This window comes from Penicillium angulare, assembly GCF_028827245.1.
Source record: "Penicillium angulare strain IBT 27051 chromosome Unknown utg000003l_segment0_segment0, whole genome shotgun sequence".
In the NCBI taxonomy this organism is placed as follows: domain Eukaryota; kingdom Fungi; phylum Ascomycota; class Eurotiomycetes; order Eurotiales; family Aspergillaceae; genus Penicillium; species Penicillium angulare.
Window position 1 is genome coordinate 4810064 of NW_026623162.1, and position 142606 is coordinate 4952669.

Here is a 142606-nt window from a genome sequence, read left to right on the forward strand (position 1 = left end):
TTTTTATTATTAGATAACCTAAGGTTAAATTAGTTCTAGATTAGTATATAAACCTAGTTAAATCTAGTCTAGACTAGATTAGGGAAATTACTAATAACCTTATAACTAAAAGTATTAATAGATCTAGAAGTATTACTATAAATACCCTAAAAGAGAAGAGACACAAACTAAAATATTTAGAAGAGTTCCTTATAATTTATACTTACCTTAAAAAGCTCTCTACTTAAATCTCTAGAATTAATACTAGGACTTTCCTAGATAATCTATCTATAGCTTATAGAGAAACTAAGATTAAAATATATAAGAAAATAAAGGGTTTTAAGATTAATAAGTTTAAGAAATTATTTAGTCTTTAAGAATAAGTAAATTAACTTTTATAACTTAGATATATTTTTTAAGATAACCCTAGGATCTATAAAAATAAAGAGATAAAGATTCTTATAGGAGTTAAATATCTTAACTCTAACTATAAAAATAACTAGATTATAGAGAAGAGATATCTTAAAAATAATAATAATAATTACTTTAATAGCTAAGAATACTTTAAGAAATAGACTTTTATCTTAATATATAATAAAAATACCTTTACTAAAGAAGTTAGTAATAAGATAAAGTATTATTATTAATAAATTAATAAAGAACTAAAGGCCTTTTACTATTATTTTATAGATCTAGAATATTATCTTTCCTAGGTCTCCTAAGATAAGTAAATATACTATTATATATTAAAACTATAGCTATAGTTAATATTATATATTTACTAATATATAAAGGTTTCTTCTAAGACTTAAATATAATAAATAAAAGAAGTATAGAATACCTAAGAATTTATAAAAATAAAGATATATAAATATAATCTATTTATTAATAATTTAAATTTAAGCTTAAAATATCTATAATCTAATAACTTATTTCTAAACTAGTCTAATAGTATAGAATAAGACCAAAAAGATCCTAGAAATCTATACTTAAAGAATCTTTATAGCCCTAGATCTAATCTAAATTATAATAACTCTAAGTTATATCTAAATCTCCCTTAATTTAAAGATAAACCCTAATTATTTCCCCCTTAGAATAAGAATAATCTAAATAATATACTTATTAAAGAGACTAATCTATCTAACCTATCTAATCTATTTACTAGAATCTCTTTAAATAGTTATTTTAATTATAATAAACCAGATTACTAGATAAATAAATATTATCTACTACTATAAGCCCTAGGAATAAAGATCTAAGAAGTTTATTTAAGACCCTAGTATTATTATAATAATACTTAATTAAAAGACTTAGGAAAAATACTAGGATTAAATTAACTCCTATAAATTCTAACTCCTAGCCTTAAGTAAAAATAGTTATTTATCTCTATATCCTAATTTATATCTAAAATAATATTAAGATATATATAGATATTAATATCTATATAGAGATAGATCTTATTAATTATAAATTTATTTAGAAATACTACTTTAATTAAACTAAGTATAATACCCTTATCCTAGAAGTAATAGGCTAATAAAATACTCCTATCTATAGTATATAGACTATTCTAATTACTATATATAACTCTTAAAGAACTAAGCAAAAGTTTTTATATCCCTATATTATAGTTAATAAAGATTCCTATCTATTAAGATTATTAATACTACTATTAAATATAACTATCTAAGAAATATAAATTATATTAGCCCTATAGTAGAAATAATAGTAGTTTAAATATAATAAAAAAACAAAAAAATAGTTAAAGTTTTACTAGTTTATAAAAGTATATAAGAACTAAGTCTATATCTTTATAATTATTAAAACCCTAGAAGAAATCTAGCTTCCCCTAGAAGAAAAAAAAGATAAATTAATAGTAAGTTAAGACTAAATCCCTCCTGAATTATTAGTATTCTAAGATATATTTAAGATATAGAACTCTAAAATTATACTACTACAAAAAGAGACTAACTACTTAATCGAACTTAAAGAAGATATATTACCTTTATATAATCTAATCTACCCCCTCTTATAAACAAAACTTATAGAGTTATAGAAGTATCTTAATAAAAACTTAATAAATAGTTAAATCAGACTATTAAAGAGCCTAGCTAATATATCTATCCTATTTATACCTAAAAAGGATAAAGAGCTATAGCTCTATATCAATTATTAAGATCTAAATAAGATTTTAATTAAAAATTAGTACTTCCTACCCCTTATTTTAAAGATTCTTAACTATCTTTCTAGGACTTAATTCCTTAGTAAAATCAATATATAAGATATATACTATCGAATTTATATTTAAGAAGAAAAAGAATAGAAAATAGCTTTTTATATAAGATATAGCTATTTTAAATATATAGTTATACTATTTAGTCTTATTAATATACCTATAATATTTTAAAGCTATATCTATACTATACTTTATAGCCTTCTTAATATTATTTATATTATATATTTAGATAATATTCTTATCTTCTCTAAGACCTATAAAGAATATATAGAATACCTTTATCTTATACTTAAAAGATTAAGAGAAGTATAGCTATTTACAAAAACCTCTAAATATTAATTCTATAAAAAATAAGTTAAATTCCTTAGTTTTATTATTAATTAAAATAATATCTCTATAGACCTAGAATAGATTTAAACTATCTAAGAATAGAAGTAGTCTATATCCTATAGAGAGATTTAAGTCTTCCTAGGATTCTATAACTTCTATTAAAGGTTTATTAAAAATTACTCTTTAATTATACTACTACTTATAGAGCTTTTTAAAAGAAGCAAAGATAGGAAAAAACTAGGGAATATTAAGCTAAATAACCGCGAATCGAAAGTATTTTAGAACCTTATTAATATCTTTTTAACTATATCTCTTCTATAATACTTTAATCTAGAAAGACCTATTTAGCTTAAAACTAATACTTTAGGTTTTAGAATAAGTAAGATCCTTTTATAACTAGATAATTAAAGGATATAGTATCTTATTACTTTCTAGTTAAAGAAATTCTTACTTATAGAACAAAACTATATAATACTAGATTAAAAGCTATTTATAATTATTTACTTATTTAAATATTAGTATTAATACTTTAAAAGAAATTAATATTAGGTTAAGATTCTAATAGATTATTATAACCTAAAGTTATTTATAAATTAATCTAAGATCAATAAAAAATAAATATATTAGTATCTTTTTCTTACTCTATTTAACTTTATAATATATTATTACTTAAAAAAGACTAATCCTATAGATAGATTATTCTATATCCTAAAAGAAAAGAAGCCTTTACTTATAAAAGAGATATTAAGGCTAATTTATAAGAGAATTATAGCCAAATTATTTATAAAAGTATAGTAGTTTATTACTAATATAATACTATCTAAAGAGAAAAGTAGAGAGAAATAAGGATTAATAATTATAACTATATTAGCCTATAAAAATCTATTACTATCTCTCTTCCTAACTATAAGTAATTTAGTTAATAACCTAAAGTTAGAGCTAAACTAGGTTTAAAATAATACTACTACCTCTATAGATTAAAAGGATCTAAAGAAGGCTATAGATAAGTTTAGTAAAACTAATTATTTAGATCTAGAGGATAATAAAGAAGTTTTTCTAAGTTAAGACTATAATATAACTAAGTTTTTCCTAAGTTAGGGCTATAATATAATATATTATAAAGTTTTAAATTACTCTTAATTTATATTTTCTTAAATAATAGTTACTATAACTATAAATAAAGATCTATTTATAAATAAATCTCTAAAAGAACTAAAATTATTAATTAAAGAACTCTAAGATAAAGATAAAATAGTCTAAAAGAGAATTAATATAACTTAGAAAGATATTCTATAAGAAAAGTATTAAAGTATTAACTCTAAGAAACTTTTATATTATAAAGAATATCTTTATATTCCTATTACTAGGAACTTAAGGTAAAAACTAATTAAATTCTATTATAATAAGTAATTTATAGGATATTTTAGAAGAATATATATAGAAGAACTTCTAAAAAGGAAATTCTATTAGGAATATCTACTAAAGGATATATAAGAATATATTAAAATATATCTAATATATTAAGAAGTTAAAGTACTTAGATATTATTCCTATAGAAAACTCTAACCCTTTTCTATATCTTATAGATTATTTATAAAACTAAATATAGACTTTATTATAAGACTTCTAATTATAATCTTTAAAAAAAGAAAGTATAATATAATCCTAATAATTATCTACTAACTTATAAAATTCTTTTAATTCCTTCCTATATTAATAATAATATCTATAAGAGATCTTACTAAACTCTTTTTTAATTAAATTAAATTTAAATATAGAAACCTAAAGAAAATTATCTTTAATTAAAAGCTTATTTTTATAAATAAGTTCTAGTTATAACTCTATTACTATTCTAAGATTAAACTATAGTTCTCTATTATATTCTATCCCTAAACTAATAGATAAATAAAAAAACTTAACTAGATTTTAGAAGATTATCTTAAATATTTTATTAATAAGAAATAATTAAACTAGACTTAACTCCTTAAGATAGTATAATTTATATATAATAATACTATTAATATATTAATTAATAAGATCTCTTTTTATATATTACTTAGATATAATCCTAATTTCTAAATCTAAACTCTTAATAAAATATTTAAGAAAAAGGCTCCTAATACTAAAGAATAAGTAAATTATCTCTAGAATATTTATAAAGAGACTATAAATAAGCTTTAAATTATATAAGAAATATAATAAAGATCCTATAATAAAAATTATAAACTAAAGGATTTTAAAGTAGGAATCTTTATATCTCTTTTAATAAAAAATCTCTATTTTAAAACTAAAGAAAAGAAACTATCCCTCTATTAAATTATATCCTTTTATATCCTTATAAAAATTAGTATCTAGGCTTATTATATTATATTATTAGAAAAATACTTAAGATTATATAATATCTTCTCTATCTCTCTTCTTAAACTATAGAATAGCTAAAATAATAATAACTTATAAATACTAATATTAAAACTTAAAAATAAAGAAAAATAAGAAGTTAAAGAGATTTAAGATAAAAGAGTCTTTAATAAAGTACTATATTATTATATAAAATAGATAAGATAGCTTTTAGAATATAACTAATAGGAACTAGTAGAATACTTAGAAAATATAAAAGATATAATAGCTTTATTTAAGAAAAACTAAGCTTATAAAATAATATCTTAATAATACTAAAAACCCTCTAAAACCCCCCTAAATTATCTTTAAATTAATACTAGATAAAGAAAAGCTATACTAGATAAGGCTACTTAATTAAAAAAAAGAAGAATAAATAAGACAAAAATAATAAATTACTATAGAATTCTATACTAAGCTATAAATATCTTAATATTAGTAACTATTATTATTATAACTAAAATTAAAATAATCCTAATTAGAGTTATATTATATTAATATCCTACTATAATCTCTATAAAGAAGAATTAAATACTACTTTACTAAAAAACAAAACTAGTATTACTAATCTATAGATATAAAAGATTATTAGGATAGTAAAGAGACTAAATAGAAGATAAACTAGTCTTAATATTTAACTCCTTCTATTACTTAACAATAAATATAGTATATACCCTTATAACTTAATCTATATTCTATAAATTAAAATAAAGCTTATAACTAGAAAGATAAATAAAGATTATCTTTTAGAAAGATACTAGGAGATAAGTAGACCCCCCTATAGCTATAACTTTACTTTCTTTACTCTAAGTAAATATAATACTACTAATAACTACTATAGTAATACTACTACTTTAAACTTTATATATTTAATTAAGAATTAACTAAAACTAATATAAATTACTATAAATTCTATAAGATATCTAAAACAAATTAGTACTAAATTAAATATAACTTAGAGAAGAACCTTACTTAAAAGCAATTTTTACTATACTCTTTATATAAAGTATAAGTAATTAAGTTTATATAATCTTAGTTATAATAAATCTTAATAATAATATTCTTAGGGGGGCAAAAAGCTGTTTTAGTAATATATTTAATATAGAATATAAAGAAAGAGCAAGCAATTTAATTATAAAGAGAATATAAACTAATAGAAGTACTAGTAATACTCCTATTACCCCTATTAATCCTATTACCTCTATTACTATTACTATTATCTCTATCTCTAACCTAATCTTTATCTCTAGTTATATAATAACTACTATAATAAGAAGGATTACCAAAAACACTAGAAGTAGTAGTCTTAGATATATTAAAACAAAATAAAATAAAAGTAGAGAGTAAGAAAATAAAGAGTTAAGAATTAAAAGCTAAGAAAAGGGAAAAGATAAGAGTTAAAAGAATAAGAAAGAAGCTCTTATCTCAAAGATATTAAAGAACCTATATTATTTTATTTATATCTATATATAAAAATACCTAAGATAATATTAGTCCTAGAATCTTTATTTAATATAATACTATTAGATATAAATTACCTAATCAAATATAAGTTGTATAGATAGTTAAGTTAACTATTATTAAAAGGAAAGGATAAATTATTATAGGATTCCTAAATCCCTTTAGGTATAATTTAGATATAATTTATAGCCGTTCCGTAGACGAATCTACTATAATATATCTACTAATATATAACTACTCTAAGCCCTAGTAAGCTCTAGTAATATTAAAATATACAAACAATAGCTACGATTCTTATCCTATAAGAATCAGTTCTATATATTAACTATTCTATTTAATCTCTACTATCCGATATCCTTACCTAGTCACAGGTCTCTAGCCTGATAACTTAGTAACCATAACAAGAATTTTTTAATACTATATTATACTTAGTAAAAATACTAATCTTAAAACTTAAAACTGATATAAACTTTAAATTCTAGTATAACTAAACCACTAGGGATAATTGTTTCTTTTATATATATATTTCTAGTCTAACTATAGGATATTTATGATCTTAAACCCTATAAAACTATATATTATATATAGGACTAGTCTATTTATTACTATTATTTATGATTTTTAATTTACGATCTAAATCAACTAATTTAATGTTATGATGATTATAGGACTACTTAAGCAGCTAGGTGAAATCTGATAGTATAGGGAAAATAGATACTCCTCTTTATTTATATATAAAAATATTGATAGTGGGGGTTCTATCTTAAGTACTTTATATATATTGGTTTTCTTTATCTGTGGATAATATTCTAAGAAATAAGTAACTACTGGAGTAATTCTTAAAGTTATTAGACTGAAGATGAAGTAATATATCCTAAGAAGAATATTTAGTAATTCTAACCTAGGATGGAGCTTATGATAAAAAACTGACTAGATTATAAATAGTAGAAAGAGATTTATGAATCTATATCCTATTCTATTACTGATTCTATACTAAAATAAATTAATATATAATACTTAAAGAATAAAACTAAATATATATTCGGCTTTTAGCTACTTAGTCTAGCTAGCTTATAGAATATCTATATAGGAAGTAGATACCTCTATAATTATAAATATGAATTTTATTTAAATATAATAGTAAGATATATTAAATAACCCTGTTCTATTTGAAAAAAAAGTCTATTATATACCTAGTTATTTATAAAATCTATAAATAAGTCGGTTAAGAGTATTAAATCGCCTAATAATCTTTATAAATATAGGTCTAAGATATCGATAAAAAAGAATAATAGTATATATCTTATTAACTTAACCATATGGTATAATAACAAAACTTTCAAGTACTAATAGGGTCTTTATATCTTTGTCTCTGTAAATAAATTCTATATATTCGAAAAGTAGCATTAGGTTAAGATATTAATTAACAAGTAGAGATATATAAGTAAATATACTAAGGTCTTCCTTAAGAAACCCTCTATTTAAGATTTATTTGTGTAGCTTAAGGGGTATTTTATAAAATAGTATACTCTCTTAGATCCTCTTAATAAGCTCTAAGACTATTGTTTTTATCTCTCTAAGTATCCTTTTAAGGTCTTCTCTACTATAAATCTTCTCCTAGTTAGTAAAAAAATAGAGAGAAAGTATTATATCTAATGATTTTCTTAGCTATTTCTAGGGCTTATTTTAATTCTTTATAAGATACTTATCTATATTAAGTTAAATATAGATATCTAGAATATAGAAAGTGATTAGTAGTTGATAGATAGTCTTTTATACTTGATTAAAATTAAATCAGAAATCTTATAGAAGCTAATAAGTTCTTCTTTATATAAAGGAATAAATTATAAAGATCTCTATTTAATATACTATAATCTATCTTAGATAAAGTAAAGAAACTTAAACTTAATCTATTTTGTAGCTTATATAAACTATTTTAGGTTTTCCGGTAGATCTTTTTTCTTTTTTTATTCTCTATATATAATATATAATACTTGGATCTACTGCTGAAAACTGGTATATGTGTTTTTTCTTTTTTTTTTTTTTTTGAAATAACTATTTGTAATTTAATGATTCGATTAATAAAAATAATAGGCTTTAATCAGATAGTTGAAAATATTTATACTTTTATCTTCTTTCTTTAAGGATGTTTTCTTAACCTACTCTTCTATTATCTTATAGTCTTAAGTATCTATCCTATAGCTCTCCTAGTCTTCTATAATTTTAATATATAATGTATGTTGTTTTCGCATATAGTTTATTTATTATAGATTAATAAGTCTTAATAAAGTTCATTTCTAACAATTCTAGTTAGTATAAGCCAAAATAGAGATCTCTTAATATAGGGCTTTTAGGATATAATTTAGTAATATCTTCCCTATAGACTCTTTTTAGAATAACCAGGTGGAATACCTTATATAAAATTTAGCAATAGTATTAAATTTTTTCTAAAATAGTCTACTATTACTAATAGAAACTCTAGTAGATGGTTTATAAGGTCTTCTCCTTGCTTTATTAAGAATATACTAAATATCAAATAATACAAATACGCTGGTAGGATAAATCTATTTATAATAAGCTAGATGATTACTTTGACATATTTCTACTATTAGTCTTTAGATTTTTTATAAAGCTTTTTAATTATACTTTAAGGTGTATCCAATAGACTAGTATTAAGTATTAAATATATCTTTTTTTTTAATCCTACTCTATGGACTAAATATAGAGATATATTAATATATTTAGCAATATTATTAAATTTTATCTTAAAGTCTAAGTCTATTTATCTAGTAACTTAGATAATATTAGCTAAATAGCCTTGCTTAATAATAGAATATCTAATATATACTATTTATTGACAATGGTCATTAGATCATTATTAGATACTATTATACGGTAATATTTATGTGTTTAAGAACATATCTCTACTAAAATATAAACTCCTTAATATAAGTCAAAATAAGATTTAGAGAGTAGTGATTAAATATCAAATAGTAAGCTGCTTTTAATATTTAGTCTTTAGTAATTTGAAATATTAAAGATATCTAAGTACTGATATACTTATAGTGTAACTAAATAATATAAAGCTTAATAGTGATATAAGGTGTTAAAGATCAAAGAGCTTTATAATATAGTAAATAGGGGAAAGATTACAAAAATCAGCTTTATATAAATACTCTTTATCTTGCTTTCTAATCCTGTAGATACTTATAATTACTTTAAGTTAGTCCCCTACTTAATAGTTCTTGTACTTTGGAAAATTAGATTTTGAGTATTACCGGATATAACGCTTCTATATATATTTTGAATTTCATAATATAGAAAGGACTTCTGGCCGAATCTTAGATAGGGCTTATAGTTAACTTAATTATTTAACTAAGTCTTCTTAGCTAGAAAAGCCTTATAAAATCTTTTATTACAAAATCAAATCACTTCAAGATTGCTGTAGTATACTATAGAATGAAAATTATAGAAATTAAAAATTAATCAGACCTATATGTTATTCTAACACTTTCTAATCTCAGATTAAATCCTAGGTAGTATTAAGTAAGCCTTAAATATCTCCTTCTAGCATTATAAAGAAATTATTTGGATTATATTCCTTATATAATCTATTAGATAGATATTCTTCTGCTATAGCTCTATTAAAGGAATGAAAATAGATTTATATTCCCTATTAATAGTACTAACAAAGCAAATATATATAGAAGAATCCCTAGGATTTCTATTGTAGAAGAATAGAACTATATCTAAGAATCTCTAGTTACTTATAAGACCAAGGTTCTTAATCTATTTAGATTGTTTTGAAGGTAATCTTTCTAACTATTTGGAAATCTAGCTTAATAATATACTCTTAGTATAATATATATTAGATTTAGATAGAGGTATTTTCTTATTATAAGAAGAAATTCTGGATTGGGGTTATTATTTATAGTAGATAGGATATCTTCTATAGAAAGGACTTTAAAAAGATTATAAATTTTAGACCTAGTAGCTTAATCTTAATAGGACCTTTAGGATCGATTCTTAATATTAATAATATAAATATATAGTTATTACTTGTTTTATATTATATTAAGGTCTTAGAGCTTATTTAAAATCAAACACTTAAGATCTACTTAAAAATACTTAATTTGGTTAGGTACTGAATCTAATATTAAGTTAATTTAAAATAGATAATCAAGAATTATTTTAGTATTTAGAATATATTTGTCTACTAGTAGTAGCTTTACTATTATTTAAAGGATATTAAATAATACTTAATTCTATTAAAGACTAACAATAAGCTAGTTGTAGGTATTAATTTAACGTTTTTAAAATAAAAACATATGTACTATATCCTTGAATTCCCAGTCGAATGGTATACTATTTTTAGATCAGAAGTCTATATCTACTATACCTATAGGTCTTATTTGGATACTGTATCTTCGGCACAATTATAAATAATATATAATAAAATTCAAATATAAGAAAGGCAGGATGATGATATCATAATTTTTTAAGGCCCACGGGTCGTTAGGACTAGATTTCTATTAGGTATAAGTTTATTGTGAAAGTTTAGATCATAATAAGGACTTATATTATCTAGAGTGGTAACATAATGCTTGCGCCCAGATCATTTAGAATGCGTTTTGGTGTAGTGAATATTAAGATTATCATTCCAAGAGTCATGTTTATTGGGTGCCACATCCTGGCACCTAACAAACATAACACTTTTCTCTTATATAAAATAACCAATACCGTTTCAAATATTCCTTATAACTAATGCATATTGTGTAATTAGTCCACATATACTAGAAGAATTTATTTCATAGGGCTTTTATATGCCTATTCTTTGAATCCCGAACCCCAGAGTTTTCTGTTTTTATATTAATAGTTAGATTAGAAAGCCCTAGAAGAGTAGTATACTAGTCGAAAATTGAAATTCTCCCAAGCTTAAGTAGTATAATCTAAGATAGTATAATATATATTGGATCAAGCTTCAGCAAGTTCTACTGATCGGTTTGATCTATCTCTAAAAATAGTGTTGATCTAAATAAGTTATAGTTAGACTTTTAGTATCTCTACTCCTTATATAGTATATCTAGTATTAATTTTATACTGAACTTAGGGTAATCTTAGTATACTATAATTCTTAGTTAGGAGTAATAGAAATAAACCAAATTTTAATTAACTAAATTTAGCTAAAGTTAGAAAAAGACTAAAATATAGTATTATGAATAACTACTTATTATCCTATGTATTATCCTCTACTTAAATTAATATATATTCTACTATTCTAGATATAAAATACTATCTCTATAATATTAAAATAGGTTTTATAACTACTTAAGAGAATATTTCTCTTATTATACTCTATATCTAAAATATCCTCCTTATGTTAACCTTTTATTCTCTAGCTCCTACCTGATATAGGTACTATAAGTTTACTATTATAGGTATAGATAAAGATAAAATATAAGACCAAAGTATCAGGGTATAGCAGGCAGTTATATATTAGGAGCTAGTAGGCTAGCTTATATAGTAAGTAGGGGATTAGAAGTAGTTATATTATAGATAGGCTATAAGATAGAAGATTAACCAAGATATAGCTTAAAGAGCTATATTAAATAGGAATAGGAAGTTCTAATAGTCTTAAGGATTATATAATAATAAGAATAGGGATCCTCTTATATAAGGATCTATACTATAATATTACTTCTCTTCTTAGAACTAAGCTCTATAAGACTAAGATAGTACTTAGATTAGACTAGGCTTTAATAAGTATCTTTAGTAGAAGTTATTTATAATCTCTTTAGTATTCTTTAAGTATTTAGTAGGCTTTTCTATAAGGTTATTATAATCTAACTATTTTATAATATATTTTAAGTAGGATTTTATATAATCTTATTATTTTTATCTAGAGTCTAGGATATTTTTAATAATCTATTCTTTAAGATCTTTAACTTTAATTAGAAGTAAAGAGAACTATCTTTATATTAAAAGAGGATTATTTAAGATAGGATAGAATAAGTTTATATTAAAAATAAAATAGATCTTTATTCTAGGTAGAAATTCTAGATAGTAAATATATAAACCTATAGTCTTAAGAATCTTAAATAGATTAAGATTCTTTTAATTAAGTTTCTTTTATAGATAAAGAGTCTTAATATTTTAAGTATTAAGTTAGATTAGTTATTTAATTTAGTAATTCTAAATAGACTAATAGTATTAGTTTATAGATTCTTTATAATAGACTTAAGTAGATATTATCTTATTTTATATAAACTTAGTAATATCTTTTATTTATATAGTAATCTTCTTAGTATCTAAAATAGTAATAAATAGATAAGAATCTAATTATATAAGTTTAAATCCTAGGATTAAATAGAATTTAAAGTTAATAAAGAATAGAGAAACTTTAATAGTCTTAGATTTATTAGAGTTTAAAATAAATTTAACTAATAGAAGTTATTCTAACTAGTTATCTTATAGATATAAGATATATATTTATAAATACTATTCTAGGATTATATTTATTTATTTAGTTTAATTATTAATCTTAAGATAGTATATAGTTAATAATAGATTTATAATTTATAGATATTAGATTAAGTATCTCTAGAGTTCTAATATAAATTAGGGTCTATAATTAGATATAATTATATAAAATAAACTATATAACTTCTAGATATATTAGATATATAATTAAAAGACTTCCTTAGTATTATAAGTTTTATAATAAAATATAAAATATTTTATTTTTATAAGTTAGTCTACTATTACTAGGATAGTATTAAATCTATTATTTTTTAATAGATATATAATAAAATCTATTAAGATATCTTACTAGGATTATATAAATATAAATAAAGAATAAAAAACTTTTTATTAGATTTCTTAAGATAGAATAATCCTTTAGTAAATATAATAATTTTAGATCTAGTAAATAATATACTAATAGATTCTAGGTTAGTAGTATTTTTAGGAGATTAGTTTATATATAACTAAATATCTAGGGTATTTAATAGTAAAGATTTTATAATAAAGTTATATAAACTTATCTTTTAGGTTTTTATTATTAAGAATATAGAGTTAGTCTCTAAATAAAAGATAATTTCTACTTTATATATATTTAATAAATATAATCTATAGATATTAGGATTAGTTTAGGTCTAGGACTTCTAGAAATAATTAAAGCTTTTATCTTTTTTATATATCTTATTAAAAACTTCTTTTAGAGTAATAGATAGTTTATATAGAATATTATTAATAAATCTTAAAGATTTTTAGGGTCTTTTAGAGATTAGTTTATATTCTAATAGAGTTAGTTTAGATTTAATATTATACTTTAATAAAATTAATTTAGATTATTATATAATTATAGTATTAATATTTAGATTATCTTAAATCTAACTATCTAAATTCTCTCTTTTTAGGATTATATAGCTTTAATATTAAAGTTATTTATTCTCTTCTTTAAAAAGATTTTCTAACCTTCTAATTAGAGTATTAAGTTTAATATCTTATTATCTAGAATAATAGATAATCTTAAAATTAAATTAAGATAGAAACTTAGATTATTAGACTTATTATTAGTTTAAAAGCTTTATTATTATAAAGTATTTTAGGTTTTAGTAATTAGTAATTATAAAGATTAAAAAGTTTATTTCCTTTAACTCTAGATACTATTCTTTAAAGTATTATATAATTATAAGTAATTCTTTATTATAGATTTTATAATTATACTTTATTATAAAGTACTTCTTAAAAAAAATATAATAGAATAAAGAATATTCTAGTTATTATACTATAAGATTATTTTAATAGAGATATAGTTAGAAGTATTAGTTTTAAATATTATATCTTTTATCTAATTAAAAAGGACTAGAATAGGGATAGATATAAAAATAGATTTTAATATTTTAAATATTTTCTAGTAGATAGGATCCTAAATAAAGATAATATTTTTCTTAGTTAGATAAACTAATTATATAATTAGTTTTAAAAAATCTTAGATAAACTATTAGTAGAAGTTTATAAATCCTAAGAAGGTTTATATATTAATAAAGTAGATTAAGATTTTCTATTTAGTAATTATATAAATCTTTTCTAGATCTATATAAAAATTATCTTATTTAATAATAATTCCTAAGAACTTTATTTTATATATATAGAATTTATATTTAAATAGTTTTATAAATAAGCTAGTTTTATAAAGTTATTATAAGACTTTTTATATATATTTAATATATTTAACTCTTATATAACTATAGATTAAGATATTATCTAAGTATATAATATAAAATAGATCTAAATAATTATAGAAAGAGTTATTAATAAATCTTTAGAAGATTATAGAGACTCTAGTAAATCTAAATAGTATTATAAAGGATTTAAAGAGTCTAAGTCTTATATAAAATATTATAAGATATTCTTATCTAGTCTTTATATAAAGATTATTAAATACTAATATAATATTAACTCTTATAAAGAATTTTATTCTTTTTAGATTATTTAGAGTCTTTTTTATTAAGAGTAGTAAATAGTAGTCTTTAACTATAACTATATTTAAAATATAGTAGTCTATATAGAATTATAGACTATTACTAGGTTTATAAATAAATAATATAAATAAGATAGTAAAAGATAAACTTAGATAAATAAACCTTTTCTTTAGGTTCTCTATAATCTAGTTTTTTAGAATAATAAGCTTTATATAAGATATAGTATAGAGAGATTTAAATAGTAGTATTTTATCTTTTATTAGTTATATATTATAATTATATAAATAGTATAGAAATAGTTTATTAGTTTCTTTTAAAAAGAATATATTAGTATAGTCTTAAAATTTAGTAGATAGATAATTAGTAGGATTCTTTTCTTTAGGTTTCTTATTTAAAGTAACTTTAATATTTTTAATTATTATAGTAAAAAGTTAGTAGTTCTTTTAGTTTTTAGTATATACTATATAGATATTTAAGCTTATAGCTTTAATATCTTAGGATCTTAAGTAGATAAATTAATCTAATTAATTATAGAAGTAGGCTTTTAGAGGAATTTTATATATAATATAGATCTTTAGGTTTTATATAGTAGTATTATAGTTCTTCTAGTAATATATACTATTAAACTTAATTATATAAGTAATAAACTAGACTCTTAGATTATAAATCTTAAGTTAAGATAGTCTAAGAATAATTAAATAATATATAAGTTAAATAACTAAGAACTTAGCTTTTTCTTAGTATTTATTAGTAGTTATCTTTATTTATATAAAATAGATTATTTATCTACTTTTAGATTCTTAGCTATTAAAGTCTTCTAGTTAGATTAGATTTTTTAGAGATTCTTATATAAGACTATATTTTTTAGTCTAATTAGTATTAATAAAATACTTTTCTTTAGTACTACTATTAATTATTATATATATTAGAATTTCTTTCTTATTCTAGTTTAGGATAATTAATAATATAATTAGATTAGAGTATTAGATTTCTTTATTAATAGTAATTCTTTAAATAATAATAATAAATAGATAGATTATATAGATTATATTAGTCTAGTTATAATTTAGACTAGACTTACTTTTTTTAGTAGTTTATTATATAAGAAGTAGCTAAATAATAAAGATTAGAAATATTATTTTAATAAGATAGTATATTAGTATTCTAGGGAAGTAAATCTTTCTATATAGATAAAATATATTTATATAGGATATTAATTAGGATATAGATAATCTTATATAAAATAATCTTTAGCTTTATAGTAGAAGTATTTATTATAATCTTAGTAAATTAAATAGTTTAAAGTTAGATCTATAGGATTAGAAGTAAATATAAATATTAAAATAGAAGAACTATTTCTTATTATATAGAAATCTAGGTAATTATTCTAAATAGAAAGTAAATTATAAAATTATATTTATATTAATACTAATTATATAGTAGGAAGTTAGATTACTTTATTATAGTATATATATTAGTTTTTAAGTTTCTAAAAGAAAGCTATAAACTAATAGTATTTATAGATTAAAAGCTTATTATAAAGAAATATTTTATAGAGTTCTTAATTAATAACTTATTTTAATAGTATAAATAGGGTTTCTTTAGATATCTTTTTTTTAAATATAAAATATTAGAATTTAGTAAAGAACTAACTAAATTTCTTATTAATTTATTAGAATTAGAAGAGTTTATCTTAAATATTATTTATATAATTAGAATTACTAAAAATATTTTTAAGAATACTTAAGATTTCTCTATAGTTAGATAGAATATAATTTCTATTTTAAATATATAATAAGATCTAGATATATAGAATTCCTTTAAACTAACTTATTATATATAATATTTAACTTATTAGGGTTAGAAATTAATTAAGATTTATAATTAATTTTTTTTAAATCTAGAATATAAATTAATAGAGATTCTTATAATCTCTATTAAATATATAAAGATCTAGAAGATATTTAGAAAAGATAAAGAAATAAATAATATAGGAATTAGATAATAGAAATACTTCTAATATTAAAGTTAATAATCTTTTAATAAATACTTTAGGAACTAGGTTTATATAAGAAGTATTTATAGTAAAAGTAATAATTATTAAGACTTAATTATACTTTTAGTAAATAGATTCTAGTTTATAGATATATTCTAAAAGATTTTTTTAAACTTATACTAGTTTTTCTTCTTAGTATTTAAAAATACTATTTTTTTTAGATAGTTTATTATAGATTTATATAAGTTCTTCTTTAATCTAGACTATTTCTTAGATTAAATAAATAATCTCTTATTAAGTAATATAGTATTATTAATAGTATAGATAGATTAGTTTTCTAATCTTCTTAGAGTATTTATATATTTATTTATAGTATATAAACTAGGTTTTAGGATTTATATTATAGTATTTAATATAGGTTTTAAGATTATTAAATAAGAATAGTAATAGAGAAGTCTCTATAGGCTTTAGTAGTTAGTCTATAATTAATAGATAGTCTAACTCTTAATATAGGAGTAGAAGCTATATAATATTAGGATATAGTAAGTAATTATATATTAGAAGCTAATAAACTAACTTATATAGTAAGTAGAAGATTAGAAATAGTTATATTACAGATAGGCTATAGGATAGAAGATTAACTAAGATATAGCTTAAAGAGCTATATTAAATAGGAATAGGAAGTTCTAATAGTCTTAGGGATCATATAATAATAGGAATAGGGATCCTCTTATACGAGGATCCACACTGTGACAAAAGGAATTTATTAATATAGTCAAAAAGTCTTTCTACTATCTTTAATCTCTATTCTTTCTTCTCTTCTTTAGACTATCTGAATAGAGAAGAAAATATAGAAGACCATATTACACCAAATATCTCCTACTTAATATATTAAGGACCCTTAAGCAAACAATAGGATTATATATAACCACTAACTTTATTAAGTTTAATAATAGCTATAATAGTTACTGTAGATTATTTTTTTTCTAAATAGGATACCTCTCTAAGTATTACTTCTAGGTTTTAAATAAACTTATTATATAGTATATATAAGTATAGAGTAGCTCTTATAAATTATTTATAGTAACTTAGTTATAAGCTTTTTTATTATAATATTATAATATAAGCTGGATTAGTGGACTTAAAAGACTTAGAGATAGATTCGTATAGTAGTTTAAGAAGTCTTCGTATCTTATTAGGACTATTACTTAAGGAATATTATTATAGAGAGGGAATATTAGGTCTAGTAAAAGGATCTTAAGATAAAGAAGATAGTTTAAAACTATAAGAGTAAATAACGGTCTATATACTACTTAATACTTAAAGAAATATTAATTAAAAATCTTATATAAATAAAACCTACTTTTACCTCTATTTAGAAGTAGGTTTTAATATTATATTTATTAGATCTTAACTATAAATTTTAAGATAACTATAGTTTTTAATATAGCCACAGTTTCTATAGTTATAGCTATATTTTCTAAAATATAATAAGACTTAGTATAAGTACTTCTAATTAGGTACATATTTAGAGTTACTTAATTAAGAATAGTTCTACCAGCCCCTATTAATTTCTAGTCCCTAATAATATAATCTATTTCTTATTCCTACACCAGTAGTAGGAGAGAATATAGTATAGTAACTATAAATTAATATAATAAATATACCTAAATCTATCTAAATAAGTCTAAAGTACTATAGTAAATATAAGATATAAAGTAGATAATCAAGCCCAAGAAAATTAAAGAATATAATATAAGCAAGTAAGCTAGAGCAAATCTACCTTAAACGGCTGGGGTCTACCTTAATAGTAAAGCGCTAGAAGCGTAGTAGTCCGAGCCAATAGGTAAAGTTAATTATAGCAAGGGTAATAGCAAAATAAGACATATAGTTAAGAGAAATATTTAGGTCAAGAATAGGTCTTTCTAGACACAGCTCGATTTCATAGGCCTACAAATATACTAGTCCTAAAGAGGTAATTTCAGCTCCGCCGTTACTGCACGATACGTGATAACCAACTACACCATTCGGCCATTTGATTAGTTGAAACTTTGGATCATGAGTACATGTAGACTCCGGTAATGCAAGCTGTAGATTTGGAGCTCCGATCGCTCTTTCATGCGCCACAAGATGGAATCCATTGAAGCAAGACGCTCCACCATATTTCAAAGCGAATGGGCAATTAAAAAGAGAAAGAAATCCTTCTCAACAGTTCCTGAATCCAAGCGTCGATATTAACTCCTATAATAAGCACCTGGGCAGGCCCGGGTAAAACACCATGTTACAAGCCGGTAAATCAGCCTTCTGTCGATCCCGGTACTAGGTCTTACTACATATTGATGTATTATGTAGGCCTTCGCGTGCACCCTAGAATTCGCTCTATTTGTAGGTGGGGCTCTCTGATAAACATATTCCATCAGGCATATTATTTGTTTAACTGGTGATAGGGCATCACATTGGAATACATTATTGGATTAACCATGTCAGGCTTAATTGGCTCGTACTTTGCTGTCTACAAAAAAGAAACCAATCTAATGATCGTGGCGACCCTCAATCAAATCCTTCGCGACGACCTTTCTACATTCCTCCAACGCCCTCAACTGTCCGGCAGACATTCCAAGCTACCATTGATTACAATACTTGTTCCTTCGACCCCCTCATATGTCTGTACCTAGCATGTCGTGGCGTTGGGCCAGTCCTGTTCGGTCTGCTCAGCATGTGACTTGGAGGCTCAGCGCTGCAGAAGAGTGAGACTGCATTCTCCTTCTCCCTTCGTTTTCCTCAATCTAAACTGTCCATCTCTACTCTATTGTCCAAATCACGCCCGGAACTTCTGCCTATCGCTCGGTGTCCTTACACTCATGTCCCACGCGATTCCGGTGTCGCGCTTTGAAGTATCCCAGGTGATACGACCAAGCAGTTTAATACAGCTGATTATAGTACACGGTACACACACCGCTTGTTCCTCATTTGGAAGTACAGACCGAGCAACGGATTGGTCCGAGAGTGGGAGGTGCCTACAGGCTACATGTACGAAGTTGAGCTTCCCTCTCCCTCTTCCTCTTTTCTTCAACGTTGTTATTAGTTGTTTTTGCACCCATTCTCCATTCCGGTAGAGAAGTAGGCACCCTATCACAGAGTGTGACAGAAAAAGAAGAGAGGAATTGATATGTGGGCGAACAAGACGCGTCAAGATAAGTAATTTCCAGAGCCTCTGTTATGTACAAGGATAACGCCAAGGGAAGCTCTTGGTAAGTATGCCCTTGTGAGATTGCGTTATATCTACTTTGGAGTTATCTCGAACTACCGATACCGACAGATATCTCTTTTCAAGCTGTTAAAAATAAATCCCTTTCATGCCATCCAGATCGTATCTATCGCCCATTGCACATCATTATCCATCATGCGGATTCAAGAAGGCCGGAAAATGTAAATAACAAGAGGGAGTAGCTAGTAGTCGAAGCCATTCCGTAGGGGCTCCGGTGACGCTTGAGCTTTTTGAAACTAATTAAGCAGCTCGATTTGTCGATGGGTAGCGCCCTTATGCTCACGGATATGCTGCTCCAAATTAAAGACCACAGTGTGAAGAGCATATTATTGTTTGTTTTCCTGACGCACGAGCCGAGTAAACTCCTTGTTGTTGGCCTCATCTACCGCGTCAACAAGGTCATCGAAAATGGCATGGTACTCTTCGATAGCAGCAATAATCTCGAGAGCGTCGTTACTGAGGACGATATGTGCCTGGCGGGTGTTAACGTAGACGCTCTGATTAAATCAAGCCCTGAAATCTTGGCAGTGAGAGTTTTGCTTCGCAAACCCCGTCTGCGACGCACGTTACTAAAATCGAATTCCTTATTCGCACTTGCCCAGCGGCCTGGGGGCTTAATGAGTGTGCCATCGGAGAGAGCTCCTAGTTCCCCCGGGAACTTTGATGGTGCTGAATTGAGAATTGCATCAGAGCTAAGTAATAAATCAGTGTGTCTCTTTAAGGGGGGTAACTAACTGATTCGTCAAAGGTACAAACTTGCGAAGAGTGGGCATGCTGGTTTGACGGTGAGAAATGAAAGGAGTAGAAAGCGGTTGCCGGTAGCTAGTAAAGAAGAAGGCGAGAAGAAGAAAGAAGAAAAGATTACTTGCCTGGCGAGATATGAGAATAGCAGTAATTGATTATTCGTAGATGTAGGAGGGGTGAAGGCGTAGAGATTAGAAAAGGTGAGTGAAAATGATGAGTTGGAATGTGAAGGGAGAGGTTGAGCAGACGCGTTGGTTCTTATAGTGAGCCGAAACCGCCATCAAAGCACGTGAAAGCTCCAGGCTCCAGGCTGGAAAGTCATCTCTTCAATCATGGCTATTTTAACAGCACAGAAGATACACTCTACCTAATTCTAGATCTGTACGTTTCTAGCATTCTGGAGTGGACAGAATATCTCTCTCTTTTTATAGAACAATGTATGGAATGTTATCAACTATCGTCGGGAACCAAGTGACATAGCGGCCTTTATACACCTAGTGGTTGCATGAACAAGCTTGATCATCTGGCATTACACTACATGGCCGATGGTCGAGCATGCTATGAAGCCCCATGTAATTACGTCGGAATTCGCGTCGAGCTCATCAACAACATTTCCCGCCACGTCATGAATAGAATCAATTTTGTTGAGAAGAATTTCGTCAAAATTGGGATGTTTCTTTGACCTAGGAGCTTGAAATTACGGGTTGAATTGCACTGACATGCCCCTTGTCCCAACGGAAATTGGCACAAACTTTCAGATCTGGACTCCCAATTAGCCGAGAATGGCGCTAACCAACGTCGACATCCTGGGCATCCTAATTCTCCGCCATAAGGTATCCGATGCATGAAATGAGGGCAGGTCTGATTTTGAGGTATTTTTGCCCAGAGCGCATTGAAACTATCTCGCGTCACGGCAGGGTCATTGCGAACTTGAGAAACACGCTGCAGCTCCATAGTAGCTAGCCCTTTGAATGGTATGTTCCTGATTTTATCACCTCGATGGCAAGATCCAAAATGACGCTCGTTGATGTGGCGAGCACAGAATTCAGAGCCAGTTGGCTCGATCTTCGTTGGTACTGCTGGTAGGAGTAAAGGCGTCCGAGTTGAAGGCCGTCTAGGGCTTGATCTTCACTGGCAATGGTTAAGATAGTACTTTTAAGTCAGAGTTACAGGTCAGAATCTTGGAACTTATCGATAATTATTGGAAAGCTCGATAAATCGGGCGATAATCGTGTATATGTGACGAAGAAGGGTTGTTGAGGAGGAAACAAAGTGAATACGTGACGTGAAAGATAGGAGCGGCGCGACGGGACACAGCTGCCAAAAGGTCAAACTCAACTGGAAGAGTCAATTCTTAGTATATGAAGTATTGATCCTGCTCAAAATTGTAGATACCCATTGAAAAATAAATGAGTATTTATTCTTCTAAACTGTTACAGACGGTAACCCCTGCAACATAGACCGAATTTACTAGCTAAGGAGCTTTGAAGTTGGAATGGCACAAACATCCCAGTCTACATTGACAGACTTAGCAAAGCGGCGCTCCGCATTAGCAAGCATTTGAAAATTGAATAAAAAGTCGGCAGGCCTGTGAAGAATTAGGCATCTTCATCATAAGGTGGCAGGTATTGTTCCTCCGCAAACAGCTCCACCAAATGATATCTGCGATGCGCCGTACAAAGCATAATCCATCCTCGGGTGAAGTTCTCAACTGACTGGAGCAAGAATGAGTTATTACCAAACAGTTGGTACACCGATTTCAGTAACTAGAACCCACATGTTAGCATGCTTGTGGCACTGGGGTTCGGCAGCTGTTCTTACCCTAGGTGTATAGCTGGTCAGATACTTCAAGACGTCCAAGTGCTGTACCTCATGTGTATCGGCAAAGTTGGCAACAAAATTCCCCTTTTCGTCATCAAGACAGAACTCCTTGTAGTAAGACAAGATATCATTTGTGAAATCGATGAAGAGAACTAACTCCTGGATTGCAGGAAAATATTGTATGACGTATTCGTCCTCCGGGAAGATGGCTTTTGGATAGAGAAGATGAATGAGGATTTCTGCACCCCCAACCTTTGTCCGGAGAAACATGGGCATAAGTCGGGACTCTGCAGAGAATTTGAAGCTGGATTGTTCCATCTTGTGCTCAATAATGCGACCGTTGACATAATCAATTAAGGACTTGGTGATTGCGGAGTGGCAGTAGGGTCCGTAATAAAAGGCAAGATTGCGAAGATGAGTATCGAATCCGTTTAGTAGAGTATTATTGTGAGATTTGTTAAGGACAGAACTAGGCATATTAGTATATCAATACTTCATTCGTGGGAAGTCTGAGCCTTACTTTTGGCCGAATGCCTGGAGATCACTCATGAAATCTTCAGCTACATCGTCGACGAGGAACATGTATAGAAATTGGATGGCACATAGAACTCTGATTTCGAAAGGGAGGGCCGTGTATGCCTGATGGGTAAAAGTCACAGAAAGCTTGAGCGTTTTCTGGACTGACTTTTCCATCTTAGGTCCCAAGTCTAGGCTTTTGAAATGTTCCCACACAGCAACTGCCATTTGATGGTCCTTGATGAAGGGGCTACTGCGATCGAAATTGGTTTCTTCAAGGAATTTTCGAATTAGAGATTTGACTTGATCTGTTTGAGCCATTCCCTTGATAATAGCCGTCCCATCGTTGCCAGTAGACTTAGTTGGCAGGCCATGATAGCCAAGTTTACTCTCCGCGAGGGTAGGGTCCATTTCAAATAAACGACAAAGAGATACTGGAAAGTCGATAGGAGAGGTAGGAAACGAATGAGAAGACGTTTCCAAGAATTGGCAAAAAGATCATCATTTATACTCCATCTTACCTTGCCATTTCTTCACATCTCCTTTGCAAAATGGTGGATACAAAGTCGGCAATGGATTCGTGGCCAATTCATCACATGAAATCCTGTAGCTCCACCAGACTCCATCCACTATGTCTTCTTAAAGCCTTCTTAAGCAGATCTACAGAATAGGCCGTTGCAAACTCAAAATTTCGACTTGACAAGGTACACTCATGGTAGGATGCCAAGCTTATTGACCCACTATTTTGGGTCCGTCGGCTCCACTAAATGTCAATCGGCTTGTCTAGATATCCAAGATGGGAACTACTGCGACGAACCCACCCACGTGCAGCAGTTTGCAGATAGAAAAATACAAAAGAGGTATAAGTTACTTCACTAGTGCTTGTTTATCTCATATACAGAATGCTTGACTTACTCAGCTTACACCGGCAGGTCGAGCGCATCACCTGTTGCAGTATCTGTGCCGAGCAATGGATATCTGGGATACCATGCATATACATTATATTGAAGAGATGTCTCACAGAGTGAATATTTATTCTTATTTTGTTCCAGCCATGCAATATTACCGTTATATGCGATGTAAGATGAGGTCATTTGAGCAGCCTCGGCTGCATGGTGGAGAGGTTAGTAGATGCAAGTAATACGCCTATTGCTCTACATCTGGGCAATCTGCAACTTTTATAACCATCAGCACAAAATCCCTCATGAGAAAAGCGATTCCTGGCTATTCTCTACAGAAATAACATAGAAATCAGGTTTTGAGGAATTGGCCCCCAAAAAAAACCTCGCAGTATCCATACCTGAGGCTAACTATGTCTGTGGCTAGTGTAGGGTATTCTCGTAACATGTAATATAAACCCTTTCGTGTAAGTCAATTCTCACATACTGATTTATGATAGATCGCTGTATATTCAGGTATGAATTACAGCCACATATCCTTTTGCGCAGAAGCGGATATTGTGCAACATGATGCAAGCCATGGTGGATACGAAGCTTCGAATAAATTCCCATCTAACAGATGATCGACAAAAAGGTTTGAAGAGATTGAGATTCTGCAAGCCACAAGTTTCAATTCTGTTATCTTTAATCGCTGTGATTCTTGCTGACTGTATCAAAAGATACACATCAACAATCTGCAAAGGAAATTATTTGAGAACTTGAGGTTGATTGAATTGGGACGCACTTTATAAGTATTGGTTTTTGTGGACGGATGGTGGGGCTCACCGCGTAGGTAACCCACACATCCTCTATCATCTCTCTCTCCGTAGACTAGATAATAATATCATCATCTCTCTGTGATCGTTCCAATAGCTTCCTCTATAGAATTTTATTCGGCATGTTTCACAAGGTCTTCCTATCAGTATGGCAATGATGTGCGCATGGAATAAATTATCTATCTCACATTGAAATTGTGAAGAAATGACAATACCAACGTTGCAGCTGGAGTGGACCCGTGGACAGTTTGCTCCTCAACGGACTGATGGGCCGCCCCTGGGGCCGAATAGCCAAACGGCACATCCAGGTCCACCTTCGTACATCAATTCATGCAAACGGTTCCACTGTAAATCCTTTGCGTCGCTCGCTTAAATCCGTTGATATTCTGAGTAAAGTTAGGACCGTTGAGCCTATGATTCGTGGCATTTGTTACAATTCCGACTTCCAATTCGGTAGTTATACCTGAGATAAGTCTTCCAAGTTCGTCGAAGAAATGCTTTGTATTGGCTTATTGTGTTAGAGGATAGTGATGCTACATTTTTGTATGTAGGCCTCAACCGATGGAGCCATAAATGGTGGCAGTTAACGGTGGGTGAGAACTAGGCCTAAATAGAATAGGATCTGCATGGGCACTTGCAATGACTCTGGAGTCTCTTTCTACGGAATCTTTCGGTGTTGAATTTACAATGGTGCAATGTATGTGAGGAATGTGAGGATTTATTCTTAACTATCTTGAACGGCCCCATGACGAGTTCCTTTGATAAACCTGTACTTCTCGAAAGACATACCGGTTCGTTAAACAAGTTCCTCAATTCAATCTCCAGTCAATCTCCTCCGATAAATTCCTTTCAGTGAATTTCTTCCGATCCATTCCTCACTTTTTTCTTTAGTAAATCGTTTCCAGAAAATCATACTGGGCAAATCTCTTCCCCTAAATCTCCCTCCAGGAATCCCCAGTGGACTATCCAGCTTGGACTCCCTAGCCAGGACAACCAGACTGAGAATTAAAAGACTCATATAGATTACAATGTATAGATTACAGGGATAAAACGCAGAGATTTGTACGCATTCACATAATTCAAAGGATATCTCATCCATCTTCTTCAAATTAATATTCCCTAACTTCAACTCAAGACTCTGGACTCTCGTATATCAATTCCAGCCGGGGTTAGAATCACTTGATACGACGCCTTTTAGCGTTTCCTACTCGCTCGGCCTCATTTTCAACCTCGAGAGCCTCTTGCAGCAATGAAGTAAGCTCGCTGCAAGATTGAACCAGAGATTGCAGGTTCTTTGTCACCTCTCGGTCATTCTTCCGGGATTGTTCCATACTGGAGACCATCTTCACCGTCGATTCGGTTGGTCCAGGGCTTGAAACCAGAAGTTCTGTTGCAGCTTCATAAGTCTCTTCCATATCTGTAGATGATGCGTCAAGAGACTCTGTCAACCTGGAAACTGCAGAAGCGACTTCGTTGAATTTTGCGGAAAGAACTAAAACGGGGAAAGGCTCGGGCTTTTGCAGAGCGTTTGTTGGCGGGGCATGGTAGGAGTCACAATCCTTGTCATTCTTGTTCCAGTGACAGCCAGCACAGACTGTCAGGGAAGGAATGCCCTCGATACGGACGCATAGGCCAAAAGGGCCCAGAGTCCTCTTGCAGCGGGAGCATGCACATTCTTTTAGGTCCATTTCCTCTCCAACGACAAAAAGAACTGCGGATTCTACCCTCGCCGAGTTCTCTTTAGTCCCCCACATCACGCTCTCGACCGTCCAGTTGAGTCCTGTCATCATAAGCACCTCCCGAATCAACGGCATCTCCACCAGCTTTTCCAGAGCGGGTGTTCGGGGAGCATTGCCGCGGTGATCGGCAATATAATTGCGTGTGTGGATTTAAGCAGCCCATTCTTCCGGGGGAGTCGCGTCAGTCCCGCATCAGACAACGGTGGGGTAGGCAGACGATCTATATTGCTTGGTTTTGCGGTCCTGGTCGGGTCTAGGTTGTAGTTAGTATTGATGCCTCGAGAACAATAGAATATATTAACGGTACCGATTGACAGGGGTCATTTTGACGAGTGTTTTGATACAGTTGGATGAAGCCTGCGTGTGGTAGGCAGAAGGATAGACAGAGGGATAGGACTAACTTGAAGATGTGAGAGAAACAAGACGGGTATAATTAGCCTCACAGGCAGAGCTCCGCATCATGACCTTCTCTCAATTTTTTGTTCTAACTCCTTCAACAACCTTCTTGCGTCCCAACTCATCCTTTGCATCGCATATCTTGTATTTTATATTCAACATCTTACATCCCAACCTTGCATCAACATCTCAGATTTATACTTCAGCCGCCCACATCCACACATCATACCCAAAATGAGCGACTAACTAAATTCTTTTGCATCAAACAGAACCCAATCTACAAGACCCCTTTTTGGGAAGAATGAAGACCTAGAACCTGGATTCTGGACCCAGAGGGCCCAAGAGAATACATGGTGAACCCATAACCTACGATGGTCAAAACGGGCAGAACTTATTATCTCCTTGGCGCTACATCCGATCATCCGAGAGCCTACCCTAAATCAACAAAAGCGAAACATCCTAACGGCGAGCAGTTCTTGGATCTGATCGACAAACGGAAGGAGAATATAAAGGCTATTCAAATCCAAAACGGCGAAAGGAGACTGCCCGGGTGAGAGGCCTGTGAATTTTGTCAAGCTGGCAATGTAATGTTTTCATCCTGTGCTGTATTCGTCAACCCAGATGGGACATTTACTCAGTGCGCAAACTGCCACTGGGCTCCCGACAAACCCCAGTGCACGATACATCCTTGCCATCTAGAAAAGGTTGAACAACGCGACAAGGAAACCCCCCGTTATAGGGTTCCGTCGTTGATCATCATTTCTATTCACCTGCCTCTCTTGACTACCCTCGCCATCTTTTGTTCCTGTTTCGCCTTTAAGCGCAAAGCAGACTGAATTAAATGCGGCCACGGTTTGAAGTTCAGCAATACCTTTCTAGATACGTCCCAAGACGTCTTTCCAATGGTCTTTCTGCATGCTTTTCCAGAGATTCTGTCCAAAGATTTTTCTATGTGTCTTTCTCAATGTCCTTTCAAAAGTCCATTCGCAAATGTAATTTACTACCCATTCAATCAAGAGAGAGATATCTATACTGATACTATATCGATAAAGTGTAATTTGCTATCTTAGAATTGATACTCTAGTAAAGCAATATCCTTTTAAGAGTGAATGAAACGGCCCTCCTTCGCAAGCCAAGATGCCATAAAGTCATAGGTTGTAGTCATCGTGTTCCCGAATTCTCCGGGATAAGATTCACAGGCCACACATGTGTAGATGAGATGAGTCGCACCCTCAACAAACGCAATAGCTGTATCGTTTCCTGGGGCATTCATGTGAATTTTCTCTGCATTGAGATATTCCCAGTGTCCGGTCATACCCATGTTCAATAACGGTACTTTCACACCCTTGATTGAGCTGGAGGGTGAGAAATGATTGGAATCAAAGTCAATACCCTTAAAGCCATCCGCCAGTATATCGAAATCTTCTGTAGCGTGGATAGCGAATGTCGACAAAAATCTTCTAATTGTTGTTTTGAGAGCTCCGTTGATGTATTGATTGGCGACGCTGGCGAAGTTCGTAGGTACACGCACCGAAGGGACTCTCTGCACTGTGATGTTACCCCCTTTATGGAGCAGTGGCCAGGCATGAGTTGTGTGAGCCAAGTATCTGGTATCTTGAGCAAAGAACTTGTTGCTAGTGACTCCATATGCCATATCGTTCACATAGAACTGCTCATCATCGGTCATACCGGCAGTTCCATTCTCGATAGCAGCCAAGCGACCCTTGGCATATTCTATAACGTCGTTGTTTCTCTTCACAACACCGGCTTGATATAGTTGCTTGAAATCGGAGGTGTAGTTGGAAATAGATCCGTTGACAAATCCATTTGCCGGGTTGAAAAGATTGAGACTCTCGTTGATAGTTGAACCATGCGGGCCAGTTAAGGCTGGGTTGAGACTGAGCAAAGGCATGGAACCAAGGCCATAGTTCGCATCAATCAAGATAATTCCATCAGCAGGGTGCATTCCGTCCAGTGCACTTCCACACTTGTGAATCTTTTCCTCGCCTGAGCAAGCAGAAGCGCCATTCTCAGCAATATTTTGGTACGCAGCCATCATGGCACCACCACCACTGTGTCCAAACAGTACAACTTTATCAATACCAGTTAAGTTGCGCAGATACTGCATGCCCACGTCAACCTGTAGGATCTCGTCTTCGAAATAGATATCGGACATTGGCCCCGTCTTATCGGCTGCATTGTTGGCGCAGAACACGGTGAAGCCTCTTTCCGCAAGTTGAGTACAAGCAGAGAAGGACATGTAGTCACTTTCTGCATGCATCACATATACTGCAACTCTTGATCGAGGACTGTGCTTTGCAGGACGGTGGACACCCCCGACGACGCCATTTGCGTTGTCGAACACTGTGGCTGCCGGGAGGGCAGGGGCAGTGCCAGTTGCTCCAGCATAAGCAGAGGCGCTTAAGGTACATAGAACGGATATGACCGCGCTTGTGGCTTGGTTGAAGCCAACCATTTTGACGTGCTGTGGATGCTAAGGTGAACTTTGCAGGAAAAGGTGCTTTTCAATTTGAGGATCGTCACTGATGAGTTTCCGAACTTGAAGGCCTTAACTAGTACTATTTATATTCGTAGAATAAACAGGTCTCCCCCGTTTCCTCCCTAGTACCCCACGATATCTACGCCCGAAAAGGTGGAGTCAAAATATGAACGTACGCGCAATATAAATTATTAGTGCAATCCTGCTTCTCTACTAAAACCAGATAACTGGAGTATGACGATGTTCACTGATTGATCCCTTGGTAGAATTGAAGATTCTCTTGGCGGGAATACTATTACAGTAGTTAACTCCGAGGGGATCACCAGTGGGACCAACCCTTTATTGATCTGCGCCCGCGTGAAACGTAAGGTGTGTATGATCAGCCCTGTGCGGAATACAAAGTTCATTTTTTGTGAATATTGATTACGCATGCTGGGTCTAGGTTGGCTTTGGCTGATGACAGTCTTATCCCAAAACGGCAATCAATGCCGGCTCTACTGCACTCCGATCATAGGTTACATTCAATGACATATGATCTCAATCACAATGGATAAAGCAATTCTGCATAAATCTCCGGGTTTTGAGCCCCTGGTTATATCAAAAGCGAGTATATACCTGGATAAAATCCGAAGAAATACGGTGTTGATAGAACAATTTTTCGTCATTGTCAAGTTTTCGAAGTTGGTCATCTTAGCATCTCTTGCAGCCCTTATTAAGCCCGAATACGACCTAAGTATTTAACGAAATTAAATCTCCTTGGCACTTTACACTAGTGAGAACATGTACGAAGGGAGCGCTCAGGGCTCTATGCCCCGGTGGGGTATCGCTCTTATTGATAAATGCCCAGACACGGGAACCAGAGCCCTGCTGAATTTGTCTCACCACTATTTTGTTTCTATTTTGTTTTGTGAAAACTCACAGTAAAAAGCTCCTTTGACTGAGGTCCTAAGTTCAACCATCTCCATGCATTTTCGACCACTTGGGGCATTGGCGGCACTTGCCCTCTGTGTTGGAGAGGCCGCAGCCGCATGCCCGTACCAACACCAAATATCGGAATCCCTGCGCCGCAACGTCCACGAGTATCCAAGAACCCCCGAAGCGTCGGAAAAGAAGGGTATCTTCTATATGAACCGCATCTCCCCTGGAAACTCTCGTCTCTATATCGCCAACTCCGATGGCAGCAATGTCAAACCGCTTGAGAGCAACAGCACGGCTGGCTTTGATCTACATCCCTCGTGGTCTGCCAGTGGAGAATGGATTGTGTTCACAAGCGAACGACGCGCCGATGGGCAGGCTGACATCTACCGCATCAAGCCCGATGGTACGAATATTGAGCCTTTAGTCCACACTGATTCATTCGAAGATGCGGGAACGTTATCACCGGATGGCAATTACTTGGCCTATGTGTCTACATTTGGAAACTTCACCGCAAACATTTGGGTCAAGGATTTGAAGACCGGTAGCATGCGCAACTTGACAGACACAGCAGCCACACGGGGTGACCGCACAAGTCCCCAGGGGCATTTTCGGCCAGCCTGGTCGCCCGATTCACAATGGGTTGCCTTCAGCTCCGATCGCAACACTGATTGGACTGGTCATAGCAACGGAACTGGCTGGGAACATACTCAAACACTCTCAATTTATGTAATTCGGCGAGATGGCACTGATTTCCGCCGCGTTGTGAGTAAAGCTGGATACTCGCTAGGCACGCCCCAATGGTCACCGGATGGGAGCCGTATCCTTTTCAATGAAGTTCTTACTGAAGACACGTATAATTCGCACGGCATCTCAAACTCAGTGGCTTCTGTTACTGGCCAGATCTACAGCGTTGATTTTAAAACTGGTCGTGATCTTGTGCAACATACTTCGGGTATTGGCATGAAGGTTGGTCAACACTTTATCGGGAACAGCAGCAATATCGGTTATTTGATTAAGGGTGGAGACAATCAAGGTGTTCATTATACCGCACCTGATTCAATCCACAAGGCATTCAACTTCACCTATTTACGTGATCCTACTTGGTCACCAGATGGTACCAAGCTTGTTTTTGAGGTGTTGACATGGGATATCCGTGCGGCTGGCAAAAAGCTGTTCAACTTCGATGATGACTGGGAGTATCGCTTCATTGACACTTTCCCATTGATGAACAGCGCAACTGGGCGGATAGCAGTGACTGAGAAGCAACTGGGGAATTCATCAGTCGTTACGTCTAATGGCAAACTATCCGATAAAATTGATTCATTCGACGTGTACGATGTTTGGTCAAGCCGCAATGAGACCGACGAGGAATGGGTAACAACAGGTACTGGCGGTGCATTCCAACCAACATGGAACCAAGATGGATCCCAAATCGCAGTGGGCCTTGGTGTTTGGTTTTCTGGTCGTAACGAGGATCCGGGCACGATCTACTTGGCTAATGCGACCGGTGATGGATTTAAAGATATCACCAAAACACCAGCTAATCTCAATGCCGGCTTTCCATCATTCTCACCTAATGGCACTAAGCTTGTTTACCGGTTATGGGACGTGGTTAACAATTCCCCATTGGGTCTTCGGATTTTGGACCTCGCGACAAAGCAAACTACGAATTTGACTATGGGTTGGGATAATACGCCAGGTTGGTCACCGGACGGAGAGCGTATTGTTTTCACTCGTCAAGTCAATTGGACTGCGGAGTATGGCAGCCGTTGGTATTCCGACCGCTTCGATATTATGACTATTAAACCTGATGGAAGTGATTTGACTCGTGTCACTGATAGTTTGGCTAATGATGCGCATGCGGTATGGTCTTATGATGGTCGCATTCTTTGGAGTAGTGGCATGTACGGATTTCGTGACGAATGTGTTCTCTATGATGATACGTTCCAGCCATATGGGCAGATCATGGTGATGAATGCTGATGGGTCGAATAAGACTCTACTAACTGACAGCATGTGGGAAGACTCCATGCCCATGTACTATCCAAAACAAAATTAATCCTAGGTATTTTTACCTTGAAGGAGATTGCGATTCATGAATTTACATATGATTTAAATCGCGCAGATCATCGTCGGGTAGCTCAAGCACCTTTCCCTTGACATTAGTCATGTACAGGTCAGTATGTATAGAACAATTGCAATACCGGGGCAATTACAGCCAAAATATTACACGGCTCAGTCTTCTGTGCATTCAAGAGCCCGATTTTTACCATTCGCCTCTCACGTGCTCAATATGACGGCCTCTTTTTTCCATGCTTCCAAGCCTGGCAGGTGTCTATGGTGGCAATTTGCATCACTCGCATTCGCGTACTGACTCATTCTTCCCTGATTGTTTGGCTTACATATTATTTGGTCGCATTATGGCCAGTAGGTATATCCTTGGACTTTGCGGAGTGGAGTTGGTGACGCAGAGTCTAGTTAGTTCTCCTCAAGTATTGTAAAGCATCCCTGACGTCATCGACTCCCGATGATTCGAGAAGAGCACGGGCCACATGGTCCAGACACTGTAAATCCAACATGGCAATGTAGCGTTATTGATCAACACAGGAACAACTTTATCATATTCCAAGGTAGTTTTACCCCACAAGAACCGGTTGCTTGACCAGTGCGCCGGTTTGGGGTTAGACGCTAAACTTGGAACAATGGATGACGGCCTGTGATATCACAACACAGTCAATTACTATGCATCCATTAGTATATAAAGCCCTTGGTTTCAGCAACTTCAATGGTTACTTTTGAATTTGAAAATTATCCATTTACACACTTCAAATTTTATCACAACTTTCCACTCAACTCTTCCAAATCAAAATTTTCACCATGGAGACTGCCAAGGTAGACAACCACACTGTGTGACGTTCGACATCGACAATGACTAACAAAAGTATACAGAACGCCGCCAAGTACGTCTCCGAGACTGTCCAGGGCACCGGTGCCGAAGCCTCCAAGGAGACCAACAAGAATGTCGCAAAGGACAGCGATGCAAATGTCTCCACCCGTGCCAGCGCGGCAAAGGACGCACTTTTCGACAAGAAGGATGAGGCCTCTCATGACACCAAGGCCGATGTTCGCAAGGGTAAGTGAACCCCGACTTGAACTGTTCTACCATTCTAGGCGTATTGGGTAGTTATTAACAATTCTATAGAGCAGGTGAAGCACTAGATCGAAGGCGATCTATGACGTCATGATATTTGTTTCTTGGGTCAATATCTGTTACCATCATGGTATGGGCTTATACCACACTCATGTGTCTAGTTTAATGAAATACAATCCCATTACGATGCAAATGTATTCATTTGAAGGACCTTCTCCTGTTCCCGCCGTTTAGACCCCTCGATTGGCCAATGCTATTCTCAGAATCATTTTAGTCCCCACTTCCAGCATATGTGTATCAGATTTGGATTAATTGCTGCTGCTTGTGATTGGTCGGCCACAATTTCCGGTAAGCCCCCCGAGTCAAACAAAATTAGTTCGTTCCATGTGCAGTATGACCCCACCTTGGATCCTATGCGCCGTTGATGAACAGGCCCAGCGCCACCAATTCTTATTCTTCGGTCGCAGTCGTTCGCACTGGTTCGACCTTGGAACCACTCTCAACATCGCGATCTGATATCTGGCAGAGATGAGAAATTTGATTCAACTCATGAGAACCAATGGTCGTGGTGAAAGATGCAATGGAGCACTGGCTTCACAACGCGGGCCTATGGAAGGCGAGCATGTAGGCTGATCAATACCACTTGGAGTGTTTTGGGCTCCACTAGTTGGGATCCGCCCCTGTCGCAATTTCGAAAACCATATCCATCTGCTGTATCTGGCCCAATTGCGGCATACCCGCCCGACCTATGCCATTGCTTCATACCGCCAATACCGGCGTAACCGTCGGAACCGTGCGTGCCCCTCATTGACACTCTCGACTAAAAGTCCCTACGCTTGAATTTTTCGCACCATACCCACAACCATCTTCAGTGCACTATACATGGTCTCCAGCGTTTGTGAAATCGCATCATGTTCAAGAATAGGTACATAAATACACTGGTAATGAGTGACCAAGTATTCTAACTGTGCTGCCTGTGCCCAGAAACAATGACCGGAAACCGGATAAGGGGTTAATCAATAGATTCCAGGCGAATTTCTCTGGTATCATGAAAACTACCTCCGAATCAGTGCTCGATCGGTGTGTACATTCTTTGTTCCGTCCATGCCCTCGGCTTTGACCACTTCATATAAGTTGTGGATGTAGAGCTTTGGTTAAGGTTATATGCTAATATACTGGCGTGGTGGTCCAGATCTGTTAACCCCAAAGACTTGCAGCGCAATAATGCCACCCAGCTAACGCCAGAACTTCGCTTCACTCCTTTCCTCGACGACCAGTCTCTTCCAAATTCCACTGCGGACAGACGCTGGAACAAAAGTTTCGGAACCTTCAATACAGGACTTCATGGGTTCGCTGGCGATTTACATACCCCCACCTTGCAGTCCAACCTGTTGACGCCTGAAACGCTCCTGAATCACTATACAGATGCAGTCACTCCTTTGCATAGAAATAAGGTCGCAAAGGCTTCTGATCCATTCGATCTACAAAGTCTCGCGCCAGAAGTACATAATTACTTTTGTGAGGATGCAACATCCGCAAAACAACCCAACACTTTCGCTCAGCCTGATGCGGAGCAGGGATTATACAACGGAACCAATGGGGAGATACCTGTTGGAAACCTGGCTCTCAATGGACAGATCATGTCTGGACTTGTGGATGGGGAAAATATTCCAGATGTTGAGAAACTGACATTCAGCCACAACACCAAGTACGCTCTTATGTTTTAACATTTCAAGCTGAAAAGCCCCCACTCACCAGTTTCCAGTTTTCGGTACAAAGTCTCACTCACCACACCGACCGCGATGATCCAAGGTTCAAACGACATCCCCATAACTTACTTAAACAAGGGTCAAACATATCCTTTGACTATTATCGATTCTAAGCCCCCTTCAACGCAAAACGGATTAACACATTACCGAACCTCAATTCGCATAACCTTCGACACGACAGAACATACATCAAACCCCAACTCCTGCTGGAGCCTCTGGAAGGCAAGTTCGGCACAAGATATGTCGCGCAAAAGTCGAGTGATGAATGCAGTGGAACTAGCCAATCTAGGTCAGAATCAAGGTCAAACAAACAATTTCCATGTGGAAAAAACGTCGCTAGATGGGTTTTCTATTAAATGGTTTACGGATGCATCAGGAATACCAGCTTGCACGCTCGGAATTCGATTCAACTTTCTTTCGACAGATTTCAGCTATTCCAAGGGAGTCAAGGGGTCTCCTCTCAGACTTTTGGCCAAGACAGAAACTATCACTCCAGACATTCCTGAGCTCAGCTACTGCAAAGTTAAAGTATTTCGCGACCACGGTGCGGAACGCAAAATGTTCACGGACGTTTCTCAACTTAAACGAGCCATTGAGAAACGCAAGGAAGAGTATATCAAAGCTCTTAGTGGAGCAGGTGAAAATCTTGGCAAGCGAAAACGCGGCAGCCGAATCGTCGAAAATAATCAAGATGGAGCTGAACGAGCGGCAAACCTACAAAACGACCTAGATGCGGAGTTGGCAGACATGCATAGGGCATTTTCATCCAATTTACCAATCAGCGAATTCTGTCTGCCCGGCGACGTGCAGGATGATCCCGATCTGTTCCCAATTCAACTATCAGATGAGGAAACGCAAATCCCTCGCTCCATGCCACAGCCGGTTCTCAATAATTTGACACCACCTTCCACATTAGACAGCGAGTCAAGAACCAGCAATCTATCGCAGAGTCCAACGAATCAACGTACACCTAAATCCACCGGGAAGGCTGCCGCGCGTAGCAGCTCTTCAATTAAGGATACAAGTCCCACGGGTGACAATATCTCCTTTCAGAACGCATATATGAGTACAAGCGCCTCTACAGAACGCTTAGTTCCTAAAAAGAATGAAGCCGAAGGCGGCGAGTCGGGATCCGGAGATAAACGTGAGTTCCCCCGCCCTAAATAATTAAGCTATTTCTCACCATGTAACCAGCGACGTGTTTGTATATTCGCTTTCAAAATGGGGACAAATCCGATGATTTCCATACCGCTTTATTCTTACAGGAACGTACTGCGCAATGCTTGAAGATGATCATTTCGCAAAAGCGAAATTTCAGCGCCGATCTTGAAGTGGAATTGTACCAAGTCAAGGAAAATGGGCTGAAGGTACGAATTGATGACGATGTTGTCCAGCAAATTTCCAATGATCAGGCCATGTCGGCGGAGATTTCTGAGCCTCTTCCTTCGGATAATAGCACCCAAGGTGAAGGCATGCGCGCGCCCGGAACAATCGAAGTCAGACTATACTTTTAGATTACGCCAATCCTTGCCGGGCGATGGCCACTTTTGCATCAGCAAAAGGTCCCATAGGGCCGAGGGAATTGGAGTCTGCCAGCTCATACCAGATATTTCGAGTCATCAGCAACCAAGATTGATTTTCAGATTGGTTTGCGCCTCGTGGCCTGAGGGAAAGAACACATCTCAAAGATCTGTGCCAGTTTTCCTCCAACGGACCAAGCATTATTCATTATCACCCATGCAAGATATCGGGGCCGCATACCTCTGCCCAAGCGCATGACCTTCCTAAGCTCGCGGCTCGTCCTCTTTCAAACAAATCTGAAATTGACTGCCGTTGCTTGAAATATGTCGCTGTAGTTTCTGGCTAGGAACAATCCCAATGATGTTCTTCTGGGCCATAATGTGGCTAGGCAGAGCGAGTCTCGTACTGGAGTTTTCTTAGATGAAGAAGGCCCTTATAGCATCCGCAGTTTGATATGGCTTGAAGATGAAAGTCAATAATCTCACTAGGATAACTTACGAGGCTTTCTTAGTCATACAACCCAGCACATTCTAAAGTTAGTGACTATTGTTAAATAGAGTTAGAATCTGCGATTGACGTCATACTGTTTACAATCACATCCATAACTATCTGAACAAAATAAGGCCGAGACTTTCTGCCTGAACCCGCAATTGCATCATTTCTGTATCCTGGTTGCTGTTTCAACAATGATGTGAGCAACAATTGGCAGCTTATACATATAGCCCAAGAAAACTTGATTAAGTTGTTTGAATCAATTCCCAATCAAATCTGCGGCCTAGATATATGATGTAAATTGAAGCATTCTTCGTACCTTCACGGAAATTACTGTAAGAGGGAATGCAACAATAGTAGTGATCGACCACTAACAACCCCCGGTTGCGCTCGAGCCTACACAGGCAGCCCCGGTGCATTCAAAGCCGATTGGATTGACAACATTTCCACAAAGATACTGCTCGGCTTGGGTTCCATTGTCGAGTTGCAGGTTTGCTTCAAGAACAGTAATGTTAGTGCACGGTGCAACTGCACTGCACTGTAGACTGGTCACTTGTGTCGATTCACTGGTGCCAAAAAGCCGGTCGATCTCCACATTCTTAATCTGGAATTCAGAGTTCGTGCAGTTACCCACACCTGGTGCACCGGAGAAACGCGTGCATTGTGATATCGAAAAGGCGGCCCCTCGAAGTCCAGTTGCATTCAGATTCCGGACCTTCACATCGGATAGATCTACAAAAATGTTAGCAGCCTCTCAATTAAGGAAATAATACAACATACATCCCAGTCCTCCACCTCCTCCGTTAGGTGGGTATCCATTTTGATCGGCTGTCCATGTTTTCACGTAGAACTAGATGTATTATGTCAATCATTTCCCTATCTAATTTGTCTGTACGAGCCACTTACAGCATGTAGTGTGTTGTCGTAGTTGATGTTATCGACCGTTACTCTCTCGACCGTTTCGAATTGATCCTTATACTGCCCGATGCTGCCAATGGCAATGCCTAGTCCATTAAAGAACTTGCTATTTGTGATTTTTATATCAGTACTATTTGCTTTGAGCGCGATACTGTCGTCGCCGTTGTAGACAGTCCAATTATTGAAAGTGATATGAGATGATCGAATAGTGTCGGCACCATCGGTGTTCGCTAAGCAGAACTTTAATCAGTACTATCTTCTCAATAGAAAACATTTTCAGCACACTGACAGCTTTGAGCAATGTTCCCTGTGTTATTGACAAAAATGCTGTCGAGTAGCACATCTTGAGAGTAGATTATTGACATGGTCCTTCACGATAATTTTAGTTCCGAGAACTAGACATCACATATACATGAACCTGAGGTTGAACATACCACATCTGGCTTCTCAAAAATCTCAGCCCTCGAATAACAGAGTTTGTCAGATGGCTGAATGTCACAGCATGTGGACGGCCTGGATAATTGGAGGTATTTGGCTGCTCTCTGATCCATTGGTACCAGTAATCGCCGTTGCCGTCAAAGGTTCCCACGTCAAAGGCGTTGATACGAACGTCATCACCTCCAATGATGAAAGCTGTAGACTGGTTCTGATATCCAACGTCCATCGAGTTGTTCAACCAGTACACAATGTCTGTGCTCCACTGCGAGGGATCAAGTTTCAGCAATGCAAGCCGAGGTCCGCGGGATGCCAGTATAGGGTCACAGAAAATAATACCGTCACGCAAGCACATACCACGAGTCTCCCATGAATATCAATATCAACATCTTTAAGCCAGGAAACGTTCATAACCGAGTTGACGTAGTAGTCCTTAGGTTCAAAAATGACGGTGCCATGCTGTCCACACGTTTTGAAGGCATGCAATATTTGTGGGGCATCATCTGTCGCATTAGTTCCTCCACCTTGAACGACACAAGTCTTTCTCTGGCCATTGCCAGTGGCGTTAGTTAAATCCAGCAAACACGCTCCTATAGCAACAAGAGTTGAAGCGGGTGAACGCATGATGGGTAGCCTTTCGTGTATAAAACGTTAGATAGAACAACAGACTCAACTAATTATTCATGTGGTTGATGAGAGAAATCATGACATTTAATACGACTCATATTAATATTCACTGTACTGGCTATAAGAATAAGCGATCAAATTACGGTTAAGATCTACTGTCATTGCCCCCGCGGTCCAAGGCAAATGATGCGGGGAAGATAGATTTCGCACGAATTGGAATATATTCTCCGCGAAAATGAAATTTTTCGATAGAATGAGCTTCATTACCCCGGTTTACATCAAAATTTTCGGTATCATTTAACCCGAGGCTATCGGGGCCTTGAGCTCCAGGGGTTAAAGGGGGTGGGCGGAGTACCCTCCTGAGTCCTTACACCTACCTGGCTTCTCAAAAATTCCACCCCGCGAATAACAGATTTTGTCAGATCGCTAAATGTCACAGAAAGAGCGATTTAGCAGGTTAAATGAAACAATGCCAAACTCGATGATTTATTTGCTCTCATTTAATTTTCAGAAACAAAAAACTTGGACAGTAAGTCGTGTCAAATGTGTCTTTTTCGCGACTTTGGCAAACAGTTGGGTAGCCACGCGAGCTCCGAATGCAGCAAGACTCAGTTTACCTTCAATTTGCTTCTCGTGTTTTTGACTCTACGTACTACAAACGGCTGCAACTTGATGGTGGCCTTTGGATCATCGGGGGCTAAAAGACTCCGGGCAATGAATTTGGATGCACCATCCCACTGACACGCTATGGTCCCCGGCATGTATGGAGTTTTCAAAGTGAATCTACTATGAAGATAATGTTGATTATACTTGGCAATCATTCAAATTGTTTCCAGGGATTTTATCACCGGTGTGCTAAAGCCTTGTAAAAGATCTCAACATTAAGATTAAGCAAACATTGGAAGTCTATGACCAAAATACTGTTTTAGCTCATGTCAACCGCGCACTGGGCACTGGAGAACCTCCGGTGCGCATGATCTTTTATATATCCATGAGAAAGCATTTCACCAAACCTAAAACGGAGATTCATCATGGAAACGAACAATTGAACATTGAACGCCTCGCTACCTTTGCTCAATGAGAAGTGATCTTCTTCCAGGATTCTCTCGCCTTCAAGCCTTCCCACCACTTCTTGGTCGCTGGGTATTTGGCAAACAATTCTGCGGCACCCAAGCCTTCGACCATGACTCCATAGGGCAGGTGGTAGAGATCAGCGAGCGTCACTTTTTCTCCAGCGAGATAAGGCTGCTTTGAAAGGATACGTTCGTAACCCTCCAGCGTGATATCAAGTTGTGCCAGGAGAGCTTGTACGCGAGCCTCATCGGTGGCGCCAAGGCCTTTTCGCACCTTGAAGACCTTCTCAAAGGCAATTTGCGAAACGATTGGGTCGAAGTAAGACTGCTCAACAGAAAGAGCCTATTCCATTTTCGGTCCTGAATCAGAATACTACAGTCGGCAACCATATGGGCAATACTAGCTCTTCATACCTGTTGATATTTGGCATACGCCTTCAAGTCCGCAACAGAGGGTGACAAGTCGGTTCCCTGGGCAGCGAATTTGATAGCAATGTATTGAGCAATGGCTCTGCTTTCTGAATTCAGGGATATGGTTAACAACATCCGAACTAGATTAATCCGTAATTAGGTAGTGGTGCAACTTACCAAAGATCTGCAAATCGGCATCTGTGTCCTGGAAAACGGGAACTTTTCCAAACGGATGCAGTTCGTTGATGTATGCTTCAGATTTCTGCTCTCCCTTCGCCAGATCAACTGGGATGAACTCAACTTCTACCCCCTTCTCCTCGAGTACGATGCGCACCCGATTACTGCAGGTGGAGAGAGGGAATCCGTGTAATTTCAGAACCATTTTGCGTAATTTTTTGCGAAGCTTCTGAATTTAGATGATCAATAAATGGAGGGGCTAGGAGGAAGTAAGAACTTTAAATATAGAGTAAAGTGAGGGGCGGACAACTTGCATAGATGATGTGATTTATAAGTGGACGACACCGGAGCCACCGAAAGCCCGGAAGTATTCCGCGAGAGTGCCCCACAGCCCGACTGACCAGTTGGCTTCTACACAAATGGGTGAGGGACTTTGGAAGCACCACGTGCTTACGCGTTTCAAGTTACGCATGAAGGCCTACATTATCGGTCGAAATGAGGTATTTAAGGTTTTGGTGGCGAACAGTTCAAAGGTTCTCACTTGGTACCAACCCAAAGGTTATTTCTTAGCTACATATGGAATATTGACGATGAATTACTAAATCACCACTTATGACACTCTGAGTGATATTTAGGTGTCTACAACACCAATTTACGGCAAAATGTTGCCTTGACCCGCACCTCGCCTCGGGTCCATCACAAGGTCTATTCAGAAGCATTTAGCATCACATAAATACACCACATTTTCAGCAAACTCGTACAGTCAAGAATGAGAAAGGGAGTGTGTATGGATAGCTTGACAGATAATCTGGTCTTGACTCATGACGTGTCAAAGAAATGGCAGAAACATGTTAGTATACATGACTCACCATCTACGATCGCTTAAGCGATAGTTTTGACCCAGAATGATATTGATTCCAATTGGAAAGCAGAACCAAAACATACCCTGCATATTTCACCAGTCATTATCAGCGACTCACAGAAATAGGGCTATGGCCCCATGAGACTGTATGAGTGCGGGGACGGGCCACGTCTTAGCGCTTACATCCGTCACCCGGACCCTCCTAGTGTCTCTCATTTAATGACCATCCTTCTCTCTCCTTCGAAATTCCAAGATATGGAAGCTCACACAACCATTTCTGTATCAGACTCTGACAGCGATATTGTTCTGCTTGAGGCACGGGACATTCAAGATTTTAATCATGACAATACACTCCCACTATCGGCGATTGAGGTTGCCAAAATCATTAAATGGCTTCAGCCAACTCCATATGACTTCGAAAGAGGCGAATACTGCAGGCATAGCGCCTCGCATTTACTTGGGACCGGCAATTGGCTCACATCAACCCAAGTGTATCAGCAGTGGCACTCTGGTAAAAGTGGATTGCTATTAATCAAAGGCATACCAGGCTCAGGCAAATCAGTGATGGCTGCTTCTATAATCAAGCAATTGCAGGAGGAGAATCGTCCAGTGATTTACTTCTTCTTCCGACAGATCATCGAAGCTAACCACAAGCCCATTGCCGCGCTGCGAGACTGGCTATGCCAAGTTCTGGACTGCAGCTCTTCACTACAAGCCCAACTTCACAGGTACGTTACAAAAAGGCGATCGCTTGATGATCTGTCCCCGGACGATTTGTGGAGTGATCTCATAATGGCATTGGCCGATTTACCTAAGGTGTATTGTGTAATAGATGCTTTGGATGAGATGGATCTCGGAAATGAAGGCTTCCTGAACAGCTTGGTTGAGTTTGGGAAATGGCGTCCAAATAATGTCAAGGTTTTAATGACCTCGCGCCCAATAGCCCGCGTGGAGACATTGCTGAGGCCGTTTTCAATCCTACAACTTCGACTCGAAGAAAGTTTAGTGGATCTTGATATCGAATCATATGTTCAGCATAGGCTGCGTGGCTCGGGTGTCGCGGAAGAACATTGGAGTGCGATCCAAGAAGCGATTCCCGGTCGCGCAAATGGTATATTTCTTTACGCGAAGATGTCTTTGGATACCTTTCTCGAGCCTGGAGTGGGCGTGCAAGAGACTCTCAAGGCACTGCCAATGGATCTCAACGTTATGTATAATGAGCTTCTGCTAGAGCATGCGCGGCGATCGAATGTGCCCTCCGAGCTCCAAATCCTTATCCTTCAGTTTGTCACCCACGCCACACGCCCACTACGACTTCTCGAGCTTGCTGAGATGCTGAACACACACTCCGAACACAATCAGACCTTTAAAGAAACCAAAACCTTGGTCAGAACTGCATGCGGACCTCTCCTGGAAGTGTTACCCGATGAGACAGTCTCAGTCATTCATCATACGCTTACGGAATTTTTAAAGGGATACACCAGATCCAGAGCGCCGGAAGACTCGGGGTATCCAATATTTGAGGCCGGTCCCACAAATCTGAACCTTGCTATCGAATGTCTGCATTATATGCGGGCAGGATGTTTGGACAGCCTAGAACTTACAGAACCAAATTTCAAAAAGACTTTATCCCCACTCGGAGTCCGTGATCCAAAGAAAGAGAAAATACAAGAAGTACGATTACAATTCCCTTTCTTAGAATACGCCGCAAACAACTGGTACAAGCATGTCCACCTGGCAGAGGCATTGGATGAAGATATGGAATTCTTCCATGACACGCTTGATTCCCTCTTTACAGAGAAACACCGCTACAAAGCTTGGTTGTTTTGGTTTAGCCGGGCTTAAATTCGGACCACATTACACCCATTCACGTCGCTGCCCAGACTGGTCTAACTCGATTTGCTGAGCATGCTTTGTCCAAGTGTGTTTCATTAGCACAGAGTCTTCTATTTTGCCCATAAGCTGGGCAGCATCATACAATCATGGAAATGTTATTCGAGTGCTCGTGAATTATGGAGCTGACCCGGATGCTGAACTGAGTGAGGGACTAAAGCCAATGCATTTAGCCGCAAAGTCAAACCATGTGGATGCCGTCAAGTCCTTGATTGCTGCTGGAGTCAGTCCATTGACACCCAAGACAAAAAGCGACACACCTATTCGAGTTGCAGGTGGGTGTTGCGTTGGGAGTGTTGGGCCCAGTACCTTAGGCCATACCCCCTTGATGTATGCGTGTCATGCAGGTCATCTGGAGCGTTGTGGAGTTTCTTCCATGCTTGAACAACCCGGAAGACATGTACCGAGCACTGCATTGGGCGGCTGAGAAGGGAAGATCGAGCATTGTGGAGTTGATAATACGACAACCTGGAATCGATGTCAACGCCAAGGTGCAAGGCGACACTGCGCTGCTGCTGGCTTGCAAGAGCGCCGATCTCAGTACAATCCAAGTATTGATCAAGGCTGGTGCTGATTCAACCGTGGTCTACGAAACTGTTAAAGCATATAGAGGATTTATTCTCAGCTCTGACCCTTCCACGGCCAACCTACAAAATCAAACAGCTTTTTCCAACGATAGAGGATATACAGCACTTCATGCTCTGTGTAAAAACTCTGTCTACGGAGAGAAAGCGCGCAGTGAAGCCACCGAGTGTGTAAAGGCTCTTCTACAGGCTGGTGCTGACGTTCATGCCAAGGACTCCAAAGGCTTCACAGCCTTACATTACGCGTTCCAGTCATCGATCGGATGGATGAAGCCTTTGCTAGATGCAGGAGCGGATCCTACCATGGAAGATGACGACGGAGATACAGTCCTCCATCTTTTATCATCTTTCGAGAGCGAAGCGGTGTCTCTGGTCTTAAAGAATGAAAAGGTGGATATTAATAAAGCCAGAGAAAAGGATGGAATGACGCCATTACTCTGTCGCCTTGCAGAGAATAAGACTGATGATACAGAAATTATCAAGTCCTTAGCTTACAAGCCCGATGTGAATCTTACGGATTTGAAAGGAGACGGACCACTCCACCTGGCCTTGCGGCGTTGGGCTATCCAACCTGGGGTTATTAATTAGTGGCTGGCTGCAGGCGCCAATCCGAATTCTAAGAACGCAGCGGGAAACACACCGTTGCATCAAGCCAGGGATAGTCTCAGCCAGGAAATAATCAAAATTATTCTTCAAGCTGGAGGAGATCTTGAAGTATGCAACAACATGGGCCAATCGGTTCTTTTTACACAGTTGGGCAAACGTATGCATGGTAAATCAAAAATTCTAGGCCACTTAGCTGGGGCGGGAGCACGCCTGGACACCCGTGACTACAAAGGCCGTACGTTGTGGCATTGCGCGCTTGACTGTACAGAAAGACTCTCGCTTCTCAAAAGCCTAGGACTTGATCCTCTAGTCTCAGATCACAATGGTAACACACCGCTTCATGAAGTCGTGACTGATAAGTCATTGAATGGAAGGCGAGAAGTATTGAAACAATTGGTGGGAATGGGTATGGGCATGAACCAACGCAATCACCGAGGTCAAACCGTCTTACACCTTGTTTGTTCAAGATACTTGCCCGTGGAAACAGGTAGAGAATCATGTGACCAAGTCTTTGACTATATCCTCGAACAGAGCAAATTTCCAACGGTTAGGGATCACGAGGGCATCCAACCGCTGCATATCGCGGCTACAATTTCCGAGACATTTGTTTACAAACTTTTCAACGTTGGAGCGGACATTGGCGCAGCCACAAATGATAAGATGACAGTCCTTCATCTTGCCACGCGTGCACGTCAGTCCGGAATCATCGATATGATACTCTCCCGAGCCAACTCTCTTTCCGCGGAAACTTGCTTTAACTTTGTTAACACGCAAGATGAAGACGGACGAACTGCACTTCATTATGCATGCCGGTCCGGCCGTCCCGAAACTGTCAAATCCCTACTTGAGGCTGGAGCAGCCCTTGATGTTCTTGACATCCACAAACACTCTCCACTGACAATGTGTGGGGAGTGTGAAAAGGAAGCCTTGCTTTGGGATCGCCATATGCCATCATCAAACCCACGTCGGCAGCTATCAGAAATTGGTCTCAATGCAACAGGTCTAACACTGAAGGATGATACGCGTCCATTTTTCGACCGAGCTGACGATGACACGGCGCCTCCTTTTGGAATGATTAAATCAGAGCATGATACAACACGATTGACCCAGATCATTAACTTGCTTGTCAAGCATGGGGTTGATCTGGAGAGCGGCGAAGAATCTCTGAAGTATGCGTGGAGATATGCGGCACAGCCCGAATATGGACATACTCTTGTCTTCCACCCTTGCCAGATCGGCCTCCCAAACCCCGTGTGATCTATATTGGGTCGCGCCATGAGATGCAATATCCCGATAAGAAGTTGAAAATGCTGATTGCAAAGAACTACCGGAAAGCACTCAAAGAGACACTGGAGACAAACGCGAAAGCGGAAGAAGGCAAAGAACAAAAGGGAGGCCCGCATCATGCTACGTCTCTACGACATCGCTCGGCTGAAAAGGCTCTAGCTTTGAGATACTACGATCTGTTTGAGAATCTATCAGGGGGAAGGGAAAGCCTTCATGTCCCTGATTATAACGGACATACTTCGCTGAATATGCTTGCTCGATGTGGATTCGTGGACATCCTTGACTCCGTGTGTACTAAAGAGACAGCAGCACAGCTTGATGGTTTTGGCTGGACCACGAATCCAAACGAAGATGACCTAAAATGCCGTATACCACTAGTGATCTCTGCATGTGAACGACAACTTCCAAACATGGACGTTCTGAAATTAATCGTTGAAGACTTTGGGGTCAACGTCAATGCGAAGCGGACGCAGCGTATCTATCGCGATCGAAGATATCGCCCGACAATTTGCGATGGAGTTTTGCATGACCTTTCTATTGGGAGATTCTGGTGGCACGTGAACGAAGCTCTTCCATATTTAATCCGAATGGGTGCGGATATCAATATTCGCAATAGAGAAGGCCAGACACCTCTCATCGCTGCGCTCAAATCTCATCACCCATTTTCTAAAGAAGCTTCCGAAATTCTCATAAGAGCTGGAGCGTATGTTAATGCTGTTGACACTGAGAGCAACACTTGTCTTTCAATCGTGGGGGACAATATGGATATGACCAAACTCTTGCTTACACATGGTGCCGAAATTAGCCCAACCGCTTTTCTCTCTACTCTGAAACTTAAGAAGGTAGATTTACTGGAGACTCTTCTTTCTCAGAGTGGAAGCTCAATAGTGAATCAACCGCTTCCAAACGAAAGCTCCCGCACTAATCCATTGGGAAGTTTCACAACTGTCGGGGTCGGAGCCTTGCCATTGTTATTCACAGCTGCATGCGAGAACTTCAAGGAAAACATTAATATGAGGAAGCAACTGATGGAAGTTCTTTTGAAACATGGAGCGGATCCATATTCTACCTTTCAGCAACAAAAATACCAGGTCAGGAATTGGAGCAGCGAGAAGGAGCCCAAGGTCTTCCCAGCCACATCCGCGACCTTAATGCACGAACTTCTAAGTGGTGGCCACATTGTTGATCCAATTTTCAATCTGCCGCCCTTAGACCTTGAGCGCCGAGACGAAAATGGCTGCACGCTGATCCTAGCCGCATCCAAAGCTCACAGGCAAGGCAACTTCATCGGAAACACAAATCAAAAGGTGAACACCATAGACCCCTTGTCAGAAATGATCAAACGTGGCGCCAATGTCATGGCCCAAGACAACAAGGGAAGAACGATCCTGCATCACGTCGTCAACGATCACTCCAGAAACTTGAACCATGCACGCCTCTTCAGAGAGGCTCTCCAGGGTACTGTGGCTACTAGCCCAGGCCTTGTACACCAGACTCACAACAACAACGAGACGGCTCTTCACTATGCGTTGCGTGGCGGACGTATTGAGTTCATTGAATTTCTTCTGGAAAATGGAGCAGATCCCCTTCAACCAGAAAAAAATGGAGATATGGCCCTCCATCGCCTTGTCAGTTTCGACTACAAATCGACGAAAGATATAAAAAAACGAGCTATTGCCTGTTGAAACAAGAAATTACCCCTGTGTAGTACACTGGGGCAAAGGCATCATGGGCTCTGACTCGGCGACTCCGACTTCCCCGCAGGAACATTTGAATCAACATTCAACTTCCACATAAAGTAGCAGAACGAGCGCTAGCAGGACCCTCAGAAACGACGCATGCTACCCCGTAGCCCCCCCGCGCTACACTAACTGCTTTGGAGTAGGAGATAAAAGAAACCAGTGTAAAAAACCTACTGAATAGTTTCTTTGTATTTGTATTGGCGTTTCAGATGAAATAAAGCATTTTGAAATTCATGGGTTTTCCTGGTGGCAGCTTGCTCAATGGCAATTCGCTTACCAGTTACGCTACTTAACGTAATTCCCGGTCGGGCTGTACACCCGGCCGAGCTGTACACCCCATCAAAAATCACATCTTCCTACCAATATACCAACTTTAACCAGCCACTATGCCACCAATTCGCGCCCAATCGTCTCGAAATTCTGCCGGAAAAGAGGGTAGGATCTTATTAGCCGTTAAAGATATCAAAGATGGCCGTATCAACTCTCTCCGCGCAGCAGCAAAGCTATACGATATCCCCCATACAACGCTGGCTACGCGCGTCAATGGTGTACAATCACGCGTCGATATACGTCCAAATGGCCATAAACTGACACAATTAGAAGAGGATTCACTTGTTGAATGGATAATCTCTATGGATACGCGTGGAGCAGCGCCTAGGCCAGCTACTGTACGAGAGATGGCTAATATACTACTAGCTGCGCGTGGTAGCTACCCTCCACCAACAGTTGGTAAAAATTGGCCATCAAGCTTCATAAATCGACGCGAAGAGATTCGATCACGCTTCTCTAGGCGTTACGACTATCAACGCGCATTAAACGAAGATCCTAAATCGCTACGAGAGTGGTTTGCGACCGTACAACGTGCTATTGACGATAACGGTATCCAAATGGAGGATATCTACAACTTCGATGAGACAGGGTTTGCAATGGGTCTTATTTCAACACAGAAAGTGGTTACGCGGGCTGGATACTACGGTCGGAGAGCTATATTACAACCAGGAAACCGCGAATGGGTTACTGCTATTGAAACTATTTGTGCAGATGGCTATTCGCTACCGCCATGTATAGTTTTTAAAGGCCAAGTTGCTATGGCTGGTTGGTTTGATAATCTACCAAAAGACTGGCGATTTGAGGTCTCAAATAATGGCTGGACTACCGATGAAATTGGCCTACGTTGGCTACAGAAACTATTCATCCCATGTACAAATTCGCGCGTACATGGCCGGTTTCGGCTATTGATTCTTGATGGCCATGGTAGCCATCTTACGGCTAAATTTGACCAAATCTGCGCAGAAAACAATATTATACCACTTTGTATGCCTGCGCATTCTTCGCATTTATTACAACCGCTTGATGTTGGATGTTTCGCAGTGCTTAAACGCGCATACGGTCGCTTTATAAGTGATCTTGCGCGTGTAGGCTATAACCACATTGATAAGTTTGATTTTCTGGATGACTACCAACGCGCAAGACTGGAAGTGTTCAAAAAGCCAATTATTATTCAAAATAGCTTTATAGCTGCTGGCCTAGTGCCTATTGATCCAGAAAGAGTGCTTTCGAAGCTTAATATCTCTCTACGAACACCAACACCCCCAGGAAGCCGACCAAGCAGCAGATCTAGCCAATTTACACCAAAAACGCCGAGAACTGTCATTCAACTACAAAAACAAGCTTCTATGATGAAAGATCTATTAAAACAACGGTCAAATAGCCCACCAAGCCCATCGAAGACTATGTTAGATCAAATTATCAAAGGTCACTATATATCGCTACACAACACAGCGTTACTCGCACAGGAAAACGCAAATTTACGTACAGCCAATGAGAAAAAACGCCAAAAACGCAATCGATCAAATAGGCAGATACCCTGTGATACTGGCCTAACGGTCGAAGAGGGCCTACAACTAGCTACGCAGCTAAATTTACTAGATGAAGCTACTCCGGTGGATTCGAATACACAGGGCAAAACGCCTATTCAGCCAGGTCAGCCAGCCAAAAGGGCTCCGCCTCGGTGTAGTGGATGTGGGAATATTGGCCATAAGATCAATCGATGTATAAATCGCGTTATTTAGCTAAATTAATATATGTTGGCCAATATATATCGATTTAAATTTTTCTAATGGGTTGGGGTGTACAGCTCGGCCGGGTGTACAGCCCGACCGGGAATTACGTTAATGGCGGGTATTACATAATTCAATATCGATTGGGGCTGTAGCTCAGTTGGTAGTAGCGCTCGCTTTGCAACTGAATTGCGAGAGGTCTGGCGTTCGAGTCGCCACTGCTCCATTTTTTGTTTATTTTTTGTTTTTCCAATTAGTGTTCACACTCTTTGTATTATCTTCTAGAGTATTCATTTTGCGATAAAAACCTCTCTTCTTTTCTTCCCTTTTTGAGCAGCGGTCGCGGGAGACGATTGTCTACGTAAGTTGATCTTCAGCTTGGGCTTTTTACTCAGGGAGAATGGACCTGACCACAGCACAAGCTGCTTCTTGATAGCTGTCCAATATATCTGTATCATGAGATCGATGATTTGAATTGCGCTGGGCTCGCCTGTGCAATGAAACGCAGTGTCATCAGCTCTTACTTTACTATGACAGGCGGCCTTTCGTCGAAGAACTTTCTCTAAGTTCTTCTCCAAAGGACAGCTGCCAAAAAAAGCTAGACTGAAACTTTTTGTGCGCAGTCAACGTCAGTATGGTTTTTTAGGTGTCTATAGTATAAGGCCTCATTGACAATCAAGGATTCCACGTGGTTTTGAAGCTTGCAATGTAGAGTGTGCACATAGGGTAGACAGATCTGCATTTCAACATTACCATACTTCCTGGTAACTAAGGTCGGTGACTCCAGATTCTCACAACAAAATACCAAACACAAAAATGAGCAAATATGAGCTGCTTGATGTGTCATCTTACTCTTGTATACCATCCCGCATGGCGAGCTGAGTGACCGGCATGCCTCTATGTACAATAGCAAAATCGGTCCACCCATGAGCACACCCTGTTCGCACAGAACAGGGCAAGCACTTATCTCTTTCCAAAAAAGGCTCCCAGCATTCCGAAGCAACAAAAAGTCGAATAAATGGATGATCACGGAACAGCGCGATTTGACTTTCCGCCATATCCACCTTGCACGCTGTTTCTAAGGATTTGAAGAGCCACTTTAAGAGGTACAGAAATTTCCTGTGCTGTTTACTTTATAAACAAGCGCGAACAAATAAGTAAGTGGTCGTGCTCAAGACAAGGGTCTGACAAAAAGTGAATGTGATTTGTAATTTTCTTTCTCACTTCTTGAGTAATGCGGTTTCGGAACTGTTCCGGGTTCAAGCCGGGAGGTACCCGACTGGCAGGTTGCTCGCACAAGGAGCCAAGGATCCCCTCGCACTGGCGTCTGGAAAGTTCCGAAGTGCTGATATTTACCTGCACAAGTAGACAGTATCAGGAAATATATGATATAAGATCGTCTCGGCATCCCCCTCTACGAGTGCATCTCTGCTGCATTGCCGGTCGAACGGGACTCTTTAATTTCCGCGTTTAGTCTTTGTTCGTTGACCTCCCAGAGAATCGCAATTGTCGGAATATGACTTCCCCGGACGAGGTAAATTCACACAATCTAAGCGGCAACTGGATCATGGTAGATTTACCTCGCATGCTATGCGATCCCGGATTCTAACCTAAATCTCATCCCGCTGATTACACAAACGCAGAATAGGATAAGACCTGCTCAACCGGTCTGGATGAAGTTCTCAAAATAGTAGATCCTTCTGGAGTTCCGATATCTGAAGCCTGTCAAATCTAAATAGCGACCAGCAAGGAATTGGTTGGGTAGCTAGCAGAGCCATTTCGATCTCGACAAGCACCCTGAAGATCACTCAGGACTCTGATGCAGACAATACTACTTTCTTGACTCTTGAGCCTGCCTTGAAGGGTGGATTGAAAGGAGTAACAGAGTATCGTCCACTGGACTGGACTATGTTCGAGCAAAATGACACACTCTTCGGCCGCGTCTGCATTCGTGGCCGTTATATCGCCGGCAAAAGAAACTCGGATGGACGATTACAGCCGCTCCTGGAAATTCAGATTAAGGGCGCTGGATCATACAAGGAGTCTTTTTTATCTAAGGCGATTCCCATCAAACAGCAAGATGAAGATGCAAAGGGGACCGTCGAGAAAGCTTTCATTCATGACTTCGTCCGTAGCGTCGACTCTGGATGGACCGCAGAGCAGGTAAGCATATCCAATGTTGTATGTCAAACGAATTCCCGCTCAGTGGTTGCTAGATATGGATGGTGGAGAGATATGGCGAAGAGAATGTTTTGACTCCACGGGTAGTAGTTGTGACGAGCACTTCGGCTTCGTCCGCTCGTGTTTTGTATCGACGTGGATAATGGCAAAGCTCAGTTGTGTATGGTTGTTGCAAAGCTGTCGCGCGTTTGAGTGCCTGAAATAAATGCAGCAATGTTTACAGCTGTTCGTCCAGCATATTCCTGGCTTAGGAGCTCATTGACTGGGCCCAAATAAGTTACCAGGTGAGTAGTTTGAGCATGAATAGGCACTCTACTCTACATAGAAAAATGCAATTCGTAACTACCCATATTACCATCTCATTAGGTCTCAGATTTACACCAGAATAAGGGAGCTAGTGCCAGCAATATGACCTCGGAAGTATATGTGAAGTTCACTTTAAGAACGGTTCCCTACCTGATAAAATTATTAATATCAATAAAATGAGCCGGGATCTTATAATTTTCTCCAATTTTGGGGCGGCCCCCGAGGAAACACGCATCTAGCTAACGCTTGAATGCATTATCTGCAGACATGATGAGAAAGGGCTCTGTTCACAAAGAATCAACTGGGGCTCTTAATATAGATATTTATTACATCGCAAAGGAGATTTGATTTGAAATACAGAGAAATTCTGGTCACACATCGATAATATTGGGAGATTTTGTTCGAGGGAACGTGCCTTGATTGACGATAATGTAGGTACCGTGAGATCACTTACGCTGCATGAAATGGTATCTATTGGTCCTTGTGGTGGTAGTTTTCGTATCATTTTAAGCATCAATTAGCCAAGCGTCAAAACCCTTTCACTTTATTGTCGGGGACTTTATATATTCAAGATCTCTATTTTTTATCCCTAGCTGCAAGATGATGCTCAGGACTGTGAGCCTCTATGCCGTCAAGGAGTCAAGCAGATCACTATCCCACCAGTGCCCAACAAGGTAATCGATTGCCTCTTTATCTCTCGGGGAACTTTTGAATCGCCCGTATAAACCGGGATATGTCCTCAGGGGTTCCAGAGCGGATCTTATCAGTCATTTAATGGAGAGCGAGATAGAAATCACGGTATGAGCTTTGCCTCTGCGATCATGGTTTGAATTGTAAATGCATGAGCGTTCTTCAGTCAAAGTGTCAGTCACGCAGTACTAGGTATTTATGAATGGGCATTGTGATTTTGGTTAATATGGATCCCAGACATGCGCTTTGGCTGAATTCTGACAGCGTCTTAAAGCTGGAAAGATGAGAAGAAAACGGCAGCTACGTTCCATACCGAGCTGCAAGCAAGGAAACAGGAGCAAGTGAGGAGATAAGCTTCTCACACCAAACGCTGACCCATACAAAGGCCAGGTGATCTCTAACAAATCCAAGGGTTTTCCAAGTGTCAGCAATTCAGGGCAATTGATAGACTCCCTAGTATAGTTGCTCATGACGACTTCCAGTCCCTTATTAAATCTATCAAATGTATACATTGTTTATTTTTTTTTTTTTTCTTTTTTTTTAATGGAATGGATTATGGGTGTTAGTTAAAGTTAATAGGGCACAGTTATTCAACCAAATATGGATCTCATGAACCGGTGCAAAGCAAGCAACAACAATTATGACACAGCCAATATATTTGTAGTGTTTAGCTCCCATAGAATATTAGAGTGGCTCTAAACACTTAAACCAATTACTTGAAGCAATCTACCCCAAGCGGTTGACCAGAACAGTGGGCTCTGAGAATGAGTAGTAATAGCAACGCCAACCGCCAGAATCCACACCATCGCAAATTTCAGGCCTACTCTTCGACTACCAGGCTTTTGAATCAACTGATCAAGTCAGCAAAGATCTGGGGAATAGATAGTCATCTGGACTTACTTTTGATGTCCAATCCGACCAAGTGGGGAATAAGCTGCGCCACCAGAAATGTGCCTGCGTCCAAGGGTATGCCATTGCATTCCACTTTTTCTCATTCAGGTACCACTGTAACTTGTTAGCAACAAACGGTATTTTTTTGGTGTGGATATCTTTCGTACCGAAGCACATCCTGCATTCCAAACACGGTTTCGAGGAGTTTCTTGAACTCGGTAGATATAACTATCTTCGGCTTCCTGCTTCAGGTTTATCGAAGCAGCCTCGCCATTCAAGACGGGTCTAAGAACCCGAAGAGCGTAGTTCACAGAGCTAATCGAATTAATTATCCTGGGAGGACCCAGTTTGCTCATTGCCATCGTGACTTACTTTTCAGCCGCCATCAATGCAGATGTATGCCCTGTTGCGGCATTTGGTCCGAGTGACAGGAAGAAATTTGGGAATCCACTCATCGCCGAGCAGTTGTAGGCTCCTGGGCCATCATACCGATCCCAATGTTCTGTGACAGTACCCTCCGAGCCCCGAATCTGAGTATATGGCAGAAATGTGTTCGTGAGGAATCCGGTCGCCAGCACAATTACGTCAGCAGGATAGAATCCATTCGTTGTATTGATACCATCCGGTAGGATTTCGGTGATTTTCTTTTGGGTGAGATTTAGCTTATCGTTGTGAAGTGATTTGAGGTACCCGCCATCAAAAATTCGCCGCTTGCATCCCACATCAAAGTCTGGAATAAGAGTGTCGTGGTATTTGGTTGGAGCAGTTTCTCGCATATACTTCTCGACCTTCTGTCGGTGCTTTTCACGAAGTCTAGCTGCAGACTTAGTCATTGGAAATAGTCGGAAGTCCTTTTCGGCGATTAAAAAGATGTGAAAACGGTGGAGGCGCATAGCTAGCGGGACATAGGTGAAAACCCACTGCAAAACTCTTGGGTACGTAGATTTAGGAGCTGGAAACACCCAGTGCTTGCTCCGGACGATCTGGGTCAAGCTCTTGGTACGTTCCACGATGGCTGGCACGATCTGGGCAGCAGTGCCTAACTTGTCAGTATTCCCGGTTTCCACCAGAGGTAGGGCGGGCACTCACATACATTCCCAATGACAACCACATTCTTGCCCTCCAAATTCACACTATGATCCCATTTTGCGGAGTTGAATAGGGAGCCGTTGAATGACTGAGCTCCAGGAATATCACAAGCCTTAGGCTCCACAAGTTGCTCAGTGGCTGCAAAAAGTATCTGAGCTTCGTGGTAAGTCACTTCACCTGTTATCACATTGCGTAACTTCATGAACCACCGGGAGGCGTCTTCACGCCAAACAGATTCTTGGACCTCGGTGGAAAAGGTCATTTTATCGCGAAGGCCGTATTGGTGCACCACGTTGTCATGGTAAGATTTGATCTCTTTGTTCGAAGGCATGAGCTTGGTCCATCGAGAGCTCAAAGCGAATGAGAAGATGTAGAGCGCATTCGGAACATCGCAGCCACATCCTTGGATGGTGGTAAGCCCTAAAAATGCCGCACATACGGGAACAGAATTTATATTCAGCAGGGTATGAACTGATATGCCAAGTCTCTCCGCAGTCTCTATGCCGCTCAAAGAAATGCACATCATCCATATCATACCATCGCTTGAGTGTCGCCCCAAGGGCAATCGCACTTAGGCCAGTGCCGATATAAGCAATCTGGCTATATGAAGCCTGAACCGGGTCAGAATTATGCGTCATCATGGGCAAAAGAAAAGAGTTGGGATACTGTCGTGTCAGATGACAAAACTGTATTCGAGGTGATTTCTGGGATGCGCGGGTTATTGGTTTCAATATTTGAACCACAAGACCATTATAGAAAAGGAAAAGGTTGTACCGAGGTTTCAACTGGCACGGTATACATGACTATATTTGCTCTTAACATGCCTTGTGCATTCCTGGGGTACGGTTGTGAACAGTTGTCGGACATGATCCGGGTTCTTTCAGGGGTGAAAGACGATCATGAATCTGGACCGGCTATAGGGATGAACCCGACAAATGCTCCACTTTGGTTCTGCACCTGCTGAGCTGTGGCGTGGATAAAAGTCCAATATCGATGACGAGAACTCAATATCGGCGGCTTATGCTCGGAGGGAGGAGACGAAGAACACGCAATGTGTTTGCAGCGGCAAGTAGAGAACAAAGCTACATATTGATGGACCGGGTTTGGAAATAGAGTGAGTTTGACATACGTTAATTTCAATCCTTACCCCAGCAAAAATATGACGACAGAGTCTGTTTTCAACTACTTCGGCTGCGTTCCGAGGTAAAACAGCAGCAGAATTGTTTCCGACGCGATAGGTAGATGCCTGGGTTAGCTACAAACGTTATCAAATGTACATCACAGGTTTAATACTATCTCGGTTTCTCGGTTTCATAATCCCGGCCACCATATACCTGCTTGTCAGGGTGTCTGAATGTTACCCGAGGCTTTCAGGATAGGCCATGTAGATAGACTTGCTTCTCTTTTCTCTTCCTCTTCTATCAGGTCTTTTCGGCTACCTTCAGGACAACATGGTTCTATTGGTCTATTTTCTATAGAGGGAAAATATGGTACAGGTGACAGAGTACTTCAGAGAAAACAAGTCTTGCAGTGGGCTACCCATGGGCTTTTTGATAAAAAGTCAATACCGGTACAGATGGCTCGGTTCATCACAAAGTGAACTTTTACTCTGCAAATTTCCAAGGGGACACATTCTTATGACAAAAGAATATTAAATGTTCGTAAATATCAATCTCATACTTCGTTCGATCCGACTGCCGCCTCTAGAACACCCGCGCGTGTTGCCTCCTCGGTAATTAGCTTTTCATGTTCTTCGCTCCTAATTGTCACTTTGACCGGGAAGGGCTCGTCAGTGCTATGGTGATTGAGGTGGCGGGAATTGTAAGGACCAGTCTAGTTTCGTTAAAACTTAGTCTATAAACCATGAAGCACAACCCAAACGTACCGTCGAATAAGCATAGCACATCACCAGTCGGGCAATGTTGATGGAAAGCCCTCTCTGGGCTAGCCGGTATCCATAACAAATGCGGCGTCCACCTCCAAACTGCCAGAGATCATGCGCTACGTCCGTCTCATTACCATTGAGCCACCTCTCTGGTTTGAAGGTATCCGGGTCCTCGCAGTCATTACATACCAGAATGCCGTTTATGACGAAGCCCACACCAGGCTGGAAATGTTAGCCTTCAAATTCCATGTCTGTTGTCAACACATGGTCCGGCGTGAAGGGGAAAATTGGCCTCCATCGGAGAACCTCCTTGATAAGGGCACAGATGTACGGCATCTGTTCTAGATCCATGATACCTGGTAGCCGAAGGGTATCGCTAACAGGTGCGCATATCTTGTCGACTTCCTCGCGCGCCTTCTGATAAACATCTGGACGGCATAGAGCTGACATAACGAAGATATTCAAGGCCTCGTGGGTAGTATCACTGCCGGCCTCGATCAACTGCATTGCGACATACATGGTTTCTTGGTCGTCACCAGTGAACTTGGTGTTCTTTTCTAGGAGAACGTCACGAACAAATGATGGTGGTGCGATTCCTGCGTCGATCTGCCTGCGTACTGGATCCCACCATGACCGATATACCTCGTAGTTCCAATTGCCAACTTTCTCCCAGTGCTTGCGCCATACATGTAGGAACTTTGGCAGCGAATCCAGCTCTGGAAACCAGTCCACAAGGCTTGACCCGATACTCCCAACAAAGCACGTCACCACATCTTGCAACTCGGCTAACTCCTTGCCTGTCTTGGCCAGCCGTTCACCAAGTGCAATCCGATGTACCACCGAATTTGCGTACCGATAGTGGTTTCTATACCATAATTTTGGGTTATGTAGGTACTCGGCAAGAAGCTGGGTGCTCTCAAGCTCCTGCCAGCCAGCGTATTGCTTGAGTGCCGTATCACTAAGCAGAGAATGCATGACACGGCGCTTTTCGGTCCACCCGGAAGGCGGAAGAAGCAATGAACGGCCGCGGCGGCTGACAATGCCGCTGGCAACAGGCATAGGCGACCGACCGTTTGTAAATGAACCTCTTTTTGCGATAATTTCCGCCACAACCCGCTTGTTGTTGAGAAAAATCCAGGTCTTAGATCCGAGGTGGACGGTGGTCATTTCACCATAGCCAGCGAGTTCACGATGCTATATCAATCAGCTAGAACTTTCAGAAACAAAATGAGACATAGCACCCACCATCTTGTAGTCCGGATCATTTCGCGCGGACTCTAAGTCCAAGAGACTTCCAAATATAGGAATCCCTTTCGGGCCTGGGGGGAGGCGCCATGTCTTTCATGCTGGTGCACGACGCTTGCCAGCCGGCGTGAATATCTCCTGGATTGGCAGGAACGTTGTTCCCAGGCATAAGGCGATTGCAACCAAGGTGGCGGCGACCGGGTGAACGGCGGCGTAGTAGCCGAGTTCAGAGTGAACTGAGAAAGCCATGGCAGTAAAGACGTTGATCGGATTTCAATTAAGCCAATGCATTTTCATGAGATCTACGTTGGTAAATATATTGCTTAAAATAACCATTCAAATTCGGGTCCATTCCGGGTGTTTCGATTTATCAGGATCAGTTGTGATACAGTGACGTGAGCTTTCACGACATCGGAACCATCCCGGAAACGTATATATAAAACCGGGGAAATATTCGACGGGACCGTTGACCCACAGTTTCATTATGCTGGGCCTCCTTTTCACAATTTTAGCTTTATCAATCATCTGGCAGTTTCAAAAAGCCAACATTCACGATATGGCTGACGAGGCGGCTGACTGGCTTCAGGATAAGGTGTTGGGTTGGATATCTGCACCTCCAACCAACAAGATCGACACACATCATCATTATGTCCCATCATTTTATAGTAAAGGTAGTCTCTCGGATATAAAGTCATGATTGCGCACGTGCTAACAGATTGGGCCTATAGCAGTTGAAAAAGCAGGAGGTGAATACCCCTACCATTCGGAGTGACTCGGCTGATGTGATGTAGGGGACCCAAGCGGCTGGCCAACCCCATCGTGGACGCCCTTGAGGTCAAAGCTGCTTATGAAACGTCTCGGCGTGCAAACCTCTATTCTCTCTGTCACAGCCCCGGGAGCCTGTATCCTGCAAGGTCAAGAATCGGTTGACATGGCGCGGAAACTAAACGAATACGGCGCGGAACTGCGTGACAAAGAGCCTAGAGCCTTTGGCTTTTTCGCCTCGCTTCCGAGTCTCCTCGATACGAAAGCTGCACTTGCCGAAATTGCGTATTCTTTAGACACACTGCATGCAGATGGCATTACAGTTTTCACTCGCTACGGCCCTGGTAATGTGTATCTCGGACATGCTTCACTGGAACCGGTCTGGGCCGAGCTTAATCGCCGCAAATGTGTTATTTTCGTACATCCTACACACCCCGCGGACACGACCCCGGTGAACCCACTGCTCCCACAGCCTGCTATCGACTACCCGCATGAGACAACCCGAGCTGCCATGGATATGATCATACAGGGTACGCGTCGTAAATACCCAAACTGCAAGGTCATTCTATCACATGCAGGTGGTGCCCTTCCATACCTAGTGACGCGGGTGGCAACACCGATGCGCAAGGCTCCAGACTTTGCGGTCTCGCACCGCATGGGCACGACCTATTCGCAAGTTATGGATGACTTCCGCAGCTTCCACTTTGACTTGGCGCTGTCGTCAACGCCATCCGTGCTGGGTTTGGCGCTGAAAATGATACCGCATGATCATATTCTTTATGGGGTGAGTATTCAGCTTGGATAGTATTTTCTTGAGTGCAATTACTAATGCGAATGACCAGAGTGACTTTCCCTATGCCCCGGTTACCGCCTATCCGGCATTCTTAGAGGATTTGGAGGGTTATGAAATGAGTCCCGAATTGAGAGATAAGATCAATTTCCGGAACGCGATACAATTGATTCCCAGGTTAGAAAAGAATGCCAGATATTGAGGCCATTAACGGCCTGCCGCCTGTATTCTTTCAGCCTTTTATTTAGTCGTGGAAGCGCAACTCGATCATTTTGAGTGGTACACTATGGCGTACAAACCGGATTACAGCGAGCCCTGTTTGTCATGCATCCACAGAAGGATCACAGTATCGAGAATGAGAAAACAAAGAAAATCCAAGGCCTAGTAGCCAATAGCATCTTCATTGCCAGTATAATATTGCTAAACGTGCTATCATGACAACCACTGAGTAAAGAATTGCTTCGGGGCTACGTTCTATTGACCAACTGTATTATACCTTCGGCTCTGAAGCCCTCTGGGATTGAATCTTCTAGGGGGCTGGCTGGTTACTGTTGAGCATTTGAGTTATTCACAAACTTGGAATTTAAAAAATCTTAATAGGTGGTTGTTGAAGAGATAGTATAGTGGCATATATAGATAAATCCACGGAGCTCCGGGTCTTATGGACTCGAATAAGCTATAATATTTTGAATTCCAGATCGCGAGGTCATTATGCTATGTAAATGATGTTTTAATAACTCTCTGGATATTAACTGTATTATAATATCTACACCTAGCCATACTCATACGACCACTAAGCGTCAGAAAGATACCTAATTTACATTCCCAAAATATACACCATCACTGCAATCAAGTGTCCAGGTCACGGTCAAAAAATACTAAGACTACCCGACCCAAAAGTAGTCAAATCATCCTTGACAACTCGACTCAACTCGACTCGACTCGTAGCCAGAATATAAAAGATAAAAGATAGGATATAGGAAATAGGAAATACCACTATAAAAGAGATGGAGAGATAAAAGAAATACCAGGCAGAGACAGTGGACTGTTATCACAATTCAATTACCGTCCAAGACGACCTCCCGCATAGAACAGAAGATTAGAAGTAAGGGAAGGCACAAATGGAGATAGGATCAGAATCAGAATCGAATCAAAGATCAGGTATGCGATGATAGTGCTGAAACAGAACAGATAAAGGATGATTACTCTGAACACGAACGTAGGTCCCACTTTACAGTCAGAGTATAATAATAACAGGAGAAGGAAAGGTGAATCACGGGAAATAGAAGACAACAAGGTAAGGAAAAGAAAAGAAAAAGAAAAGGGAGAAGAAAACGACAAAGGACATTAAGGGAAAAGAGGGGGAAAAGGAAAAGAGAAGAAAAAAAAATGTATTCTGACAAAGGAAATGAACATGCTAGATAATTAATCAAACACCCACTGGATGAAGAGGAATTTCGCTTCATGCACGCAAGAGGGGGAAACAAAAGCAGGGTATCACATGGTTTCCCAAACAACCTCGCTGCTTCTTTTGAAGAGGAGGGGAAGAAGGCACTGAGAATCGAGGCAAGCTACAAGGGCCATTCATTATTGGCCATCACCAGCACGGGACTTGGCGCGACGACGGAAAAAGTCCATGACCTTTCGAGCTGCACCGGAACTGCCTGAATGATGGGATAAATCCCGCTCATACTCGTAGGCATCAGCAAACTTGCGGTTGTTTTTCTGAAGGACACTTGGTCCACGCCCAGGTCGACCGGCTTGCATTGATTGCCGGGGAATACTATCGTACGTGCTGTTGTAGTCGTCATAGTAGTTGGGCTTTGACGCGTAGGTGTAGTTGTTGCCAGAATAATGTTCATCTGGTTGTTGTTGGTAGACGTGCTCAGAGGAAAAGTTGGCAAATGAGTCTTGTGTCTGATCAAATCGAGATCCGAGCTCGGCGAATTGCTGATCAATATGAGCTTCGTAACTGAGTTGCTCTGGGTCGGTGGGTTTTGAGCTCTCGTGAACCTCATCACTAGGTCCCTCATTTACCATACCCATAGCATCTTGTGTACCATAGCTGGTCGCACGAGAGCGGTTGGGCATTGGTCCAGTAGCTGGGCGTTGTTGAGTGCGAGGGTCCACCGGACGTGGGGCTTGCGATGCCTCGTCAGGTGTCTGAGCTCGACCACTTGAAAAGGTTCGCAAGGAAAACGAAGGTGGAAGGAGAGAGAATCGACGAGGTCGGCCTTCTCCAGCTTCGCTTGCTTTCCGGTTGTGTGAGTACTGCATTGACCGCCGCGAATCCATTGATACACGAGAATCTTCGCGAGGGAAGGGCTCCTTCATACTGCTTGGAGGAGGGCCGCGTTTGCTTTGTCGTGCACCCCGAGATACAGCACTTTGCGAATTACGGCCACCCATGATAGAGGCAGTGCGTCCAAAAAGCTTCTCGCCAATGCTGGAGACAGTGCTGGAGCGTTTGTGCCCCTTGACTGGAGGCTCCTGGCGTGGTGTTGGGTTGAATGCGGATGGCAATTGTTGAGTGCTGGGACGGCCAATTGAAGTGCTCGATGACTGTGCGGGGTTCTGAGGGAATGCGAACTGTCTACTCTTCGGTTGAGCTAAGCGACCTTCAGTATTGGTTGCAGTAACCGTGGGCGCCACCGGCTGCCCACGAGAGGGTAGTCGGCCAGTGGTGAAAGATGCCATTGATCCGCCGGTTTGAGGGCGTGCCGAGACGGGAGCTGTTGGGGCGGGTATTGATGAATGCGTTCCAGTAGCTGCAACATAATCCGAAGTAGACCTCGGGAAATGAGTAGGCAATGGCTTATCATAATTGATAGGCGGCTTCTCAATAGGCTCCTTGGCTGGTGGCTTAGGAGGCTTATCTGCAATGGGCAGCTCGTTTTGAACCGGCGCAGCTCTAGCATGTGAGCCAGAGGAGGGTTCTGATTGGAATTCACCGCGTGTGGTCTGCGATTGAGGGGCGACATATTCAACTTGCACGGTTCGACGCTTAGCATCGCGAGAAGTCTTTGATTTCTCACTCGGTGAGCCCTGGGATATATCTCCAGCATGATGGCTCAGACCACCAACAGCGGGAACATTGCCCTGGGAAGTCTTCGGTGGCTCCCGAACAGAGGCACTTCGAGCCAGAGTTGGGGCTTCATTTGGAGTTTCAGTCGGGACAGTAGAGTTGGCGATATCTGCGACATTGGTTGTGCTGCTAGTAATATGCGATACAATGTGGGAATATTCGCTGAGCCAACTGTGGCGAGCCACTTCGAAGAGATCAGCTCGTTTGCGAGGGTCGGGTACTAGGATTCGTCTCAATAGATCGCGAGCGTGGGGGGTCACATATTCAGGGAAGGTAAGAGGTGTTGTAACAATGTATTTGTAGAGGAGGTTGATATTATCGCCATCGGGGTTTGCGGGGTCATCGTCGAATGGAAGGTAACCGGCCAACATAGCGTACTAAAGGGAAATTCGAGGTTAGATCAACACCTTAATAACAAAGACAAACTGCGTGACTCGGCTCAATGCCAGTTTCAAACATACCAGAATTACACCACAACTCCATACATCTACTTTTCGTCCTGTATAAAGGGAATCGCTAACAACCAATTCGGGTGCTGCATAACACGGACTTCCACAGCTAGTCTGCATCAAATCACCACGACGCATGCCGTCGGGACCAGTCCTGTCGAGCCGCTTCCTCTTCACATATTCTTTGTTGGTCAGATTATATTCAATCTCCTCCTCCAGTTGATCAATTGGATTGAAGGTATTGGCAAAACCAAAATCGGTAATGATGATGTTGCGGTTTCGATCCAGTAACAAGTTCTCTAATTTCAGGTCACGATGCAAAATTCCCTTTTTGTGTAAATAGCCAACGCCTGAAACCAGCTGTGCAAATAATCGGCGTGCAGAATTATCTTTGAGGTAGCGGTTTGTGAGGATATGGTCGAAAAGTTCACCACCTGATGCGTACTCCATGATGATACCGATGTGGCGGTCGGTTTCGACCATCTCGTGAAGACGGACAATGTTAGGGTGAGCTAGTTCTCGCAAAATTGCAATCTCGCGATAGATCTTTGGTAAGCGTGTAGGGTTGCCCCCCAAGGAGTCTCGTCGAATGAGTTTGATCGCGACCTGGATGCTGCCGTCTCGCTTCCATCCTAACTTGACCTTACCGAACTCGCCCTCGCCGAGTGTTTGACCCAGAATGTATGTTCCGAATGTGGTTTCCTTTCGTTTAACGGTGTTTCCATTGTGGTAATCATGGCGACTGCGTTGTTGTTGTTGTTGTTGTTGTTTTTGTTGTCCACTGTGTCCTCCGTCTTCGGCGCTGTCGTTCCCAACAGGAAGGGCTGTGTCACCTGCAGCTGCTGCAGGTGATGCGCCAGCTTGACGCACCTGCTCTCTTTCCCGGTCGACGACAGGATCGCTGACCATGACAGAGTTAATTACTGCACTGGGCTCTTTCACCAGACCTTGTCCAGAAGGATCCTCCTCATTCCAATCCGTTGGAGCCATGCCGGACAAAGCCGCTTGTGAATGTTCGTCTTCTCTTGGTGTCTCTGCCATGGGATCTGCTCGTCGTGATCGAGATTTTCCATTCCGGTCTTCGCGCGGCCTGTCGCGATTTTCTTTCCGATCGGATCGGCTTTTCCCGCGCGAGCTTCCCTCCTTTTCTCTCGAGGAACCGTTTGGACTGCGGCTGCTGTGTTTGTTGGAAGAAGTCCTCGGCGGAGGGACTGGAGGTGAGCCTAGCATGTCGGGGTACTGGCGTGCATTCTTCGGGACAGTAGATGGAGCCGTGTGGGTCGAAACGGGCGCATGGGCGGATACTGGCAGAGCCGGCTGATGTGAGGTGCTCATAGCCGATAGAAGCTGATCCCAGACCAGCCTCAGAGAGGGGACTGTGAAACGCGATCAGCAAATTGGGTCGAGCCGAAGACTCCGTAGACTTCCTTTGGTGGCAGGGGGGTGGAAGAGAGGGGGAGGCTGGTTTGCGAGGGGGGGGACTCGGGGGTTTCTGCACGACTTTGGGACCTGACGTACCTTTCGAGTACAATCACAAGCTATTCGCGACTGTTCAGCGGATTACCAATTTCCCCCCAAGCTCAATTGTGAGCTCTGAAATTGAGATGGAAATCGATGGACGACAATCGATGCGCCCAAGTCACCAAGCCCTCCCGAGGGTGATTGGTTAAGAATCAGGGGGTTGGGCGATCGGTCGCACTCACTGAGTGTCGACCTTCAGCCTCACAACTGGAAACGTGGAACATGCGCGTCAGTAAATGAGAATTCTCCACATGCAATTCGTTATCGGCAATCAAGAAAAATGTGCAACTCTATCCTGGATAGGGCCGAACTGACAGCAGATTCGATCGGAGGAATGGGGGGAATTGTGGAGGGGGAAAAGGGAGGAATGGAATGTCACGGTCCACGGGTAATGATATGATCGCGCCCAACAAAGCACACAACACGCACTATTACACGAAGCACCCCCCGGTTGGAAAGGGGAGCTCCGTTGAATGCGACCAGGTACAAATTCGGACAAGAATAATAATCACAACCATAAAATGCAGATGAGACAAAAGGAGAAAGAGAAAGAGAAAGGTGGAATATACCTGCACTGCAGTACTTCGAAGTCCCCTCTTTACCCACGGGGACGAGATGCACGTTTATTTTGTCCAGGGGGCAATCACAGGCGCAATGTCTCAGGGGAGAATGAAGTAGCAAGACAAGGCTCTTCAATGGTGCCAACTGAACATGATTTGAAGTTGATTGAGGGGCGGGTAGAGGTAAACAGGGGGCGCGAGGTCCGAGAGAGAGATGGATAGGGGGAGATGAAGATTGGAAGAGTCGAGGGTTGTCCTTTGATAAAACCTGGGGAAATCCGTCTCGAACAAAACAAAATAGAAAAGAAAGAATCAAAGAAAAGAAAGAAACCAGCCCACTGTAAATCCAGCTGAAGGGGAGAAGAGGGAGGGAGAGGAGGAGACGGGCAAGTTCAAGTCTAAGTCTGCTCTGAACTTGGTTAGTCCGTTAGTCTGGGGGAAGGCGGGTCTACTCGTCTACTCTAGTCAGAATCGGAGTCAGAGTCAGCTTAACATGGAAGAAGCAAGCATATATTGCAGACAATAGACAGTTACATTACTGAAAAATTATGAAAAATTATATATAATACAGTGAATATCTCCATCAGTATATTCTAATTACTCTATAACTAGTATCTCGTCATCTGTCTAGTATATCATCGATATCATCTCAATCCTCGTTTTGGCCCGATCCCGGATGCATCAGCACTATTCCTCGACTGAACCGTGGAAATACACAAATAATATACATAACATTGAACTAGTCTGATGAAAGACTCCATCTGCTGTATGTATACCATTATTGAATAGCCACAAGCTATAATCGCGTAACCCTCCCTTGCTGCTGGCCTGTGATAGAACGAAACGGGAGTGAGGCCCGAGGGCTGATCGTGGGCCGTGCTCTGGATGGAGTCAGGAATCAGGTTAATGTTATGTTCATATTCTCAATTTGGAATAGTCAAACAGAAATATCAAAGAAATATGAAGAAATGCAGAGAAAGGGGCATAATCAAAGAATACCACATGCAGTTCTACTGTATGCCCAAATGTAGGGTATAGTATAGTCCACTAAGTAACTGACTGGTCTGGTTATTATTAGTTAGTGGGATGAAGACCGCCGTTTCAGATCATCATCAGAAATCATCACCGCGCCAATAACAAAAAGGGGCACAAAAGCTGACAACCGGTTGTTTCGCATTGTGGAAAAGTGGGTTCCCAGCCTAGCTGCGACGATCCTCATTAGCCACCAGCACCAGGACTACCAGCACCACAACAGAACCACACCACCACAGACCTAAGAAAAATAAAATCAAGCGCTTCCCGATACAAGATCGTCAACATTATGATATGCAGCCCGTTCCAGCCCGATTGACAAGCTGCTGCCGCCATCATCTCCGACGAAGCTCGACTTCAAGTTCATACAACCCAAGCTTCCAAGGTTTGAGCTCATATATTAAACTTTCTTTTCCTTTCTTCTTTCTCTCCAGCAGACAGACCCCTGGCGAAGATCATGAACCAACTAAGACCGAAATAAACAACCTTGTCATCCTGTATGTATTTACCTCGGGATCTCGATCTCCAGCCCCTCTAACGTTTTGTACGGTGGTCCATGCATTTAGATACATGCTGTGCGATTCGATTTCCCCTTTTCAAGTTCGCTGGATCGTACACCCGTCTCGATCCCTGGAAACCCCCCACAGCACCCAATGGTTCATTCCCGGTCCCATGGTTTGTACCAGATCTCTGTATCATGGATATCTAATACAACCTCGTTAACCTGGGTCTGTGGATAGATTATTAATAAGTGTAGTGCTAACTAATTATTGGACGGGTAATTTAATGATATGATGACATTCGTGCTCGAGTCTGTAAGTACGGAGTACGGAGTCTATCCGTCCCTGGATGGAGGTCCGCGCGCTACTGGAGTTTTATTCGGATCCACTTATATCCACTTTTTTTACACCAACGGCACGGCAGCGCAACATCTATCATACGGCTAGTATCGAGGTTTGTATCAGTATCCGTCTCCCTGCTTCAATCTGTCTGTTCTAGTGGTGCAAAGGGACACACCACTTTTCTACATGTTAAGCGGTTACTTTATGGACAGTATGATATATTGCAACTTGAATAACTTGAACTTCTTGCTCAATTCTCACTATATCATGATATTGAGTGGCGGTGTGTTAACCCTTGATAAGCCTCATTGGCTATCAGTGAGCCAACTGTCAAATTGATGCGTTGGCACCTCACCCGCCTCTCTCAGCCAATCGACACCCCATTGCTTCCCCCCTTCCTGGATCTGTGACGCACGGTCACGATTATACTTCTTGGGCTGGATGAATGTATAATGGCTTTGGCTTTGACTTTGACTTTTAGAGCAACGGGATTGAATTCTATTGTCGGCGAATTCTTGATTTGGCTAATTGAGGGGATCGGGCGGCTGCATGTGTACTATGCGTTTTTTTGGTTGATGGCGTCTACATAGCATAGTGGAGTGGAGCAGAATTGATACCTCCATTGGATAGGGCTTATTGATTCTTGTTTTGGTGGAGAAGGATTATGGATTCTGGATGTGACTGGATTGCTCAATGGAACTTGAATATCTACAGAATCGAATCAAGATAAAATGCCTGCTCGATAAGAAAAGAAATAATGAAAAGCCACTCGTAATTCACCAATTCAAAAATTGCCTGCAAGAAAGCGCCTAGTTTTCGTGATATCTTGATATGATATGATGATTCTATCACTTATCACCGCTTACCCCCAGACATCGTCATAGGCGTGCCACCCAGCGAAGTCGTCCCCTGAGCACCATATGCAGGTGGCGGTGTAGGATTTCCTTGCTCTCGCGAACTAGATCCAGATGTTCCCGCATTTGCAGTTGCATTTGCATTAGGATCCATCTCGCCTCCATCCCCGCCACCAACAACAACCTGCTTCCCATCACGCATTCGTCCAACAACCATGCCCTTAGCGACGGACTTGAGAAGCGCACGGCGACTAACACCTGTAGCATCGATATACACTAGCCCGACATTTTTAACGCCGCCAGTTAAATTGTGGGCTACATCTCCGGCTTCGGCACCGTACTTATGTCCGATCATTGTGCTGGTGGCAGATGTACCCGTGAGAAGGATACTTTTTGCTCCTTCTTGGATACCATCTGCCAATGTGGAAAAGGCGATCATTGACTTGTTCAGAACACCGGGCTTGTAGTCTGGTGGTGGGTTGTGTTTGTCGAATCCTTTGGTCTTGGGGGTGTTGTTGTTGTTATTGTTGCGGGCGAGCGAAGCTCCTAGATTCTGGGCGACTCGCTCTACTTGACCTAGCGTGCGGGAGGAGAAGTCTGCGGCTCCGGTGGAGAAGGTTCCGACTTTGCGGAGACGAGCGTGCGTGGTGTCGGAGAAGGTAAGTGGCTTCTGGTTCGGCTTTGTTTTCTTGGTGAAGCTCTCTGCGCCGCTGGTTAGGGCGTTCGCGAGTGATGTCGATGTGGCGACTATCAGACGAGATGCTGTAGCGGATGTCTGGACAATGGTTGACTTTTTGTATGCGGGGTGTCGGGACATGGCGAGGTATTCTTCGGAAACGTTGCTGACGTTGACGCGGTTTCCTTCTCCCTCGCTGGGGAGTTCAATGTTGACGGGTCCTATACCAATAAATGGTTAGTATAACGTGTCCAGAGTGTATCATGGGTCAAGGGGTTGTCATAACTTACTTTTAGATCCTGGTTTGACGTCTGGATCCTCGACAACATCGTAGGCATCACCCAGTTCACCCATGACGCTACCGTCTTCTTCATCTACCAGCACAATTCTACCATGCATATCTGAAGGACCTCCAGATGAAACGTATCCCTCGCCCGGCGCATAGTCTGCCGGGTTGTATGCTGCGTATCCCTTGGACTTCCCATCGGACTTCTGAGGAGCGGACGCAGCACGTTCATGGAACGCAGTGCATTGCGCGAGAATAGTTTCGAAAGTATCGATATCATCTTGAGTTACGTCATTTGGTCCGGATCCAACTCCAGGGAACTGAATGCGCAGAAAAGCACCCTCAGCTAGATCCCAGCGGGGAATGAGATAGCTATTAGGCGGTTGGTGGAAGATCTGAGTAGTCGCAGGTAAGGCTAGATCCAGCTCTGGTGGAAGACAAAGGTGAAGGTAGAAATCTTCCTCGGGAGTCACTGTGCCCGCACCTGGAGCGTATGGTGGCACAGATGCATCTTGTTGAGGTACAGTAGAGGTTGGGACCATGAGAAGGGAGAGAGTCTGAGCTCCAGACGGGGTCAACTCTTGTTCTTCGCCATCTTGAATGTGAAAGGCTTGGATATTGTTGACACTGTAGAGTAGTGTGCCCGACATGGTGTTGGTGGTTGCGAAGAGATAGATGCCTGTGCCCGCAATCAAGGTCTTGATAGTGATAGTGATAGTGATAACGCGGATAAGGGAATGATGACGTCGGAACTCTGTCACTGGACTGACTGTTCCGGGTAGGCAGTAGAGTTTCTCACACGAGGAATCAGGGATATGTAATATGCAGAAAAACTCGATCGATATAATTGAAAAAGATCACAGGATCCAGCCAAGTCTAGGGAGGGGTAGCTCTTATGAACAACGCGGTCTGGGCGCTTAGATAACGCCACTATCAGGATCAACTATGCACCGCCACGTTTTAATTTCCCCGGTTTGCACCGCCACATCGCCACAGTGTCCCTCTACCAAGGTGCAGTAGCCTCTCATTGGTCCAGGGGCAAGCTCAAGTGGGCTGTTTCGGTACTCAAGCGCTGTGGCAACCTTTTTCTGTCGGATAGGGGCGAACGCGTATGAACTAGTATAACTCGATACTATTCAGAGAGGGTTCTTCTATCTAGGTGCTCGATCAAGTTGAGCGATCTTGCCTGATTCGTATAGGCTAGTTGTATAGTCTATATGTACGCTTACGTGCGCTTTACATACAAAAACAGTAATATAGGATCTAAGCCCGCGCTGAATCATCAATCTGTAATAGGAAAGGTAGTAATCTTCTCCTACGGAGTTTGATATACCCCTCTAGCGTATACAGTATCCTCTATTCGCTTCTATTTAGGTTGGACTAATTAATCTAGTAGGTCCTTAATGTCCTCAATTCTAAGCTGACGGACAAAATTGGTGTGTTTCTGATATGGTAGGAGCTTAGTGAGGCCGTCTGTGATTATCTTATTTATTCTTGTTTATTGAATAATAATATTTTCTACCTATACTTCCTGGTGAAGCTAATAGTAATAAATATCTATATATTGTAACTTTATATATAGCTAAGGCTGCTCTTTCGTAAGTAATCTAACTATCTATTAATTATTATATTTAATCGATAGTAGGTAATTAGGATCAAATTTAATAGCTATAAAGAGATATTTCTATATCTATATTGTCTTTATACCCTTAGAGATAATAAGGAGTTTGGCTTTAATTATACTAGTTATGACTATATATTACTTTCTAGCTCTCTATTTAACTGGTCCCCTAAAAATTATATATATATATCTTTTTAAGCTCTTCTAGTCTAGATTATCGGTAAAGGAGGTATTAGTAAAGAAGGAAATAACTTTGATTTTATTAGATTATCGGGGATAGTAGGTAATTATATATAATTATATATAGTAAAGGTAAGTAATTACTCTATTAATTGTATCTAAATACTTAGGTCCTAGATTCTTTAGGAACTATATAAGAATAGTAGTATATTTAGTAATATCTAGTTATATTATTATAGTAGTATATAAAGCTAATCTAACCTTTTATTAATATTTATAGATCTGTTTAGATGTTGTTTTGTTGTTAAACTCCTGAAAGGATATATTCAGTAATAGTATTACTATTTATTAAAGATAAGTAAGATAGTATTAGCTAACTATTAAAAAGATATACAAATCTTAACAAAGCTAGAGAGTCTTATAGTTATAATCTTAGATAATTTAAATCCTAAAGAACTAGGTAGTCTTATTAATATCTCTTAACTCCTATTTATTTATAAGCTATTATCTAAGCTCTTATACTTATTTAGCTTAGGAAAGATAGTTAATAATAATAATATTATTAATATAAAAAAAGATAATAATTCTATTATTTATAAATAGATAGAGATCTTCTTATATTACCTAAAATCCTAGTTTTATTAATATCTTTATAGCTTCTCTTTGCTATAGATATAAGGACTTTTGTAGGCTATATAATACTTTTATAAGCTTCTAGTATTGTTTAGATTATTAATAATCTTCTAGTAACTCTATTATTACTTCTTTATTAAGTATATTATTAAGAAAGGTATTAATAGTATTAAATTAGTAAATATTAAGATTAAATACTACTACTAAGGTAAAGACAGCTCTTATTATTTATATTACTAATATAGCTAAATATTTCTCTTTAGCTATAATCTTCTATAGATCCCCTTATATATAGATTCTTACTTTTAGTTTAATCAAGAAGCTATTGCTATTAAACTTATATATATATACCTAATAAAGTAAAAGAATCTAGATACTTTGATTATTTGGTTATTAAATAATCTAGTATATTTCCTTCTATTTAAATATCTTTAGTTTAAGTGTTAATACTTTTAGAAAGTCTTCTTAGTAAGGATGTTTTATTATCTCTTACTAGTTCTCTAGGGCGAATAGAAGCTTATTCTTATAGGCTTTTATATATAAACAGATATTATTTAATCCTATTGTAAAGATAGAGAGAGTTCTATCTTTATGATTATTATTAGTATAAAAGCTAAATTCTTTTAGCTTTTATATATGACTTCTTATAATAATATTATACTTATCTATATCTCTATTAATATCTCTTAGTATATATAGTATAATTATAGCTATAAGCTTATCTTAGAGTTAATTAATAGGATCTTATTTATTCTAAATTATTCTGTTAAGTATTAGGGATAGCAATAAAAGCTACTAATCCCTTTCTTTTAGTTACTATTTATAATTACTAGTTAACTGATTTAAAGATTTAAGCTATATATATAAACCGATTAAAGATTATTTATTAGTTAGATCTCTCTCTATATCTAACTTTAATTTATTATCTATCTAAGATATTACTTCTATATTATTTCTAATCTATTTAATTATAATATCTTACAGATTAAAGAATCTATTCTTATTAAAGATCATATCTTAGACCTCTTAGACTATTATTTATTATAGAAACTAAATCTTCTAGATATTTAAGGCTTTATATCTAATAAGATAACCTATTTCTATATGTATTTGTATTTTATTAGCGTTTAGAATGCCTTATTTTCTTATATATATATAATAACTATATATTTTTAGGTTTATAAGGTTAATAAATATTAGTAAAGAGTTTAATACTAGTATTAGTACTTCCTAATATAGGATAATCTACTTCCTATCTAGTATTTTTATAGGTAATCTGTTTAGAATCTATACTATTACTTAGACAGCTTTAGGTTAAAAAGCTTTTAGTAGGTCTAAATCTATTATTAAGCTTCTACTAACTATAATTATTATCTCTCTAGATCTTTCTATAAAGGAATTCTATTCTAGAGTATTAATAATACTATATTCTACTATAAAGCCTTATTTAGCTATAAAATCTTTAACTATACGGCTAGTTGATTATTTATTATTATAATAGAATATCTTAATTAGTAGATTCTACTAATTTCTTATATATATAATAAATTCTCTAATAATATTCTGACAGCTGCTTTTTTATTTATATATAAAGATAATATATAAGTATATTCCTACTATATAAAAATAGATAATCTAATAGTATTTATTATAGCCTAGATCTATTTAGATTAAATTAAAGTAAATATATCTAAATCAACTAAATCTTCTTATATTTAATCGTTAGGATATCTACTACTTTATCTTAGTAAGCTAATAAACTTTATATTTTTCTAGATAGTTTTATTTATCTTTATTTAATTCTTTAGTAATTTATATACCCTTAATTATCTTTTAAATCCTTAAAAGATTCTATTTAGTTATATATCCTAGATATTAATATTATCTCTTTATAAATACTTCTAATATTAAGGGTTTCTCTAAGTAATAGATAGAGAATACTAAATATATTAATATAGAGTCTATAATATTAATAATATATAAACTATTCTATCTTTTTACTACTAATATTGGTTTATTTATATCTTTCTAGATAATTATACTTTTATTTAGATCCTAATAGAACCTACTATACTCTATTTAGTTATATAAGATTATATTTATATAGAATCCTAGTATATACTATATATCTTTAAGATATAGACAAACTAGAAGTTTTATATAAGGATTATTACTTATTATTATAACTTCTCTAATTCTAAGGATTTCTATATATATATCTCTAGTTTTGATCTTACTAGATTATAGTAATAAATATTTAAATATTATATAATTATTATAGATATAGACTAAGGCTCTAGAGTTAATAATCTAGCTTAATTATAGAGAGCTTATTTATTTGATTAGGAAATAAGATATTATAAATATTATCTCTTCCTAAGTATATGATTTTATATTATCCTCTTTCTTTTTCTATTATATCTTCTTAATTTAATCATAATCTAATTAGCTTATCTTCTTAATATTCTCTTATACTTTCTTAACTATATTCTTATAGAGTTCCTATCCCTCTAGATAAATAGTTTTATTAAAATAGAAGTACTTTAAGAAATAATATCTTAGCAATCTATATAGATATCTCTATTTCTTATCTAATTGTTTTAGCTCTAAAGCTTTCGCTTCTAACTAATTATTTAGTATTATAAATACTATCTTTAATATTAATCTTTAGGATATTATAGATAGGTTAGTATAGTAATATTAATAATCTACTATTACTTTATAGAATTTAACTTTGTCTAGGTATTTACTTAGCTCTTATTTCTAACCTATATAAAAAGTATTATCTATATTCTATATAATATTAAGAAAGTCTCTAATAGTAAATATATCTCTAAGTAAATAATTAGAAATCTTCGTAACCTTCTCTTTTTTAAATAAGGAATCCTATTAGGTAATCTACTAATTAATATTAACTAATTAGTTAAATAATTAAATTATTACTCTCTATACTTATTAAAGCTCTTATTAGTGGCTTTCTGGCTTTAGGTAGAATATTTTAGCTAGTTTTAAAAGTTTCTCTCTTAATAAGTCTTTATCTATAATTAGAAAGTAATATTTAGTAACTAATAATTAGGTAATAAGATTATTTAAATATATTATTATCTTTAAGAGCTTTATATATTTTAATTCGGATCTCTTATAGATCCTTATCTTTAAATCCTATACTTAGATCTTATCTTTAGATAGATCTTTAAGATCTTTTAGTTATCTATAATTATCTTTAGGGACTTCTAGTTCTAATAGAGCTATAGGAATCTCTAAGATCTTATTATTAGGTCTATTAGGATTAATATAGTCCTATATTCCTTCTAAATTTACTACTAACCTAATATATTCTATCTAGACTCTCTAGTATACTTCCGACTAAAGCTTCTAGTTAACTAGAATTATTATAAACTCCTCTTTATCTAAACTAGCTATTACAATCTATATATTTTCTATCTTAGTTTGATTCGATTCGACTAGGGTATATAGGTAGCTAATAAATTTCGTTTATAGCGATTGCTTTGCGAATTTAAGGGTAATCTAACCTATTTGCTTAACTATAGCCTGTCTAAATCGTATAGAGGTATATAGTTAGAAACTATTCTAAATATCTAATTCTATACGACGATCCTGGGCTTATAACTGTTAGATAGGGGTGAACGTATATAAACTAGTATAACTTAATACTATTTAGAGAGGGTTCTTCTATCTAGGTACTCAATCGAGTTAAGCGATCTTACCTAATTCGTATAGGCTAGTTGTATAGTCTATACGTACGCTTACGTGTGCTTTACATACAAAAACAGTAATATAGGATCTAAGCCCGCGCTGAATCATCAATCTGTAATAGGAAAGGTGGTAATCTTCTCCTGCGGAGTTCGACATTTTCCTTTGTCTTCCAATGACCGACTTACAGATTGTGTCGGATCTCCATCTTGAGAAACCGGCTGCCTACGATGTATTTGAGATTCTACCTAAGGCACCATACTTGGCGCTTCTAGGCGACATAGGCGTCATCACTGATGAGGGATTCTTCCCTTTCATCGAGAAGCAACTCGAACAGTTCAGAATCGTCCTTTTTCTCCTAGGCAACCATGAACCATACCACAATACCTGGGAAGAGACAAAGGAGTGCGTGCACAACTTCTCTATTTCAATAGATGATCGGCGTTCTAGAGATGAGTCGCTCGGCAGCTTTGTCTTTCTAGACCAAACTCGGTACGATCTTTCATCCGATATCACAATCTTAGGATGTACATTGTTCTCGAAGGTTGCCGAGGAGCATAGCGAGAAAGTCAGTTTTGGTTTGAATGACTTTTACTATATCAAAGACTGGACGGTCGAGAATCACTCTGCTGCTCATGAAGAGGACCTTAAGTGGCTTAATGGCCAGGTTGAGCGCATCACGACCGAGGAACCTCAGCGCACCATAATTATCTTTACTCACCATAGTCCTCTCGGGGGCGATGAGCGTGCTTCTGATCCAAGACATGTTAATAGTCCGCTATCTTCTGGTTTTGCAACGGATCTATCGAGGGAAGAATGCTGGAAGAATCCGCGGGTAGCCCTGTGGGCTTATGGTCACACACATTACAATGTTGAACTCGTCGATGATACAACATCAAAGAAAGTCGTCAGCAATCAGCGAGGGTATTATTTCTCCCAAGCAAAGGGCTTTGATGTGGGGAAAGTCGTTCAGATATCTCGTATTCCGATTTAAAACAAAAGACATACTACTACCCGCACAGTACCTGTTTACTACTACTATATATACTACATTCACTGGTGTAAAATTTTACAGTCTTTAGCCTGCGTCCAGGTCTAATCGACCAAGACTACATAGCAAGAGCCCTATCAACAGCAACTTTGTACTATATCAACGTATACTAGTAGTTTTCTATAATTTCACACCAAGTCCACCTGGGCAATTTCGTTCGGTCGCATTCAATCCTAACGCCCAATATCCAAGGCAGAAATATTAGACCCACTACATGAGCCCAACCAATCATAACATTGGATAATTACAAACAGCACAAACTCCCGCCACTCCGCGGCATCGAATTTTTGATAGATCGGAGACCTCCAGGGCGCTTCTTTTCCTCGTCCAAGTTCTGGCTTGAATTACTACTTTGGCTTTTGAAAGCCTATTTTACTGCATACGGGCTATTATCATTATGGCTTCGACAGACCAAACGCCTTCAGAGGCTATCAATGCCACTCCCGAGGTGAATATCGCAATTCGCGACATCGGCGATGTTGGCTCCGGCACTGAAGAGCCTCCATCCAAAAAAGCCCGACTGGAGGAATCCTCGAGCGCCAATGGCGACAACTCGGAACGTCCCCTGTACACAAAGGGAACTGCCCCTGTTAAAGCCGAGTATGTCTTTTCGCTCTCCATCCATCTGGAAATTTACGTTGACTAACGGCTCGACAATTCAAGATACCTCATTAAAAACGAATCCAAGCCCATCGTGACGCCTCCCACCGAGCCCGGAATTGACCTTGACGATGCCGCCGAAGCAGCTGGCCATGATGATCGCGACGGCAAGAAGCAAAACAAGAAGGATAAGAAGAAGAACAAGAAGAAGACTGGCCAAAATACGAACCGTAGCTTCGGTAGCTCCAAGGATGAAAAGAACCTCTGCCCATCCAGAACTTTCACCCCTGAGTTCTCACCGAACGAGTGCAAGTTCGAGGGTAAATGCCGCCATGAACACGATCTTCGCCTTTATCTGAGCGAACACAAGCGTGAGAACCTTACAACCATGAATGGACTCTGTCCCGTCTACGAGGCTATGGGCAGGTGTACCGCTGGGTGGAAATGTCGATTCGTTGACTCGCACTCTACGGAGCGCGAGACCGAGGATGGCAGGAAGGAGCTCATACTTTTGGAAGATGAGGAGCGCAAGGTCGCAGCCAAGCCTAAAATATCATTTGCAAACGATGATAACCTCGTCAATATTATTTCTTACGAGGACAAGATTTCACTTGCCCGGAAGCGAGAAGTTACAACCCGCGCGAATGCTGTAAATGACTGGCTTATTAAGTCTGGGCAGGAACTGGAGAAATTCCTGCATGGACGCCACCAGAAAGAATCCGAGAATGTTGAAGCGGCTAAAAGTGATGCTGATAAGGCTGATGCCGAGAAGGTAGAAGAAGGAAAGGCGACAGAAGAGAAGGCGGGAGAAGAGAAGGTGGAAACTGAGAAGGTCGAAGAAGAAAAGAAAGAAGAGAAAGAAGAGCAGCGGGCAAACTTTACTGACCCGCCTTTCCTGCCCTCAGAAAAGCGTCGCATTTATTTTGGACCTGAGACACCCACTCTGGCGCCTCTGACGACCCAGGGAAATCTGCCATTCCGAAGACTTTGCACAGACCTTGGTGCCCAATTCACATACTCGGAAATGGCCATGAGTATGCCACTTATTCAAGGTGCCAAGTCCGAGTGGGCATTGATGAAGTCGCATGAGTCGGAGATGCTTCCTCCTTCTATTATCCAGGGAAAGAATGTGGTTCAAGGTTATGACAACTCCCAAGATCTCAAGTTCGGAGCTCAGATCGCTGCCAATAAGCCATGGCAAGCAGTCAAAGCCACTGAGCTTCTCTCAAAATTCACACCCAATCTACGTGTTATTGATTTGAACTGTGGTTGCCCTATTGACCTTCTCTTCCGCGAGGGTGCAGGCTCTGCTCTACTAGACCACCACTCCAAGCTGGAGAAGATCATCCGTGGTATGAACATGGTTTCAGAGAAGATCCCCATCACTGTCAAGATCCGCATGGGAGTCAAGGACAACAACCCAGTTGCCTTGAAGCTTACCGAGCGTCTTATTCTGGGTGGTCACGAATCCCAATACCTCAACGTTGGACCTCCTGGTGTTGCAGCAATTACTCTTCACGGCAGAAGCAGACAGCAACGGTATACCAAGGAAGCAGACTGGAGCTATATCGCCGACTGCGCTGCTCTCATTAAGCGTATGAATGAGAAGACCGATATCGTCACTGACACGATCCGGGAACCCGATGCTCGATTCCAGCCAAATGGCGGAAAGACCTACTTTCTCGGAAACGGAGATTGTTACTCGCATGTTGACTACGATAACCACATCCAAAACGCTGGTGTGGATTCCGTCATGGCTGGTCGTGGTGCCTTGATTAAGCCATGGCTTTTCGAGGAGATCCAGTCTGGTCAGTACCTCGACAAGTCTGCATCCGAGCGTCTTTCGTATATTGAGAAGTTTGCCAAATATGGTCTTGAGGCTTGGGGATCTGATGAGTACGGTATTGGTCAGACTCGTCGATTCATGCTGGAATGGCTCAGCTTCACTTATCGCTATGTTCCTATTGGATTGCTCGAGTATCTTCCTCCCCACATGAACGATAGACCCCCTGCCTTCCGTGGACGTAATGAAATGGAGACTCTGATGGGAAGTGGAAACTACAAGGATTGGATTAAGATCACGTAAGTTCTGTCTCATATTCTGATTAATTTCAATGAACATTAACTAACATGGTATGTTTTAGTGAGATGTTCCTGGGTCCTGCACACAAGGACTTCAAGTTTGAGCCTAAGCACAAGTCCAATTCTTATGAGGAGGCTGAAGGTTAAAACTGTTTTGACGAGGATATGAAAAGTAAAATCTGATTTGTACATAGAGGGTATGCATTATTATTCTTCCATGTAAATTTGATGGAATATTGCCTTCTCTAGCGTTTATTCAACTTATGACTTTTACACGCAACATTCGGTGTCTACATGGTGCTGTAAATTTTTAAATTTTCAATGCTTGATAATACCTAAATCACACGAAACTAGCGATACACATAAGAATCTTAGGCTCTTAGCTCTGACAGACCCCCCGACAATAGAAATACTTTAATTTTGGAGCTTAGCACAAGCATTAACTTTCACATGAGTGCTGATCTTACAGCGTCATATAGCTGAAGGGCCCACCAGGTCACGTGGTAGATGACTCGATGACGTCTGTTCCCCCCAAACCCAGAAAACTCCCCATAAAGGCCAACAACCTTGGAACCTTGCATCAGCATCGGCGACTCTTCCAATTTCCCCTCCTGCCCAATTCAACACGTCGGCATTTTCAGTGACTGACCTTTATACTCTTTGAACACCCTACATTTAACCCCTTTACTTTGCTGGTGTTTTGTTTACTCAATTCAGCCCGGAGCTCCCCAATCCCCCACTCCCCTGTTGGTCAGCTCGAACAATCAATCCCAAGGGGCATTTGATCGACTAAAGTCGCCAAGATGACTCTTTACTACAGTCTTGTATGTGTCTCCGAAATAGTTTCCCTCCTGGTGCTCTTGTTGTGAGCTTGGGTCGGTGGTGGTATGGTTGGAGCCTAGCCGCGCACGACCAGCAGACTCTACATGTCTACCCGCGACAAGGCCACGCATACTCAATTTCGGATACCAGAAAACTAATATGATTACGCTGGATAGGTTTTCATGCTCCTGGTGTTTGAGATGGGCGTCTTCTTGGCCCTCATCATCCCTCTGCCATTCACCATCAAACGCAAGCTTTTTGCTTTCATCTCGGAGAGCCCCATTATCGCTAAGCTTCAATACGGATTGAAGGTAATTTGCCCATTCCAGGACCCAGTTTCATCAGTTCAATTAACCCATATCAGATCACTTTCATCTTCATCTTGATTCTTTTCCTCGACAGCGTCAACCGCGTGTACCGGGTCCAACAGGAGCTCGCTGCCTTCACCAAGGATGGCGCCGGTCTTGGGTAAGATGTCCTCAGTCACATTTTCACTGAAAGCATAACTAACAGACTCGAGTCGCAGAGCTGCTCATCTCGGCACTGACCGTATGGAGGTGCAGGCCCGCAAATTCTACTCGCAACGCAACATGTATCTCTGTGGCTTCACTCTTTTCCTTTCCCTGATTCTCAACCGAACCTACACCATGATTCTGGAGGTCCTTCGTCTCGAGGACCGCGTCAAGCTTCTTGACGGCGACAAGAAGGCTGGTGGCAAGGACTCCGCCCGTCTTGCTGAGGCTGGATCTGTTGGCGAGATTGGCAGCTTGAAAAAGAAGCTCGCTGAGAAGGACCGTGATATCGAGACCCTGAAGAAGCAGTGTGAGGGCTTGACCCGTGAATATCACAAGCTTGGTGATGAGGTTTCTGTCGGCAAGGGAGATAAGAACGAGAAGAAGGGTCAGTAAATCTGTCCTTGCCTTGAGATAACGACGTAAAGTCTTGTCAATGGGATTTTGAGTCTGTCGTAATCCTTGAATGGTGCGAGATGCTTCATATTCGCTCTCCGTTGTCGATCTTGGGGCCTAGATTGCTATTTCTATCTCTTGTCTTCTCGCCGAAGGATCTCGCCTGTCGAGGAATCCTTCTGGACACATCTATTTAAAAACTGTTCAAAAACTTGTTTCTCGGGCCCTTGTCCCGCACCTCAGAGGCGAAGTTTCCGGTTGGAAATCTCCTCCGTTCCTATCAGACCAGGAATTTTCAAAGGAGTTCGTGGAAGAGCCAGGAACTTGAAATATTTGCTTCTGTTTCTGGAAGCCTGTGCATTTTGGTCATTCATGATGTTTTTATCGGAACAATAATATCTTGCATTGCAGATAGGATTCTCTCGAGTCATAAATCATCTTTCTCTTATTCATGAAATTCGTAACTATCTTTATTTATTATCCAGGAACCCGGTATATATGAAATGGCGGCCTCGTAATGAAGGTCCATTAGACCAGGAAAGTCCAGAAACTGGGGTAGACCAGTTCCTCCTCAAAGATGCGGCGCACTTGTGAAAGAACGAAGCGCTCAACTTTCCCTACATTCTTTAGGACCTGTTTCCCATCTTCTTTCCGTCCTATCTCACTCTCTACCCGTATCTCTTGTAATAATCCACCCTGTCGCTTTTGCTCCCCAGACTTTGGTCGTCCATCCTCACCAGGATTCTGGCTACTTTGATTTTGACTTTCAGAACCGAGCAATGCATCCGCGTCCTCAGCAGATAGGAAACAAAAATGTATACGCTTACGAATGTAAGCCACCACCGCCACACCGTCAAATGTAATACCAGTTACATTAAGCTTTAATGGAAGACCCACAAAGCTGGGCATGGGGTAATCAAGTAAGATCTCCGCGGTAAGTGACATGCGCACATCACCGGCGTATTTCGCATGACACAGGATCTGAAAATCATCTGGTCGGCGTTCACGCATACGCGGTGGAATTGGCATAGTGGGGTCGTCGTCGATCGCATCTTCAACAGATGGCTGCGGGATATCAGCGGGGTTCTCGGCGCTATTGCGATTTGAGCCACTACTTCCAGTATTCTGGCTGATGGAAGGATGCGAAGGATGTGTATTTGCAGTAGAAGGTCGAGAAGCAGAGTGTGTAGTGTCTACATCGAGATCTGGGCGTTGCTGATGCATTGAAGAGCGTGCAGGTCCACGTGGAACTCTACCGGCATGTCCTATTCCCAAATCGGACCAGCCGCTTGCAAATGGTGTACCACCCGCAACGGCTGCAAGGGGCGTTTGAGTTCCTGAAAGACCACCCAGCATTAGATGGTGGTAGCCCAGATTTGATGTTCCGCCCGGAATGCCGGGGGTTCCTGCGCGAGGCATGAAATGCGGATTAAGGTGATCGCCGAGTGGTAGTGGGGAGCGAAGCGCGGAAGGTTGAAACCCCTCGCCTGGATATGGGTGGTGAGCGAGGTTACGGGGGCTGTGGCCTAGAGGCATTTCATCTTCGTAATCTGAGTGAGACCATTGCTCGACGAGTTCTTCGGAGGTGGCGGATGTATCGTCGTCGTCTTCTTCGTAAAAGTCCGAAAAGGGTTCGCAGAAATCTTTTATCTCGAGATCAGGTGCTATAGTGCCGAAGTCGAAGGAGTGCACTTGGACCGAGCGGATGAAGCGTGGTAGTGCAACTTCTTGGAACTTGTCGTGGACAAATGAGCGGATGCGCTCTGCCAGAGCTTCTCCGTCTGGGCCGGAGGTGGCCGTTGCCCAATCGACTTCGATGGACATCACATATGCAATATCAAATTGACTTTTATTATTTCTTATGGGATCGCGAGAGGGAGAAAGCTTCCTGAGCTAAGGAAACCCGCTGTTTGACGCGGTGTCACGTGACTTGTGGACGACATTGCAGATCATTAAGTTGAGATCTTTCATTCCTGGCGATGCCACGAGCTTAAAGGCAATCAATAAATGGCCATGAATCATTACAGGTCATTTGTCACATCTCAATTGATCTACGGTCGTGTTTTCGGGTTTCTAATGGTCTTGTTCATAGGATGAAGCGTGATCCAGCGTGGCGCTCCACCCGCCTTCTCAAAGTCTGGTTCCGGTCATAGCGATCGTTGAGCTATCGATTTTAGCGTCATTGGATACAGAGCCACACTTGGCGATAATGCTTGAAGCCACCAAATTATGCTCGCTTTCCATGCGCAAAAGGCATGTATGATTTTCCACAGCTCAGATGATGGCTGCTCTTGTGAAGCATTCGTATCGAGGAACCATATCCACACATGTTAGTGTGGAATATACCGTTCGACTTGCCCATCAACAGGAACCGGCGGCTCACTAGCTAGGTGGGACCCTAAATTCTGGAGTTCATCGGGGAGCCCGAGATTTCCGAAGCCAACGTATGGCCCCCAGAGCTGTATGTATGGTTCTCAGGATCCTCCGGTCCCCCTTTCTCGTAACGCCAGGCAGAATGGATACATGTACATTGCTGCCCAGGGATAAGCAGACAAAGAAGATAATATCAGAGGGGTCCTAGAGTCCAATCCTCGTGGCCGCCACTCGCCTTGGGGCAAGGTTTATACCCCCCGGACAGTGTGATTGCGTCAACACAGAAAACTTGCAACCCCTGTCCACTGAACAGCCAAGGCCTCAAACTGCCTGACCCATTTCCTTTCCAAAACAAAGAAAAAACCGGCCACTCACTATCTTTCCCGTTATTCCGTATATCATGAGACTCAAATCATTTCACTGCCACAACCATAGAAAGCAAGCAATCGTTGGAAATTTCCAAGTCTAGAATCAGCTGATAAAATCCCATGCGGGCCTAATGCAACCCATAATTGTCTTCCCGCGGCTGCCATCCTATCGATACCTACGGGTTCCACCTTCGCGTTTATTGCCACTAATCTATTCGTTTGACTCCAAAGCCATCGGACTTTGGGATATCTGGGCTATTTCCCGATTCACCAATGACAACCTGGAATCTCTCGCACGTCCTTTCCTCTTTGTCCTTGGTGCCTCCACGGAATTTCTAGTCACCCCTGGAAGGAAGTCGTGACAAGGCTTCCGGGATTCAGATCGGAGATTTTCATCCCGCGGTAAGTAGGGCAGGTGATTGAAATGGAATGCATGGAATCAAACTCCTTTGTTCTCATGCAGCCATCTTCGCTCGGGGATGTGACAGAATTACTAGGTGCATTTATGTGGCTCCCGCTTTGTTCCCCGTGCCGCGATGGGGCTAGGATATGCAAGAGATGGTTCATACCCACGCAAAACAACGTGGTCAACCCTGATATGGCCCATGTGTGCGTGGCTGGATCTGATCTGCATCTTCTTAACCGTTTTCTCGCTTCGAAGAGGGGTTTCAGATGGACCCCAGTCTTTTTGATCAAGGATTTCGGCGTGTCTCTTTGGACAGAAAACTGTCCTTATTATAATTCCGAGAGAGGGATGACGCTGGCTCGCTCGTGGGCTTCGTTTAATGTGGATGGATCACTTGGGAATAATTTGGAATTGTGCTCGTCTTGAAAACTTGCCTCCATCCCTGTACCCGCTAATTCGTATACGCGCCCTTGTTGCCGTCTACCTCCTATCCTTCTCACGAATCTGAATCAACTTCGAACCCTTTTCTAGGTACGCCTGTTGAGACAGATAGCTCTACTAGTATGTTCTTGCTATTTGAATGAGTATTGATCGTGGAGTCCTCCGTGATAGACATTTCATAAGCGCGAAGGATCCAAGTTCATTTTAGGGTCTTGGCCGGAACAAAATTCCAAATTACGAGATATACAGGAATTGGACGTTGACAAATGCTACAAAGAACTCATCGCACTTTATATAGAGGTAAATTTGTCTACTTGATAGTTCGTAATTACGAGGTAGATAAAGCGCAATCCTGAAAATGAATACCGAGAAATTATTCAAAATTCATCCAAAACATAGTAATGACCGCATAGCTGATGAGATGCAAGAAAAATTCAATTCAATGAACGAATAAATGATCAAGAAGAAAATAAATTCAATGGGGTGGTGTTGTCCCTTCCGCTGGGGGAATGTGTTGAAACCACGGAAAACAAGGTAGAGAGGGAACACTGAGCGAGATGGGGAAACAACCACATGAGAAATGAATATCATTAAAAAGGCCCGAAAGATACAAAGGCATACAAGCGCGGAAGCCAAAGCCAGATACAACACAAAATTTCAAAACAAAATAATCCCCACCTAAGTCATGTGGTGGCAAGGCGCTTTCCTGATTATCCTCCTTTTCTGATGGGTAAACATGCAAAGGCTGTGATTACACCTCATGAAATCGACCAAGTTGTGTACAGTAATCCTCGACTTATCATGGCGCAGTGTGGCGAGATCATCCATGTCTATAATAGAGACTATTAGCAGAGTGCTCTCTAGATGGAAAAATAAGTAGATGGATTGAAGACCACGTACTCTGCACAAAGACATCTAGCCACTACCAGTAGTATGCTTGGGGCAGTTGTAGCCCTGTCGGCGTCTTAAATGCTCCTTTACGCCATGGCAAGATGGAGTGCCCTTTTTCGCACAGTAGACAACGCCGCCTTCTTCGACGGAGCAGCCGCAGTCGTAAAGGAAGATGTAGACGGAGCACATTTTGGCGGTAGAGGGGAGTGTGCGTATGTGGGTGTATATGTGGGAAATTTAAGTACTTTTGGAAAGAATAGAAGGAAGCTTAGAAAGTCCTTGAGTTGATTTCAGGATTGTTCACTGGATACTGATGAGATGAAGAGGATTAACGGCCAGCTTTATAATACTCAGCGCAGCTATTCCGTAGTGACTGTGCCGCAGTGCAAGAACAAAAAGACTCATACACTTCCCAAGGTCCCATTGAAAGAATTGGATTTGCTATCGCTGTTTTTCCACAGGCGCTGCGCAGAACAGACAAATGCGCCGTATGCATCTAATGACTTAGTGGTCACTCGCTCGGTGACGAAAGTCCACCTAAGTGGAGGGCACAAACAGGGGACATAATATCAACCGTTCTATACGAATGCCTTTTCATGCCAACAGTAGGCAAGGTTGGCGGTTAAGTGGATCATTAAAGGCAGGGCCCGTGGGCTATACCTGCCTTTGAGCCCGGTATATGCAGAGACTAGTAACGAACAGGGGATGTATCAAGGTTGTCGAACTGTTGATCACATCGGCCACACCCAAATCTCCATCAGAGTTCCGCAGCTGCAGCGAGCACTTGACATCATTTCCTAAAGCCCCACGCATTTTGTACCAGTGCGCAGCGCGCTCGGCAAATGAGGCTGCGCATCACACCAACACTTTGTGCTTGCTGAAAGAGCCAGGCACAGAGATGTAGTTCATCTGACAAATTGCCGCATGAGATGCATGCTTGGTAGATTATGATGTGAGTCAATGCAACTACCACCTGCCTTACCTGCCCTCGTGGTGGGGACTTGGGGCCGGCACAGCAGGTGTCAGGGGGCAATGCAACGGATAGCACATCAGAACAAGTGGGTGTTCACTCCATCTCTGCTCCATGATTCGTGTATATAGACTGAAGAGCCATGAACAAATATTTGCGAAAGGAAAATTGAGTGCATGCATTTTCGTTGGCTGGATTGGGGTGTTTTGACAACCAATGAATCATTGCTGGAGAAGAAATAGTCAAATCAACCTTGAATGCATAAAGCTGCGATAGCTAATAATTTCCCGCTTGAATGGGGAACTATAATCATTACTGTCCTTTCGAAATTGAGAACCTAAGAGCCATATCTTGACAACCGAAGGTCTAGATCATGGGAATACCCGCGCGGCGCAGATATCAATGCCCCAGATCGAAATGCGTAGGTCAATAAAGCTCGGTATAATGGCGCAGTTGGTGATAGTGAGAATAAACTCAGCAGGGCTGCATTGTGACAAGGCACTCTGACCAGTAATTAGTCTAGGCGAGGCGGAGAATGAGCTCATAGAAGGCGCAACGAGAGCTCATTGTTGTGGTAGAAAGACGGGCACAGCTTCAATAGTGGAATCCCTTTCGAATGGAGCGATCGAATGGAGAAGGGTATCAAGGATTTAAAGAAAACTTCAAGAATCACTCTGGGCCTATAGATTAATTTCTAGGGCTGCGACGACTGGCACAGAATGACTGTGCTCATTGAGTGGCGCAGTAGCGCTCATATGGGTCACCCTTTCATGAGGCTCTCCCCCCTGGCGCCCCGGGAGATCGACTCCGGGCGTGTGATACGTCGAGGCTCCGGGCGGCAAAGCACAGCGATAATCCACAGGCTTCCCACCCCTCGTCACAGCAATTTTGGCGCTGTTGGTTTGTGCGGTGGGAAATCAGAAAAGGGAAAAAAGAGGAAATTGAACAAAGGAAATTGGAAAAGTCGAAAGTGATTAAGTTGTGAGTGCAGGAGAAGTATACCACGTGATGGATGGTTGTTCTTTCCCCTGCCAGCTAAGTACAAGGGATGACCTCCTAGGCTCTAGTGTCCAGTTGGCACCTCCTATCTCTTTCTCCAATCGAACTACTAATGCTGCGCGACCTTGTCAGAATTCAACTACTATGTCTATGAGGGGAAATGAAAAGAGCGGTCTTGAATCGACTACTGTTCCCCCTTAACTCAGCCGGAAACACCTTCCCCACACACTCCGCACAGCTCAGACAAAAAACAGCCTTGGGGGATCGGGAGAGTTACCGACTCGTTTAAAAGGATCTCCCTCAGAAGCCATGATGTCATTTACGGTCCCTTTTCTGCAAAAAGGAAAGGTTCGCGTCCTGCAAAGAGCCCGGAAAACTACGCGGACTCAACTGTGCATGCGAGCGCACAGCGGGAAAAGAAATACAAGAGTCGGAGATAATCGGGGCTCCGACCATGGTCAATGAAACATGCGACTATGCAAGATGTCTCCGCACTGATTTCGCGTGCTGCATACGAGTGTGGACAGGCTAATAGCCTGTGAAAGCCCATTACCTTCCCACGCTGGCTACTTGGCCCCTCATCCTGGCTGCGGATCTTCCGAGGTTCTTTCCAAGCTTTGACTTTCGGCTCGTCACGGGAGACAGAGTACTGTGCCTGAAATTGCACAGAAAAGGAAAAAAAAGTGGGAAAAACGTGCACATGAATTGCGCAATTAGCGATTAGCAATCCCAAGAAGGAAATCTCGCTGACGGCTGATTTGCCAAGAAGATGCATTTTTGCCATGGCTCTGAGAATGACTACCAAGTCACCCCCTAACCGGGCCAGTGTGACCTAAATACCAAAGCCAAGAGGGGCGATGTTCGAAGAATTGGAAAGATGAGAGCAGAAGGGGGTGATAGTCGTCCAATAGTGACGTCTTGGCCTTTGACCCCCCCTTTTTTTGCTTTTTTGTAATGATTTTCATTTTGCAGAGGGCCAAGACATGTGAGATTGCCTATTGTTTAGGATTGTCGATTATGGGTAATCGCGGGGGAAGGGGACTTGGTTTGTTGGTTTGCGTGACTATCGGGTATCCACTCCCCCCGGCTGAGTTGTGCTGGATCGACGCGCCTTCGGGCACATCATCATACACCGGTATGCCCCTCATTCTCCAAGGTCCACGGTGGAAAAAAAAAATCCCAAGATATAAAGTCCGCCGACTCTACCCGTCTGTTGATTTAATTCTCATTCAACCCAACTTGCTCTTCCCCTAAAAAAGTCCAGCATATCTTCATTCCTTCTAAAATCGCACTATCTACCTCCGTCTACTACCAAAACTACCAATTTACTACTTTAACATATCAAAACTTACCAAAAGTTCATTACCAAAATGTACACCATCGCCCCCCCTCACCGTTTCCTCGTTCTCTCTGCCACCAGCTCGGCTCCCTACAACCCTGCCAACAAGTTCCTGGTTTTGTCTCCTACCGAGTCTGGCCCTGATGAGCAGGCCGTGGCTGAGTCTACCTCTTCTGAGGGCTCTAACCCAGCCCCCAAGTCTCACCGATCAGACAGCTCTTCCTCTGTCTCCTCCAACGAGGAGCAATTGAACGATGGCCTGCTGCCAAGTGGTTTCCTATACCTTGGTGCCACTTCCCGCCGTTACTCTCGATAAATCAGCTCGCACTTCGTTGATTTATCCGTGCTCTTTATGAACTTGTTTTATCACTTTGCCAGCGACAGATGCATTTTACTATAATGGGTCAAGAGATCTATTCATCCTTCATACATGGTTCACCCCCTCGAATAGTCCAGTCCAGGATCTTGAGGCTGTTGACCAACTGGAAACAATCGGTGGACAATCACCCGGGGTGTTCTAAGGCGCTACCTATCTGATGGAGATATTGGGAACAATTTTTTTTTAACTTTACCTTTTTATTGTTATTTTTCCTTTTCCATTTTGTGAATTGCAGATCCTTCTTCCTATCTTTATGGGTACATATAGTATGAAGTCATCTAGCCAAATTGACAATCCAACATAACCTTTTTTGAACATATCTTATCTTTCATCATTAAAGTTACACAACAGGGGCCACATGTCTGACATACCCTTCCTTTTTATTACAATGCCCAGACAATAATCAAGCCCAAATGCGAGGGATAAGCCGCTCCGAATACCTGCCAAGTCGCGCCACGGTGATGCGACGGTGATCCGCCAAGACTACTGTTTGATATACCCGTCTTGGCTCAGTTAGGAACCTCGCCTATCGCGGATCATGTTCCACAGCCCAGGCAAGTAGACCGACCCATGAAGATCCCCAGATCCCTTTTTTTGGTCTTATCTCGAAAATTGCCACAATCCTGCCAAGTCTTCACCATGGTAATCTGACATGCAGCGGACCACAGAAAATCCTAGTTTTGTTTCGTTTTGGGGAGGCCTGAACATTCGCTTTCCAGCGGAAATTATTATCCACGTTGACTTCTGTCATATCCAAATTGGCTCTCCGGCTCCAGCGTCCTTGTATTGGACCAACTGTGTTGGTCGTCCCGGTGAGGCTTCCAGTGGATAGTGGATACCTCCCCCAGACCCCTCGATGTGGCCCCCGCATCTCGGTGAAGACCAGGAATGAATGATGTGCAATATGCAGGAATGAATTGTTCATTGATTACGATTTTTGGTCCTTTCTTACTGCATATTTGGGTTTTGTCCAATTATGTTTCGTTATTGCTGTCACATGGTCGATGGGCGTTTTGTTGCCCCCCTATGCTGTACGCTTATCTACAGTCGGGATGTCGGTGTGGCAAGCTGCATATGTGCGATTTATGCTGGTTTCAGGCGTGCGACTGGAGCGGCAAAGCCGTCTCGCAGGCCGGTGGCCATATTGACTGATCCAGAATTTGATCTAACTAGCAGCTTGGATCGAATCCAGAATTTCCCAAATATCCTGAAGAGGGACTTGGACATCTCCCTTATTAGACCTATGCAGACCCATGGGCATACCCATACCGCCCATAACATGGCCATAAGTGAGGTAGTTGATAAGATCATGTGATTTGCATAAAATATAGAGACATAGGCTTTGCTTAGCTGTATGGCTGCTGTATTCAATTGATTTGGAATAATAAGGCTTTTGATATTTCATTATCTTGATTTAGACTAGAATTAATCAATTCAAATGTAATCAATTAATGAGAGGAATAATATACCTAGCTACTCTTCTACTACTAAAAGCAAATAAAAAAACAGATTAATCTGATAAGGTTGACGTCAATAGGTTAGGCAGATAAAGAGTGGCGATATTGGATAGAGTTCTTTCATGAAGTTATACAGAAACTAATCCTTGGAAGTCTCCTACTTCCAAGCATTCATGCAGTTTATATCAACCACGGTTCGTGTGCCTCACGTGAGGGGTCCGGGGCTGGAACCCTCGGTGATTCATTTGCTCCAATATCAACATGCATGTATGCCGTAACATAAAACCATCATTTTTAGTAAGACTATTAGTACCTATATCAAGACTAGTGACTATAGTATTATCTCGATAGAAATCCTTTAGCTTACTATATTGTTTACTATATTATTACTTATCTTGTTAACCCTAAGCTCTAAAGTATAGTCTAGAAGAAGTCTAAGGTCTTTGTTGTTAGCTTCTAAGCTCTATAAAAGAAGTTCTTTGACTCTATCTCTAAGATTCGTAGCTATAGTCTAACTCTAGGTCTATAGCTATCTTTATTTGCCGCTTGTAAGGTAGGTGATATTATTATTGCTGCTTGTAAGTATAGCATACTTATTATTACTGCTGGCGATAGCTATCTTTGTTTTGTTCCTACTCTGACTATTATTGAGGACTAGATTAAGTCTGGTCTTAGTATCTTAGAAAAATCCCTAGAGTTAGTACTAAGCTCCTAAAAAGGGAGAATTGGCTATGTCCGGTCCAATTAATTTGGCCTATGATATACCTTACATCTGTTTGATATACTATTTTATTAATTTGTAGTTTCGGAGTGTATATCTTTTCTTATTTTCTTTTGAGCTTTCAGCCGATATATCCCCTGAAAAGAATTGAGTGCTATAGAATAGGATATATCAAGATCAAAAGTCTTCTAAGTGTTTAGACTCCGAGTAGAGTCTGAATGAATGTCGAATGATGAACATAAACAAGCTAAATGGGTTACTAACCCAAGCAACATTTCTGCTAACAATTACAAGTATAGTGACATTGATTGTTTCCAGATAAATACCATTAATACCTGTACGCCTGCGGAAACTATCGCAAACCTTGTAAAGGCCTAGCAGATAAGTCGCGTGTCCGAGCCATGAATAGGACCCATCAGCAGCGCCTCCACAATTTCACCCTTGATTCCAACTCCTCGCCCCACACGGAGTATAATTAACGCATTCGCGTCATTCCTCTTAAGGTCACGACTGCGACGCGATTCCAAAGCCCCAGAACCAATACTAGTCGCATACAACCTAGCATCAGACCGAGAGCCCGTCACAACAGCAAGGTGGTACTCAGTTTGTCTAGGATCAAGAGGAAAGTGATGTGTCAGAACAACGGCCACACGAGGCAGGCCTAGCTGTGTTGTCATCCAGGGCTCAGCAGCGACCGCATGAGCGCTCTCACCAAGGCCACTCATTTTGTTCAATGAAGGCAAGACGAAGATGTTTAGAGCTACTAATGCAGATGCTGGGTCGCTTGGGAGCGAGAATATGGGTCTCGAGACATTTTCAGTAGCAGGAATGGGTATTGTCGCGAACATGGTATGGCTGCTGGGTTTGATGGCAACACGATTGAAGTGAATGGCACCGCCCAGTGTGCTCTCAATAGTGGACTTGAGGTCTAGTTCGATTGATTGGCCATTGGTGATCAGTATAATATCCACGTTTGCATGCAATGCATGATATAGCCATTCATCTGACGTGCCGTGAACAGTGCCGAGATCCACGATCTCAACGCCCCATGAAGCCAACCCCGACAAGACAGATAAATGACTGGCCTCGCACATTTGCATATTGAGATCCACGAGGTTTTCGGATCTTCTCAGGATACCGACTCGAGGCTTCTTGAATATTTTGACAGTCGAGACACCCGCCAAAGCAAGTAAGCTGATTGCCCCGCTGACCGGCGATAGAGTATCACCACAAGCAAACAGTCGTGAGTGCAGAGGAATGTGGCTGCCGGGCTCGCGCACACTTTTGCCTATCGTAATGTCATTGGTAATGATTCCAACACTTTCTCCCCCACGTTCGTCAAGTATTGTATCTTCCATACTGACCACGGCATTGGCATTTCGAGGAAGAGGAGCACCAGTAGTAATTCTAACAGCTGTGTCTGACCGTAGTACCCCAGAGTATTCGTCGATCTTTGAACTCAGGGCTAGGGTTTTAGGAAAAACACAACGTGTGGATTCGTCTTGCTCCACGACTATTGCGTAGCCATCGATAGCACTAACGTGAGACGATGGGATCATTCTGGAGGCATGAACATCGTTGGCAATAACTGATCCAATGATAGATGTGGTCACTGAGCTATCGACTGCAATAGGCTCCGGGGATTGGTTGATGATAATGCGGAGTGCTTCATCTACTGAAAGCGTGACTTGAGGTGAGAACCTCGGGTCACTATGAGGCTGACTTGTTCGATACTGGGTTTGAAAGAAGTGCTGGATGGCGGCGACACCCGCGTTTCTCTCTAGCTTTTTCTCGCTAGCCTTTGTATAAAGTGAAGTTGCACCTTTGTTAGACATCATGGAATGTAATGTCAGTCGGATGTATCAACGATGCTGGGACGTATATTCTCGATGTGAAGTTGACAGAATAGTATTGGCGTTGCCCTTAAAACGTTGAACTTGAACTTGAAGAGACATGTCGAATCATTGATTTATGAATTGCCACTTCTTCCGATAGATTATGGTTCATGATGCTTGTATCTACAAAGTTCTGATGCCGTAAATCACCTGGGTATGGAATGAAACGGTTGAAGTGGTCTCGAAGCGATCGGGTCAGTAAGCGAGCTGTGAGCAACCCAATGGATTTATGAATTAGTATTCATCTTAATGTTTCTTGCACTGAAACAAGTAAAAGTTTAGTCCATCGTCGGAGCCGCCATTTCTCCAAGTCAGTTACTTGCCAAGATGGCCAAGACTGTGGGGCGTGGGCTCGATGCGAGGGGCCATCAGACTTTTTCGCCAATCACAAGCCAATCACCCCACACATCGAGCTCGCTTCGAAGCAGTTGAATCAAGTGGAGGATTCTGTTCGTCGTTTATCTGCAGATTTTGCCATGAGAAGATGTAGTCGGACCAGTCTGGGGCAGAGTGGGCAGTGGGGTTGTACCATGGCGATGGAGCTCTGTGTACCGTTTAGCAGGTCAGACTATGACAGACTTAAATCAGTCTATTTTTCCTTTTTTTGGTGTTAATCCTCATTATCCTCATTCACTCTTGTATCGAAAACACATTCTACACCATGCCTCCCAGTCTGCTCGACAACCCAGCCATCAATGGCAGCAATGCAACAAGCCAGACAACTTCAAATACATCACCTGCCTTCCTTGATACCCAACCAGGCCCAGACTATAACTGGAAAATTACACTCGAGGGCAAAGTGATTGCCATTACCGGTGCCAACAGGGGTATTGGTCTAGCTCTAGCAGAAGTCTGTCTAGCCAACGATGCAGCCGCCATTTTCAGTCTGGACGTATTCGAGCCCGGCGAAGAATTCGCCGCCTTACAAAAAGCAAATCCGAAAAAATTGCATTACGTGCACTGCGATGTCACTTCTGAAGAGAGTGTAAGCTCTGCAATAGACGCTGTGATTGCTGCACAAGGCGCTATTCATGGCTTTATCGCCAATGCAGGCATGACCAAGCATCAGCCAGCATTCGACTTTACGCGCGCCCAGCTGGACCAACTGTTCAATCTAAACGTATTCGGCGCTTACTTTTGTGCAACTACTGTTGCTCGTCGGTTCATTGATCTAGGTATCAAAGGGTCTATTGTCTTCACTGCTTCTATGACATCTTATCGACCCAATCGTGCGGCGCCTTCGGCTCCATATGGAGCTACGAAGGGTGCAGTGCGGAATATGACACATACCTTGGCTATGGAATGGGCTAAACATGGTATTCGTGTGAATTCAATTTCCCCCGGCTTTATCAAGACTGCTATGACTTATTTTGTGGATCAAGCTCCGGACTGGGATCTCAAGATGCAGTACTATGGTGGTATGCCTAGACTAGCTGACCCAAAGGAGCTTGGTGGGGCTTATGTATACTTGCTCTCTGATGGTGCCTCATATACTACTGGAATTGATATTCCGGTGGCTGGTATTGTTGGAGCATGGTAAGAGATTGCGCACATTGTAATGTCGGAGGTTACGAGCTATGCATGGTAAATAATATGTGGTAGCTTATATAGATCAATTCGTATAATACAAGAAAATTTGCGTGTATATATGGCACAAACTGTACAGTTCTCTCTTTCAAAACTATCATTGAATATGTTATTTGAGTAGCCCCGGTAGTCATATAGATATGTTTCAATATTAAAGGTTATGCAATGCATACTGAGTACTTATGCAATACATACCAAGTACTTAAGCTCAAGCTCTTTGCGGAGTGATCTTACAGGCCAATTAAGTCTTCGTTAATACGAGTCAAGGAGATTATTATTTTTATTTTACTTATTCTCCCCTTTTTTAACTAAGTAGCCTTATTTAATATAACTTTTCTTTATCTAGTATTAATTTAAAGATAATTTAAGGGGGTTTTAGAGGGTTTTTAGTATTATTAGGATATTATTTTATAAGCTTAGTTTTTCTTAAATAAAACTATTATATCTCTTATATTTTCTAAGTATTCTACTAGTTTCTATTAGTTATATTCTAAAGACTATTTTATTTATTTTATATAGTAATATAGTACTTTATTAAAGACTTTTTTATCTTAAATCTCTTTAACTTCCTATTCTTTTTTATTTTTAAGTTCTAATATTAGTATTTATAAGTTATTATTATTTTAACTATTCTATAGTTTAAAAAGAGAGATAGAGAAAATATTATATAATCTTAAGTATTTTTCTAGTAATATAATATAATAAGCCTAAGTATTAACTTTTATAAGGATATAGAAAGATTTAATTTAATAAAAAAATAGTTTTTTTTCTTTAGCTTTAAAGTAGAGATTCTTTATTAAAAGAAATATAAAGGTTTCTATTTTAAAATCTTTTAGCTTATAGTTTTTATTATAGGATCTCTATTATATTTCTTATATAATTTAAAACTTATTTATAGTTTCTTTATAAATATTTTAGAGATAATTTATTTATTTTTTAATATTAAAGATCTTTTTCTTAAGTATTTTATTAAGAGTTTAGATTTAGAAATTAAGATTATATCTAAGTAATATATAAAAAGAAATCTTATTAATTAATATATTAATAGTATTATTATATATAAATTATATTATTTTAAGAAGTTAAGTCTAGTTTAATTATTCTCTATTAATAAAATATTTAAGATAATCTTCTAAAATCTAGTTAAATCTTTCTATTTATTTATTAGTTTAGAAATAGAATATAATAAAAAACTATAATTTAATCTTAGAATAATAATAAAGTTATAACTAGAATCTATTTATAAAAATAGGTTTTTAATTAAAAATAATTTTTTCTAGATTTCTATATTTAAGTTTAATTTAATTAAAAAAAAGTTTAATAAGATTTTTTATATATATTATTATTAATAAAAAAGAATTAAAAGAATTTTATAAGTTAATAGATAATTATTAAGATTATATTATATTTTCTTTTTTTAAAGATTATAATTAAAAATCTTATAATAAAATCTATATTTAATTTTATAAATAGTCTATAAAATATAAGAAAAGATTAGAGTTCTCTATAGAAATAATATCTAAATACTTTAATTTCTTAATATATTAAATATGTTTTAATATATTTTTATATATTCTTTAATAAATATTCTTAATAGAATTTCTTTTTTAGAAGTTCTTCTATATATATTCTTTTAAAATATTTTATAAGTTATTTATTATAATAAAGTTTAATTAGTATTTATCTTAGATTCTTAGTAATAGAAATATAAAGATATTTTTTATAATATAAAAGTTTTTTAAAGTTAATACTTTAATATTTTCTTTATAAAATATCTTTCTAAATTATATTAATTCTTTTTTAGATTATTTTATTTTTATCTTAAAGTTTTTTAATTAATAATTTTAGTTCTTTTAGAGATTTATCTATAAATAGATCTTTATTTATAGTTATAATAACTACTATTTAAAGAAATATAAATTAAAAATAACTTAAAACCTTATAATATAATATATTATAATCTTAACTTAAGAAAAACTTAATTATATTATAGTTTTAATTTAGGAAAACTTCTTTATTATTTTTTAGATCTAAATAATTAGTTTTATTAGACTTATTTATAATCTTTTCTAGATTCTTTTAATCTATAAGAATAGTAGTATTATTTTAAACCTAGTTTAACTTTAATTTTAAGTTATTAGTTAAGCTATTTATAATTAAAAAAAAAGATAGTAATAGACTTCTATAGATTAATATAATTATAATTATTAATCCTTATTTCTTTTTATTTTTCTTTCTAAATAATATTATATTAGTAGTAAACTACTATATTTTTATAAATAATTTAGTTATAATTCTTTTATAAATTAATCTTAATATCTTTTTTATAGATAGAGACTTCTTTTTTTTCTAAGATATAGGATAATCTATTTATAAGATTAGTTTTTCTTAAGTAATAATATATTATAAAGTTAAATAAAGTAAAAAAAAAGTACTAACATATTTATTTTCTATTAATCTTAGATTAATCTATAAATAATTTTAGATTATAGTAATTTATTAGAATCTTAATCTAATATTAACTTTCTTTAAGATATTAATATTAGTATTTAAATAAATAAATTATTATAAATAGTTTTTAATCTAGTATTATATAGTTTTATTCTATAAATAAGAATTTTTTTAACTAGAAAATAATAGAATACTATATTTTTAATTATCTAGTTATAAAAAGATTCTATCTATTTTAAAACTTAAAATATTAGTTTTAAACTAAATAGATTTCTCTAGATTAAAATATTATAGAAGAGATATAGTTAAAAAGATATTAATAAGATTCTAAAATACTTTTAATTTATAGTTATTTAGTTTAATATTTCTTAGTTTTTTCTTATTTTTACTTTTTTTAAAAAGCTTTATAAATAGTAATATAATTAAAAAGTAATTTTTAATAAATCTTTAATAGAAGTTATAGAATCCTAGGAAGACTTAAATCTCTCTATAGAATATAGACTATTTCTATTTTTAAATAGCTTAAACCTATTCTAAATTTATAAAAATATTATTTTAACTAATAATAAAACTAAAGAATTTAATTTATTTCTTATAGAATTAATATTTAAAGACTTTTATAAATAGTTATATTTCTTTTAATCTTTTAAGTATAAGATAAAGATATTCTATATATTCTTTATAGATCCTAGAGAAGATAAGAATATTATTAAAATATATAATATAAATAATATTAAAAAGGCTATAAAGTATAATATAGATATAATTTTAAAATATTATAGATATATTAATAAAACTAAATAGTATAACTATATATTTAAAATAGCTATATTTTATATAAAAAGCTATCTTCTATTCTTCTTTTTCTTAAATATAAATTTAATAATATATATCTTATATATTAATTTTATTAAGGAATTAAATCCTAAAAAGATAATTAAGAATCTCTAAAATAAAGAGTAGAGAGTACTAATTTTTAACTAAAATCTTATTTAGATCTTAATAATTAATATAGAGCTATAGCTCTTTATTCTTTTTAAGTATAAATAAGATAAGTATATTAGCTAGACTCTTTAATAGTCTAATTTAACTATTTATTAAGTTTTTATTAAGATACTTCTATAACTCTATAAGTTCTATCTATAAGAGGAAGTAGATTAGACTATATAGAGATAATATATCTTCTTTAAGTTTAATTAAATAGTTAGTCTCTTTTTATAGTAGTATAATTTTAAAGTTTTATACTTTAAATATATCTTAGAATACTAATAATTTAAAAGAGATTTAATCTTAACTTATTATTAATTTATTTTCTTCTTCTTCTAAAGAAAGCTAGACTTCTTCTAGAGTTTTAATAATTATAAAGATATAGACTTAGTTCTTATATACTTTTATAAACTAGTAAGACTTTAACTATTTTATTATTTCTCTTTTATATTTAAACTATTATTATTTCTACTATAAGATTAATATAATTTATATTTCTTAGATAATTATATTTAATAATAGTACTAGTAATTCTAATAGATAAGAATCTTTATTAACTATAATATAAAGATATAAAAATATTTACTTAGTTTTTAAGAGTTATATATAGTAATTAAAATAATCTATATACTATAGATAGAGATATTTTATTAATCTATTATTTCTAGAATAGGAATATTATATTTAGCTTAATTAAAATAATATTTCTAAATAAATTTATAATTAATAAGATCTATCTCTATATAGATATTAATATTTATATATATCTTAATATTATTTTAGATATAAATTAGAATATAGAGATAAATAACTATTCTTATTTAAAACTAGAAATTAGAATTTATAGAAGTTAATTTAATCCTAGTATTTTTCTTAAGTTTTTTAATTAAGTATTATAATAGTAATATTAAGATTTTAAATAAGCTTTTTAGATCTTTATCTTTAGGATTTATAATAATAGATAATATTTATTTATTTAATAATTTAGTTTACTATAATTAAAATAATTATTTAAAAGGATTTTAGTAAATAGATTAAATAAATTAAATAGATTAGTCTTTTTAATAAATATATTATTTAGATTATTCTTATTCTAAAAGAGAAATAATTAAGATTTATCTCTAAAATAAAAGAGATTTAAATATAACTTAGAGTTATTATAATTTAAGTTAAATCTAGAATTATAAAGATTTTTTAAATATAGATTTCTAAGATTCTTTTAGTCTTATTCTATATTATTAAACTAATTTAGAAATAAATTATTAGATTATAGATATTTTAAGTTTAAATTTAAATTATTAATAAATAGATTATATTTATATATCTTTATTTTTATAAATTTCTAAGTACTCTATACTTTTTCTATTTATTATATTTAAGTCTTAAAAGAAATCTTTATATATTAATAAATATATAATATTAATTATAGTTATAGTTTTAATATATAGTAATATATTTACTTATTCTAAAAGATCTAAAGAAGATAATATTCTAGATCTATAAAATAATAATAAAAGATCTTTAGTTCTTTATTAGTTTATTAGTAATAATACTTTATTTTATTACTAACTTCTTTAATAAAGATATTTTTATTATATATTAAGATAAGAATCTATTCTTTAAAGTATTCCTAGTTATTAAAATAATAATTATTATTATTTTTAAGATATCTCTTCTCTATAATCTAATTATTTTTATAATTAGAGTTAAGATATTTAACTTTTATAAAGATCTTTATCTTTTTATTCTTATAGATCCTAGGATTATCTTAAAAAATATATTTAAACTATAAGAGCTAATTTACTTATTCTTAAAGATTAAATAATTTCTTAAACTTATTAATCTTAAAATCCTCTATTTTCTTATATATTTTAATCTTAGTTTCTCTATAAGCTATAAATAGATTATCTAAAAAAGCCCTAATATTAATTCTAGAGACTTAAATAAAGAGCTCTTTAAGATAAATATAAATTATAAAGAACTCTTCTAGATATTCTAGTTTATATCTCTTCTCTTCTAAGATATTTATAGTAATACTTCTAAGTCTATTAATACTTTTAGTTATAAGACTACTAATAATTTCTTTAATCTAGGACTAATTTAACCTTAGGTTATCTAATAATAAAAGAGAAAGATATAGTAAACTTAGATTAAGTACTATTATAAAAGGATATAGGGTTTTAGTATATAAAAAGTATTATTATTAATCCTTAGGTAGTTAAGAGAGAAGAATTAGAATTATAATAATTACTAAGTTATTAGGCTAGAGACCTATAACTAGATAAAGATATTAAATAGTAGAGATTAAATAGAATAGTTAATATATAGAACTGATTCTTATAGGATAAGAATCGTAGCTATTATTTATATATTTTAATATTAGTAGAGCTTACTAGGGCTTAGGGTAGTTATATATTAGTAGATGTATTGTAGTAGATTTGTCCGCGGAGCGGCTATAAATCGTACCCGAATCGTACCCGAAGGGATTTAGGAATCCCGTGACATTATTAATATATAGTTGACCTATATAGGTTCTACATCCAATAGGTTGACGATTTAGCAGTACCTCTCTAAGAATAGCAAACAGCTGCACGATGAGAAGTACAAATTTGGGAAGGTGAGCCGAGAGCGAATCGTGACCTATATTGATATTTCTGTCTGCCCGTGGGCTTACCATTGGCGTTACCCAGCCGTGTTTCACTCTACTGTAAGGCGCAGGGATCCTATGGCTGTTGTATGTTTTTGCTTTGTTTTTCTTGCTAAGTTTCTCCCCTTTCTAGGAGATATTTTACTAGTCCTAAGATACGCTTGACACATTCCACCGCTTTTATCTGACTGCTTTGAATACCACTATCCTCTACCCAAATATCCTGCCCGTCTGAAGCGCTGACGCGCCCCGCCCCTCGATATCACATGCTGATACCTTCCAAGCCACTTCATTTTTGTGGTCATGGGAGTAGATCAATTCTGCAATGTGACCGGCCAATGACAGGAATCAGAGCGGGTCGCAAGTGATCTTCGTCTTCCCTCTTCCACCCCGCACTCGTACTGCGAAACTCTTTCCACTCAACAATTCTCTTTACGTGGAATCTCGATTATACATGATGGACTCACCGATATCTTTCAATGGCTCAAACTATGGTTTACAAATCGCGCAAAACAATGGACAGACCACCTGGAATGCACATTTTCACTTGTCCCCAGGTAAAGTCACCTTCAATGTTGATTGTCGGATAATTCACATCTCTGATAACGTGAAACAAGCCCCAGAAGAGCGACCACAGCCTTGTGTCATGATTCCATTCGGGCGCGATCCTGACTTTGTGGACCCGGGATCCCTTGTAGACAGGGTGCATGCACTTAGCTCCAAGCCCTCGGCGAGACTGGCCCTAGTTGGTTTCGGCGGAGTTGGGTAAATATAAGCCACGTCAGTGATAGTTTCAGTGTTCTTAACAAGGTTTCAGCAAATCCGAGATTGCCATCGAATACGCATACTGGATCCGAGAGCAGTCGCCTGGGACTTGGGTTTTCTGGATTCACGCGACTGACATTGTGCGATACGAAGAGGGACTGCGTGACATCGCAGAGCGCGTCAAAATTCCACACCATCAAGACCCAACTGCCAATATATTTCAGCTTGTTGGTAGTTGGCTCCAGGGCCAAATAGCAGAACCATGGCTTCTAATCCTTGACAATATTGATGATGATGAATATCTCTATCAGCCAGCGTTCGCAAGTCCCATTTCAGCTGGTAGTCATGAACGGATTGAAGTAATCAGCCATCAAAGGGCCGACTTTGATAAGTCGCCGCTGGATTATTTACCAAGAGTGCCGCATGGGTCTATCATATTAACGACCCGTAGCAAGCAGGTTGCAACGAATCTTGTCAATGAATGCGATATTATAACAATCGAGCCATCAGAGACCCATGCACTTGCTTTGCTTGAAAGAAAACTCAAAATCGATGCCGCCACGGATGTTTTGAGTTTAAAAAGACTTGCTCGCGAACTTGACTGCATAGCACTTGCTATTGTACAAGCAGCAACTTTCATCGCACGTCACTCCCCTCGATCTTCTGTGCAAAAGTATCTTGAAATGTTTCAAGAGAGCAACCAAGCAAGAGCAAGCCTTTTGAAGCGCCAGACAAGACTGCTGCATCGCGATCAGAGAGTCGATAATTCCATTATTATTACACTGCAATTATCCTTCGAATTAATCAGGAAGGAGAACCCACAAGCCATGGATATCCTTTCTTTCATGAGCTTTTTCCATCCGCAATCGATCCCAGACTATATACTGCATACATCATTTCATGATGATGATGATGAGGCTAAGAGTGATGTTGACAAGAATTATACGCCATTTGGACCCTCTTATCAGGAAGATAAAAACATTGATCAGATTTTGGAAGACAAGGGTAGTAGTGCCGACCGAAAAGCCACATTCAAATTTTCTGGATTGGATTTTGAAGATAGCATTGCCATACTTAAAGACTACTCACTCATTTCCATCGATCCTGAGACGCTGAGCTTCGCGATGCATGGTCTTGTGCAACTTTCTATCCAGGATTGGCTTGACATACAAGGAAAACATACCTATTGGAAAGAGAATTTCATTCGCGTTCTCTATCTAAAATTTCCAAAATTCACCAACATGGAAAACATCGCAAGATCCAGATCTTTGTTCCCACACATTCAGTCGGCAATGTTACATGGTCCAGTCTCAAATCATCGAATAAGATGGGCCAGACTGATTCGTCATGCCACTGATTTTGTGCTCTCCTGTGAAAGACCACACGAAGCCAAGCGCTTGGCCGTTATGTCACGGAGGGAAACCGAAAATATTCTTGGGTGGGAACATCCAGAGACAATCACTGCCTCCCTCTTCGAAGTGAAAGCTTTGATGAAATGCGAAGAATTTGAACATGCGGAGGGGAAATGCCTTCAAACAATCGAAGCATGTAAAAGTTTTCATCTGGAGACGGGCTACACGGTCTATCTTACGTTTCGCAAGATTCTCGCTGAGGTACTTCATCGACAAGGATCTCATCGTTGGGCTGAATCTGAATCTGAATACAAAGAGCTATTGGCAATTTGGGAGCAGAGGAATCCGAGCAATGAACATGCGATTACCTATACCAAGGCAGGTCTAGCCGAACTATATCGAGATATGGATTGTCTTGACAAAGCGGAGACCATACTTCGACAATTGGTAGACTCACGCAGATACTGTCGAACAGATCGTCGTCAAGACCTGAGTCGCCACATGGAGAGCTTGGCATCCCTGTATAAACAACAAGGTCGTCATGAAGAAGCCATCACGCTTTCGGCAGAGGTGCTTGAACTTCAGGCCGCTGCATTTGGCCGAGAGCATCCGCGAACACTTTCGAGTATGAGAAGCTTTGCAAGCGCACTGGAAGGTCAAAGTCGAATTTCGGAAGCGACGGAATTCATGCGGGAGGCTTTTGACAAGCAAAAGATGATTTTTGGACTAGACCACGTGGAAACAACGCACACAGCATATCTACTGATCGACTTATTCGTTGCAAACGAAGAGCTAGAGGCCGCAGGTTGTCTAGCCGAAAGCTTGATCAGCGTTCTTGACCCAGATGCCTATTCTGCGGACGCCTTTTCAGCAAAGCTAGTGGATATATATCTAGCAGAAGGCCGGGCAGAGAAAGCTCTAGAGATTCTCACGAACTCACTGGCAAGAAAAAGACATCTTCATGAGGAAGAGCATGATGAGGTGCTTAGTGCTCAGGTTAATTTGGCGTTATGGCACGAGAAGCAAGGTCACCTTCGTAAGGCTGAGCATCTCTACCAACATGTGCATCAGATTCGCCAGCGAACTCTTGGCAGCGAAGACCCAAACACACTTGAAAGTCTTCAATGCCTTGTAGATCTTTATTTGATGCATGATGGCCTAGTTAACTCTGAGTCACTGTGGTCGATGCTCAATCAACTTTGCAAGTCAAGAGAAGCATTGTTTGGGAAAGAGGACCCTCGGACTCTTCTGAACTTGTACGCACTATCACTAGAGTTCAATGCACAGGAGAAACCATTCGATGCCGCTGTCCTGCAACAAGAAATTCTCCAGATATGCCTGAAATCTGAGAGCGACTTTGAAGTGCTACCAGATCTACTTGAAGCATTGGCAGACAGCTGGGAAGAACTCGGCTGTGAGGAGAATGCTGCAGACCTGAGAGGACAACTCGAGATCATATCTGAAAACACGTCCTCCGGGGGACTTGCTACGCGTCTCAATTCCTCCAAAGCGTTGTTAGAGCGTTTAGAGAAGTTCTCACTGACTGCTCAATCTTTCGGGGGCTTGGACTGAACCTGAAAAGAATGTCGGATTAAGCAAGAGCATCTAAATAGATTTTTTCTCCCCCGCCCCCTTTAGACCTCTCCAGAAATTTACTTGTGATGGGAAACGAAGCTGGAGGGAAACGGACATGGGAGATGGAAGAAACGGAGAGCTGGGTCTGGCTGATCTACTCGAAACCAAAACGAGTTTTATACAAAGAGATCTGGGAAGCACCAAATGGGATAAGCCTCATAATCATTCAAGCTTTCTTCCAGTGTTGGAGATTGTCGTTCTTGCCCTTCCCGCGCTTGTATTTCTACATCTCCATCAAATCCTTAAAACTAATATGGGGATACCCATTTTTAGGGTAGGAAAACGTTCACTAGGGGGCAGTGTTATACACTATAGTAGTTGCGAAGCTTTTAATCCGTGATGATATACTACAAGTAATATCAGAGGGTTATGATGCTTTACTATTATTGGCTATCCCGAGCGGGCCCCTATCCCCCTTGGGGGGGGCAGAATTTTCTGTCTAACCAATCAGATGAAAGAGATATCACCAACCTCGGTTGTAAGTTTTTACCGCCTACCTAATTTAGAAGGGAGAATTTAACCGCCTGGCAAAGGGGGGGGGATTCAAATGGGGGTGCTTCGCTTCGCTTCGCAATAATATATAGAAATCAATACCTCTAGCTCCAAACTACCTCTTAGTAGTAAGCACAATTCATTATTAAGGCAGGGAATCTTAAATACGAATTATATTATTACGAGCTGGTCCTGCTGTACAGTGAGTAGATATAGTCCTTTGGTCTATATATACCTTAAGTATATTCCGTAGTTATACTATTATCTTAAAGCCTTATATAGGCTTAGATCTATAAGAGTACTTAAAAAGGGACGTATAGAAGGAGGACTTTTAATAGTTTATCAGAGATAAACTATTAATTAGATTTAAGTTATATTTAAAGAAGTTAGATCAAATTATAACTAGGATAATAATAAGGGTAAACTAAGTTATAAACTATATTATAGAAAGTAGTAATCTAAGTATAATAATAAAATTAAATACAAAGAACTAAATATATAAGAGTAATAATTATATTATAGTTACTAAGTTGTTAGGCTAGAGACCTATGACTAGATAAGGATATTAGATAGTAGAGATTAAATAGAATAGTTAATATATAGAACTGATTCTTATAGGATAAGAATCGTAGCTATTATTTATATATTTTAATATTATTAAAACTTACTAGGGCTTAGGGTAGTTATATATTAGTAGGTATATTATAGTAGATTTACTTATAGAGTAATTATAAATTATATCTAAATTATATCTAAAGGGATTTAGGAATCCTATACTAATTTATTCTTCTTTTTTAATAATAGTTAACTTAACTATCTATATAACTTATATTTATTTAGATAATTTATATCTAGTAGTATTATATTAAATAAAGACTTTAGGACTAATACTATCTTAGGTATCTTTATATATAGATATAAATAAAGTAATATAGATTCTTTAATATCTTTAAGATAAGAGCTTCTCTCTTATCTTTTTAACTTTTATCTTTTCTTTTTTTTTTAGCTCTTAATTCTTAACTCTCTATCTTCTTACTCTCTACTTTTATCTTATTTCTTTTTAATATATCTAAGATTACTACTTCTAGTATTTTTAGTAATCCTTCTTACTATAGTAGTTATTATATAACTAGAGATAAAGATTAGGCTAAAGGTAAAGATAATAAAGATAATAGAGATAATAGAAGTATTATAGAGAGTATTATTAATATTTCTATTAGCTTATATTCTCTTTATAATTAAATTACTTATCCTTCCTTTATATTTTATATTAGATATATTACTAAGATAACTCTTTATCCTTCTAAGAATACTATTCCTAAGATTAAATATAACTAGGACTATATAAACTTAATTACTTATATTTTATATAAGAAATATAGTAAGAATTACTTTTAGATAAGGTTCTTCTCTAAGTTATATTTAATTTAGTACTAATTTATCTTAAATATCTTATAGAATTTATAATAATTTATATTAGTTTTAGTTAATTCTTAATTAGATATATAAAGTTTAAAATAGTAATACTACTATAGTAGTTATTAATAGTACTATATCTATCTAGAATAAAGAAAATAAAGCTATAGCTATAAAAGAATCTACTTATCTCCTAATATCTTTTTAAAAGATAATCTTTATTTATCTTTCTAATTATAAGCTTTATTTTGATTTATAGAATATAGACTAAGCTATTAGAGTATATACTATATTTATTATTAAATAATAGAAAGAGTTAAATATTAAGGTTAGTTTATCTTTTACTTAGTCTTCTTATTATTTTAATAGTCTTTTATATCTATAGATTAGTAATATTAGTTTTACTTTCTAGTAAAATAGTATTTAATCCTTTTTTATAGAGATTATAATAGGATATTAGTATAATATAATTTTAATTAGGATTACTTTAACTCTAGTTATAATAGTAATAGTTATTAATATTAAGATATTTATAACTTAGTATAGAATTCTATAGTAGTTTATTATTTTTTATCTTACTTATTCTTCCTTTTTTTAATTAAGTAACCTTATCTAATATATCTTTTCTTTATTTAATATTAATTTAAAGATAGTTTAAGGGATTTTTAGTATTATTAGGATATTATTTTATAAGCTTAGTTTTTCTTAAATAAAGCTATTATATCTTTTATATTTTCTAAGTATTCTACTAGTTTCTATTAGTTATATTCTAAAGATTATTCTATTTATTTTATATAGTAATTTAATACTCTATTAAAGATTTTTTTATTTTAAATCTTTTTAATTTCTTATTCTTCTTTATCTTTAAGTTCTAGTATTAGTATTTATAAGTTATTATTATTTTAGCTATTCTATAGTTTAAAAAGAGAGTAGAGAAAATATTATATAATCTTAAGTATTTTTCTAGTAATATAATATAATAAGTCTAAGTACTAACTTTTATAAGAATATAGAAAGATCTAATTTAATAAAAAAATAACTTCTTTTCTTTAGTTTTAAAATAGAGATTCTTTATTAAAAGAAATATAAGGGTTTTTACTTTAAAGTTCTTTAATTTATAATTTTTATTATAAGATCTCTATTATATTTTCTATATAATTTAAAGCTTTTTTATAGTCTCTTTCTAAATATTTTAAAGATAATTTACTTATTTTTTAGTATTAAAAACCTTTTTTTTAAGTATTTTATTAAGAATTTAAATTTAGAAATTAGGATTATATCTAAATAATATATAAAAAGAAATCTTATTAATTAATATATTAATAATATTATTATATATAAATTATATTATTTTAAAAAGTTAAATCTAGTTTAAATATTTTTTATTGATAAAATATCTAAAATAATCTTTTAAAACCTAATTAAATCTTTTTATTTATTTATTAGTTTAGGAATAGAATATAATAAAGAATTATAGTTTAATCTTAAAATAATAATAGAGTTATAACTAGAATCTATTTATAAAAATAGGTTTTTAATTAGAAATAATTTTTTCTAGATTTCTATATTTAAGTTTAATTTAATTAAAAAAAAGTTTAATAAGATTTTTTATATATATTATTATTAATAAAAAAGAATTAAAAGAATTTTATAAGTTAGTAGATAATTATTAAGATTATATTATATTTTCTTTTTTTAAAGATTATAATTAAAAATCTTATAATAAAGTCTATATTTAATTTTATAAATAGTCTATAAAATATAAGAAAAGATTAGAGTTCTCTATAGAAATAATATCTAAATACTTTAATTTCTTAATATATTAAATATATTTTAATATATTTTTATATATTCTTTAATAAATATTCTTAATAGAATTTCTTTTTTAGAAGTTCTTCTATATATATTCTTTTAAAATATTCTATAAGTTATTTATTATAATAAAGTTTAATTAGTTTTTATCTTAGATTCTTAGTAATAGGAATATAAAGATATTTTTTATAATATAAAAGTTTTTTAAAGTTAATATTTTAATATTTTCTTTATAAAATATCTTTTTAAGTTATATTAATTCTTTTTTAAACTATTTTATTTTTATCTTAGAGTTTTTTAATTAATAATTTTAATTCTTTTAGGGATTTATCTATAAATAGATCTTTATTTATAGTTATAATAATTATTATTTAAAGAAATATAAATTAAAAGTAATTTAAAACCTTATAATATATTATATTATAGCTTTAATTTAGAAAAAACTTAGTTATATTATAGTTTTAACTTAAAAAAACTTCTTTATTATTCTTTAGATCTAACTAATTAACTTTATTAGACTTATTTATAGTCTTCTCTAGATTCTTCTAATCTATAGAAGTAGTAATATTATTTTAAACCTAATTTAGCTTTAACTCTAGGTTATTAATTAAATTATTTATAATTAAAGAGAAGAATAATAATAGACTTCTATAGATTAATATAATTATAATTATTAATCTCTACTTCTTTTTATTTTCTTCTTTAAATAGTATTATATTAGTAATAAACTACTATATTTTTATAAATAATTTAATTATAATTCTTTTATAAATTAATCTTAATATCTTTTCTATAGATAAAGGCTTCTTTTCTTCTAGAATATAAGATAATCTATTTATAAAGGGCTAAAGTAGAATTTATATTTAATTAAGCTAGGCTATATACTATATATAAAAAGCTTAAAGAGAGAATTATTGTAATGGTTACTAAGTTGTCAGGCTAGAGACCTGTGACTAGGCAAGGATATCGGATAGTAGAGATCAAATAGAACAGTTAATATACAGAACTGATTCTTGCAGGACAAGAATCGTAGCTATTGTTCATACGTTTTAATATTGCTAGAGCTTACTAGGGCTTAGGGTAGTTATATATTAGCAGGTATATTATAGTAGATTCACCCGCAGAGCAGCTATAAATCGTACCCGAATCGTACCTAAAGGGATTCAGGAATCCTATAACAATTTATCCTCCCCTTTCAATAATAGTCGACTTAACTATCTGCACAACTTATATTTAATTAGGTAATTTATATCTAGTAGTATTATATTAAACAAAGATTCTAGGACTAATACTACCTTAGATATCTTTGTATATAGATATAAATAAAGTAATATAGGTTCTTTAATATCTTTAAGATAAGAGCTTCTCTCCTATCTTTTTAACTCTTATCTTTTCCCTTTTCTTAGCTCTTAATTCTTAACTCTCCATCTTCTCACTCTCTACTTTTATCTTATTTTATTTCAATATATCTAAGGCTACTACTTCTAGTATTTTCGGTAATCCTCCTTATTACAATAGTTGTTATACGACTAGAGGTAAAGGTTAGGCTAGAGGTAGAGATAATAGTAACAGTAATAGAGATAATAAGATTAATAAAAGTAATAAGAGTATTACTAGTACTTCTACTAGCTTATACCCTCTTTATAATCAAATTATTTACCCTTCCTTTATATTCTATATTAAATATATTGCTAAAATAGCTCTTTACCCTCCTAAGGATACTATTCCTAAGATCTATTATAACTAGGATTATATAAACTTAATTACTTATACTTTATATAAAGAGTATAGTAAAATTTATTTTTAGGTAAGGTTCTTCTTTAAGTTATATTTAATTTAGTACTAATTTATTTTAGATACCTTATAGAATTTATAGCAATTTGTATCAGCTTTAGTTAATCCTTAACTAGACGTATAAAGTTTAAAGTAATAATACTACTATAGTAGTTATTAGTAATACTATACCTACCTAGAGTAAAGAAAGTAAAGCTATAGCTATAGGGGGGTCTACTTGTCTCCTAGTATCTTTCTAAAAGATAATCTTTATTTATCTTTCCAGTTATAAGCTCTATTTCAATTTACGGAATACAGATTAAGCTATAGGGGTATATACTATATTTATTATTAAGCGATAGAAGGAGTTAAATATTAAGACTAGTTTACCTCCTGCTTAGCCTCCTTACTATCCTAATAATCTTTTATATCTATAGATTAGTAATACTAGTTTTACTCTCTAGTAGAGTAGTATTTAATCCTTCTTTATAGAGGTTATAGTAGGATATTAGTATAATATAACTCTAATTAGGATTATTTTAACTCTAGTTATAATAGTAATAATTACTAATATTAAGATATTTATAGCTTAGTATAGAATTCTATAGTAATTTATTATTTTTACCTTACTTATCCTCCTCTTTTTTAACTAAGTAGCCTTATTTAGTATAGCTTTTCTTTATCTAGTATTAATTTAAAGATAATTTAGGGGGGTTTTAAGGGGTTTTTAGTATCGTTAGAATACTATTTTATAAGCTTGGTTTTTCTTAAATAAAGCTATTATATCTTTTATATTTTCTAAGTATTCTACTAGTTCTTATTAGTTATATTCTAAGGACTATCTTATTTATTTTATATAGTAATATAATACTCCATCAAAGATTTTTTTATCTTAAATCTCTTTAACTTCTTATTCTTCTTTATCTTCGAGTTCTAGTATTAGTATTTATAAGTCATTATTATTTTGGCTATTCTATAGTTCGAGAAGAGAGATAGAGAAGATATTATATAATCTTAAGTATTTTTCTAGTAATATAATATAATAAGCCTAGACACCGATTTTTGCAAGAATATAAAAGGATCTGATTTAATAAGAGGATAGCTTCTTTTCTTTAGCTTTAAAGTAGAGGTTCTTTATCGAAAAGAATATAAGGATTCCTACTTTAAAATCCTTTAGTTTATAATTTTTATTATAGGATCTCTATTATATTTCTTATATAATTTAAAGCTTATTTATAGTCTCTTTATAAATATTCTAGAGGTAATTCACTTGTTCTTCGATATTAGAAGCCTCTTTCTTAAGTATTTTATTAAGAGTTTAGATTTAGAAATTAAGATTATATCTAAGTAATATACAAAAAGGGATCTTATTAGTTAATATATTAATAGTATTGTTATATATAAATTATACTATCTTAAGGAGTTAAACCTAGTTTAACTATTTCTTATCGATAAAATACCTAAGATAATCTTCCAAAACCTAGTTAAATCTTTTTATTTATCTATTAGTTTAGGGATAGAATATAATAAAGAACTATAGTTTAATCTTAGAATAGTAATAAAGTTATAACTAGAACCTATTTATAAAGATAGGCCTTTAATTAGAGATAATCCCCTCTAAGTTTCTATATTTAAGTTTAATTTAATTAAAGAAGAGTTTAATAAGGTCTCCTATAGATATTATTATTAATATAGGAAGGAATTAAAAGAATTTCGTAAGTTAGTAGATAATTACTAGGATTATATTATATTTCCTTCCTTTAAAGATTATAATTAGAAGTCCTATAATAAAGTCTATACTTAGCTTTATAAATAATCTATAAGATATAGGAAGGGATTAGAGTTCTCTATAAGAATAATATCTAGATACTTTAACTTCTTAATATATTAGGTATATTTTAATATATTCTTATATATTCTTTAGTAGGTATTCCTAATAGAATTTCCTTTTTAGAAGTTCTTCTATATATATTCTTCTAAAATATCCTATAAGTTACTTATTATAATAAAGCTTAATTAGTTTTTATCTTAGGTTCTTAGTAATAGGGATATAGAGATATCCTTTATAATATAAAAGTTTCTTAGAGTTAATACTCTAATACTTTCCTTATAAAATATTTTCCTAAGTTATATTAATTCTCTTTTAGACTATCTTATTCTTATCTTAAAGTTCTTTAATTAATAATTTTAGTTCTCTTAGAGATTTATCTATAAGTAGATCTTTATTTATAATTATAATAACTACTATTTAAAGAGATATAAATTAAGAGCAATTTAAAACCTTATAATATATTATATTATAATCCTAATTTAGGAAAAACTTAGTTATATTATAGCCCTAACTTAGGAAAACTTTTTTATTATTCCCTAGATCTAAATAATTAGCTTTATTAGATTTATCTATAGCCTCCTTTAAATCCTTCTGATCTATAGGAGTAACAATATTATTTTAAACCTAATTCAGCTCTAACTCTAGGTTATTAGCTAAATTACTTATAGTTAAGAAAAGAGATAGTAATAAACTTCTATAGACTAATATAGTTATAATTATTAATCCCTATTTCTTTTTACTTTCCTCTCTAAATAGTATTATACTAATAGTAAACTACTATACTTTTATAAACAATTCAGCTATAATTCTCTTATAAATTAGTCTTAATATCTCTTTTATAGGCAAAGGCTTCTCTTCTTCTAGAGTATAGGATAACCTATCTATAAGATTAGTCTTTCCTAAGTAATAATATATTATAAAGTTAAATAGAGTAAGGAAAAGGTACTAATATACTTATCTTCTATTAATCTTAGGTTAATCTATAAATAGTTTTAGATTATAATAATCTATTAGAATCTTAACCTAATATTAACTTTCTTTAAGATATTAATATTAGTATTTAAATAAGTAAATAATTATAAATAACTTTTAATCTAGTATTATATAGTTCTATTCTATAAGTAAGAATTTCTTTAACTAGAAAGTAATTAGATACTATATTCTTTAATTATCTAGTTATAAAAGGATTCTACTTATTCTAAAACCTAAAGTATTAGTTTTAAGCTAGATAAGTCTCTCTAGATTAAAATATTATAGGAGAGATATGGTTAAAAAGGTATTAATAAGATCCTAAAATACTTTTGATTTACAGTTGTTTAGCTTAATATTTCCTGGTTTTTTCCTATCTTTACTTCCTTTAAGGAGCTTTATAAGTAATAATATAATTAAAGAGTAATTTTTAATAAACCTTCAATAAAAGTTATAGAATCCTAGGAAGATTTGAATCTCTCTATAGGATATAGGCTATTTCTATTTCTAGATAGTTTAAATCTATTCTAGGTCTATAGAGATACTATTTTAACTAATAATAAAGCCAAAGAATTTAACTTATTTCTTATAGAATTAATATTTAGAGACTTTTATAAATAGCTATATTTCTCTTAATCTTTCAAGTATAAGATAAAGATATTCTATATATTCTTCGCAGGTCCTAGAGAAGATAAGAATATTATCTAAATATATAATATAAATAATATCAAGAAGACCATAAAGCATAGTATGGATATAGCTTTAAAATATTATAGGTACATTAATAAGACCAAATAGTATAACTATATATTTAAAATAGCTATATCTTATACAAAAAGCTATCTTCTATTCTTCTCCTTCTTGAATACAAATTTAATAATATATATCTTACACATCGATTTTACTAAGGAATTAAGCCTTAGAAAGATAGTTAAGAATCTCCAAAATAAGGGGTAGGGAATACTAATTTTTAACCAAAATCTTATTTAGACCTCAATAATCGATATAAAGCTATAGCTCTCTATCCTTTTTAGATATAAATAAAATAGATATACTAACTAGGCTCTTTAATAGTCTAATTCAACTATTTATCAAGTTTTTATTAAGATACTTCTATAACTCTACAAGTTCTATCTATAAGAGAAGATAGATTAGACTATATAAAGACAATATATCTTCTTTAAGTTTAATTAAGTAGTTAGTCTCTTTTTATAATAGTATAATTTTAGAGTTCTATACCTCAAATATATCCTAGAACACTAGTAATTCAGGAGGGATTTAGTCTTAACTTACTATTAATTTATCTTCTTCTTCTTCTAGTAAAAACTAGACTTCTTCTAGGGTTTTAATAACTATAAAGATATAGACTTAGTTCCTATATACTTTTATAAACTAGTAAGACTTTAACTATTCCATTATTTTTCTATTATATTTAAACTACTATTATTTCTACCATAGGACTAATACAATTTATATTTCTTAGATAGTTATATTTAATAGTAATATTAGTAATCCTAATAAATAGGGATCTCTATTAATTATAATATAAGAATACAAAAACTTTTACTTAGTTCTTTAAGAGTTATATATAGTAATTAGAATAGTCTATATACTATAGGTAGAGATATTTTATTAATCTACTACTTCTAGGATAGGGGTATTACACTTAGCTTAATCAAAATAATATTTCTAAATAAATTTATAACTAATAAGATCTATCTCTATATAAGTATTAATATCTATATATATCTTAATATCGTTTCGGATATAAATTAAGATATAGAGATAAACAACTATTTTTACTTAAGGCCAGGAATCAGAATTTATAGGAGTTAATTTAACCCTAGTACTTTTCCTAAGTCTCTTAACTAAGTATTATTACAATAATACCAAGATCTTAAATAAGCTTCCTAGATCTTTACCCTTAAGGCTCGTAGTAGTAGACAATATTTATTTACCTAGTAACCTAGTTTACTATAATTAAAATAACTATTTAAAGAAGTTCTAGTAAATAGATTAGATAGATTAGATAGATTAATCTCTCTAATAGATATATTATTTAGATTATTCTTATTCTAAGAGAGAAACAATTAGGGTTTATCTCCAAATCAAGGGAGATTTAGATATAACTTAAAATTATTGTAATTCAGGTTAGGTCTAGGACTATAAGAACCCTTTAAGTATAGATTCCTAGGATCCTTTTAGTCTTATTCTATACTATTAGACTAGTTTAGGAATAAATCATTAGGTTATAGATATTTCAAGCTTAAATTTAAATTATTAATAAATAGATTATATTTATATATCTTTACTTTTATAAATTCCTAGATACTCTATACTTCTTCTACCTATTATACTTAAGTCTTAGGAGAAACCTTTATATATTAGTAAATATATAATATCAACTATAGCTATAGTTTCAATATATAGCAGTATACTTACTTATCCTAGGAGACCTAGGGAAGATAATATTCCAGATCTATAAGATAATAGTAAAAAACCTTTAGTTCCTTATTAGTTTATTAATAATAATACTCTATCTTATTACTAACTTCTCCAATAAAGATATTTTTATTATATATTAAGATAAAAGTCTATTCCTTAAAGTATTCCTAGTTATTAAAATAATTATTATTATTATCTTTAAGATATCTCTCCTCTATAGTCTAGTTATTTTTATAGTTAGAGTTAAGATATTTAACTCCTATAAGGATCTTTATCTCTTTATTCTTATAGATCCTAGGGTTACCTTAAAAGATATATCTAAGCTATAAAAGCTAATTTACTTATTCTTAAAGACTAAATAATTTCTTAAACTTATTGACCTTAAAACCCTCTACTTTCTTATATATTTTAATCTTAGTTCCTCTATAAGCTATAGATAGATTATCTAGAAAAGCCCTAATATTAATTCTAGAGACTTAAATAGAGAGCTCTTTAAGATAAATATAAATTATAAGGAACTCTTCTAGACGTTCTAGTTTATATCTCTTCTCTTTTAGGGTATCTATAGTAATACTTCTAGGTCCGCTAATACTTTTAGTTATAAGATTACTAGTAATTTCCCTAATCTAGTCTAGACTAGATTTAGCTAGGTTTATATACTAATCCGGGACTAATTCGATCTTAGGTTATCCAATAATAAGAGGGGGAGGTATAACAAACTTGGATCGAGTACTATTGTAAGAGGATATAGGGTTTTAGTGTATAGAGGGTACTATCGTTAATCCTTAGATAGTTAAAAGAGAAGAATTAGAATTGTAATAGTTACTAAGTTATTAAGCTAGAGACCTATAACTAGGTAAGGATATCAGATAGTAGAGATCAAATAGAACAATTAATATATAGAACTGATTCTTACAGGACAAGAATCGTAGCTATTGTTCATATATTTTAATATTACTAGAGCTTACTAGGGCTTAGGGCAGTCATACATTAGCAGGTGTATCGTAGTAGATTCGCCCGCGGAGCGGCTATAAATCGTACCCGAATCGTGCCCGAAGGGATTCAGGAATCCTGTGACAATTATTAAGTAGGTATTCTACGTATTGGGTTATTATAGTTATATATACTATATAATCTTATACTAGGTATTAGTCTATAATAATATTCTCTCTTTAGGATAGTCCTCTTTATATATATTATAGTTATATTTAGTTATCTTTAGACCTATAATAGAGTTGAAATAGAGCTGAATTATCTTTTGAAGATATCTAATATAAAGTAATCTTAAATATTACTAAGACTCTATTAGATCTATTCTACTTAATCTATTTATTTTACTAGGGCTTTATTATAGTATTCTTAACTAACTTTTTTATATCTTATATTTATTATCTCTTCTACTTTATACTTAAGTTTCTTATTAATTAGTATTAGTAGGAGATATAAATTATCTATAATCTATAATAGAAATAGGTCTAAAACAATAGGTCTAACTAGCTTTATGTAGAATATTAGATAGATATTAGTAGATACCTCTAATTATACTATATAAGATATAGGAATATCTAAAACTTAATATTAAGTATATAGCTAGTCTAGCTTCTTTGATTATTATTATATATATATATTTTGTAAATTTAGCTATACCTAGTTATCTTTTTTATAGACTAATATAGCTTATTATTACTTATTTAATTACTCTTCTTATAGAGTTTATATAGAAGTAATTATAACTTAGGCCTAATTAGTAGCTTCTTATAGTTAATTTATAAATATTTTGCCTACAATTCCTAGTTATATATAGGTTTTATAGGGTTCCTCTATCTCTTCTATTTTAATAGGGTTAATATAATAACTATATATAAAGAAGAAAAGGGATAGTCCTATTATACTAGTATTATAGTTATTAATTACTATAATAATAATAGGAAGTAATATATCCTAATTACTCTATATATAGATTATAAATATATATAAGATCTATTTAACTTCTTGGTTTATATACTTTATAATACTATTAGATTATAGATAGAAAGTGGTTAATAGTTAATATTAAATTAATAGCTTCTTATATATTATTTACTAGAATATATCTATAAATTAGGATCTATAGTTATTTATAACTACTTATAGTAACCTATAATATATATAAAAGTAGATAAAGAATATATTTACTACTCTTTTAGTAGTTATCTCTACTATACTTATAAGAATTGTACTCTTTATAAGCTAGTCTATAATTACTATTAAATTTATTATATCTATATATACTATTAGGGGTAGTTCTATAATAAAATCTATAGATAATTCTATCTATATTTACTATAGAGTTAATAGTAGTTTTAGTAATCTATACTTTATATTATACTATATAGTATTATAGTTATAAACTATATAGTTTTATAAGAAGTATTATATATCTCTTATTACTTCTAGCTAGAAGAATCTCTATAATAGTATTATATAGATAGTATCTTAATTAGAATATACTATAATATAAGAGTTATGGATCTTCTATATAATCCTTATATATAATACTTTATTATCTAGGATCTATATCTATTACCTAAAGTAGAGTAGTTCTTATTTATCTAGATAATACTCTAATAGATTTATTTTTATATTCACTTCAGTAGTAATTTACTAGTCTCCCTTTTCTAAGGCTTTATATATCTTCTAATACTTTAGATTAGTAGATCTTATATTCTTCTATTCTTATTATAATATAGGCTCCTTAAATAAGAATATTTCCTTCTTAAAATTAATTTCTTCTATTACTAGTAGATTAGGTTATTCTATCTTAATCTATATCTTTTTTAGTAAGGTTTAGAACCGATTCGATAGCCTTTTGTCTATAATATACTATAGGATATCATAGCTTTATTATAAAAGTATATTAGGTCTTATAATAAGCTTCCTAAGGCAATACTTTAGTTTATAGTTAAACTTTATAAGAATATCTATCTATCTTATTTATTATTTATTTAGATATTATACTTTACTAAAATATTATAGGTTTTTATAGTCTATTATAATAGTAAATCAAGGTATTATCTTTAACTCTAGTCTCTACTCTTAGAGAGTATATATAATTATTAGTAGCTCTTTGTTATAAATCTTATAATTTAACTCTATTAGTAATAGTTTCTAGGAAAGATAGATATATAGATATAGCTACTTATCTAATCTATATTATAATAAGATAATTCCTATAGCCTATCCTAATATATCTATCTTAATAATAATTTCCTTATTCTCTTCGAAATATACTAGAATTAGGATATTAATAAAGAGGCTCTTTAATTCTTTAAATACTTATTAGTAGTTATTATTCTATATGAATTAGATATCTTTTCTTATTAATTTCGTTAGGGGTACTGAGAGGTTAGTAAATTAGAATATAAATAAGTAGTAAAAATTAGCGAATCTAAGGAAGCTTTATATATCTTATACTAATTTTAATACTTCCTATTTTTAAATAGCTATAACCTTCTTTAGATTAATATAGATTTCTTTATCTATTTATATAATAAACCCTAGATATTTTATAGAATCTTATTTAAACTCTGATTTTTTAATATTATATTATAGGCCTACTTCCTATAGTTTCTATAGTACTTATTCTACTTTTTATTAATAATCCCCTAATAATCTATTACTATATATAATAATATTATCTATATATATAGATATAAAATTATTAAGATACTTTTATAGGGTCTTATTAATATATCTCTAGAAAGTTACTAATATACTAATTAGCCTAAATAGAGTAATATTTTATTTATATAGATTATATTATATTTAAAATACTGTTTTCTATTCTTCTCTTAGTTAGATATAAATCTTATAGAAAGTAGTAATAATATCTAGCTTAGAAAACTATTTAGCCTATCCTATATTCCTTAGTATCTCTTTAATTAATAATAGTGGATAATAATCCTTTATTATTAACTTATTTAATCTATAGTAATTAATATAGAATTATACTTCTCTATTTAGCTTCTTTATTAGTAGGACTAGGGCTATAGTAAGTAATTTATTTATTTAGATAAAGCTCTTTCTAAGAAGGTTTATTAATATCTTTTATATATATAGGAGCTTTTCTTTATTTATACTATAGAGGGGACTATATAGGGATAGTTCTTTAATATTGTTATAGTCTTGTTTTAGGATGATTTTATAGTTAATTCTTAGTTGATTTAGAGATAGCTTATTAACTAATTACTAGCTAAAGATATCTAACTATTACTAATAGTATCTTAATAGCTTATTCTTAGGGTTATTCTATTTCTTTAGATATAGTACTTTCTTAATATTATCTATTATAACTTTATTGATTTATAGTTAATTTGGTTACTTCTCTTTATAAATAAAGTTATATAGTAATTAGGCTATTAACTTTTTAATCTATATTCTCCTTATATTAATTAGTTTAATTATATAATCTATATAGTTCTAGTATCTTATCTACTCTCTATTTCTTATAAATATATTAATATATCCTTTCTTTATTAAGTATTAGCTATTAATATCTTATAGCTAAGGGTCTTCTAATATTATACTATTCTTTTACTAAGGAATAATATATATAAATACTTATTTTTGCTAATAGTTGTGAATATCTAGGTTAAAGTATATAATCTAGGTAATTTAGTTTTGATTTAGGACTACCCTATCTAGGATCTATATAGATATCCTAATATATAGGAGATTAAGTAACTAAACTAATACTTTATTTATAATTATATAATAATAGTATTTATTATTGATTAGGACTTATATAAATTAGATTTTATTTATTTTAGTATTAACTAGAAATAGTAATATTTCTTATTTTAGTAGCTTTTTAACTTCTTTTTACTTTTATTTATAACTTAGAACTAGAGTTACTCTTTTCCTAAATCTTTATTTAAGAAGAGTTTATTCTTAGAAGCTAATATATTTAACTTATAGTTAATTATATATCTAGCTTTCTTATTTTTAATCCTATAGGGGTATCTTTTTCTTAGTTCTTAGTACTATATAACTAGTAAAGAATACTTTATAATAAAGTAGTCTTATTTATTATAATAAAAGTATCTTTCTTTATCTTATTATTTTTCTATCTCTTTATAATTAATCTATTTTATTTATTTATTTATTTTAGGTCCTGATTAGTAGTATTTTATATAGAATTTAGCTTAATTAACTATAGTAATTAGGATCTAATCTATTAAGTCCTAGTGTTACTAGGTATATATATAATATAATCTTTCTAGAGTATTAATACTAAAGGTATCTATATTAGTACTAATTTTATAAAACTAAGTAATAAAGTCTAAAAATATAGCAGGAATACTATAATTTATTAACAAATTTATTATACTTTTATTTAAAAATCCTAATAAGATCTATCTTTTTGTTTTATTATACTATTTAAGGATATCTATATCTATAAACTCCTTCTCTAATCTAGGAAGGAATTTTATAAAAGATATATTATTTGACTAGTGTATCTAATAGAGATATCTTATAGTATATGTTTTAATATTTAGGTCCCTATAAATACTTTTAAGATAGTCTAGAATTATCTATAGATCCCTATCGTTTTATTATAATTTTATAAAGGTTCTAATATTTTTTAAGTAAGCTTCTTAAGCCTAGAGAATATATATATAAACTAATCTTAGGGTAAGCTAATTACTATATTATTAATATATAGTTTATTCTCTATTATTATATATTATATTAGTTAGTTAGCTACTTTTCCCTTAAATAGGATTAGGTCTAGTAATTGTATCTTTAAGTAATATATAGGTTCTAATTATAGGGATTCTAGGGTTGATTTAACTATGGTTTATACTAGAGTTAGTTCTCTTATTATTATTATTGACTATAAGACTAATTACTCTATTATAGTCTCTAAACGATAGATTTATTTATCTTAGGTAATATATTTTTAGTTATATTATTATATTAATTCCTCCTATACTATATGTTCTATATTAATTCGCTTATTCTATTTGCTCTATATAGCTTATAATTATACTATTTGTTATAGTAGTGTCTATACCTATAATAGTAGGCTTATAGACTTCTATATCTTTTATTTAGGGGTTATATTATTAAATCACTCTTAATTCAGGGATGATTTATATATGGTTTTAGATTTTTATAATATCTAATTAGAAGCTTTTTATTTATAAAGGGCTAAAGTAGAATTTATATTTAATTAAGCTAGGCTATGTATTATATATAAAAAGCTTAAAGAGAGAATTACTAAGTAGGTGTTCTATATATTAGGTTGTTATGGTTACGTGTGTTACGTGACTTTATACCGGGTATTGGCCTATGATACTATTTATAGGATTAGTCTTTCTTAAATAGTAATATATTATAAAGTTAAATAGAATAAAGAAAAAATATTAATATATTTATTTTCTATTAATCTTAGATTAATCTATAAATAACTTTAGGTTATAGTAATTTATTAGAATCTTAGCTTAATATTAGCTTTTTTTAAGATATTAATACTAATATTTAAATAAATAAATAATTATAAATAACTTTTAATCTAATATTATATAATTCTATTCTATAGGTAAGAATTTCTTTAACTAGAAAATAATAAAATACTATATTCTTTAATTATCTAGTTATAAAAAGATTCTATCTATTCTAAAACCTAAAATACTTTTAATTTATAGTTATTTAGTTTAATATTCCTTAGTTTTTTCTTATTTTTATTTCTCTTAAGAAGCTTTATAAATAGTAATATAATTAAAGAGTAATTTTTAATAAATCTTTAATAGAAGTTATAGAATCCTAGGAAGATTTAAATCTTCCTATAGAATATAGATTATTTATATTTTTAAATAGCTTAAACCTATTCTAAGTCTATAGAGATACTATTTTAATTAATAATAAAGTTAAAGAATTTAACTTATTCCTTATAAAATTAATATTTAGAGACTTTTATAAATAGCTATATTTTCCTTAATCTTTTAAGTATAAGATAAAGATATTCTATATATTCTTTATAGGTCCTAGAGAAAATAAGAATATTATCTAAATATATTAATTTTACTAAAGAATTAAGTCTTAGAAAAGTAGTTAAGAATCTCTAAAATAAGAGATAGAGAGTACTAAGTTTTAACTAAAATCTTATTTAGATCTTAATAATTAATATAGAGCTATAGCTCTCTATTCTTTTTAGATATAAATAGGATAGATATACTAGCTAGGCTCTTTAATAATCTAATTTAACTATTTATTAAGTTTTTATTAAAATACTTCTATAACTCTATAAGTTCTATTTATAAAAGAAGATAGATTAGGCTATATAAAGATAATATATCTTCTTTAAGTTTAATTAAGTAGTTAGTCTTCTTTTATAATAGTATAATTTTAGAGTTCTATACCTTAAATATATCCTAGAATACTAGTAATTTAGAAGGGATTTAGTCTTAACTTACTATTAATTCCCTTTCTTTCTCTAGGGAAAGCTAGACTTCTTTAAATATTTTAATAATTATAAAGATATAGACTTAGTTCCTATATACTTTTATAAACTAATAAGACTTTGACTATTCTATTATTTCTCTTTTATATTTAAACTACTATTATTTTTATTATAGGATTGATATAATTTATATTTCTTAGATAGTTATATTTAATAATAATACTAATAATCCTAATAAATAGGGATCTCTATTAATTATAATATAGAGATATAAAAACTTTTATTTACTTCTTTAAGAGTTATATATAATAATTAGAATAATCTATATACTATAAATAAAGATAATTTATTAGTTTATTACTTCTAGAATAGGAATATTATACTTAGTTTAGTTAAAGTAATATTTCTAAATAAATTTATAACTAATAAGATCTATCTCTATATAGATATCAATATCTATATATATCTTAATATTATTTTAGATATAAATTAGAATATAAAGATAAATAATTATTCCTATTTAAAACTAGGAATTAGAATTTATAGAAGTTAATTTAATCCTAATATTTTTCCTAAGTCTTTTAACTAAGTATTATTATAGTAATACTAAGATTTTAAATAAGCTTTTTAGATCTTTATTCTTAGGGCTTATAGTAATAAATAATATCTATTTATTTAGTAATCTAGTTTACTATAATTAAAATAACTATTTAAAAGGATTCTAGTAAATAGATTAAATAGATTAAATAGATTAGTCCTTTTAATAGATATATTATTTAGATTATTCTTATTCTAAGAGAAAAATAATTAAGGTTTATCTTTAAAGTAAAAGGGATTTAAATATAACTTAGAATTATTATAATTTAAGTTAAATCTAGGATTATAAAGATCTTTTAAGTATAGATTTCTAGCATTTTTTTAGTCTTATTTTATACTATTAGACTAATTTAGGAATAAGTTATTAGATTATAGATATTTTAAGCTTAAATTTAAATTATTAATAAATAGATTATATTTATATATTTTTATTTTTATAAATTCCTAGGTACTCTATATTTTTTCTACTTATTATACTTAAGTCTTAGAAGAAACCTTTATATATTAATAAATATATAGTATTAACTATAGCTATAGTTTTAATATATAATAGTATATTTACTTATCCTAGAAGACCTAAAGAAAATAATATTCTAAATCTATAAAATAGTAATAAAAGGCCTTTAGTTCTTTATTAGTTTATTAATAATAATATTCTATCTTATTATTAACTTCTCTAGTAAAGATATTTTTATTATATTTTAAGATAAAAGTCTATTTCTTAAAGTATTCCTAGTTATTAAAAAAATAATTATTATTATTTTTAAGATGCTGTTCATCCGAGTCTTGGACACACATTGCCGCTATCGAGCATTAGTATTGTCAGAATAAATGATGACTCCCCGATACCCATCTTACCTCCATATAAACAATTCAGTGATAAAATGCTGGCACCAATGTCTTTCATGTCAACGGACCTTGCAATTCCACCAATAATATCCATAGATGCAGTCAGCATGTGATGTGCTTTCTGGCTATCCCTATTACCACCTAAGGAAGGATGGTGCAAGACCACAAGTATGAGAGCGAGGCTCTGAATTTGTAAAGCCGCCGCATGGGATGGTGGGTTTACCCATATCGTCGGAAAAATTTCATCGTTCGAAATTAAAGGTAAGAGGCTATATTCACGCTGAAGCACTGCACGCCATTCTTGGAGTAGACGGAGAAGCTCATTCCATCGGTCAAAACGACACGCTATGTCTTCTTGTGTCTCTTCTGAAGCATAATTTGTACATCGAGCAAGAAGGTAAGAAGCATGTCTTGCAAGCTCTGGCAGTGCGAGGGAGGATACGGGAGTCAATGACCTCCAAGTACTGTGTACGCGACGCTGTTCGAGCATAGCAACCCAAATGTCCTGATAAAGCGAAGCCCACCAGACGGCAGAGCGGAGTCCACCGGACTCCCCGTTGTTAGCTTGAGAATTTTGAATCCAAATTATCCCTTCAATATGTCTTTCCCAGTGTTGATTGTAGCCGTCGATAATTTCGTAGGTACTGATGAGCATAGCGGTCACGACAAAGTCTACACTTTGCGCATATGACGGATACTGGGGAGCCGAGTTTAAATAGCGAGTTGACTCGGCAAAGTACTTTAAAGCTAAATTTCGATCAATTGTATACACTAGATTCACTGAAATGTCGTCTTCCTCGATTGATGCTCCTGCTCCTAGGGAAAAGTGGCGCGCGGAAAGGGCCAACAATGCTTTCATCAAACCTACATTCCGAAGGACTAGGTGTGGAACCTTTCTTGCGAAATCTTTTCAGGATCATGAAAATCGAGTAAATTGCTCACTGTATGAATAAAGTTCTGGGAAAAGAAGGAGCTCCAATTTTGAGAGCTGAACCGGGTGTTCTGAGATCCAGGAGGGAGACGGGTCAGCCACACTAGCACTGCTGTCCAGCACCTCGGCATCAGATATCTGATCCATTGAAGTTAGGTGGGATGCAGGACTCAATTTTGCTGCACTGATGATTCGGTCGTCGGTGACATGCTGCGATGAAGACTTCTGCTCGGCATGAACCCCATTGGAAGCTGTTTCCAAACATTCGAATTTCCTGGCTACCTGATAGCCATACGTGCTTGGGGAGGTCGCAGAGGCAAATGAAGAGCTAGGAGTAAGAAGAGCCACATTTTCGTCGGTAGTGTGTGGGATAACAGGTTCCCCTCGTGGGCGAAAGCCCGCTTGCTTATCACGAATAAAATTCGACAAGTCTGTGAAAGAGCTAATCTTTGGTTTGTGCTCGGCGCTTCGATTTCCATATTCTTCTGGTAGAGGCTTGGATGCGTCTAGGTTCGTACAATCGGGATTGTAAATGCAAGACCGGCCACCAATTGCGCAGGGACCCCATTGAGGTTGAACCTAGTCGATTAAACATATTTAAAATTTAAAATTTATCTTTTTGTCATTGACAGATCCTTACTTCGTCGCAATTCACATGGCGGCGTTTGCAGATTATGGTATAGTCGTGTGAGAAAAATGATCATGTCACAGATTAAATGGATGAGTAGAACTAACCAGCCGGTGGTAGCACGCAGTCCACGACTCCGGAGCTTGCGCTTGCGGTTCGGGCTTGGTCTCTGATCTGGCCATGACACGAATATGAGAGCAGGAGATGAAGGTACCATCTTGGGGAGCAGGAAATCAACTGAAATAACCCGATAAAAAGTGTTAAGACATCAAGAATTAAACTAACATCGAATTGAGACATTCCCCCATAGGTCGGTAGTGGTCATGCATGCGTCTTGTGGGTTAGACATCCCAGGAAATGGTTTCACTTCCTTCGATATCGTTCATAGCGTCTATCAGGTTTAGTGAACCTAGAAAGTTAGCGCAAGAACAGGAGAAGGGCACAGACAATCGAGAGTTGTTGCGGGAGCTGCATTGATTGTCTGCCTAGACTGACTAGGGACAAATGTCATGTCTAGTTATTGTCGTTCTATTTGGCGCGATCTTGGCCTTGTGACAGACAGCTCGCTTAATGTCCACTAAAGTCTTAAGGATAAACACATTTTCTGGTCAGTCAATTTTCCTGGGCAACTTTCTACTATAACAGACCAGTATATCTCACTATAACAACTGCATATCTACGGTTGTTCATTGTGCTCTTATTCTAACAGAAAAATAGAAATAGCCGGCTTTAATAAGACATGAGATTCCTAACCAGGTTGACCCTAGGAGAAGGTGCTGGTTGGTAACTCTCTTTGCCCGAAGTCTAATAAGTGGAGCATAGGAAGATGGGGCAAAAGAAGCGAAATGGTTATTTAACTAGTGGGTGCCCTCGATGCGAATCCACCACAATGCATCCCCCATGGACGTTACTGTACAGCAAAGAACGACGTCTGAGGGCAACACCGCGGGGAATCGTCGTAAACGAATTAGACCATCCAGGGCTCGTGGATTGAGAACTAGAACAGGATGGTATGTGGAAACATGACTCTCAAGGTCACCTAAGCGAATATCAAGCTCGCTCACACATAACAGCCTCACTTGCAGGGAGAGACGAGTAAAGTGCGACGATGGTAAGCCAACGTGTCTACGTTGTTCAAAGACAGGACGCACTTGTCAATATGCCCAGGCCACTTCCCAGATCGCCGGCCCGGTGCATCCGCCTGGAGCCACCAACGCCCCTGCCGATGAAGCCGTGCCGGCTCATCAAAGCGACTCGCCCGAGGCGTCATGGGGTGATTTGAATGGGCCTAACGAGCAAAGCCCACCCGGCTTTGACTCTGCAATTTCTGCTTCTCCACTGACATTAAGCCAAGCCTCCTTGCTGAACATCTCTCCCTTCGAGTGGTATGATTTGTTAGCGCGGGATGCTATCAACCACATCCAAAGGCTAAATGATACCTCAGGCGGCGATTCAAGATGGAAGTTTCCCGAGATTGCTCTTTCTCGTAGGCAATCGCCAGCCCGTGAGTGTCCTGATTCTCGACTCGATCCGTTCAAGAGGCATGAAGAGCAGCAACCGGCTGTAACCGACCGGGAAAACCAGCCTTGGAATACGACAACTAGGATAGAGCTTTCGGAAATCGACCTCACGTTCTTTCGATATTATATCGACGTGGTTGGCCCAATACTAGACTTGTTTGATCGTGCTAGGCATTTCAGTAATGTCGTACCTCACCTCGCGCTACGAAATACTGGACTTCTGAAGTCAGTTCTCGCAGTGGGTGCCAAGCACATGTCTCTTGGTGTTTCAGACATACCAGATGGAGACTCAATAAGCAATGCTATGGCACCAAACGCGAATGTTCAAACGCCATTGACATCGACTGGTCTTTCCCCAGACTCAGAGACTGCTCCAGCCCACATGGCTACACAATACTATTACGAAACACTTCAATATCTTTCGCAAACATTACTTTATCCCTCTTATGCAGACTCTCACGAGATACTGGCAACAGCGACCATGATCAGCACGTACGAGATGTTTGATTCCGACAGCGCCTCAAATGGTGGAGTCTGGGAACAACATCTTAGAGGCTCTTTTTGGATTCAGCGATCTCAGGATAATGACGGGGAATCTGTTGATGGTTTAAGACAGGCTGTGTGGTGGGCTTGGCTTAGACAGGATATTTGGGCGGCTTTCCAAGCCGGGCGGCCTACTATTACCTTCTGGCGTGCACGAAAGCCTCTCGACGCGTTAGATTCAGATGAGTTGGGGACAAGAATAGTCTATATATGTGGAAAGTGCGTAAAATATGCTTCTTCCGAGAGAGTAACGCCGAATACGGATCCAAGAGAGAGAATCGAGCATGGCGATCAGCTTCTTCGCATGCTCGATGATTGGCATCGTGCTCTCCCCGCTTCCTACCATAATATAACTGTTGCCAGTGCAACAAGCCTGGACTTGAATACAGCGTTTCCACCTATTTGGATTCACCCCCCAAACCATGCAGGCGCCATGCAGATGTACCATTTTGCTAGGGCAATTGTGTTGCTCAATCAACCTACTATGGGCGGACTAACTGCCTACTTGCAACGTGACAAACAACTTACTGAGAGCATTAAAATTGTCTGCGGCATCGCAAACTCTTGTCAGGAACATGAGGTCGCAATGGCCTTTGTCAATGTGCAGGCATTATTTGGGGGTAAGTGTCTCGCTACTCCAATTGTCAACTTTACTGACGGATATCAAGTTGGTCAATTTGTTCGGTCGGCCGAGATGCGCGGTGAATTGCTCCGGATTTTAGAAAATATGATTAAAATTAGCAAATTCCCTGCCAAGGGACTTGCCAATCGACTGAAGAAAGGTTGGCAGGAATGATCGCAGCCGATATCACGAACTTTACTTGTTCCCGGGGTGTAATAGGCTATCTGTACTATAATAAATGCCAGAACTTGTATCATAACAACTTTCAATTGACAGGAAAATTGGTCGAAAAGGGAATCTATTTTTGCGCTATGTGCACTTGGTGGGCACAAGATAGAAGTCAACTTCAGACTTACAGTAGCTTCATGTTGTTCTAGTTGAATAATGCAGTACCCGGGAACTACCACTTTTATTCTCTTCTCGAGAGCTAAAATTAAAGTAAGATCACTGGACGAGATTGGACCGCAGGCGCTGACGAAACCAAATGTGTAAAAACAAAAATACAACCACGCCAACTGCCAGCATTGCAGAGATGACGGAAAACCCCATAATGTATTTGGGGCTATCACTCTCGGGGAAAAGATACTATAAGATTCAGATTAGCTTGCAGCCGGGTAAGAAAAGTGAAAGCTAACACGTACCGAGCCGTAGATTTGCGCCAAATTACCTAGAGCATTCACCATGGCTAAAGCAACTCCTCTAGCTTGCGGGTGCATCCCAGCAAATGCAGAAGACGCATATGCGAGGGTACCTCCATTGGTGGACCAAAGGCCAGCTGCCATGAGAACCAAAAGGACATATCGAGCTTCGAAATTATAAATGGTGCACACAAGAACGGAACAGATCAGGGAATATGCTAGCCAGCTGGCAATAATCAGGCCACGCCATGTCGGCACTTTATCACTATAGTAGGATGTAATTCCGGTGGCGATAAATGCCACCCCATAGATTGGGACAGTCAATAAGTTGATCTTCTTAGTCGAAGCATTGCCGAAAAGCCCTTCTACAAGGGTCGGATAGAAGTAGGTGAGAGTACTTGACCCAACGATAACCTAAGGGGCAGTAAGCAAAAAAGTTAATTCCATTACTGTGAAATAAGGGTACAGGGGAAAATTAAGTGAGACTTCGTAGAGACCACAGTATGGGGCTGAAGAAATTGACTGGAAAGATGTATGAACGAACCATATAGCCGATCACAAAAGCCCAGGTACGATAGTCCTGATAGGCTACCTTGCAAGCACCTAAGTTGCTCAAGTGCTCGGTATCTTCAGTGGCAGCAGTAACATGCTGTTTAGTCAGGCGTACCACGGCTATTTGTCGTTCACGATCAGAAAGACGCCGTGTCGTTGACGGGAAATCAGGAAGAATAAAAATTGAAATTATAGCAAAGCCAATAGTGATCACGCCTTCGATGATAAACAGCCACCGCCAGCCTTCAATTCCATGAGATCCATCGAGACTCTCGACAATACCGGCAGCAATAAGACCTCCGAATGCCCCCGATAGGACAGCAGCAGATATAAACACTCCGAATCTCTTTGATTGTTCGTTTTGTTTATACCACGATGACAGAAGTAGAAGGACACCTGGGGCAAATCCGGACTCAATGCATCCGATGATTGTCCTCAGAACGACCAGATGAGCAAAACTCTTCACGACGGCCATGACACACGTCAATGTGCCCCATAGAATCATGATTGAGGGAAGGAATATCGAGGGTCGGGATCGACCGAGAGCGAGACTATCAAGAAAAGACAGTTATTGGTCATAGCTCAAACATATATTTTGGATGGACATGAATCCATACTTGCTAGGAACCTCAAATACCACATATCCAACAAAGAAAACAACAAGAGCAATCGAGTATTGGTTAGACGTCAAATTGAGATCTACCTCCATACCAGAGATCTTTGCATTTGCGATACTGTAAAAAAATATCATTAGTAACTCACAGTGTCCTTGCTTGGCCTTGACGTAACAAAACTTGCTTGGTTCTGTCCAAGTAGGACAATAGGTACATCACCCAGATTGTAGGCAGAAGAGTGAGGTCAATCTTCCTCACCAACACTTTCTCTTCCTCGCCAGTGAACGAAAACTCCTCGATGGCATCCACATTTTCAACCTCATGAGACGATATTTCTTTCGCCTGGCTTTCAACATCGGCTGCGTCCATGATAGATTGTGAGACAGGAAAAAAGTTTAGATGGTGATGGAATGCAGCGATGCTGGGGACATTGGCATCTTAAGGATTGTTTATGACTTGTCATCCTTCCCCAGATATCAAACGATACTCTGTCTCCAGAACGCGTTGCATCTTGGGGACCAATCAATGTCGGTTTTGGCCTCCCCAGCCCCTTCACTCAAGCTCCGGTTTCTTTACCACCATCACTACCCCCACAACTCACCCCGCGTACCACCTGCCGCTCTCCGCAATTTATATAACACTGAATGATTGGTTCAGTCCTTCGCATCGAGTCCAATTGCGGAGCCGCTTTCTAGTCCAATCACGCTTCTCCCGACGCTTTGACTTTCGTGGTATCCGTGCATTCCGCGGTCAGGTCGCCGCCACCAGCCACAAAGCTGTTGGTGCACAAGTACGCGATGGATTCATTGAAGCGAGCTGCAATTCAATGCTGATCATAACAGTCCGTCATACCTCGGGTACTTGAATCTTTGGTCAAGAATTCACGGAATTTTGATCGCAGACTCTGGGTTCCATGCCAATCGGGCCATTCACCCTTTATTCTTTCTATCTTGCTCCAAATGGGATGGATGCTCGGTAACAATAGATATTCGGTTGCTGATACATTATCAGAGCGAGGTCAAATGAAAGAAGTTACTATGGATGCAAAATTTCTACCTCGGTAGATTTACTAAGAGTAAGCATGGTAATAAGGTATTAATTCTCAATAAATGCAAATTCAAATCAGGATTCACAACATTTGTAATCTATACCCTTCCAGTTCACACCGTGTCAAAGTCAATGGCCACTTTCAACGCCTGGTGCTGTGCTGCTTGCTGGAAAGTTGCGTAGGCCTCTGGGCCCTCAGTATAATGAAAGCCTAATCATCGAGATTTCAATATTAGCGAGCGTTGCCTTGAAAGGCTGTAATTACCCTTTGAGTGACCAATTGATAACGAATTCAAAGGAAAATGATTCGAAACTTACGATGTGTCACTAATGAGCTGATGTCTAGAATAACTGACTCCACTAGTCTTAGTAGTCGCGGTATTGTGGTCGCATTAACCAGCGACATGTGCAAACCTTCCGAGTCAGCATTCCCAATGAATTTCTCATTTAATGAGCCAATACTCACTTATGTTACGATCCCAGAGACTTTCCAGATGCAAGTCCACTTTCGTCCCGTGCACACCCACGTTTGCGATGCGTCCTCCTACAGCTACCAGCTTCTGGCAGAGCGAGAAGGTTGCAGGAATACCAACCGCCTCAATGACCGAGTCATAACCCTCGCCCTGGGTGTGGTTTAAGAGCTGCTGTAGAGATTCCGGATCTGATGATTGAATTGTAGCATGGGCACCCAAATTTCGCGCTGCAGCAAGACGTGCTTCGTCAATATCCACCGCAACGATAAGCGATGGCGAGTAGAGCCGAGCAGCTAGCAATATCGCCATTCCCACCGGGCCCGCACCTATAATCACTACCGAGCACCCAGGCTGGACATTGGCGCCCAAGACACCGCATTCTAGGTCAGTCGGAAAAGCGTCGGACAATATCATAGCATCCTGGGGTTTTACCGACGGGGGCAATAAATGCAGCGACAGCTTTGCGTATGGCACTCGTACAAACTCAGCCTGGGTTCCGTGAATGCTGTTTCCTAAAGTCCATCCACCCTTTGCACAATGTGACGGGATGCCTTTGTGGCAAAATCGACATGCACCACAAGACGTCATACATGATATTAGTACTTGGTCGCCTGTCTGGAAGTTATCTACCGCTGAGCCCACTTCTTCAACTATCCCAATACCTTCATGGCCTAGAATAATTCCTGGCTGGATATTTGGGACGTCACCTTTGAGAATATGCAAGTCTGTGCCGCATATTGTGGTGTGTATCAACCGTACGATTGCGTCTGTAGGTGTCTGTATGGTCGGTTTAGGGCATTCTAAGACTTCGATCGTTCCAGGTCCAGTATAGACAAGAGCCTTCATCGCGGTTAAACTATAGAATGGTCTAGTTATCAGAATAAGCTTGATGTTTTGCTTTCTTAGCATACTGATTACTTTTTAAAGAGATAATAATGTGAGCAAAGAAAGGCACCACCACTAATGTAACTTGGTTAGCGTAGCACCGCAAAGCTTGCTTGAAACATGTCTTCGCTTCGAGGGTCTACTATCCTCGGATACCTGATACTGGTGGGCTATTCATTCTTCGAACTACATGAGCCGTGTATACCCTAACTTCTAGGATCGTCATCAACTCCACAACCCCGATGAATGGGCCTCGTATCTACTCAGAAAATGTGGAGAGGCCAAAGATTTCCCTATTTTCTCACAGAAACCCACTATCCTAATTATTGTGGAATGCCACAATATTTTCGGCTCGCAGGAGCAGACGAGACCCCTGGCGAGCCTTTTCTGACATCAAGAGGGATCCTCGGACCCGAAAAGTTGGGGCTCGCATCGAAAGCCATTGCCGATGCATTAGCAAGTCTGAGCCGAAAGCCCAAATTTGGAACCGTGCGGGGAACCTCAGGCTTCGCCTTTGTTAACAAACACGGATTTGGGCCTGTAATTGGGTGACCATGCTCGATAAAAAGATTGATTGGTTAATACTGTGGATCAATAATGCTATCCCTCGAGCTAATTCCCTTCAAGCCCCTAACTCAATAGCAATTCTATTTTGCTGACCCCGATGCGATGTGCATTTCCTGACGTATATCAAATTTTAGCTCTGGACCATCCCCGCAAATCTTTGTAGTCTGGGGAAATGGGGGTAAAAATAATGCACTAGGCTGCTTGGGACACTTGAAGTTAAGGGTACTATAACGAAATATCTACCAAGCCTCGTCGAGCTTGGCAATCTATCCTCTCTCGACTTATTCGCAGGCGAAACTAGAATACCCTGCACCACCATTCGCGACTTGAACATACCTTCAACAGAATATTATCATGAAACCTTTCAGTACGCCCTATTACTCGTTTATCATTAACCCGCTGAGAGGTCGGGGAGCTAGATCAGCATGGATAGAATATCTGATTACAGCTACATGTGGAATCGGGTGAGCATGATATCCGGGAAGGGATGGAAATGAATCGCATTTAAAGTGACTTCTAACACTCCTCTTCGTGTGATAGGAACATGCTTTTTGGATATGATCAGGGAGTCATGGGTAGCCTGCTTACTGGCCCTTCTTTCGAGGCCACCTTCCCTTCTATATCAAATGGCAACACCACCCTTCAAGGCTTTACTGTAAGTCAGCGCCTTCATAACTTGACTCCATGGACTGAAAATGTCAAATTGACTTTTACAGGTTGCTGTATATGAGCTAGGGTGCGCAGTTGGGGCCTTGACTGTCATAATTAGTGGTGATCGATTCGGCCGGAGGCTCACCATCATGCTGGGCGAGCTGATTATTATCATCGGAGCTATTCTTCAAGCCTCATCCTTTGATCTTGCCCAGTTAATTGTGGGTCGCATTGTCGGTAATATTTGCCCCCAACATATTCTTTGACAATAGAGCAGGCTAACATCTCTTCGCTATAGCTGGATTGGGTAATGGAATGGCAGCTGCCGTACTACCAACTTGGAACGGCGAGTGCTCCCGGGCCAAGACGAGAGGCCGAGCTGTCATGTGGCAACTCAATATCAACCTAGTAAGCAATTTGAAATTTCTGCAGAATTGAAAGCCCCCTTTTTCTGACAGTCATCGCTACTAATAGTTCGGCATTGCCCTAGCATATTGGGTTGACTATGGCCTCGCAGCATCTACTCGTACCGGAAATAATGGTTGGGCATGGAGATTGCCACTGGGCTTGCAGTCCGCTTTCTCGATTTTAACAATAGTTCTTGCAATGTTTCTTCCAGGTATGCAACGGGATTCTGAGTTTCAAGTCCGACATCAAATGTACTGAGACCTGACATGTATGACTGTAGAGTCACCCCGAGTTCTGATTCGAAATGGAAAAATTGCCGAAGCTAGCGATGTCATCGATATGCTGTCGGTGGAGGAGGATCCTGCTACACGTGCAAATGAAACTGTAAATGTACTCTTGTGAAGTTGAGTATTGCAAGAAAGCAAATGTGCTAATTTTGTCGCTCTTATATAGCGTAACACTGTCGCAATGATTGAGCAGACACTACAGGAAGATATGCAAAGTGATTCCAGATGGCAGGCAATATTCACTCAGGGCAAATCACGATTCTTTCAACGACTTGTGTTATCAGCATTCGTGATGATGATGTATCAACTTACAGGTATTAATCTTATCACATACTATGTGTAAGTCCATTTGATTATTGCCACAAGATGTCATGGGTTGCTGCTCATATCTCGATCGTCTACTTATATCTTTTTCCCCTTTAGGCCAATCATATTTCAAAATACGTTAGGATTGTCTCGTCATATGAGTTTACTTCTTTCCGGCGTTGTCGGCCTCGAATTTTGGCTTGCAAGCTTTGCTCCAATTCCTCTCGTCGACAGAATGGGACGTCGACCGTTGCTTTTACTAGGGGCAGTAGGGCAGTGTATCAGTATGATCGTCATTGCCGCTACGTTGGCATATCCAAGTAACAAGATATGTGGATATGTCTCAATAGTCTTCATTTTGTATGTATCATGTGATGGCAACTACTCTCTCCTTTCTAAATAGCTAACTTTATTCAGCATTTTCAATACTGTCTGTGCTATCGGCACGAACGGTTTAGCCTTCCTACTACCGGTGGAATTGACTCCTCTGCAGACACGCGGAAAATCAGTTGCTATCTCCACCGGCTGCTTCTGGCTTTGCAACTTTTTCGTTGTGATGATATCACCTGTGCTAATCTCTCGCATTAAATATGGAACCTACATTTTGTGGGCATGTACAAACCTGTGCTTCATTCCCATGATTTACTTCTTATGTGAGTTCTTATTCCGAATCTACTGGTTTCTTCAATTAGGAGCACCTACTAAGCATTTCGTTTTCAGTACCGGAGACTTGCAAAGCTGCTCTAGAAGACATTGATGTCATGTTCGAAACTAACCCAACCTGGCTCATTGGTCCAATATCGAAAAGGAAACTGGCTGATATCACGAAGGCTAGGTCTGAGCAGAGTAACTTGGGGATGGATGGGAAGGAGAGCACTACTACGGTGAATATGGTGGAAAATACATCGGCCGAATAGGCTGTCTGATGTCGCAAGCTGGAACTCTGTGAAGGGGCACTTTAGGCCAATTATAGCAGTAGATTCCTAATTGATATGGTTATTAATGCTTGGAGTACTATTTTTCGAATGAGAGCATAGGGACTAGGTAACGAGTAGCATAAGTTATTCCAAAGCCAGTTCAGAACTTACCCGATATGCTACGGCGGTTCTAATGGCTATAAGCAAAGAAATTGAGTCATTAAGTCTGTTTCTTAGTGTCTGGGACAATTTGCCCGGCAGGATGGGGAGTGTCATAGCTCTTTGTGCCATATGATGATACATCAGAAATCCTCTATTGCCATCTAATATTGACAACGCGCATCTTCATTTCGTACGTGGTTGTCGAGGCGAGGGCCATGGGTCTCGAAGCGAGCGGATCTACCAATCCCAAAGAGACACGAAACCAAATCACAACAGCACCTGTATTTTGCAGTCGCTTTGATCTCTTCAGCTCACTGTGTTAATTTGTATCGACTTAAGTCATTTGTGACTTCGTCTCGATCCCAAACGACTGGCAAGTATAGCCGCGTGACTGATACGCGGACATACCATAGATCTAGTTCAATATCGTAAATATAAGAGTTCCAACTCGTTTCGGCTTGGAATAATCAAGTTCTAGGCCCAAACAATTATCATCAATTTCATAATGGCGCCTGCATTAGAACTCCTTGAGGAGCCCATTCAGAGTCTGCCGACTAAGGCATTCTCATCCGCTTTCCATGCAGCTCCTGCTGAAAGTGGTCTGGGCTTAGAAAGCCCGGAGAAGCATCAGCGTGTGATGGGTGTCTTTCGGGTGGTGATTGCAGATATCTGCGAGCAATTTGGCGAAGGCCATGCTGGGTAAGTCGATACCTCTACGGATAATGTTCACAGCATAGCGCTGACTAAATCTGATAGTTCTCCCATGGGCATGGCAGCCATTGGTATCGCCTTGTATAAGTATGTTATGAGATATTCACCCAGAAATTGTGATTATTTCAATCGAGATCGATTGGTTCTCTCCAATGGTAAGCTATTGTATCTCCCATTGGCCCTTTATATTGATGATAGAATTAAACAATGATCATGATAGGGCATGCCTGCCTATGGCAGTATACCTTTATGCACCTCGTCGGCGTCGAAAGCATGACAATGGACCAGCTCAAGTCCTACCACTCAGCAAAGCTTGACTCGCTCTGCCCTGGTCATCCTGAAATCGAAAATGAGGGTGTAGAGGTCACGACCGGGCCACTGGGACAGGGTCTCGCTAACGCCGTTGGTCTTGCCATGGCCAGCAAGAATCTTGCCGCAACATATAATAAGCCTGGTCATGATGTTGTGAACAATATGACTTGGTGCATGGTCGGTGATGCGTGTCTTCAAGAAGGCGTTGGTCTGGAGGCACTGTCTCTCGCGGGACATTGGAGATTGAACAATTTGTGTGTCATTTTCGATAACAACTCGGTGACATGCGATGGCACTGCAGACGTTGCCAATACCGAAGATATCAATATGAAGATGCGAGCTACCGGCTTTAACGTGGTGGATGTGTACGACGGAGACACAGATGTCGCCAGTAAGTCCCAGAAATCCTTTGGCTTGGTAAAGAAGTTCTGCTAAGGTGTATCAGCCGTCACAAACGCCCTCATTGGCGCTCGGTCGAGCGACAAGCCCACATTTCTCAATATTCGCACTGTGATTGGCTTCGGTGCTACCAAGGCCGGCACAGCGGATGTACATGGAGCTGCCCTGGGAGTTGAAGAGGTCGTTAACCTCAAGAGGTCTTTTGGTCTCGACCCTAACGAGCACTTTCATATCCCACAGGATGTATATAGCTTCTTCCGTGATCTTCCTGGACGCGGCGAGGCTCATGAGGCAAAATGGCAGGCGGCACTAGCGAAGTACCGTGAAGCGCATCCCGATCTGGCAGATGAATTTGCACTCCGAGTTGCAGGAAAGATGGCAGACGACTGGACCAAATACATCCCTCATAAAGAGGATCATCCTTCCGCCTCCACTGCCTCTAGGAAGTCCGCAGGCGTGGTGACCAATGCTCTTGCACAGAATATCAACTCATTCCTAGTAGGCACAGCAGATCTTACTCCATCTTGTAATGTCGCCTACAAAGACAAGGTTGACTTCCAGTCCGTGAGTACTCATACCTGATCTTATCTCCAGATGATTTGCAGTTACTGATGTCAACAGCCGGACCTTCGAACCTCTTGCGGTCTCGATGGAAACTACAGTGGTCGATACATCCACTACGGTATTCGCGAGCATGCTATGTGCGCCATCACGAACGGTATTTCTGCCTTTAACAAGGGCACGTTCGTGCCTATGACGAGCACATACTTTGTCTTCCATTTGTATGCCGCCGCAGCGATACGCATGGCTGCCCTTCAAGGCCTCCAACAGATTCACATCGCGACCCATGACAGCATCGGTGTGGGTGAAAATGGCCCTACACACCAGCCGATCGCCGTGGCTGCTCTCTGGCGCGCTATGCCCAATGTTCTTTACATTCGCCCGTGCGACGCAGAGGAAGTAGCTGGCGCATACATTGCTGCCATACAAGCGACCGAGACACCAACAGTCATATCCCTCTCCCGTCAGGGCTTAACCCAGTATCCCCAATATTCTTCACGCGAGGGCGCATTGAAGGGTGGTTATGTCTTCGCTGAGGCTGAGGCTGAGGATTTCGATGTGACGATTATCGGGGTGGGCTCGGAAATGGTCTATACGATGCAGACCCGAGAGTTGCTTTTGAAGGAGTATGGTATTCGCGCGCGAGTTGTTTCCTTCCCTTGTAATCGACTCTTTGAACAGCAGTCTCGGGAGTATAAGCAATCGGTGCTGAAGCCGCGTTCTGGAAAGCCGACCGTTGCGATCGAGGCGTATCCGTCTATTGGGTGGGAGCGCTATGCAGATGCATCGGTGTCAATGAATAGTTTTGGAAAGAGTCTTCCTTCCAAGGAGACGTATGCGCATTTTGGATTTGCGCCGGAGAGTATTGCACCCAAGGTCAAGAGTCTTGTGGATGAAGTCAGGCGGGACGGGATTGGAATCTTGAGGGGTGACTTTAGGGAGTTCAATGCCGGTCTGCGAATTGGGGTCAATCATTAAAGGAATGCGATAGAATGAAACGAATGCGGTGTCTGGTCAAGATTGAAGGTGTATTGTACGGATTAGAAGGGCGCGTGCAGTGGAGAAGTATATGCGATTGCAGTGTCAAGGCGAGAATGGAGATTTCAATTCTTCTAAGTTAACAAGCTCAATGATAGATCCATAGTGTATAAGACGTCTGCGCTTCTGGGTGTATTCAAACAAGTTGCGACTCGAGCCAAGTAAAGTCCATAGTATGTGGAGGTAACAAGGGTGCTCCAGCGATGGTGACGCCCGGCGGGTGTAAGCTCGAGCCGTGCTGACCGGGTAATAATTAAACCGACCCGGTCCATAATTACAGTAAGGAAGGGGAACACTCAAAGTGCTGACACTGGAATGCGCAGTCAGAAAGGAGCAATCCAGTATGTGGGCAACGAGAGTTGGCAGTAGCAGCAGGCCCAGAACTTCGATAAGTGAGCCAGCCCCTCCAATTCCAAGTCCATCAAACATGTACTGTGTAAATAGTGGCGACGCTGCGGCACATGCAGATCGCACGATAGTATTCGCTGCAACAGCGGATGCGGCATCGATCAGATATGAATCGATGATATAATTGATGAAAGCGTTGAAGATGAGGAGTATTGAAGTTGCGAGAAAGGTGCCCGCAACGGTCGGCACTGCCCAATGGACGGAGTTATACTCAGCTGTCCAGGCAAACCAAAATATTGTCACTGCAAACATGACCCCTCCGACCATGGCGCCCGGAAGACGATTCTCGGGGACCACTGTACCATTTTGCGCTTGCTTTTTTCTTTCAATTTGCGTGTTAATGAACAGCCCTAGGCCACCGAGGCATGCGCCAATGACGGTTTCAATTAGTGGTAGTTCCCCGTCGCCTGCGTTCCAGCCACGGTTCTGTTGGAACACAATAGGGTAAATGCTAAAGAGCATGTATAAGAGTGTTTATACGACGGCATAGTATATAGCCACGAAGAAATTAACTGGATCTATAAGAAGTTTCCAAGGTCTCGTGAGGGCGATTTTGTAGATGCCCGCTAAGAAACAATTCGACGTCTCAACTGGTGCCTTAACATGTTCTTTGCCGGGAATTCTGCGTAGTCGTCGCACCTTGTTGCGCAGGACAATTATAGGAAGAGTCTCTGGGAGAGTGATGAGCAGAATTTCGGTGGCGCCTGCCATCCAGAGAAGGACGTAGAAGGTCCAACGCCAGGTCTCTTGTAATTGGAGAAACCCACTGACCACCGGGCCAAGAGATGGTCCTATGAATGTCATTGTAGTGATAGAATCATGGCATTTCCTCGACCAACAGGTTGCCAGATATCTGCAAGGACGCCGGGCCCATTCGTCAACGCAGCACTGACAGCCGTGCCAGCCAGGAACCGTCCAATTATGAGTCCAGCAAAATTGGGCGTAAAGGCGCAAAGAAATCCAAACGCAAGGTATAGAGTAAAGGAGATAAAGAATATCCAACGACGGCCATAGAATTCGAACAGAGGGGCCCAGAAGGGCGGGCCGGCGCAGTAACCCAAGAGGAATAGGGTGGTAACAAGGCCAGCGGCCTCGACAGAGACATGAAGGTCATCACTAATACCCTAGAATGTGCCGGATGGTGCAGAGGAGGAGAAAGTAGCATTCATCACGAGAGAGATAGAAACGGCAGTGATGTAGCACTTGCGTTTGAAGGAGTAATTCTTCGGGTCCTCGGGATCATCTGGTGCAAACTCGAGATGACTATTTTTGTCGAAGAAAAGCTTCTTGTTGGAGGTTATTATAGCTGTCGAGATGGAAGTTGAAAAGGACTGCCACAGATTCTGAACATTCCAAAAGTTTTGACAAGTGTGGATTTTAGATGACTTTAAAGGACCCCCTCGGGCGTTTCGGAGGGAATAAACACTTTGTTTAATCATATCCCCATTCAAGATCCTTATTTCTAATTGAAAAGTTAAAGCTTCTCCTGTAAACTTTCCGGCCAGCTTGTTACTATATTGGGGAATTTTGACTGGCTGAGCGAGTGCGGCTCCGGGCCGATGTGGGGATGATTGGGTGCCGATGCGCTCAATGAGGCAATTCTTGGCTCCATTCCGGGATGCCTGTAACTATGCATAAAGTGGGAACTATTACAAAGAAACTTCGCGTGGAATTTTAGCTTCCACCATGCATGATCGCCTTATGACGGTGTTGCAAAGGATATTCAAGAATGAAGACCAGCACGCTAGCGATTATTATTTGCAAAACCCGACTAATCATCCCGTTATTGGCATAGGAAATATTGCCAATGGTGCTTGGGGGGTGTTACACGTAGACAGTGCATCATTTCAAGCTTTAAACTACAGTTTTTTATGGATGGATGGATGAGCCAGCAGATGATGTATGGAACTAGTTTTAAGTTAGATGAACAGTATGAGAAGACGACTATAGGCAGGGAAACTTCCCCTATTAATCTAGCTATATACTATGCTGATCCATGGACAAAGAGGTATTCAATCAAAATAAATTAAACTTGCCGGCATAGGTCGGTCCTAAATTATCTGTTCAATTCAAATTAGCATCAAACCTTGAATCTCCGCTGCAATGGGGAGTGCTTATGTTACCACCGATGTGAGAAATTGTGAAACGTGTTGCAATCTTGTCCTTTTCATAAATGGCTATGTTGTGCGTGAAGGTCCATAGTCTGGTTGAATTCTCGGGCAAAAAAAGCTCACGAAAAACTCAATTACCTGTCTATAGTCGTTGCTTCCACTGTATTCAGGGAAGAATTTATTGAGGGGTTGGCCGCGCAGCTTTTCTTTTATTTCACAAGTATTGGTGAACAACAGAATTATGGGTTTCTTCTTAGACCAAGGGGATTTGCAGATATTCTGGAAGCGGTGCAATTCTTCCTTTAACTGGAGGACTGGTGGAGCCTCATCATAATGGATCTCTTTATCGTAGTCGGAAAGAGAAACGATGTAGAGGACAGCGAACATATCGGTGAAGAAATACGGTAGCAGCTTTTCTTGACTTGGTCCACACTGGCCCACCTCAGTGACTCTCCAACTATTACCCCCATATGGCCAAGGTATCATAGTTTGATTGATTCCGTAGGTTGGGGTGGAAAGGGGTATCGTGTCATCGTCGGTTGGGGTGTACTCTGCCGACAGGATACGGTCAAGATAATTTGTAAACCTGTTATTTGATGTGAGAAATGGCTTATGGCGAGGCAATAGACCAATGGTATGAAAAACTTACTATTTAGGAAAGGAAGTATCAGAAAGTTTCTCTTGCTTGCTAGTTAAGAATTCCTGTAAATCTTTGTCTTTCCAGATCTCCTTGATCTCATGTATTATATCGGCAAACGTAATGGTTGCTTGACCATGTGATATTTTCCCCGAAAGAGCGCGTGCCTATGAATGAAGGATTTCACTGAGGATAATATCTTCCTCAAGAAAGTTATCCAAGATAACCTTGGTAAATGTGATAATGTGACTCGGAATGAGTGCCTTCTGGGCTTCTTTTTCGTCATCAGAAAAACCTCCATCCTCAAGTCTAAAGAGCTTTATCACGGTAGACTTCCCGGATCCACGTCGACCTACATCGTATAAGTCTCACAACTCTTCAGGTGATGTTGATGACCCTACAAAGAGAAGCTGTGATCTTACCTAGAATTAAGATATCGTGGAAAGTTCCCTTTCCAGTCAAGAGAGACAGAGACTGTCTTCTCTCTTGACGGCCGTATTCGAGGAGTTGCTCATCAACTT

The 142606-nt window shown here is 37.5% G+C and overlaps 34 protein-coding genes across 34 annotated transcripts in view; 16 read left to right on the top strand and 18 right to left on the bottom strand.

Moving 5' to 3' along the window:
* Positions 1 to 20389: 20389 nt before the first annotated feature.
* Positions 20390 to 20926, bottom strand: N7478_003834 (uncharacterized protein; the record flags this gene model as incomplete). Its single annotated transcript, XM_056920048.1, has 4 exons — positions 20390 to 20443; positions 20504 to 20650; positions 20719 to 20845; positions 20889 to 20926. The coding sequence occupies 4 exons, from the start codon at positions 20924 to 20926 to the stop codon at positions 20390 to 20392; spliced, it is 366 nt and encodes a 121-aa protein (XP_056783206.1).
* A 1569-nt stretch (positions 20927 to 22495) lies between these two features.
* N7478_003835 (uncharacterized protein) lies at positions 22496 to 23645 on the bottom strand (the record flags this gene model as incomplete). The annotated part of the gene is made up of 3 exons (XM_056920049.1): positions 22496 to 22663; positions 22719 to 23187; positions 23239 to 23645. 3 exons carry the CDS (start codon positions 23643 to 23645, stop codon positions 22496 to 22498), a joined length of 1044 nt encoding a protein of 347 aa, XP_056783207.1.
* A 2478-nt stretch (positions 23646 to 26123) lies between these two features.
* N7478_003836 (DUF3716 domain-containing protein) lies at positions 26124 to 26762 on the bottom strand (the record flags this gene model as incomplete). Its single annotated transcript, XM_056920050.1, has 1 exon — positions 26124 to 26762. The coding sequence occupies one exon, from the start codon at positions 26760 to 26762 to the stop codon at positions 26124 to 26126; it is 639 nt and encodes a 212-aa protein (XP_056783208.1).
* A 1420-nt stretch (positions 26763 to 28182) lies between these two features.
* N7478_003837 (uncharacterized protein) lies at positions 28183 to 29559 on the bottom strand (the record flags this gene model as incomplete). The annotated part of the gene is made up of 1 exon (XM_056920051.1): positions 28183 to 29559. One exon carries the CDS (start codon positions 29557 to 29559, stop codon positions 28183 to 28185), a length of 1377 nt encoding a protein of 458 aa, XP_056783209.1.
* A 987-nt stretch (positions 29560 to 30546) lies between these two features.
* On the top strand, positions 30547 to 32559 carry N7478_003838 (uncharacterized protein; the record flags this gene model as incomplete). Its single annotated transcript, XM_056920052.1, has 1 exon — positions 30547 to 32559. One exon carries the CDS (start codon positions 30547 to 30549, stop codon positions 32557 to 32559), a length of 2013 nt encoding a protein of 670 aa, XP_056783210.1.
* An 818-nt stretch (positions 32560 to 33377) lies between these two features.
* N7478_003839 (uncharacterized protein) lies at positions 33378 to 33719 on the top strand (the record flags this gene model as incomplete). Its single annotated transcript, XM_056920053.1, has 3 exons — positions 33378 to 33392; positions 33450 to 33633; positions 33703 to 33719. 3 exons carry the CDS (start codon positions 33378 to 33380, stop codon positions 33717 to 33719), a joined length of 216 nt encoding a protein of 71 aa, XP_056783211.1.
* Positions 33720 to 34562: 843 nt separating this feature from the next.
* On the top strand, positions 34563 to 36934 carry N7478_003840 (uncharacterized protein; the record flags this gene model as incomplete). Its single annotated transcript, XM_056920054.1, has 5 exons — positions 34563 to 34576; positions 34636 to 34731; positions 34844 to 35359; positions 35417 to 36564; positions 36615 to 36934. 5 exons carry the CDS (start codon positions 34563 to 34565, stop codon positions 36932 to 36934), a joined length of 2094 nt encoding a protein of 697 aa, XP_056783212.1.
* Positions 36935 to 37803: 869 nt separating this feature from the next.
* On the bottom strand, positions 37804 to 39410 carry N7478_003841 (putative exo-polygalacturonase; the record flags this gene model as incomplete). Its single annotated transcript, XM_056920055.1, has 6 exons — positions 37804 to 38165; positions 38214 to 38283; positions 38340 to 38581; positions 38641 to 38720; positions 38786 to 39051; positions 39144 to 39410. The coding sequence occupies 6 exons, from the start codon at positions 39408 to 39410 to the stop codon at positions 37804 to 37806; spliced, it is 1287 nt and encodes a 428-aa protein (XP_056783213.1).
* A 1077-nt stretch (positions 39411 to 40487) lies between these two features.
* On the bottom strand, positions 40488 to 41279 carry N7478_003842 (glutathione S-transferase family protein; the record flags this gene model as incomplete). The annotated part of the gene is made up of 3 exons (XM_056920056.1): positions 40488 to 40829; positions 40901 to 41004; positions 41075 to 41279. The coding sequence occupies 3 exons, from the start codon at positions 41277 to 41279 to the stop codon at positions 40488 to 40490; spliced, it is 651 nt and encodes a 216-aa protein (XP_056783214.1).
* Positions 41280 to 42191: 912 nt separating this feature from the next.
* N7478_003843 (uncharacterized protein) lies at positions 42192 to 43781 on the top strand (the record flags this gene model as incomplete). Its single annotated transcript, XM_056920057.1, is given in 2 exon segments — positions 42192 to 42664; positions 42680 to 43781. The coding sequence occupies 2 exon segments, from the start codon at positions 42192 to 42194 to the stop codon at positions 43779 to 43781; spliced, it is 1575 nt and encodes a 524-aa protein (XP_056783215.1).
* A 380-nt stretch (positions 43782 to 44161) lies between these two features.
* N7478_003844 (ankyrin repeat domain-containing protein) lies at positions 44162 to 47991 on the top strand (the record flags this gene model as incomplete). The annotated part of the gene is made up of 3 exons (XM_056920058.1): positions 44162 to 44989; positions 45551 to 46270; positions 46342 to 47991. 3 exons carry the CDS (start codon positions 44162 to 44164, stop codon positions 47989 to 47991), a joined length of 3198 nt encoding a protein of 1065 aa, XP_056783216.1.
* A 4025-nt stretch (positions 47992 to 52016) lies between these two features.
* On the top strand, positions 52017 to 52432 carry N7478_003845 (uncharacterized protein; the record flags this gene model as incomplete). Its single annotated transcript, XM_056920059.1, has 2 exons — positions 52017 to 52271; positions 52325 to 52432. The coding sequence occupies 2 exons, from the start codon at positions 52017 to 52019 to the stop codon at positions 52430 to 52432; spliced, it is 363 nt and encodes a 120-aa protein (XP_056783217.1).
* Positions 52433 to 53980: 1548 nt separating this feature from the next.
* On the bottom strand, positions 53981 to 55903 carry N7478_003846 (flavin-containing monooxygenase; the record flags this gene model as incomplete). Its single annotated transcript, XM_056920060.1, has 6 exons — positions 53981 to 54136; positions 54186 to 54290; positions 54344 to 54491; positions 54549 to 55215; positions 55266 to 55667; positions 55705 to 55903. 6 exons carry the CDS (start codon positions 55901 to 55903, stop codon positions 53981 to 53983), a joined length of 1677 nt encoding a protein of 558 aa, XP_056783218.1.
* A 1036-nt stretch (positions 55904 to 56939) lies between these two features.
* On the bottom strand, positions 56940 to 58317 carry N7478_003847 (uncharacterized protein; the record flags this gene model as incomplete). Its single annotated transcript, XM_056920061.1, has 3 exons — positions 56940 to 57098; positions 57151 to 57372; positions 57415 to 58317. 3 exons carry the CDS (start codon positions 58315 to 58317, stop codon positions 56940 to 56942), a joined length of 1284 nt encoding a protein of 427 aa, XP_056783219.1.
* A 634-nt stretch (positions 58318 to 58951) lies between these two features.
* On the top strand, positions 58952 to 60152 carry N7478_003848 (amidohydrolase family protein; the record flags this gene model as incomplete). The annotated part of the gene is made up of 3 exons (XM_056920062.1): positions 58952 to 59066; positions 59187 to 59944; positions 60003 to 60152. The coding sequence occupies 3 exons, from the start codon at positions 58952 to 58954 to the stop codon at positions 60150 to 60152; spliced, it is 1023 nt and encodes a 340-aa protein (XP_056783220.1).
* A 1385-nt stretch (positions 60153 to 61537) lies between these two features.
* Positions 61538 to 64819, bottom strand: N7478_003849 (putative serine/threonine protein kinase (Kin4); the record flags this gene model as incomplete). The annotated part of the gene is made up of 2 exons (XM_056920063.1): positions 61538 to 63412; positions 63497 to 64819. The coding sequence occupies 2 exons, from the start codon at positions 64817 to 64819 to the stop codon at positions 61538 to 61540; spliced, it is 3198 nt and encodes a 1065-aa protein (XP_056783221.1).
* A 3475-nt stretch (positions 64820 to 68294) lies between these two features.
* Positions 68295 to 69905, bottom strand: N7478_003850 (senescence-associated domain-containing protein; the record flags this gene model as incomplete). The annotated part of the gene is made up of 2 exons (XM_056920064.1): positions 68295 to 69190; positions 69260 to 69905. 2 exons carry the CDS (start codon positions 69903 to 69905, stop codon positions 68295 to 68297), a joined length of 1542 nt encoding a protein of 513 aa, XP_056783222.1.
* A 5673-nt stretch (positions 69906 to 75578) lies between these two features.
* Positions 75579 to 76397, top strand: N7478_003851 (Ser/Thr protein phosphatase superfamily; the record flags this gene model as incomplete). Its single annotated transcript, XM_056920065.1, has 1 exon — positions 75579 to 76397. The coding sequence occupies one exon, from the start codon at positions 75579 to 75581 to the stop codon at positions 76395 to 76397; it is 819 nt and encodes a 272-aa protein (XP_056783223.1).
* Positions 76398 to 76851: 454 nt separating this feature from the next.
* On the top strand, positions 76852 to 79283 carry dus3 (tRNA dihydrouridine synthase DUS3; the record flags this gene model as incomplete). The annotated part of the gene is made up of 3 exons (XM_056920066.1): positions 76852 to 77054; positions 77118 to 79136; positions 79199 to 79283. 3 exons carry the CDS (start codon positions 76852 to 76854, stop codon positions 79281 to 79283), a joined length of 2307 nt encoding a protein of 768 aa, XP_056783224.1.
* Positions 79284 to 79939: 656 nt separating this feature from the next.
* On the top strand, positions 79940 to 80866 carry N7478_003853 (putative BAP31 domain protein; the record flags this gene model as incomplete). Its single annotated transcript, XM_056920067.1, has 4 exons — positions 79940 to 79960; positions 80135 to 80269; positions 80323 to 80426; positions 80485 to 80866. The coding sequence occupies 4 exons, from the start codon at positions 79940 to 79942 to the stop codon at positions 80864 to 80866; spliced, it is 642 nt and encodes a 213-aa protein (XP_056783225.1).
* A 528-nt stretch (positions 80867 to 81394) lies between these two features.
* Positions 81395 to 82690, bottom strand: mdm12 (ERMES complex subunit MDM12; the record flags this gene model as incomplete). The annotated part of the gene is made up of 1 exon (XM_056920068.1): positions 81395 to 82690. One exon carries the CDS (start codon positions 82688 to 82690, stop codon positions 81395 to 81397), a length of 1296 nt encoding a protein of 431 aa, XP_056783226.1.
* A 5994-nt stretch (positions 82691 to 88684) lies between these two features.
* N7478_003855 (uncharacterized protein) lies at positions 88685 to 88969 on the top strand (the record flags this gene model as incomplete). Its single annotated transcript, XM_056920069.1, has 1 exon — positions 88685 to 88969. One exon carries the CDS (start codon positions 88685 to 88687, stop codon positions 88967 to 88969), a length of 285 nt encoding a protein of 94 aa, XP_056783227.1.
* Positions 88970 to 91584: 2615 nt separating this feature from the next.
* On the bottom strand, positions 91585 to 93045 carry N7478_003856 (MoeA C-terminal domain IV; the record flags this gene model as incomplete). The annotated part of the gene is made up of 1 exon (XM_056920070.1): positions 91585 to 93045. The coding sequence occupies one exon, from the start codon at positions 93043 to 93045 to the stop codon at positions 91585 to 91587; it is 1461 nt and encodes a 486-aa protein (XP_056783228.1).
* Positions 93046 to 93766: 721 nt separating this feature from the next.
* Positions 93767 to 94645, top strand: N7478_003857 (short-chain dehydrogenase; the record flags this gene model as incomplete). Its single annotated transcript, XM_056920071.1, has 1 exon — positions 93767 to 94645. The coding sequence occupies one exon, from the start codon at positions 93767 to 93769 to the stop codon at positions 94643 to 94645; it is 879 nt and encodes a 292-aa protein (XP_056783229.1).
* A 6589-nt stretch (positions 94646 to 101234) lies between these two features.
* Positions 101235 to 104466, top strand: N7478_003858 (TPR-like protein; the record flags this gene model as incomplete). Its single annotated transcript, XM_056920072.1, has 2 exons — positions 101235 to 101542; positions 101595 to 104466. The coding sequence occupies 2 exons, from the start codon at positions 101235 to 101237 to the stop codon at positions 104464 to 104466; spliced, it is 3180 nt and encodes a 1059-aa protein (XP_056783230.1).
* Positions 104467 to 125073: 20607 nt separating this feature from the next.
* Positions 125074 to 125898, bottom strand: N7478_003859 (uncharacterized protein; the record flags this gene model as incomplete). Its single annotated transcript, XM_056920073.1, has 2 exons — positions 125074 to 125667; positions 125824 to 125898. 2 exons carry the CDS (start codon positions 125896 to 125898, stop codon positions 125074 to 125076), a joined length of 669 nt encoding a protein of 222 aa, XP_056783231.1.
* A 718-nt stretch (positions 125899 to 126616) lies between these two features.
* N7478_003860 (uncharacterized protein) lies at positions 126617 to 128575 on the top strand (the record flags this gene model as incomplete). Its single annotated transcript, XM_056920074.1, has 3 exons — positions 126617 to 126726; positions 126751 to 126827; positions 126861 to 128575. The coding sequence occupies 3 exons, from the start codon at positions 126617 to 126619 to the stop codon at positions 128573 to 128575; spliced, it is 1902 nt and encodes a 633-aa protein (XP_056783232.1).
* Positions 128576 to 128845: 270 nt separating this feature from the next.
* On the bottom strand, positions 128846 to 130574 carry N7478_003861 (vitamin H transporter; the record flags this gene model as incomplete). The annotated part of the gene is made up of 5 exons (XM_056920075.1): positions 128846 to 128986; positions 129043 to 129453; positions 129584 to 130142; positions 130209 to 130325; positions 130354 to 130574. 5 exons carry the CDS (start codon positions 130572 to 130574, stop codon positions 128846 to 128848), a joined length of 1449 nt encoding a protein of 482 aa, XP_056783233.1.
* A 791-nt stretch (positions 130575 to 131365) lies between these two features.
* On the bottom strand, positions 131366 to 132571 carry N7478_003862 (uncharacterized protein; the record flags this gene model as incomplete). The annotated part of the gene is made up of 2 exons (XM_056920076.1): positions 131366 to 131463; positions 131719 to 132571. The coding sequence occupies 2 exons, from the start codon at positions 132569 to 132571 to the stop codon at positions 131366 to 131368; spliced, it is 951 nt and encodes a 316-aa protein (XP_056783234.1).
* A 960-nt stretch (positions 132572 to 133531) lies between these two features.
* On the top strand, positions 133532 to 135746 carry N7478_003863 (sugar porter family MFS transporter; the record flags this gene model as incomplete). Its single annotated transcript, XM_056920077.1, has 10 exons — positions 133532 to 133641; positions 133718 to 133832; positions 133894 to 134065; positions 134127 to 134236; positions 134303 to 134447; positions 134517 to 134620; positions 134690 to 134862; positions 134947 to 135189; positions 135247 to 135482; positions 135550 to 135746. The coding sequence occupies 10 exons, from the start codon at positions 133532 to 133534 to the stop codon at positions 135744 to 135746; spliced, it is 1605 nt and encodes a 534-aa protein (XP_056783235.1).
* Positions 135747 to 136413: 667 nt separating this feature from the next.
* N7478_003864 (transketolase family protein) lies at positions 136414 to 138869 on the top strand (the record flags this gene model as incomplete). Its single annotated transcript, XM_056920078.1, has 5 exons — positions 136414 to 136607; positions 136665 to 136774; positions 136840 to 137322; positions 137377 to 137894; positions 137952 to 138869. The coding sequence occupies 5 exons, from the start codon at positions 136414 to 136416 to the stop codon at positions 138867 to 138869; spliced, it is 2223 nt and encodes a 740-aa protein (XP_056783236.1).
* Positions 138870 to 138974: 105 nt separating this feature from the next.
* On the bottom strand, positions 138975 to 139799 carry N7478_003865 (uncharacterized protein; the record flags this gene model as incomplete). Its single annotated transcript, XM_056920079.1, has 1 exon — positions 138975 to 139799. One exon carries the CDS (start codon positions 139797 to 139799, stop codon positions 138975 to 138977), a length of 825 nt encoding a protein of 274 aa, XP_056783237.1.
* A 12-nt stretch (positions 139800 to 139811) lies between these two features.
* N7478_003866 (MFS general substrate transporter) lies at positions 139812 to 140792 on the bottom strand (the record flags this gene model as incomplete). Its single annotated transcript, XM_056920080.1, has 3 exons — positions 140510 to 140792; positions 140173 to 140461; positions 139812 to 140128 (listed from the first exon to the last, which is right to left on the bottom strand). Exons 1-3 carry the CDS (start codon positions 140774 to 140776, stop codon positions 139812 to 139814), a joined length of 873 nt encoding a protein of 290 aa, XP_056783238.1. The 5' UTR covers positions 140777 to 140792.
* A 1460-nt stretch (positions 140793 to 142252) lies between these two features.
* The window catches only part of N7478_003867 (G protein complex alpha subunit GanA), a gene marked incomplete at both ends in the record, with an annotated part of 427 nt that continues 73 nt past the window's right edge, over positions 142253 to 142606 (bottom strand). Inside the window, 2 exons of the mRNA XM_056920081.1 lie at positions 142253 to 142437; positions 142508 to 142606. The exon at positions 142508 to 142606 is cut by the window's right edge and continues 73 nt beyond it. Coding sequence (XP_056783239.1) covers positions 142253 to 142437; positions 142508 to 142606 — 284 coding nt within the window. The remainder of the gene's footprint in view (positions 142438 to 142507) is intronic.